The 118,393-nt window shown below is 46.1% G+C and overlaps 9 protein-coding genes, 1 long non-coding RNA gene, 5 other non-coding genes and 3 pseudogenes across 15 annotated transcripts; 13 read left to right on the plus strand and 5 right to left on the minus strand.

Annotated features, from left to right (window-relative positions):
* Nucleotides 1–33,313: 33,313 nt before the first annotated feature.
* On the plus strand, nucleotides 33,314–34,554 carry LOC136454270 (uncharacterized). The gene is made up of 4 exons (XM_066454750.1): nucleotides 33,314–33,412; nucleotides 33,592–33,766; nucleotides 33,854–34,134; nucleotides 34,276–34,554. Exons 1-4 carry the CDS (start codon nucleotides 33,314–33,316, stop codon nucleotides 34,552–34,554), a joined length of 834 nt encoding a protein of 277 aa, XP_066310847.1.
* Nucleotides 34,555–42,166: 7,612 nt separating this feature from the next.
* On the plus strand, nucleotides 42,167–42,239 carry TRNAA-AGC (transfer RNA alanine (anticodon AGC)). The gene has a single exon. It is a non-coding gene; the product is annotated as a tRNA-Ala (tRNA).
* Nucleotides 42,240–43,796: 1,557 nt separating this feature from the next.
* Nucleotides 43,797–44,510, minus strand: LOC136477955 (protein PELPK2-like). The gene has a single exon (XM_066476256.1). The coding sequence runs from the start codon at nucleotides 44,428–44,430 to the stop codon at nucleotides 44,173–44,175; it is 258 nt and encodes an 85-aa protein (XP_066332353.1). The 5' UTR covers nucleotides 44,431–44,510; the 3' UTR covers nucleotides 43,797–44,172.
* A 1,939-nt stretch (nucleotides 44,511–46,449) lies between these two features.
* TRNAA-AGC (transfer RNA alanine (anticodon AGC)) lies at nucleotides 46,450–46,522 on the plus strand. Its single transcript has one exon. It is a non-coding gene; the product is annotated as a tRNA-Ala (tRNA).
* Nucleotides 46,523–65,339: 18,817 nt separating this feature from the next.
* On the plus strand, nucleotides 65,340–67,816 carry LOC136477964 (reticulon-like protein B8). Its single transcript, XM_066476266.1, has 6 exons — nucleotides 65,340–65,479; nucleotides 66,365–66,566; nucleotides 66,650–66,830; nucleotides 66,951–67,092; nucleotides 67,242–67,311; nucleotides 67,463–67,816. The coding sequence occupies exons 2-6, from the start codon at nucleotides 66,386–66,388 to the stop codon at nucleotides 67,630–67,632; spliced, it is 744 nt and encodes a 247-aa protein (XP_066332363.1). The 5' UTR covers nucleotides 65,340–65,479; nucleotides 66,365–66,385; the 3' UTR covers nucleotides 67,633–67,816.
* An 862-nt stretch (nucleotides 67,817–68,678) lies between these two features.
* On the plus strand, nucleotides 68,679–69,397 carry LOC136477972 (uncharacterized). The gene has a single exon (XM_066476279.1). The coding sequence runs from the start codon at nucleotides 68,700–68,702 to the stop codon at nucleotides 69,321–69,323; it is 624 nt and encodes a 207-aa protein (XP_066332376.1). The 5' UTR covers nucleotides 68,679–68,699; the 3' UTR covers nucleotides 69,324–69,397.
* A 561-nt stretch (nucleotides 69,398–69,958) lies between these two features.
* On the plus strand, nucleotides 69,959–71,269 carry LOC136477978 (uncharacterized). Its single transcript, XR_010764158.1, has 2 exons — nucleotides 69,959–70,087; nucleotides 70,959–71,269. It is a non-coding gene; the product is annotated as an uncharacterized lncRNA (long non-coding RNA).
* LOC136512483 (small nucleolar RNA SNOR75) lies at nucleotides 70,252–70,339 on the plus strand. Its single transcript, XR_010773101.1, has one exon. It is a non-coding gene; the product is annotated as a small nucleolar RNA SNOR75 (small nucleolar RNA).
* Nucleotides 70,426–70,493, plus strand: LOC136512079 (small nucleolar RNA Z105). Its single transcript, XR_010772975.1, has one exon. It is a non-coding gene; the product is annotated as a small nucleolar RNA Z105 (small nucleolar RNA).
* LOC136512562 (small nucleolar RNA SNORD18) lies at nucleotides 70,751–70,825 on the plus strand. Its single transcript, XR_010773133.1, has one exon. It is a non-coding gene; the product is annotated as a small nucleolar RNA SNORD18 (small nucleolar RNA).
* A 429-nt stretch (nucleotides 71,270–71,698) lies between the features above and the next one.
* Nucleotides 71,699–74,710, plus strand: LOC136475636 (probable ribose-5-phosphate isomerase 4, chloroplastic; annotated as a pseudogene).
* A 5,526-nt stretch (nucleotides 74,711–80,236) lies between these two features.
* On the plus strand, nucleotides 80,237–81,014 carry LOC136475693 (uncharacterized). Its single transcript, XM_066473314.1, has 2 exons — nucleotides 80,237–80,516; nucleotides 80,641–81,014. The coding sequence occupies exons 1-2, from the start codon at nucleotides 80,355–80,357 to the stop codon at nucleotides 80,812–80,814; spliced, it is 336 nt and encodes a 111-aa protein (XP_066329411.1). The 5' UTR covers nucleotides 80,237–80,354; the 3' UTR covers nucleotides 80,815–81,014.
* A 180-nt stretch (nucleotides 81,015–81,194) lies between these two features.
* LOC136475569 (pentatricopeptide repeat-containing protein At4g21300-like) lies at nucleotides 81,195–89,620 on the minus strand (annotated as a pseudogene).
* An 8,019-nt stretch (nucleotides 89,621–97,639) lies between these two features.
* On the minus strand, nucleotides 97,640–98,637 carry LOC136477985 (probable transcription factor At4g00390). The gene has a single exon (XM_066476298.1). The coding sequence runs from the start codon at nucleotides 98,590–98,592 to the stop codon at nucleotides 97,813–97,815; it is 780 nt and encodes a 259-aa protein (XP_066332395.1). The 5' UTR covers nucleotides 98,593–98,637; the 3' UTR covers nucleotides 97,640–97,812.
* A 2,021-nt stretch (nucleotides 98,638–100,658) lies between these two features.
* LOC136477991 (uncharacterized) lies at nucleotides 100,659–103,889 on the plus strand. Its single transcript, XM_066476311.1, has 11 exons — nucleotides 100,659–100,966; nucleotides 101,425–101,613; nucleotides 101,742–101,795; nucleotides 102,186–102,296; nucleotides 102,406–102,468; nucleotides 102,530–102,784; nucleotides 102,921–103,079; nucleotides 103,148–103,175; nucleotides 103,262–103,332; nucleotides 103,504–103,563; nucleotides 103,668–103,889. Exons 1-11 carry the CDS (start codon nucleotides 100,718–100,720, stop codon nucleotides 103,734–103,736), a joined length of 1,308 nt encoding a protein of 435 aa, XP_066332408.1. The 5' UTR covers nucleotides 100,659–100,717; the 3' UTR covers nucleotides 103,737–103,889.
* A 1,561-nt stretch (nucleotides 103,890–105,450) lies between these two features.
* Nucleotides 105,451–108,216, plus strand: LOC136478001 (alpha N-terminal protein methyltransferase 1-like). Its single transcript, XM_066476322.1, has 8 exons — nucleotides 105,451–105,755; nucleotides 105,870–106,008; nucleotides 106,244–106,302; nucleotides 106,519–106,638; nucleotides 106,731–106,832; nucleotides 107,434–107,488; nucleotides 107,657–107,754; nucleotides 107,836–108,216. The coding sequence occupies exons 1-8, from the start codon at nucleotides 105,534–105,536 to the stop codon at nucleotides 107,962–107,964; spliced, it is 924 nt and encodes a 307-aa protein (XP_066332419.1). The 5' UTR covers nucleotides 105,451–105,533; the 3' UTR covers nucleotides 107,965–108,216.
* Nucleotides 108,217–108,961: 745 nt separating this feature from the next.
* LOC136475853 (dihydroceramide fatty acyl 2-hydroxylase FAH1-like) lies at nucleotides 108,962–111,614 on the minus strand (annotated as a pseudogene).
* Nucleotides 111,615–113,554: 1,940 nt separating this feature from the next.
* Nucleotides 113,555–116,676, minus strand: LOC136475787 (tubulin beta-7 chain). The gene is made up of 3 exons (XM_066473416.1): nucleotides 116,246–116,676; nucleotides 114,755–115,024; nucleotides 113,555–114,637 (listed from the first exon to the last, which is right to left on the minus strand). The coding sequence occupies exons 1-3, from the start codon at nucleotides 116,637–116,639 to the stop codon at nucleotides 113,964–113,966; spliced, it is 1,338 nt and encodes a 445-aa protein (XP_066329513.1). The 5' UTR covers nucleotides 116,640–116,676; the 3' UTR covers nucleotides 113,555–113,963.
* Between the last annotated feature and the right edge of the window lie 1,717 nt (nucleotides 116,677–118,393).

The raw sequence follows: 118,393 nt of genomic DNA on the forward strand, positions 1-118,393 counted from the left end.
ACCAAGAGCCTGCCGACAGCAACGCCGCTGCTAGGTGCTAGCCTGTGCTATAGTCTACGGCTCCTTAGGCTGTGTCGCGACTCTCTTGCTGCCTTGTGCATTGCAAACACGTCTCCCAAGCCCCAAACGACGATCCATGTACGGAGTATGTATGTTAGTATGTAGCAGTATCGTTGACGCTTAATTTGGTTACACATTTGATAAGAAGCTAGATCGTTCAATTTAGGGTCTAGCCGATTTTCAGATTGGTCGGCGCTCAAGGGATGTCCACACCTGAACCTTATGCCGGTGGAAAGTTGGAAATTTGGATACCGTAGCATTTTTGTTTTTATTTGGCAATTAGTGTTCAATCATGGACTAATTAGGCTTAAAATATTCGTCTCGCAATTTTTCAACCAAACTGTGCAATTAGTTTTTTTTCGTCTACATTTAATGCTCCATGTAAATATCGCAAGATTCGATGTGATGGGTACTGTAGCACTTTTTGGGAAAACTTTTCGCGAACTAAACAAGGGCTATGTCTCCAGTGATAAAAACAGGAAGAATCGGTTTAGCCGACTAGAGGACTTAGCTAAGCCGATATGGCCCTAGAAAATTCGGGTGAAAAACTTTCAAAATTCATAATTAATTCATTCAGACTCCAAACGAGACGAACCATATATGTTTTTCGATCAGCTCGGCGAGAGGAACGTAATGGTTAAGTTCATTCTTGCATTTGAGAAAGTTGGTCAAGTCGGCTTAGCCAACATAGGGAGTCGGCTAAGCCGACTATGGCTGGATCGAGCCCCAAAAAAGCTGTTTTCTTCGCCCGGGCTCCAAATGCGATGATCCAATTATCCTTTCTAGCCATCATGACGATAGAAACATGATGGAGAAGTCCATTATGCACTTTGGACACTTTTGGGTGTCAACATATGCTCCTCTGTTTTTAGTAAAGCTTGCATACTAAAAACACATTCGTCGGGCTCAAATTCAATTTCTGTTTTGAGGTGACAAATTCTATTTTCTGCCTTCACTGATATCTTCTATTTACTATCTTAAACTTATCTAGAGTAATGTCCCTAGCTTTCCTCAAATCATCATGCAAACATAAAGCAACTAGATTGCCACCGACCATAGTTTTGCTTGATCTTAATCCTAAAATTGAGTTTGGTACAGCCAACATCTAGCCTCTGTGTTCCTCCAAAGTAGAATATAATTAATGAATTCGGTCCCCCAACAAGTTTGAATCACCATGTTGCTTAAATAGACTAAATGGTCAAACTCCAAAACACCATAACTTGACAATAGGATGCGTTAAAGTGGCAAGCTTCAAGTTGGCACCAACATCCTGAATTCAAGCATCTCAAAGGCAAGCATTTGACAGAAAGTCAATTAAATCATCATTGACCATAATACTGTTGCATGCCAATTGCCAAAAACTTTTATCAACTTTAGCACTTGGATTACTTAAATAATCCAAAATGGGAGTTCTCCGAGCATCCGAATTGGCTCTAATATCGCTAGAGTTTCAAACGAGCCGATTTGGGGCCTCACTGGGCAAACCGGCCTAGCTGGCCCTGGTAGTCGGCTTAGCCGACCCTGCAACTCGGCTAGGCCGACTCTGGGAGTCGGCTAAGCCAGTTCTGCTATCCCTGCATACAAAATAAATGAATTTCTTTCATCGACCTTTCTTTGATGTGAAATTTACGTCCACTGATGCCAAAGTCAGATGCTTGTTGAACTAACATGTTGACCTTCAAATACTCATGCCTTAGAATATACTAAATTCAAAATTCAGCAAATGTATTAATAATTTCAAGGCACATATCAAATGACGACCCCTTTTAATCATTGAAACTCACTAGCCACTTGTTATACCACCAATAAGGAATCACCAAAGGCCTTAACATGTTTCACCTCCATGGAATGCAATATTTCCAAGCCGAATAAAAGAACTTCACATTCAGCTTGAATATTGGTGCAAATGTGTTTTTAATCGGCTTGATGTCTTAAACAGCACCATTGTGAGAAATAATGACTATGCCAACACCTTGGCCCCTTTTGCAAGCCGATTAATCGAAATAAAGCCTCCATGGGGTAGAAAACAGGTAACTGATCTCATCTCCTAAATCAATTCTATGCTCAACAATCAAATTGATGAGGATTTGACCTTTCAAAATACTCAATGGCCCAACAGCCAAATCACAAACAATTAATGCGTATGCCCATTCGCCAATCCTTCTACTAAGGATTGGCTGATGTAACATGTGCTTAATAACATCGGCCTGGCAAGCCATCACGCGTGTACTAGATCGATTAATGTTTCAATTCAGCACATGCATAGTATAGTGCTAAGCATAATTTAAAGCATGAGCATACCTTGTATTAAGATCAAGAAGACATCAACCAACATGGATGATAACACATCCTTTTCTTTTGTCTTCTTGAATTAACACAACACTGATACATCCTCTTTGGCAATAATATATAATGTGAATGGATCTTCACTCCTAGATGCATAAAGAACTGGTGGTGTTGATAGAGAGTTCTTGAGAAGCATGATTAACTTAATTTATAATTGGCTTCTAAGTTTTGTTCTACACACGTCTATCGTAGTCTAGTGCCAATCCCAACACGCCGACATGATCCCCTATCCAAACAGAATTTACACTACTTGATGATATGGAGCCGATCATCAACCGACTCTAGAGAAACGGGAACAAAGCCTCCTCTAGTGACTTAAAACCTAAAAGGTCCTAATGGCTAGAGGGGGATGAATAGCCTATAAAAATTTTTACAACAACACTTAGCAAACCGGTTAGACAAATATGAGGCGAAGCGAGTGTTGTGCTAGCCTACTAAAAATGCAAGCTACCTACCACAATTCTAGTTTATATAGTCTCTATCTAGATAATGGCTATGTCACTATACTAAGTTAGTGTGCTCTCAAAGGCTAACTAAAGAGCCATACTAACCAAACTAACAAGCTCTCACGACTAGCTACACTAAAGAGCTTGATAACTAGTTTGATAACTAGTTTGTGGTAATATAAAGAGAAAGAGCAAGATGGTTATACCGCCGAGTTGAGGAATGAACCAATCAATCGTAAGAATGAATACCAATGAAGACAAATCATCTAGGAATCAAATGATAACACAATGATTTTTACCGAGGTTTACTTATGTAACACCCTCGGTGTTACATTGTCTAGTTTTTGCTAAAACACTGCATGAGCATCATACTTGTGTGTAAATGTGTGTAATATATGGTATAAATCAATATACAGCACTTGAAACGTTCATCTGCAACAAGAAACAAATGTTACATTTAATGTCGCTTTATATCGTTTAGGGTTCTAAGTGAATTTTTATTGGACGGAAATGCTATGGAACGCATATGCGGAACGTTAGTAAAGTTTGTAGTACGAACTTCGTAGGCGATGGTGAAATATTTGCGGTCGAGACCGGGATTCGCTAGCAACTATATCAATTAGCTTAGAAATAGAATTCGACGCGAAACCGTTTGAAGCTTAGTCAATTCTTGTAAGTCTAAAAATGGGTCGACGAAGCCATGTTCGAAAATTTTTGTAGAACGATTGAGTTAAGTAGTGGCATGAGGTTTTGGCTTAGTTTGGTAGCCCTATGTACCCCCTTGAGTGTAGAACAACTGGTTTGGCTTTTGGATCATCGGGTTTGAGTTTTTGGGATACTTTAAAAAGCATGCATGCCACTATCTCGGCCGAGTGCAGTGTCTGGGCGTGATCACCGGGCCGGCGCTCGGCGCCACCACGCCTGCTACCCGTCGCGGCTACCGTTGATGTACCCTAGCCAACCGCCCATGTGCCTACCACCGCACTGGCCCTCCCTATCACTGGCCCTACCCTCCTAGCCGTGTTGTTGTGCTACCCTAGGACACCACGCACCCACACGCACGCGCCGCATGCACCGCTGCCAGGCCTGCCTCTAGCCACTATCGCCCGCTGCTGTGGCCGGCCATGCCTGTAACACCCTTGGTGTTACACTGTACGGTTTTTGCTAAAACACTGCATGAGCATCAAACTTGAGTGTAAATGTGTATAATACAGGGTATACATCGATATTTGGAACTTGAAACGTTCAATTGAAATAAGAAATAAATGTTACATTTCATGTTGATTTATATCGTTTAGGGTTCTAAGCGAATTTTTATCGAATAAAAATGTTATAGGATATTTATGCGGACTTTGATAAAGTTTGTAGTACGAACTTTGTAGGCAACGATGACATATGTGTGGTCGAGGATAGGGTTTGATAGCTAGTATATCAAATAGCTCGGAAATGAAATTCGACGCGAAACCATTCGAGGTTTAGTCATTTCGCGTAAGTCTGTAAATGGGCCAACGAAGCCATGATTCAACAATTTTTGTAGAGCGATCGGGTTAAGAAGTGGCATGATGTTTTGGCCTAGTTCGACAGCCCTAGGTACCCTCTTAAGTGTTGAATAGTTGGTTTGACTCTTGAAGCATTGGGTTTGAGTTTTTAAATGACTTTAAAAAGCGTGCAAGCCACGGGTTGAGCCATGCCAGCGCCTAGGGTGCGGTCACCGCACGGCTCCCGGCACTGCCACGTCGGTCGCCGTCATGCCTGCACGTGCACACCCACTCGTGGCTCTATGCTACCGACCAAGGTCTTCCGCTGCCGTGCCCTCGCACACGGCGCGCGCACGCTGGGCCTGGCCATGCCTGGCTGCTCTCCCTCGCCTCCATCGCATCCACCCAAGGTTACTGCTCTCCATCACTGCTACTATGCCATGGTGCATGCATGCACACACACTGTGCTGGTGGGCATGGTTGCTTCGGTCACCATCGTGTCCGCCCACGCCTTCTGCTCGTTGTCGCCATGCCGAACTGGTGTCGCTACTCGTCAAGCACGCTCACATGCATCGTCTACGTGGACACTATTGTCGTTTATGCCTCGTGGCTGCACACGCGTGGGATAGCTGCCTAACCTCGCCATCACATCCGTGTTCGCTGCCATGCTATGCCATCGTTTTCCTGGACCTGCCCTCCTCTACGACGCTAAGTGCCGAGCCGCCAGCGACTAGCGTGCTAGGCAATGTGACCAACATCTTCTGCATGCCCCGCTGTTCCCCATCGCCGTGCGTGCCTGTGCTTTCCGTGGACATCCGCGACAGCGCCGAGCCAAGCCACACCTAAGTTCCCTGTTTCACAGCCGCCATGTCGCCGGGACCGCACCTCTGATTTTGCCATAGTGAAGCCATCGCAGTGCAATTTACTAAACCCTTAGCTCCACTATCTATCCAGCCACCCAAATGACCCCACCTTGCAGCGAATCTTGCCTTGCCATGCTCCAATTTGGAGCTGCCGCTCCGCCGGGTCCTTAAGATCGGCCGGGCACGCGCCATCGGCAAGCCACGTATCCAAAGCATCACATGGTGATTCTTTGCACTGCTAGCCTCATCTCCACCTGCTAAGGACCCTGCACACCTCGTCCAAAGTGCTACCGTAGCCCAGCCTTCCCTGACGTGGTCATGCCATTGCTGTGCGCCGCCACACCTCCCGTGCGCACATGGCCAGCTAGGCTCAAGCCATCTCTGATCAAATCACCACCTCGAGGGGTGTCGTGGTGGGTCACTTGAGCTCACTAGTTATCTCTTTTACCCCAGTGTTGTTGTCATTCACCGAAACGGTGTCGCCGTGGCTGTAGCGTCTACACCACCGTGGTCCGACCTTGCTATAGCGTCCCGGCTCATGCTTCCTTCGCTTGGCGCGTCGCGTTCACTATTAGGTAAGGGTTGGCTTGGTAGTTAGGGCAGGGAAGGCCTGTTGTGGCCGACATAGCCACCGGAGCTAGCGCCGCCGTGCTGGAGCACGCCCACGGGTGTCGGGGGTGTATCTATTATGAAGGTAGGATTTTTCAGGGACGCAGCTGTAAGAGTTAGACTGGTGGAACAATGTGCTTAGCATTCGGGTGATTATAGAGTAGTCCGAGGGTATTTCTGCATATTGACCTTGCTGTAGCGTGGCTCCAAGTTGGGCCGAGTCGCTCACATTGGGCCACGACATAGGAATCAGTTTTGATTTTTCTAGTAAATTCGTGAAGGTTTATTCAATATTAGTTTGATCTGAACTTTGATAAATTGTAGTAAATTGTGTAGTTGTCCAAAAATAGTGAAACCAATTTTGTTAGGTTCACAAAAATGTCATCTATCTGTTAGTATAGTTAGATTACAGTTAGCTATGATGGTGATGGGTCATAAATTCAAACTAGATAGCTTAGCGTTATATAGCTTAATATTGTAGGAATTTTTGTGGTAAATTGGTGTTAGCTATAGCTATGAAAATTTTACAGTAGGCTCACTAGATTATTATGTACTTGTTGTAAATTTTGTAGCCCTAGAGTAGGTTGCTAAATAGAGTAGCTATTATCCTTGCTTTATCATATATAGCGTAAATCAGTATTAGGAGTAGGAGTGCATGTAGTTGCTATAATAATCTATACCATGCCTCATACGTGTTAGTGGTAACAGTAGGTAGCTTAACACTTTAGTCGGTAGCACTAGCTTAGTAGTTAGATAGATGTACTTTTATTTTTAAGAGTTACTGTTACTATATTGCTAAGTATTGCATCATCATTTCATGCATGTAGATCACGAGTTGGTAGAGTTCGTGCTCGTCGACGAACAGGAGTATGACGAAGTCATTGAGGAGTATGAGAAGGAGATCCTTGTGTAGGAGGGAACCCTAGAGCCTTTTGGTGCTGACCTTACTAACCCGTCGCCTGCCTAAGGTAAGCCCCGATGCATAACCCCTATTTTATGATCACTGAATATATATATATATATATATATATATATATATATATATATATATATATATATATATATATATATATATATATATATATATATATATGATGTGCATTTAAGTTACAGGCATTTTATAGAAACTACATGCATAAATATATCTACCCATGAGTCCTACTATTATAGGTCAAGTAGTTGCTATGCTCAGGAATTCGGTAAAGTGAGTAACCTACCGTTACTCGCAAATAGGTGATAAATATGATCACCCATGATAAAATGGTGGAAAGGAAAATGATGATCGGACAGGAATATAGTTTGGGTACTAGTGGGTGTAAGGGGTTGTGTCCTGTAGCCAATAGGGCATAGCTCAGTTACACTTTTTCCCTGTCTATGTCAATTAAGGATCGGTCGTTGCATAAAGCATCGTGGGCAAGTCACAGATTTATAATCTTGAGCACATACTTGGGTATGGGTGCAGGGAAGGCCCCTTGCTCTTTTGTCGTGGATCCGGCTCTTTCCGGACCAACTAATTGGAGGCGGAGATGGTGGAGGTCCTTGCACCGCACTGAGTCTGGGACTCAGGAGTGGGGGCTTAGAGTCCAAGTTTGGATGGAGACCTAGACACCCAAGACAAGAGGGTGATGGGTTAGTCCTGCTTGTGCCTAGGGTGCAAGCGGGGTGTGTGTTTTCGGGGTACCTAGCTGGGGGCATTGATTCACGAATCATTGGGCGATCCAGTATGGCTTGTTTCGTGTCTAGCACCATAGTAAAAAACTGAAAGATGAAAGGTGATGAAATAGATCTGATTGCTCAACTCTTGCTTGAAAGTAGAACAGGTGCTTATATAAACTGGATAGATAATAACTTAATACGACCGATAATAATAACATAAATAAGGACTCACTATTAGTATTGCGTTCTGCTAAAAGAAAACCAGCAAACCTTAAAGCTTCTCATATTCCTTGGAGTCAGAAAACTATTCCCACTAGTTGGATTAGTCTTGCGAGTACATTGTGCACTCAGGGTTTATTTACCCCTGTTGCAGGTGATGCTTGAGAAGTACCGTTGTGTGGAGGATTCTTCTGGTGGGCTCAGATAGATATTGTTCTTATCGCTAGATGTTTATTTTATATTCCGCTGTTTTTCATTCTACACTTTGACATTTGGTATTGTAATAATGTAATTTTAAGAAACTCTGATGTATGAAATGGACAAGTATTGTAACTTATTCTCATTATTGGATCCTTGGGAAAAATGTGGATCTTTTGGGTTCTCCCTTGGGGTGTGCCTGACGGATACCGCCGCTGTAGCTTGCTTTTGGGGTGCTTAGTGTCTGGTGGAAGATGAGCACCTCCATAAGCGTGTTATTTCAGGCGATTCTGCCACAATGCCATAGCTCCCACGCTGCAGGCCACACTATGTTGCTGCCCTAGCATGCCACGCACGCACACGCTCATGCATAGACGCATGGACCCGCATCGCCGTACTATGCGCTGGCCGCTCTGCCACCCCGCGCTCGCCCGACGGTGCCGTCTTGCTACCACGTGGACACGCTTGGCTCTATCGCCCATTGTCTTACCGCACGTGGGAAGGTCGCCTGCTCTGCCATCACTTCGGCGTCAACACTGCGCTGTTGTGTCCCCAGGCCAGCGCCATCCACTACGGCGTAGTGCCATGCCACCGTCAGCTTGCGGGTTGTGATAGGTGTGGCCAAGTGTCTTGTGCATGCCTCATTGTTCCCCATCGCCCGTGCGAGCTTCTACTTGGAGTTGATGGCCAATTCTGCCATGATAGCGTTGTGCCGAACTCCGCCTACTTTCCATGTTCCTCTGCCATCGGGCCACATCGAGGCATGCACGTAGCATCGGCCAAATCAGTGTAATTACGTGCGCCCATGGTCGGAGTGGATACCTAGCTACACGTCGAACCCTTCTACTTCTGCTACCGACCGTTGCTGAGCCTCAATTTTACGGTTCCATCACCGTCGGTCACTTTAAGACTCCATGGCAGCGCCCGCCTAATTCCCCTAGCCCAATCCACCTCCATCCAATTCGTTGGCGCTAAACCTTCGCCCTGCTCCACTCTCTACCATGCGCACCCTAATTCACCCTACTACTGCCTGCTCATCGCTGCCACTGTAGTCGCACCATCATCATCATTGCGAGGCTTGCCAAGCGCGCATGGCTAGGCTCGCTCGGTTAGCCTCCAGTCAAGCCATCATGACTAGTAGGTTCGGGGTGAGTCTCTATTGCCCATACTTGAGCTTGTTCATGATGTCGGTGCCTTGGCTCATGGGAGCATGCCCGCCGTCGTAGGGAGAAGTCCGCCTCCATGGAGGGAGCTTGGGACAGTGTCCCTATTCGCCGTATCGCCTCCCACCGCTTCACGTTGATGTCGAGGTGAGCATCAGCTCCTTAGATAGGGCTGTGAGGGTCTGGTGTGGCTGGCGTAGCCGCCCGGTGCCAGCGCCACCGTGCCGGTGGGTGCACGGGTGCCGGGGGACGTGGCCGCGGCGAAGAAGGAAAAGAGGAGGGTGGTAGATGCAAACCTCATGACTCGGTGAAATAGTGCTCGAGTAGGTTTCGTGAATTGGGTAGAGAATGGGGGCTCTTTCGCAAAAGAGAGAGGCCACGCGTGGGCTCTGTCGTGGGCCGCGTCGCACGCCGCTGCGTGGGCCGCGTCGGTTGCTGCGCATGCACACAAGCGAAACGCCGGGGTGGGCCGAGCCATCGAGAGTTGGGCCACGCGGTAGAATATGTTTTCCAATTTTCCAGTGAATTACAAATGTTTATTCAATATAGTTTTTAGCTGCACTTTGATAAATTGTAGTAAATCTTGTAGATGTCCAAAAATAGTGAAACCAAGTTTGTTAGGTTCACAAAAATGCCATCTATCTGTTAGTGTAGTTAGATTACAATTAGCTATGATAGTGATGGGCTCATAAATTCAAACTAGAGAGCTTAGGATCATGTATATTAATATTTGTAGGAATTTTTGTGGTAAATTGGTGATAGCTATAACTATGAAAATTTTATAGTAGGCTCACTAGATTATTAAGTACTTGCTATAAATTGTGTAGCCCTAGAGTAAGTTGATAAATAGAGTAACTATTATCCTTGTTTTATCATATATAGATTAAATCGGTATTAGGAGTAAGAATACCTTTAGTTGCTGTGATAATGGATGTCATGCTTCGTACTTGTTAGGGGTAACAGTAGGTAACTTAGTACTTTAGCCGGTAGCACTAGCTAGTAGTTAGACAGATGTATTTTTATTTTAAGAATTGTTGTTGCCATATTACTAAGTATTGCATCATCATTTAATGCATATAGATCACGGGTTGGTAGAGTTCGTGCCCATGGACGAACATGAGTACGAGGAAGTCATTGAGGAGTATGAGGAGGAGATCCTTATGTAGGAGGGAGCCCCAGAGCCTTTTGGTGCAGACCTTGCTGACTCGTCGCCTGCCCAAGGCAAGCCCCGGTGCATAACCCCTATTTTATGATCACTGAATATATATATATATATATATATATATATATATATATATATATATATATATGATGTGCATTTAAGTTATAGGCATTTTATGGAGACTACATGCATAAATATATCTACCTATGAGTCCTACTAGTATAGGTCGAGTAGCTGCTATGCTCAGGATATCGGTAGCATGAGTAACCTACCGTTACTCGCAGATATATGATAAATATGATCACTCATGATAAAATGGTGGAAAGGAAAATTGTGACCGGGTAGGGATATGGTTTGGGTACTGGTGGGTGTAAGGGGTTGTGTCCTGCGGCCAACAGGGCATAGCTCGATTACACTTTTTCTCTGTCTGTGTCGGTTAAGGACCGGTCATTGTAATGGACGCTAGGCAAGTCACAGATCTATTATCCCAAGCACATACCTAGGTATAGGCATGGGGAAGACTCATTGCTCTCTTGTCGTGGATCTAGCTCTTTTCAGATCAACTGATTGGAGGCGGGGATGGTAGAGGTCCTTGCACCGCACTGAGTTCGAGACTCAGGAGTGGAGGCTTGGAGTCTAAGTTTGGATGGGGACCTAGACACCCAGGATAGGAGGGTGATGGGTTAGTCCTGCTTCTGCCTAGGGTACAAGCAGGGTGTGTGTTTTTGGGTACCCAGCTGGGAACATTGATTCGCGAATCGCCGTTGAGTCGGTACGGCTTATCTTAACTCTAGGATTATAGTAAGAACTGAAAGATGGAAGGTGATAAAATGGAACTGATTGCTCATCTCTTGCTTGAAAGTAGAACATGTGCTTACATAGAATGGATAGCTAATAAATTAATACAGTTATTAATAATATCATAAGTAAGGACTCACTAATAGCATTGTTTTCTACCAAAAAGAAAACCAGCAAACCATAAAGCTTATCATATTCCTTGGAGTCAGGAAATTATTCCCACTAGTCGGATAAGTCCTGCGAGTACATTGTATACTCATGGTTTATTTTCCCATGTTGCAGGTAATGCATGAGAAGTACCATTGTGTGGAGGATTCTTCTGGTGGGCACAGACGGATCCTCATCCCTTATCGCTAGATGTTTACTTTTAAATTTTGCTGTTTATTATTCCGTACTCTGACATTTGGTAATGTAATAATGTATTTTTAAGAACTTTTGATGTATGAAATGGACAAGTATTGTAACTCGTTCTCATCATTGGATCCTTGGGAAAAATGTGGATCTTTTGGGTTCTCCCCTAGGGCGTGACCGACAGATACCGCCCGTTGTTGCTTGCTTTCGGGGTGCTTAGTGTCTGGTGGAAGATGAGCACCTCCGTAAGAGTGTTATTTTGGGCAGTTCTGCCACAACTTGCTTGCCGACAAGCTAGTTCTCATTGTGGCAATTCACTCACTTGAAGGTTCACACGCTAATTGGCATCACACGCCAAACCCTCGATAGGGTGCCGCACAACCAACACAAGATGAGGATCACACAAGCTACAAGCAATCCACTAGAGTATCTTTTGGCTCTCTACTGGGGAAAGGTCAAGAACCCCTCACAATCACCACGATCGGAGCCGGAGATAATCACCAACCTCTGCTCGATGATCCTCGCTGCTCTAAGCTATACAGGTGGTGGCAACCACCAAGAGTAACAAGCGAATCCCACAGCGAAACACGAACACCAAGTGCCTCTAGATGCAAACCCTCAAGCAATGCACTTGGATTCACTCCCAATCTCATAAAGATGATGAATCAATGATGGAGATGAGTGGGAGGGCTTTGGCTAAGCTCACAAGGTTGCTATGTCAATGCAAATGGCCAAGAGAGTGAGCTTGACCTGGCCATGGGGCTTAAATAGAAGCCCCTATGAAATAAAGTTGTTGGCTCTCTCTTCACTAAAAAATCAAAGCGACCGGATGCGCCAGTCAGATCGACCGGATGCAGGACCACAGATGGCCAATGGGCCAGCTCAGCCCAGCATAGCATGGGCCCGTGAAAGCATGGCCCGATGGGGGTTGGGCTAGCATGGCACGACGCGCCTCCTGGGCCGTGCCTCATAAGGCCACGGTCCTAGCCTCTGGCCTAGGCATGGCACTATGTGCCGATTTTCATGCCGGGCTGGCCCAAGAAGCATGGCCAATTTCATAGGCCATGCCAGCCCAAGGCCCACTGGCTGCCAACAGATAGAGAGAGAGAGAGAGGAAGGGCGACACTGCTGAGGAGATCAACACCGAATCTAGAGGGGGCCAGCGCGCTCGCCACCGAGGAGCTCGACGCGGATCTGCAGGAGTAGGAGGCGTGGAGCGATGGAGGAGGCCAATAGAGAGAGAGGGGAAGCGTGAAGGGGAGCCCGAGAGGTGTAGAGGGTCGACACCGCTCGTCGCCGAGGAGATCGATGCCAGATCTAGAGGAGGCCAGCGCACTTGCCACCGAGGAGCTCAACGTGGATCCACAGGAGCAGGAGGCATGGAGCAGTGGAGGAGGCTAACGACCTTGAAGCTAGCTCTAGAGGAGCCACTCGAGGCTAGCCACCACGCTCAACACTAGTGCGCTCGATGCCACCATGCTCGAAGTCGCTAGGCGCCAGCCGATGGTGTGGGGGCGTGGAGGAGGCGGCTGCCAGCCAGTGGTGCGGGGGGCATGGAGGAGGCGGTCACCGATCGGAGGAGAGGAGAGGTCATGTGAGGAGCCAATGACGCCGAGGAGAGGGAGGAGGCATCCCACGTCTGTGCTCGCCTCGCCCGACATGAGGGAAGAGAGGGGGCATCCACGGCGCTGGTGTAGAGGTGAGGAGGAGGAGGAGCGAGTGTGGTAGCAACACTATGGCATGGGGAGGGGGCTACATGGGGTAGCATGGGAGGGGAAGGGATAGGGTTCGAGCATTTGGCAGTGGGGGCTCTTAGCAGGTAGGGGTGGGGGCTAGCCAGGCCGGCTGGGGCTCTTAGCAGGCCGGCTGGCCGGGTCGCCAGCGGGCCTCTAGTTGAGGAGCGTGCCATGCCATGCCAGCCCACATGCCTAGGGTAAGGCCCAGGCATGGCCTACTCCTCCGGGCCATGCCAGCCCGGGCCCGTTTGCCATCGGGCTAGGCCGAGCTAAAAAAATGGGCCTTGGGCTGGGCCGACGGGCTCGGGCTACATGGCCATATATAGTAGGACCCTAGCATTTGGTCGCGTGATGCATGACATGTGGCCCCTGCTTCAAATATTGATCGCCCGATCTCAACGGTCATCAGTGCACTTAAGTTATGACCCAACGCTCTATAGTTGTGACCGGACACAGGACCTCAGCGTCTGGTCACTTCTAGTAAGATTCTAGTCGTGATCGGATGTGTTAGTTCGATCATGACCGGACACAGGAGGGGCAACGTCCAGTCAAGTCTAGAGAGCTCCCAGAGCCGCTCAACTATGATCGGACGAGTCCGGTCGGTCATGATCGGACACAGCAACAACGTTCGATCCTTCTCTTCTCTACGCCGCCACATCAACAAGACCAGAAGCACCCACTCCACGTCTAGTCACGAAGTGACCTAGTGTCTGGTCGAAGACCGAGGACAGCGTCTTCACTACTTCCATAGACCGAACGTGTCGGTCTAGTTGAGGCCAGCATCCGGTCCACTTTGTGAAACCCTGTCTTTTCTATATAGGGCATCGGTGGCACCATCGGACTGTCCGCACTCCGCCGGTGAAGTTTCAAACCCTTGCTCCCAAGTGCTAAACATAATGTGTATCACCTTTGTGCATGTGTGTTAGCATATTTTCACAAACATTTTCAAGGGTGTTAGCACTCCACTAGATCCTAAATGCATATGCAATGAGTTAGAGCATCTAGTGGCACTTTGATAACCGCATTTCGATATGAGTTTCACCCCTCTTAATAGTACGGATATCAAACCTAAATGTGATCACACTCACTAAGTGTCTTGATCACCGAAATAAAATGGCTCCTATCACTTATACCTTTGCCTTGAGCCTTTTGTTCTTCTCTTTCTTCTTTTCAAGTCCAAGCACTTGATCATCATTATGGCATCACTATCATCATGTCATGATCTTCATTTGCTCCACCACTTGGAATATGCCACCTATCTCATAATCGCTTTGACAAACTAGGTTAGCACTTAGGGTTTCATCAATTCACCAAAACTAAACTAGAGCTTTCAAAACCAAAAAGATCTCTCCCTGACAAGCAAATCATATCATCATGCCCCCAAGCAAAGGGGCATTGGCCGTGGCATTGGCCGATGAGTCTGCATGAACAATCTCAACTTTGTTATCCACCCACTAAATGAGGAACTAGTGCAAGCTAGAAGGCACACATAGATTGCCATGAATCCATTCGCGCCCAAGAATCAAACTATAGCTCCCTTGCACCTCTGTAACAAAGAAGACGGTGGCCAACATTTTGATCCTAATAGTAAGCTTCATCAAGGCAAATCTCTTGGCCAAAATAAAATTTCCTCCAACACCTTTGACCATCCTCTTAGTCTTAATCGGCTCCTCATCAGATACACCAAGCTTCTTATAAAGTGAATATGGCATTAGATTTACCATGGTTCCATTATCCACCAACATGTTGTTGACTAGTTTGCCATTAATGAAGTCCTTCACATATAGTGGCTTGAGGTGATTCATGTGGTCTGCTGGCTTCTGGAAAATAGCTTGAATTCTAGAAAGCTCATCAACAACAGCAGGGACTAGATCAACAACAGTGGGAACCGAATCAACTGGAGATACCCCAAAGGCACCTAGGCCTGAGAAAGTCGGCTCAGCCGATTCTAAAGTTGGCTTAGCCGACTAGGGGTCAGCTAGGCCAGCAAGTATAGGGGGAGTCAGCTCAGCCGACTCAGGAGTCAGCTTAGCCGACTGGGGAGTCAGCTCAGCCAATTGGGAAGGTAGCTCGGCCGACTTTGAGCAGGCAGCTAGTTCTTTCTTGCTTGATTGAGGGACAATTGGATCCTTATTGAATATTTGTTTCCCCGCCTTTGTTAACCCTTCTTCCTTGAACTTCTTGCAACGAGCACGCTAGAGTTTGTGCTTTTGCGTTCTTGACAAACCCGAAGGGCACCATGTTGGTTGAAAATTCTTGGGAGCCGATATGCTACTTTGGGCATCATGATCATTGGCAGTAGTGCCCCTTGATATTTTCTTCACATCAGATGGTTCTAGATTATCAATGATAATTGGTCCCTCACTTTCTTTTATCGGAGCATCCTTTTGTTGGACCTGATTAGCAAGTTTATCCAAAACTGGCTTAGTCAGCCCTGCCTTCCTGGAGCTCGATTGGTCATAGCTCAATCAGCTCCGAGGGACACATCGTTGCTTGTTGTGAGCTAAACCAGCACGCATCCTCCATCGGTGAGGATTTTGATGTATTAATGGTTAAGGAATCAACACTCCATCTTTATATGTGTGCTGCATTTTTTGTTTGCAACTAACTTGACCGATTGGGGAAATCGGTCTTGCTGATTTTTCTATCCACTAACATTAAAATCAGTTTAGCCAACTTTTAAAGTCGGCCTAATTGACCCTTTTTGAACAATAGTGTTAGTGGCTAATTTCTGCTTGTCCATGGGAGTTTGGGCTTGCCCCCCGAGCCTAGAAGTTTTGATAGTGATCTTGAGACTCTCTCGATTATCATTGGACTTTTTGTAGCACCACCTCATGATCTAAGACTTTCTTTCCCTTCTTAGATTCTTTGGGCTCACCGATTATCACATTTTTTCCAATGGTGGAATCGGCTTGCTCCGGCCAAATCAAGACGGACAGATTATTGATCTCCAGAGTTTTAGACATGGAAAGTGTCTTTTTGTAGGGCAAAGGATGTGCATCTCCGTCATGCGTAGCTTGCATGTCTAACTTTGCCTCTTTTGATTTCCAAAACTGATTAATAAATTTTTGTGAGTCAGTTTGGGAGGCATCACATGAAGCCTCAAGCATTGGAACCATGCACGATAACTTTGGAGAGTTAGACACCACCATAATATGAGGCAATGGAGCATGTGGTGCTGCTGTCTCGTCATCGGTTTGAAAAGTACAAACCGAATTGGGTGTGTATGCAGCAATAGGAAGAATAGTGCTAACCCCTCCTAAATTGGTCCTATCGGTTTCAGGTGCCATAGAGACCAATTCGGGTTTCTTCCTAAAAATGAGTTTGCCATTTTGATCAATATAACAGTAAGACAACCTATTACCAGGAGGTATAGTGCTAGCTCCTCCTAAATTTGTCCTATCAGTTTCAAGCGCCGAAGAGACCAATTCGGGTTTCTTCCTAAAAATAAGCTTGCCATTTTGATCAATATAACAGTAAGATGGCCTCTTACCAGGAGGTATAGTGCTAGCCCATCTTAAATTGGTCTTATCGGCTTTAGGCGCCGAAGAGACCAATTCGAGTCGCTTCCTAAAAATAAGCTTGCTATATTGATCAATATAACAGTAAGACAACCTCTTGCCAGGAGGTATAGTGCAAGCCCCTCCTAAATTGGTCCTATCGGTTTCAGGTGCCGAAGAGACCAATTTGGATTGACTCTTTGAAATCAACATGTCATGCTTATCAAAATAACACGGCCTCTCAGTAGGAAGTTTAGTGCTAACCCCTCCTAAATTGGCCCTATCGGTTTCAGGTGCCGAAGAGGCCAATTAGGATTGATTATCAGAAACAAACCTACCATGTTGATTAAGATAATAGGGAAACGGCCTCTCATATTGAGGTTGACTAAAAGCCGGGGCCGATTCACAAATATATGCAGCATGAGGTAAAGTAGCAATAGGAGCACCAAACTTTCTTTCCTCTAACTCATCTAATCTGGACATAAGCTTAACCATAGTATGAAAATGAGGATAATCTTCATCTATTTCAAGTGCTTTTACCTCAGCTAATGTTGTAGACTTGACGATGCTCTCCTGACCCATCGGATCGGTGAACTTGCCATTGCGGCCGTTGATCCACATCTTGAAAAGAGGAGATCTAGACCAGATGTTATCGGCCTTTTGGGCCAGATGCAACGGTGATGATAAACACAAAAAAGGATAGATTGGAACTAACAAATTGGCTAGGTCAGAAAGATTGGCTATAAGAGATAGCCAAACCAATCGTTCCCCAGTAGGGTCATCAAAAAGTGTGTTGACGCTTAATTAGGTCACACACTCGATAAGGAGCTAGATCGCTCGATGTAGGGCCTAGCCGATTTTTAGATCGGTCGGCGCTTAGGGGATGTCCATACCTGGACCTTATGCCTTTAGCGATAAGCGTGATACGCAAGACACGTCACCGGAGGAGCCTCGCTGGGAGCGCGATACGCAAGACACGCCGATGAGGTCTCTTGAGACCCGAAACCCCCACATGTCCGGGAGGGACCCCGTTGGAGCGTGCAGCGGCTATGGGCTGCTCTAGCTGGCCTAACCGCTCTAGAGCTACGCCGTCATCTATCCATCGTCCATGCAGCGCCGACGAAGAACAAGGAGAAGTAGAGAGGAAGATAGGGTAAAAGAGAGATAGTAGATTGCTTTTTCGGTACGATTGTGTGTGTTGGGCACCTCAATTGGCCATAGACCTTATAAGGTGGGGTGGCCTTATCCCTCAAGGAGTTGAAACTCCTTCCAAATCACGTCAAAATATGCTTAGATCCATTCTGGACCTGACAAAGTCGGCTAGGCCGACTTCCACAGGCCCGAGGTGTTGTTTTTGGGCTGAAAACAGGGAGAGTCGGCTTAGCCGACTAGAGGACTCGGCTAAGCCGACTTGGCCCTGGGAAATTCGGGTCAAAAGCTTCTAAAATTCATAATTAATTCATCCGAACTCCAAACGAGACGAACCATATATGTTTTTCGATCAGCTCGACGAGAGGAACGCAATGGTGAAGTCCATTCTTGAATTTAAGAAAGTTGGTTAAGTCGGCTTAGCCGCTGACTCTGGCTAGATCGGGCCCCAAAAAAGTTGTTTCCCTCGCCTGGGCTCCAAATACAATGATCCAAGTAACCTTTCTGGCCATCTTGATGATAGAAACATGATGGAGAAGTCCATTATGCACTTTGGATACTTTTGGGTATCAACAAGTATCTAATCCAGGGGCTGACACATAAAAATCAGTTTATCATGTTCCCTGCGTTTCTCTGATTGTTTAGCTGCAGAAAGGTGTTTTTGTTCACGGGTTCTTTCTCAAGCTGTATAAGCACACTCTGTGTTGGAGCGGCTTGATACATGCACAACATTTCTTTCCTTCTTTTAATATAGAGATCCACGACTCTACTATGCACATTTCAATTAAAAAAAATACTACTCCCTCCATTCTAAATTAAGTTTTTTTTAGTTTTCTAGATAGAGAGACTTCACTATGTATCTAGGTATAATAGAAACTATGTACCAAAAAAGACCAAAACAACTTACAAATTGAAACAGACAGAGTATCTATACCTTTCTGTGTTACGTTAGTAGTATTTGTTTATACTGGTTCATCAACGTGTGTTCCGAAACAAGCTTTAAATTGTGAGAACGTATAAGTATTACAAGTTTGTGGAGAATACTAAGATACACAGCTAATAGTTGTTTCTTTTTGCTCTCTTTGTTTATTGTCAAAAGTAATAGACATATAAATACTCTGTAATTTATATTCGATGTGATAAACAATCACTACCTCCCTCCGTCCTCAAAATGATTGCATAATTACTAACTCTACTGCAATTCCCCATGTTCCGAAATGGTTAGGTTAGTCTCGATAAGGATTTCAAAGAAGTATTATTCTCATTTAATGTTGGCCCCGTTCGGCTTGCTAAAACTTGGTTGAAACTGGCTGGAAAACACCGTTCTAGCTAAATTGTTGTGAGAGAAAAACACTGTTCCAGCTCAAAAACAAGCTGAATAGTGTGTATTATAAGTTAAGCCAAACGGGGCCGTTGTGATATATCAGCAAATTTGCAGAGTTGGCAAGTTGATTATAAAAGGAGATAGAAAGAGTTTCACATAGTTTCATCTAAATGAAACTCATTGCCACAGTCACCAACCCAAAAGTTAATTGTTATTTTTTTAAAAATTCCCCAAAAGCTATTTGTTAACTGTGTCATAGAACTCACTATTGAGACTTACCTCCGTCCTTGCCTGAAAAGAAATGGAAAACAGAGCGGGCAGCCTTCTGTTCCAAATAAATGCAGGTACTTTATTTATCCAAGCAGACCTGAGAAACGTAAATGTTTGGGAAGTCCATTGGCCAAAGTGACGGCCCAGTCGGGCCAGGCCAACTAACCTAGAGGCTTGGGCGAGATCGTGAGAGAGAGAGCGAGGTAAGGAATATCAGGTTGAAAATGACTCTTCTGGTTAGTAATAAAAACATATACCCACCCCACCCGAGTTTTTATTTTTCTAATAAAAATGATAATGCCCCCACGCAGGCCTTCGTCCATCCGTGATCCGTCCGTCCGGATATCGCACGTCCCACTCCGCCTCGTTGCTGTCGCCTGCCCCCGTCGCGCGCCCCATCCTGCACCGCTCGCTCCTTGCTCCCACTCGTCGCGTGCCCCATCCGCACCGCTCGCTCCTTGCTCCCACTCGTCGCACGCCCAAGTCACGTCACTCGCTCTCGCGCCATCGCACACGCCGCCCACCTCTGGTCTCCCCCGTTCTCATCCTCCCCACCTCTCGGTCTCTCTCACGTCCGCTGGCAGCAGAGCGTCTCCCCGGCCTCTTCCTCAACAGCCTGAATCTGACTATCTGAGCCGTAGTGCATGTCAGCATGTTCATTGCACTCCAACGCAAAGTGGTAGCAGTAGCCTCCACTGGTCACTGGAGTACAGCTGCAGCCAGAAACGAAACTTTCACAGGTAATGTTGATAGAACCGCCAACACTAGTAGCAGATAGCGCCTGGCGACTCGCACCCCACAGGTAGCCCTCTCGCCATCCATACCTGCAGGCAGCAGCCGCGCGCGCCATGCTTCGTTCGCCGCCGCCGTCATCCCGTACGCGGTCGAGGACTTTCCTGTGATCCGATATCACTTGCAGGAGCTGGACAAGGCATTCCCGTCCCTCCACCCTAATGTGGCCCTCTTCACCCTCAACAACGGCCGTGCCGCTCCCCTCCTCCAGGCCGAGGGCAGAGGCAGGGGACATTGGAAAAAACCTCAGCTGGACAAGGCATTCCCGTCCCTCCACCCTAATGTGGCCCTCTTCACCCTCAACAACGGCGGCGCCGCTCCCCTCCTCCAGGCCCAGGGCAGAGGCAGGGGACATTGGAGCCCCCCCCCCCCCCCCCCCCCCCCCCTCCCGTCCCCTAAAATAGTGAATTTTTTTAATATCCTTATTAATAATACAATACAAAGCATATGTAGCCTATTTTAACTCATATTTTATCATAATGTTGTGATTTTTTTGTTATGAACACTAACTACATATGTAGAAACATTAAAAAAAATGTTGAAATATATATTTATATATATATTTATCACACATATGATGTGTCATTATGTTTATTTGGCCCCTAATCAAAGTTATTGATTCTGCCGCTAGCCGTGGGCACCATCCCGATCTTTTGATGAGAGCTCCCGCCTCTGCCTCTCCCTGCTTTACAGCCGGCCGACCGGCCGGAAGAAGAACGCGGGTGGTAGATGATTAGCTCAAGGCATAATAAAACTACTACTTACTACAGTACGCACGTGAGGTGGTGCCGGCAATCCGGCTGTACAAATAAAAAGGCTAATGGTCCTGTTACCTGTGCTCCACACACGTCTTAATACTACTGACGTCCTGCCGCCGTGGTTTAATTTGGAGTTGCTTGTGACTTCAAAAGCTCCATCCATACTCCGACGGTCCATGGATGGAAATATAGAGTAGATGTGGAAAACTGTACAGTATAAACTTGCATGCATTATTGTTTTCGTTAGTGAATGAAAGCAACTTACGGCCATTGCACGACGATTGTACACTACTTCTGAACCGGGCGTGTGAAGCATCCATTCTCGGCTCGTTTTTTGGCTGGCGAACAGTACGCGTACTTGCCATGGACTCTCAAAAGACCACAAGTGCGTACGAGCGCCGGGAGTGGACCACACTCTTCTTTTTTGGCTGCCGAACAGTAGATCGTCCACATCACATCCACAGGGAGGTACAGTACCGCGGAGTTGGTGCCTGCTAGGCAGCGATTTTGATTAAGGGGCCGAACAAATATGACACTTCTAAGTATAATAAATATACATATTAGTGTATGTTTCAAGAACTTTTTAAGTGTTTTTACATGTGCAGTTAGTATTCAAAACGAAAAATCATAATCTTGTGATGAAAAATAGATGAATTGATGATTGTGTGTGCTATAAATTGAATTTTTTTAAGGGTATTAAAAACTTTTCTACAGTGTCCGGGGGGGCTCCGCCAGTGCTACCCGGCCAGGATGGGATCAGTAGTATGACAGTGACGAAGCAAGCATTAGCAACTATGATTTTTTTAACACTTTTTTAAACTAATTTTAAATCTAACACTGTTTTTTTTCAAAACTAACACTTTTGGTCGCGCCTATTGCCATGGCGTGGCGAAACGTCTATGCCGCGTCATGCATGGTGGCGCGACAAAGACCGGGGTCGCTGACCGGTGACGCGGCAGGGTCTGCCACGCCACCGATTTTGGCGCGGCAGTGACGCGCCACGGCACATGGCACGGCAGGATCAGATAAATATCGCCCGCGAGCCGCCCCTGTCCCCGAGCCGCCCGACCTGCCTCCTGCCTGCCGCCCCTGCCCGAAGCGCCGCCGCCGCCACGCCCGTAGCGCCTGCCGCCGCCGTGCCTGCACGCCGACCACCGCGCCTGCCCCGCCGCCCGGCCGTCCGCATGCCGCGTAGAGCCCCGCCGGCAGCCCGCCCGCGCCGCACGCGCCCGCCGCGCCCGCCCACTCCGGCCACACCACGAACGCCGACACATCACGGCCGCCGGCCGTCCGCTCATATCAAGGTAGGCTGTCTCGATTTCATGTTATTATGATTGTTATTTTAGTTATGGTTAGTGATTTATGATAGATAGGTTAGTGAATTTGTTAAGATTTGTTAGTGATTTAGAATTTGTTAGGATAGTGATTTAGAATTTGTTAGTGATTTAGGGTAGTTAAGGTTTGGTTAGGTAGTTAGGGTTTAGGTTACTGTTAGTTAGGATTTTGGGTTTAGGGATTGATTTTGGGTTTAGGTTAGGTAGTTAGGGTTTAGGTTACTGTTAGTTAGGATTTTAGGTTTAGGGATTGATTGTCGGTACTTAGTAGTGCGTGATACAGCGATTTGGATGACTTGATGAAGTTTCATCAAATACTTATTTTTCTAGTGAAGTTCTTTAATATATCTGTTAATGTTACTTTGAATATATACATATGCTTTCATATTGTGTTCGTATTGCATAACAAGTAGTTCAAATTTTGCAATGCTACATAATGCTAATTTGAATATTGTTAATTTGAATACTCTAACCCTTTGTTTATCAATTTATAACAGGATGGTCCTTCCTACGTAGCACCCGTTGTATCTCATTCTTGAGGTGGAGTACAACGACTAGCACCGAGCACACATCTTGAGTGACACCGATGCACATGTGGTCTTACCTACTTTGAGGCCCCGCACGCACACCAGGGCGCACCAATGGGACGAGTGTTACGCGTGGTATATATGGCGTACCGGCTTCCTCGAGCTTGTCCGTGTTATTAACTATAGTCTTCCGCCCCTTGACCCAGCACTACTTACTGTAGCTGTAGACAGGTGCGAGTGCATTTTTTGTACGTAAACATTCTTATAACAAATTTGAGTCAACTAACAGTCGTTCTATTCTTATAATAGATGGAGGCCTGAGACCCACACGTTCCACCTACCTTGTGGCGAGATGACCTTGACCATGCAGGACGTGAAGGCTATCTTTGGCCTTCGGTTGGGAGGACTTCTAGTGACGGGTATAGTTGACAACGATCACTAGAGGGAGCCGGTGACTCAGTTCACTAGCTTTCTTTCACCGGACGACGAGGTTTCAAAGAAAAATAAGTGAGCAATTTAAGCCTATTTAATACTTGTATTACTTTCCTGCAGCCATCGGGTCTCATTTTCTTTGGTGAATTTTAGAAAAAGTTCTAGAGTTTTATCGTCCTGGATCACAGAGCGCTTTGATTACTTGGACCCACAGGCTAAGGAGGCTCAGATCGACAGGTTCGCTAGAGTGTGGCTCTAGCACTTTCTTGGTGCTTTCCTCTTCCTAGACGCCTCAGGCAACACCATTAGTTGGATCTTCCTTGACATACTACGTCAGCCGTTGGAGAACATAGCGGCGTATAGCTGGGGCAACACAGTCCTGGCATGGACGTATCGACAGCTATGCGTTGTCTGCCGTCGAACCTCAGAGTATGCGAACCTTGGGGGTTGCTCCTACCTACTCCAGGTTTGGTGTTGGGAACGATGGCCCATTGGGAAGCCCCTTAATACTGGTTTACCAGTAAGTACTTTGGTTCACTATATTCTTCGAGACAGTTACATATGATGAGATTATTAATGGCTAATTCATTATCGTGTTCAATACAGCAATGGAACGGGCATGATACACTCCCTATAGCTCTGTATATCTAGACGGAAGCAGAGTTAGTTAGAGGGAATGCGAGGCGCAAGTACAGGGAGTACACAAATGGTCTCGATGTCCTAACACAGCACCAGATTACGCTCTCTTTACTATCATACATGTGTCTTGTTCGATGTACACTATATCACAACCTAACTCAATTACAAAATGTTCAGGTGCATTGGTGTCCTTGGGATACTCCGGAGCTCCAGTACTATCTCAGTCCTGTCACTAGGGATGAGTTAGACGAGTATCGCTACAATGTCCCCCTTATTTTCTTCCACGTGGTCGAGATTCACTTGCCCATCAGGGTCTACAGACAGTTTAGAAGAATGATAGGCTGTCCACCACCGCTTTACTCCACCAACCAAGGATTGCACGGGTGCGTTATCAATTAATAACAAAGCTATAATTCAGAGGTGTGTGTGGTATAACTAACATCGTTTTGTTGTAGGTATGACCGCAGGAAGAAGTACAAGACCAAGGATTGGCGCGTGACACACAATGCGCACATAAGTGAAAGACCAGGGAACGGCAGCCGATCCATGCGGATCCTCCACACGACCAGCACACCTTCGACAAGTACCTGCGGTGACTTTATAGGTTTACGAGGACACATATCAAGCCCCCGTACACTGAGGATGCGATTGATGAGGACTCAGAGGAAGATGTGATCGAAGATGTGTACGATGTTACCACTAGGAAGAACACACAGCTACAGAGAGCCCCGCTTCAAAGATACGTGGTAAGATACTTGAATGGTATAATTTGTTATCCTTTTGGTATTAAGTATGTGTACTAAAATTGTCCAACCGTGTTTCTGTACCTAGATGACACAATTGTCAAGGATGTCCAACGAAGCAGTGTTCCGGCTTCACGAGTCTAGAGGCCAGGGGCTAGGCGTTCTCGAGGCTTTGTGGAGGTAAACATAAACTTGTCCGTTTCAAAAATATTTCTTTAGTGTATATGTGTTTGGGAAATGCACTAACTTTAACGTCTATTTATGCAGAAGGTGAAGAAGAGCTGTAGGAAGCTAGCTGAGAAGCTGAGCTGCATGGACACTCCTTATGTGGAACCGCCACTCCCGGCGCAGTTGGGTGGCACGTCTTCAGCCTCCTTGAGGACACCAGTCGGTTCTTCTCAGCCGGTGATAGGTGCTACTTCCGCAGTGCGTACACCACCACATCATAGCGCTGGGAAGGACCCTGCAACCAAGGACAACGATGACGACGACGACCCCACGGGCTTCCGCAGACAGCACGACCAGTGAGACGATTGGCCATATGACGAGATCGGCATGTTTCAGTTAGGTGGTGCCCCGCTTGGTACCCAAGAAGCCTCACAGGTACTAACAAAGGTAGTTTCTTTAAATACGTAGGCTCCATGAACTAACGATCATAAAGATTATAAGTAATCGTGCATATCATATACTTGCAGGGTACGAGCCATACGCACCGGCGACATGACCATACCGACGTTGGCTACACTTCCAATGTGTTGCCAACAAATCTGAAGAGACAGAGACGTCCGAGCGATCCTTACATTCCTGGGTCTTAGTTTATTAGGTCAAACGAATATTGGCGTCCGAAACTTGCAGGCTTAGTTGGTTATGTTATGTCGAACTTATGTCAAACCAATGAAAATTTTATGTGGCAACTTGTCAACTTGCGTACGGACTGCATTTATTTGCTTCATATTCGTTTCAATGCGTCGCGGCAGCACTGCCGGCGAGATTAAGTAGCAACTAGTTCGGGAACCGACAGTCCTGGCGTATCTCGACGCCAGTGGCCGGCGTCTTGCGCTAGGGGTCGAGGAAGCCAGGGTCCATGGTCGCGTCACTGCTGATCCTACAATATGGGGCCAAAAAGCCAAAAAAATAAGTGATTCGTTTTTAGCCCTTATAAAAAACGGATGCTTAAACCTCTTTCACGCTCATGTCACGTCGAGGTACTGCACAAACAAGAACCGCAAAATCCGATCCAATTTTTCGTAATCGATTAGTTAACATGGTGGTTAACCGTATTATGAAAGACGGAAAAAAAATCATTGGCTTATCAAATTTTATATCGAGCCGTGAAAAGATTCAACAAAAGACAGAAATAAATCCACTATTGGTTTTACGTCAAGCAATACGTAGAGTAACTTTCATTATCGACGCGGAAAGTTCCGATTAAACCGTACAGGTACTGCCGCGCCATGCGCCGTGGCACGTCACTGCCGCGTCAAGATCGGTGACGCGGCAGACCCTGCCACGTCACCGATCAACGGCCCCGGTCTTTGCCACGTCAGCCTCCTGCCACGCCACCATGCATGACGCGGCACAGACGTTTCGCCATGTCATGGCAATAGGCGCGGCCAAAAGTGTTAGTTTGAAGAAAAAAATAGTGTTAGATTTAAAATTAATTTAAAAAAGTGTTAAAAAAATCGCAACTGTTGACTACATACAAGCCATCGGTGCAACGAGTGGTGGTTCTCACAATCTAAAAAGACTTGCAGGTTGGACGGTGGTAGAGCACGCACGGGCGGGCTTACGGCATGTACAATCCACAAATAGGTTGCCATCTGCAAGTTCACATAGAGACGACTAAACACTTAGGGGGTGTTTGGTTCCTACAGGAAAATTTTAGTCCCTGTCCTATCGGATGTTTTGACACATGCATAAAGTATTAAATATAGACGAAAAAAATAACTAATTGCACAGATTGTGGCTAATTTGCGAGACGAATTTTTTAAGCCTAATTAGTCCATGATTTGACAATGTGGTGCTACAGTAAATATGTGCTAATGGTGGATTAATTAGGCTTAATAAATTCGTCTCGTAAATTAGTCTCCATCTATGTAATTAGTTTTATAATTAACTCATATTTAGTTCTCCTAAATAGCATCCGAACGTCCGATGTGACATGGACTAAAATTTAGTCCATGGAACCAAACACCCCCTTAGAGCAAGTATAATAGCAGGCTGTAAGCCGACTAAATGCTGAGGTGGAGGAGAGAGGGGAGGAGAGAGAGGAGAAGCGGGCTGTAAGGTTACAGCCGGCTTGGGCACAAGAACCAAGAAAGTCTGTGAGAGAGACAAGTGCGCCATGTATTAACTGTAAATAGCTAACTACTGTATGAGTGGGCTGAGAGAAGGCTGCAAGGAACCTTACAGCCAGCAAGCCGACTGTATTATTTAAGTGTCTGCAAAGTATTTAATGCATACATGCAGCCATGATTAAATGAGAATAGGATCCTTGTATACCATTTTGTTGTTTCTTAATACAAAATAGATGAAGAATAAATAAGATAAACATAATTGCAAGATTGATATCAAGAAAGATAACAGAAACCATGCTGATAAAATAGCTCACACACGCACGGTTCAAAACTCATCCATACTGATAGTCTGACATACATGCAGCCACCAATTTAGTTCCAATTCACTTGCAGGAAAAAGAAGGATCCAATTCCTTGGTTCAGCTAGCACTAACATACATGCATCCATGTTCTCTGTTTGCAGTCAATCAAGGAAAAGCATGCACAAAATAGCCAAAAGCTTTGGCTGTTGGATAACACAAATGACAAGAAGACAGATGAAATCAGACCCAAAAATCGTTCTTGGAAACTTTCTCAAGATTCTAACTGAAACAACACGCTTGTAGCTGCCAAACATGATTGAAAATGGTAGCTGCAGAACTAACAGGATCAGACCGAACCGATAAGATCACGTTCACAGTGGCTGCAAAAATTTCAAAAAAAAACTGAGATTACTAACTGAGAATGTGCCATGAGTAGAGTATGAACTGTAGTTTCTAGAGCAGCTATTGTATTACCTTCAACAGATCAGTAGCAGTAGCATTACCTTCTCTTGCTTCCCTGAAACACAGTACAACGGATTTAAGTTACTGAACACTACATCAGAGTATACTAGTACAAGGCGCGCGCCCTCGCGTGTTGATAAATGTGTGGACGAAATATATATGTTTGATTTTTGCAGGAGGCTTAAAAATCCAGTCACCAGCACAGCAGGTACAATGAAGCAACTAACTTCTTTCTTAGCTTATGATACACACAATATCGAGCACTTCGTTTCGCAAACCATGCAATAAATATTTTACTTGCACTCAGAAAGCCAGAATGACTACTAAATGGCAAGAGTGCAGACTAATCGTGTACTTACTCAAATGGATCTACAGATATATGTAGCACAAAAAATGCTATATTTTAATACGTCTCCATTGGATCCTTCATCAAGTGAACTGAGAAGACAATGAGGTCATACCACCAGGGTTTGCTTAGCTTTCAACTGCTTGTCATTCAGGAATACCTGCTCTCCGTCAGACCTGCTAATCATGTTGGTCAGGAGAAATGTTCAGAAAACCTTATATGAAAGCTACATGTGCTATATTAATGACGACACAATGGCGAATCGGTGAAAGGGCGTTAGATTGGCAAGACATTTATACCACTTCATGGTGTTAGCGATAGCATTGCATGTAGTCAGAATTTAGAGATCTATAAATGCAACAAAATAAGCACGAGGCAAATCTAGCATGTTACAATGTTCCATAAGCGCTGAGTCTAAGATTACCGGGGAATAACCATTACTTAGGTGGCAATGGGTAATTAACCAAAACAAATCTAGCATGCAGTGAGTAAATGTAACATGTTCCAATGAAACCGAACATTTTAAAGTCGCATTCATAAATCATTTGCAAGAGTAACTGTAGAGAACTATCTTCAAAGTAGAATGCCATTGGAAGTAACATGGTAGAGCAATGATTCAGGAAGTCAGCAAACCATTTATGGTTTCCATAACTCTTTTCCACAACTGGGAAGCCTGCAACATCAAAAAGGTAGTTTAGTCGGTGGCAAAGGCCCAAAAAAATTATCTGAAAAAATTGTAAGGAAATGCAGAAAAATAGAGGCTAAGTTAACCTAGTAGATGAGCACAACATAGATCTCATGATATATTTTATTTTACTGAGAGATGAAGAAGCAAACATATCTATACAGTACACTTTAGGAATGAAAGGACCTCGCTAGAGAAGAATTAACTTTTGTATAGCCATGGAATGATAAATAATGAGCATGACTAATAACACAAATATACAACTATGACATGCTTATCATCTAGCATTTGGTAACCTGTTGAAATGTAGGAAAATCTGTAGCAGGACATCACTGAGGTAGGTGATGGTCACTATATTACAAAAAGAATAATTTCATCAGGTGTAGCACATTATCATCCAACAATATAGTGACTAAGTTTAAGTATCACATGCGACTGAATTTTCATTGCATATAGTGAACATGAAAAGGCAGCACTGACTGGAGCAGGGAAATTAAGAAAGCGAAACCAAACTGTTTGAAGCAAAATAGCAGATCTTATATTATACCAAAGAAGGAAAAAGCTGAAAGAGACGAAGAAATACAAATTAGGAGGCCTGTATATTTTGAGCAATTATCACAGCAGCAACTAATATATGTTCACTATCACGCAGCAACTAATACAGGCCCATTAGCACGTAGCAACTAATACATGCCCAATTTTTTAGCAGACAGCTGGAAAAAGATATCTTTGACATAGAAATTTTATATAGCTGTTATGACCGGAATCCAGTATGTAAGGAGAAGGCCCACGGGGGGCTGACCTGGGCGCCTGGTGCATGGGCTTAGGGCCCAGGATAATTAGTTATATTAGAATTATTGGCTATTGCCGAGTTAGTTTCCTATTTTTAGAAGGACTATATATAGATGAATTGTAAAACGATTGGAATTAAGCAGAAACAATCTATTGTTTCCGGCTTCCTCAGGGAGCCGGGAGTTTGCCCTAGCCGCCCCCTGTTCTACTGTTCACACGCCCTCAACCCTCGCCACGGCGCCTTGTCGCCGGCAGCGAGGTCCCAAGCCAGCTCTTCCTCCCTCTCACCCCTACAGGCTTCGTAGTGTTCCTGGTAGGATCAGGAATCCTATCAATCTGGTATCGGCTTGCCAGGCTACGATGTCGCTTCCCTTGCCTACAGCCACCACGCAGCCGCCCATCACCCCCACTACGCCGCCGTCCTCCATGGATTCTGGGATCTCCGATGCAACGGTTTCCTCCGGGGCGCCCCTCACGCTGCATGCGTTGGCCTCCGTCGTCCTCGACATCCAGCGCGAGATGAGGGCTGCCTGGAACGGGCTCGTCCAGCAACCGCAGCCGCCGCCGTTCCCGGCTCCTCCCCATCCGCCGCCGCCCACATCTTCCACACCAACGCCGTCTGCTCCAGCGGCGTCCTATCCCTACGGCAAGCCGCACTCGGGGTCCAGCGTTCCCCTCCATCAGCTGCAGTGGCCGAACTCGCCGTCGCCACTGCCCGCAGGCCTAGATGGCGGCCTCAGCGCCGATCTACTCGACAGTCGTCTCCCCTGCGCCAGCGACTCCGGCTCCGTCATCAACGATCGCGACCTCCTCCCTGCCCCCCGCCAGCGACATCTTCTATGGGGGGGTAGATGGACCGATGTTCCAAGGAGCACCTCCACCCTCGGCCGGCCAGTACACAAGGGTGGTCGACCCCGACCTTGCTGCAGCGCTCGCCTTGGGTGGCGCCCAAGCCGAGCCCAAATTCTACAAGCTAGAGTTCCCGACATTCGATGGATCGGTGGACCCCCTCAACTGGTTGAACCAGTGCGAGCAGTTCTTCAGGGGACAGCAGACGCCGGCCTCGTCCAAGACTTGGCTCGCGTCCTACCACTTGCGCGGTGCAGCTCAGACCTGGTATTATGCCCTGGAGCAAGACGAGGGGATGCCACCATGGGAGCGTTTTCGGGCCCTCTGCTCACTCCATTTCGGACCGCCGGTTCTGGGTACCCGTTTGGCAGAGCTCGCCCGTCTTCCCTTCGGCTCTACGGTGCAGGACTACTCCGAGCGCTACAACGTCGTGCTCTGCCATGCCCGCGACCTCTCCGCTCGCCAAAAGGCGGAGTTGTACGTGGGCGGCCTCCCGGACCACATCAGGAAGCAGGTACAGATGCGTGCGCCGCCGGACCTCCAGTCCACCATGTACCTAGCACGGGCCTTTGAGGACTGCACGTCTACGTCGACGCCTGCACCACCAGCGCGCGGCGCCCGACCACCACAGCGGTCGGCCTAGGCACAACAGCAGCAGCGCAACCCTAACGTCGCCCCTACCGCGGCCGGGGCCGTGCCTCCACCAGCCTAGGGGGCCGTCGTAGCCCTGCCCGTGCGACAGTTTCGTCGCCTGTCTCCTGCCGAGCAGCAGGAACGTCGCCGTCAGGGGTTGTGCTTCAACTGCGACGAGCCCTACATTCGCGGCCATGTGTGCCCGTGGCTCTTCTACCTGGAGGGCGAAGACTACCTCGACGACGAGCCAGCAGCCAACGCCCAGGATGGTCTGCCGGTCGACCAGGACGCCCACGCGCCGCCCGCCGCTACCGCCCTCGTGGTTTCCCTTCAGGCTGTTGCAGGGATTCAGGCGGCTAATTCCATGCTGCTGCCCATCACCATCTAGGGGGAACGCTTCCTCGCCCTTCTCGATATCGGGTCGACGCACAACTTCATGGCCAGGGAAACCATGCGTCACCTCGGCCTCGTTCTGGCCGGTGGTGACCACCTGTGGATCACGGTGGCTAATGGTGACCGAATGCCCTGCGAGGGTATCGCTCGCAATGTGCCCATCCGCATCTACGACGAGGACTTCGCCGTCACCTGTGTTGGTCTCAACTTGGGCGGTTTCGACTTCATCATCGGCTTCGATTTCATCCGGACCTTGGGCCCATCCTATGGGACTGCGAGGCCCACACACTATCGTTCTGGAGGAACGGCCGCCGCATCACCTGGCAGGGGGTGGCCGGTGTGTCTGCACCTCAACCGGCTGCCTCTGCCCAGCTGTTCACTGTGATGGCACCGGACTCCCGGCTGCCCTTGCTGGATGCCCTTCTTCAGCAGCACGCCGCCGTCTTCGCGGAGCCCATGGGGCTCCCGCTAGCGCGTCCCTATGACCACCGCATCCACCTACTGCCCGGTACCGCCCCTGTGGCGGTGCACCCCTACCGCTACCCCCAGCTGCAGAAGGACGAGCTGGAACGGCAGTGCGCAGTTATGCTGGCGCAGGGCATCATCCGGCCCAGCACATCGCTGTTCTCCGCGCCTGTTCTCTTGGTGCGGAAGGTGGATCAGTCTTGGCGTTTCTGCATCGACTACCGCGCTCTTAACGCCAAGACCTCCAAGGACAAGTTCCTGATCCCGATGGTCGACGAACTGCTGGATGAGTTGCACGGGGCGAGATTCTTCACCAAGCTTGACCTCCACTCTAGGTACCACCAGGTGCGGATGTACCCTGACGACATCGACAACACGGCGTTCCGCACCCACCATGGCCACTTCGAGTTCCTAGTCATGCCGTTTGGGCTCTCCAATGCCCCGACCACATTCCAGGCCTTGATGAACGACGTCCTATGGCCCTACCTCAGGAGGTTCATGCTGGTATTTTTCGATGACATACTTATCTATAGCTCATCGTGGGCCGAGCACTTACAGCATGTCAACATCATCCTCAACGCCCTGCAAGCGCACCACCTACATATGAAGTGCTCCAAGTGCTCCTTTGGGGCGTCGTCCGTGGCTTATCTAGGCCATGTCATCACTGAGGGCGGTGTCGCCAAGGACACCGACAAGATCGCCGCCGTGGCGGCATGGCCGCTTCCCCGCTCTGTCCGAGCCCTCCGCGGCTTCTTGGGCCTGGCGAGATACTACCGGAAATTCATCAAGGACTTTGGCATCATCGCTGCCCCGCTGACGCGTCTCTTGCGGCGAGACGTGTTCCTGTGGGACGACAACGTGACAACAGCTTTCGAGGCACTCAAGCGCGCCTTGACCACAGGGCCCGTCCTACAGATGCCGGACTTCAATGCGACCTTTGTGGTCGATTGCGACACGTCGGGTGCGGGGTTTGGCGTCGTCCTCCACCAGGGCACGGGACCCCTCGCCTACTTCAGCCAGCCCTTTGTAGTTCGGCATCTCAAGCTCGCCACTTACGAACATGAGCTGATTGGATTGGTGCAGGCGGTGTGCCATTGGCGCCCTTATCTATGGGGGCGGCCCTTCCTGGTTCGCACTGATCATTATAGTCTTAAATTTTTGCTTGACCAACGTTTGTCCACCGTTCCTCAGCACCAGTGGATCAGTAAACTTTTTGGCTTTGACTTCACGGTGGAGTACCGCCTGGGACACCTGAATACCGTGGCTAACGCTTTGTCCTACCGTGATGTTGAGGACGGAGCAGCCGCTTTAGCATCAAGAGCGCCCAAGGCGGCTATGGCCGTGTCAGGGCCCTCGTTCTCCCTCCTGGAGGACATTCGACGCGCGACGTCGTTAGCACTGGACGGCCAACGGCTGCTGCAGCAGCTGTAGGCCGGTGAGCTCGGCGAGTCCTGGTGTCTCGACCACGGACTCCTCCTCTAGGGATCTCATGTTTATGTGTCGGACCATGAGGATCTCTGCCACCAGGTGCTCCTGATGGCCCATGCGGCCGACCATGAGGGCATCCAGAAGACGCTGCATTGCCTCTACGCTGACTTCTATGTTCCGTGGGACAAGGTGCTGGTTCAGGACTTGGTGCGTTCCTGTACCACGTGCCAGCGCAACAAGACGAAGACGCTGTAGTCGGCGGGACTGCTGCAGCCCCTCGACGTGCCCTCCCAAGTGTGGGTGGATATCTCCATGGACTTCATCGAGGGGCTGCCGAAGGTTGTGGGCAAGTCAGTCATCCTCATCGTCTAGACCGTTTCTCCAAGTACGCGCATTTTATTGCACTCGGCCACCCCTACACCGCCACCTCGGTCGCCCGTGCCTTCTTCGACGGCATTGTGCGCCTGCACGGGTTCCCCCTCTCCATCATCAGCGACCGGGACCCCATGTTCACCGGCCATGTGTGGCGGGACCTTTTCAAGATGGCGGGCGTGCAGCTCCGTATGAGTACCGCTTTTCATCCTTAGACGGACAGCCAGTCCAAGGTGGTCAACAAGGTGATAGCTATGTATTTACGCTGTGTGACAGATGACCGGCCTCGAGCGTGGGTGGACTGGCTGTCATGGGCGGAGTATTGCTATAATACTTCTTTCCATACCGCCCTCCGCGCTACGCCCTTTGAGGTCGTCTACGGCCGCCCTCCCCCGCCCATGCTGCCCTACAGACCGGGGACGGCCCGCACGGAGGCCACCGATACTATCCTCCGCAGCCGTGACGAGATGCTTGCCGAGGTTCGTCAATGGCTCCTTCAAGCTCAGCAGCTGTCCAAGAAGCACTACGATGCCAACCACAGGAACGTGGAGTTTGAGGTGGGCTCATGGGTCTGGCTGCGTCTTCTCAACCGCACCACGTAGTCCCTCGACCCGCGTGCCAAGTGCAAGTTGGGGCCCCGTTGGGCCGGGCCGTTCTGCGTTCTCGAACGCATTGGTCGTGTCGCCTACCGTCTCCAGCTGCCGGAGGGCGCTCGCATCCACGACGTCTTCCATGTTGGCCTCCTGAAGCAGCATCGCGGCGACCCTCCACCAACTCTAGGCGACCTTCCTCCAGTACATGACGGTCGGGCGCTGCCGGCTCCGGAGTGTGCCTTGCGCGCCCATCAGCGCCGCGGGGTCTGGCGCGTTTTGATCAAGTGGAATGGCCTTCCGGAAGATAACGCGACGTGGGAGGTCCTCGACGACTTCCGTGCTGACTACCCCGACTTCCACCTCGAGGATGAGCTGTTTTTGTAGGCGGGGAGAGATGTTATGACCGGAATCCAGTATGTAAGGAGAAGGCCCACGGGGGGCTGACCTGGGCGCCTAGTGCATGGGCTTAGGGCCCAGGATAATTAGTTATATTAGAATTATTGGCTATTGCCGAGTCAGTTTCCTATTTTTAGAAGGACTATATATAGATGAATTGTAAAACGATTGGAATTAAGCAGAAACAATCTATTGTTTTCGGCTTCCTCAGGGAGCCAGGAGTTTGCCCTAGCCGCCCCCTGTTCTACTGTTCACACGCCCTCAACCCTCGCCACAGCGCCTGCTCACCGGCAGCGAGGTCCCAAGCCAGCTCTTCCTCCCTCTCACCCCTACAGGCTTCGTAGTGTTCCTGGTAGGATCAGGAATCCTATCAATAGCATACAACAATATTATGCCATCGTTAGTTAGAGGCAGAAATAGAAACCTTGTAGAGAAAATAGTATGAAGTCTAACCATTTTTCATGCAACTACAACTGGCACATGTTCACTCTGTAATGCACTATTTTTTGCACATGGCAATTCAAGCTGATATCAAGTGCAGCGCCACAGTCCTAAAAAGCAAATTGATCTGTGTAATACAGAATACATTGTGGGAACAATAACAATAAGCAGCGGCTAGGTGCCTAAGTATTTGGGTGACAAAATACTAAAAAGAAAAATTGCTTGAAATGGTTAAGAAGCTATGTTCTTTCCTGGGCAGAATATGCAATCAGTTGAACACATGGCATATTCAATCCTGGAGTATTTAATTATTGACGATAAGGGAAATGGAAAACCGATAACTAATCACGTTGTGTAGTGTGGCGCAGGAAACATACGCTATATACTGTAATATAAAGCAACTGAATATGCAGACAAAAAAATAAACGCAAAGGAGATAGTATGCAATCAAACCTTTTTTAGAATTAGCTCCAACAAATTAGGTCTTACCTCAAACCACAACAAAGAGCACTTGCCTGTCAATTTGGAAAAAATTCATAACAAAATTATAGATATGTGTAAAGTAAAAGACTCAGACACAAATTTGAAGGAAAGAAAGAAAACCATGTCATCTGCTCTAAGCATTGACCTATCTAAAATACCTTAACTTATTGAAAACATCATAATCAAAAGTCAAAACCTGATATTGGGGAACATATTTGAATAATGGTTCTAGCAGGACATGGTGCGAACTCGTAATGCCTCACATTGTATGGAGCATTTTTCAGTTAGACATGTTATGGACAACTATAAAAATTTGTCAAACCTACAGGAGGTTGGTTTCAGAATATCACTGTGATTACCAAATCTTTGAAACCAACAGGAATCTTCGTATGGCGTACATGTGTTTCAAACTACACTTGTGAATTTGAAAGAGATATTCAAGGGAGGACTGGAAAATAAAAGGGATGTGAACTTACCAATTATTAAGGAACATGATCAATTTTTTTATGTGAACCACGAAAGCCTCAAATGGAAATTTGTAGAAACAAATCTTGTCATAGAGAGGTCTATGCTGCTAGTTGCTGCAGCCGGTGAAGGCAACTGGGCTACGGAGCGGCAACACGCTGACATAGCGTAGAGCTTCTATCACTGGTGAGAATGTTGGGAACATAAACATGACAATAGTACTCCCAGCAAATCATGAACAATGGCGTGATTGGTTGTCCAAAAGTCACAATTCCTCACAAGGTCATTGTCTCCACATGTTTTCATGGCATTTTGAAACCATCACAGGCAATATGAAACAATTAGAGGCACCTAGAACAATGCTTAGCAATGAAAAACTCAAGCATCATCAAAATAAACAACCGAACCAAAGCAATAGCCGGTAACCAAGTATTTTAGGGCTTCATTGGTTGACCAAAGAACTGTAAGGAGGCATTTTAGGGCATAGACCCCAGGCTACTTTCCCTACAGGCAACTTACCAAGCCATGGCATTTTGAGCATCACAGACAGTTGTAGCAATGAGCAAGAACGAACCACAGGAGCACCAACAACAGAAAACACTGCACCACAGCCACAACAAATAACACCGGTTTGTTGCTGAGCACCTTTGGTGGAGGATTGACAAAAACTTTATCATCTTCACAACCCATGAACTCTAAGTATGATGCTTCTGCCTCTTCTTTGTTAGGGAAGCTCTTGTAGCTGTTGTTTTTAAAACCAGTTACCTGGGCATTGCATCTAGCTCAAGTTGAATATACTCTAGGTACTCTTCCACGGTACACAACATACCAAGCCATTTGCCCCTTAAAACACATAAAAGCAAGTATAAGATGTTGACAAAATGAAGGGTAGTTCAATCGATTTGCCTCAGATTTAATTGCCTTTTCATTTGACCTTGAACTTGGAGCTTAAGAAACATAGACAGCAGCAAACCTCAAACAGATTGTAGAAAACCAAGATTATGACAGGAATGAAACCATGAGAGGCATCCAGCCCAGCCATCAGATCATCAGAATTGTCCAGCTGTTGCTTGGGCATGGATATCTCACATGGTTTGATTACAGCCATGAGAAGCATATGCAGAAGATAGAAGAAACAATGCTCCAGTATCTCACAAGTCCAATGTCAACAATGTGCATAATCCATTACTCAAACTGGCACTGTTATCTTCATAGGCAAGAAAAGGATCTCACAATTGTATCAACCTCAGTCAAAAACTGCAATCATCCCAGGTGGCAAATAAGAACACAAATTGCTAAGGCAAGTTCATGACTCCCATGAAACCGTGGGACACGTCCATCCTAGCCATCCGGTAGGCATGCCTACAACAGTTACTTGGGAATGGATGTATCCCATGGTTTGATGAAAGACATGAGAAAACACAAGCAGACAATAAAGCAACAACAGGAATAATATCCATAGCCACCTCAAATTGCTATAGTTTGCATCATCGGCCAAATAGGAACTCCTACAAGAACAATAACAGCATCTAAAATGTATTAGGTGAACTGACAATCACCCTTTGTTAATGTCTGCAACACACAGATGAACAAAGCCTCACATCCATCACCATGGCTCCTATGCTATTCCAGACTAGATGTAGCCTTGGTTAGGCGGCAAATGGTTCTTTGTAGCATCAGTTGAGGTAAGTGCTACACATCAAAATATTTCCTACAGCATAAGACAGTTAGCATGGCTATATGCAAAAGTGGAGAGGCCAGCTAGTATGCATCTAAGCAAAGTAGGTTGTACTCAGGTAGGTCCTAAGCCACAGGATCCTATGAGCCTCTGTCATCTGAACAAAGCAAAGTCTCTCAGCCTTGTTCTTCAGCAGGTAAACTAGGGCAAACATGAGTGCCTCCTGTGAGTACCTAGGGCAGTCCATAACACAGCCATAAAGATCCTAATGCACCTCATTATGTTGTGGAGTCTTGAGGGCATCTCCTACAGACTCCACAACCTTGATCATTCTATTCATGAGGTCTATTTCCTCTGGGGCAAGCTTCCTTCTCTTGCCACCCCTTTTCTCCTGGCCCTTGGCATCAGAACCCTTAGAGCCTTCTATACCAAAAGGAGTTCCTTTTCCAGATTCAGCCTCTATGCCACCTAAGTCAGTGTTGTTCTCAACGGTATCAATATCACCTTGGCCAATGTTGGTTGGAGTACCCAGAGGCCCATTTGAGCCCATTGCATACCTGCCTGTTGCCTGGTTACCACCAAGGATGGCCTCTATCTGAACATAGTTCTCTATTGGTATGTTCAAGAACTTAGCATCAGCAGGATGGTCCTAGTTAGTGAAATAGATATAACTATTAGACATAGGGGAGCAAAACAAAAGAGAAGGGATAACTAAGGTGTTATCCAAATAGTTTCTAACCTTGTTGTGGCCTAGCAGGTGTTCATCATCAAGTACTATCATATGGTGGTCCTCATCCCACAGAGCACCACTTAAATCCTTGAGCCTAACAACCTTAACCCACCTTTGCCTCCACTTTCTCAGGTGATTGTACATCTGCTAGGTGGTCACATTGACCCCAGCAAACTTAGAGACCATGAGTGCAACATGCCTAACATGTACCTCCTTGAACCTTTTCTCAGTTTTGACCCCCTGCCCCACCAAATCATGGAACCTCCTAAGCATGAACCCAGACTGGACAGGACTCCAGTGCATAGGGCCACTGGTGTGCTTCCTACCTCTAAAGGCAGCTTGCATCTTCATAGGCACTCTAGCTAATACATGAGTACCATCAATTGCTCCTATGCAGTCCTAATTGAAAAAAAAAACATAAGTGCAAGTGAATATTGACACTAAACTGATAATGCATGAGACCTATGTATGACAAGTTATGGATACCAACCTTGAAATAGGGGTACCACCTTCTGCTCCCAAGGATCCTAGGATGGACATTGGTAGCAGGAGGAACAATTAATTCATTCCTCAGCTCTCCTACCGCATATAACACCTTCTGGAAGAACCTACTAATTGTCTCTGCGGACCTCCTGAAGGTAAGGTCAACCGCCCTAAATCTCTCATTGTGACCAACAACATGCAAGAACATGGCTACTTGTTCTTCAACAGATGCATGTATGCTGTCAGTGATAAGCTCTCTACTATGGAAAAGGTCACAAAGTTGGAAAAAGGGGCCCTCCTCATTCTAAGAAGGTTGACACAGTGCACATCATTAGATTCATAGATGTATCTAAGGTCGTTCATCCTCTGTATGTCCCTCTCAGCCAAAGGACCATAGGTGACTGAGCACGAATCTTCAACTCTCCTCCTAAACCACATGAAAACCAAGCTGCCACTGCAACAACCACAACAGCGGCAGCCCTTCGCCTAGCTTCAAACGCCATGTCTACCACAATAGGATGGAGGGCAACATTAGAAAGTGAGCATGCAACATGGGTATGTACTACTTAGCAAGCAAAAAAATCAGACAAAATGAATAATGAAAGACGCAGCTGCCACACCAAAGGGTGCTCCTCCAGCGTATACTGTTAACCAATCAACATCATTGACCTCTAGGCACTTTGCTCAGTGTGTACAACAAAATAGGCATCAGCATGTACAAGATCTACACAAAACATGAGGTATAAACCAAAAACGAAGCATCATGTACAGATCTGAGCTAGAAATAGGTAAATCAGGTATAACATCATACAGATCTGAGGATGTCAAACCAAAAACCCTAATTTCTTGGCATTTCAAGCAAAATCTACCAACAAATCAACAAAAAAATGACAGTGAAGAAGAGGAGGGGAAGAGCGCAGGTGGCATATATACCGTCCAAGCGTCGGAGGACCGAGAGAAATCCGCCGGTGAGGGTCGCCTCGGTAGGGCTACCGAGGTCGAGGGGGAGCAAGACGGGAGTTCGCACCGGAGCAATGACAGAAGGAGAGGCGAAGAGTGAGGGTGGTAACCCTAGCCGAGACCCCCGCGCGCGCTTTATGGCCCGGACGACCTCATCTCCCGCGCTCGGCGCGAAGGTTCCCTCCAAGCACCAAGCGAGCCAGGACCGAGAGGAAAGGAGAAATCGAGAAGATGGAGGCGTGCGGGATGGCGGAGGGGAAATGTATGGAGAGGAGTAGGCAAATGGTGCGAGTCGGGATACCAATCACGCCCTCACTGCACCAACTCGTGCCGGATGGGTCGCAAATGGTGCGAGTCGGGATACCAATCACGCCCTCACTGCACCAACTCATGCCGGATGGGCCTTAGGACTGCTGCGTCGGGGCAACCAATCACCCCCTTAGAGTTTAGTCCCGATCATATCAGATGTTTGACACATGTATATGGTATTAAATATAGACTAAAAATAACTAATTGCACAGATTACGACTAATTTACGAGACGAATTTTTTAAGTTTAATTAGTTCATGATTTGACAATGTGGTGCAACAGTAAAGATGTGCTACTGACGTATTAGTTAGGCTTAATAAATTCGTCTCCCAGATTACCAGTGCCGGCCCTAAGGGTAGGGCACGAGGTGCGATGGCCGAGGGCCCAAGTGGAGAAGGGGCCCAAGTCCAGGTATACAAACCCCCAGGTCTTAAGTCCATTAGGCATTAGCAAACTAATAAGAAGAGAGACATAGAACTGCCCAGACGACCCAAAAAGACAATATTGGCATTTCTTTCCTAGTTTTCTTTCCCCACGGCCCTCGGGTAGAGAGGAGGCGAGGAATCACGCTGCACACAGCACACTCTGATCGTGAGTTCATGACGTGTGTCTTACACACGCGGAGCTGGCGAGCCGTGCCGTCGCGAAGAGCTAAACTATCGGAGACACGAATACGGCGCACGAGAACGACCACCAGGCAGGGCTCCACGACGACGACATCTTGATTGATCAGTTATTCAGGCCTAACGTATTTTTTCTTTTTCTTTTTAATCCAAATTAATTATTTGTATAGTATTCCAGACTTCTAGTATTTTGTATCTATATAGTCATATTTTTCTTCTAATTTAGGTGTTAGAATTTTAGAATATTACCTAAGAAACATTTGTCATGGGTGAGAAAAGAAAACGAATATATTGTTTTTTTAATCTACATTGTTCCTCGATAATTATCAGACATGTTAAATTAAAAATATGTTATTGAATTTGATTTCGTTTTGCAAGTAAAATTAGCATCTATATATTATAAGATTTTATACATAGTCAAGAGGGACCGTTGCGACGAGATCGCCAGAGGGCCCTTAAAATCCTAGGACCGGTACTGCAGATTACTAAGGACTTATGTAATTTATTTTATTATTACAATTCGAACACTCATATATGACACTCCGATACGACACCCCTAAACTTTATCTCTAGATTTAGAGCTTTGAGCATAGTACATTTACATCATTGCATTGAATTGCATTGCATGACAGAAGCGGCTATGACCTAGCCCTCGTTTAGCCTACTGTAGCTACAGTAGCTACTGTAGTGTTTCGTTTTTTGTTTGGTAATAATTGTCCAAACGTTGACTAATTAGGTTTAAAACGTTCGTCTCGCAAAGTACAACCAAACTGTATAATTAGTTTTTGATTTCGTCAACATTTAGTACTCCATGCATGTACCGTAAATTTGATGTGACGGGGAATCTTCTTTTTGCATAGTGCTAAATTCTGGATTTTAGGGTAACTAAACACCCCCTACTGTACGAGGCCTGCTGCTGCCTGCAGAGGACCAGGGCCATGTTTACTTATCCCCAATTCCTGAATTTGACACTATGCAAAAAGAAAATTTCTCGTCACATCAAACTTGCGGTACATGCATGGAGTACTAAATATTGACGAAATTAAAAACTAATTGCACAGTTTGGTTGTATTTTGCGAGACGAACGTTTTGAGCTTAATTAGTCAACGATTGAACAATTATTACCAAATAAAAACAAAACGGTACAGCAGCTACATTACCGCCAGAAATTCGGCGGCGTCGATTCGGTGCGTGAAGACCATCTCCATCCGCCTGAGAGGCCGAGACGTTGGTCGGGATCTTCTGGCTGGACGCACGGAGACTGTTGGGTGGTCGTGCCCATGCATGGACGTGGACTCAACTGTGATTGCGGCTCATCTTGTCGCTGGATTATGCGTCCAGCCGCGCGCCCACTCGATGGTTAGTCGCCTCAAATTCTTTGCTCCATAAATTCACTCAAATATGTAACAACTCAAAAAATTGCATCGAGGGGATGTAGCTCAGATGGTAGAGCGCTCGCTTAGCATGCGAGAGGTACAGGGATCGATACCCCGCATCTCCAAATTCTGATCATCTTTGTTACTTTTTTTTATTTCTGCCAAACTGACTCATTTGTTGCTTATTAGACACATGTGCATGTGCTCTGCTGACGACAGACAAGAAGAGAAGTCCTCACGATATTGCACAATACCAAACTTTTTATTTCCTCCTTGTTCCTGTTTACAGCGAGTGAATATTATCAATTTCTTATGAGTAAATATTGTTTCTTGCTTGTTTCTGCTGATGTAATTAAGAAAAATCACTATGATTGAATACTTCTTATTTGATGATCCAACTTATATAATCCAATTATAGCCACACCAAGACCATGACAAAAAGCTGGTTAAGTGGATAACCAAAGTTTTTTTTTTTGATAAGTCGACGGAAGGGGAGAGAATCCCCCACCTGGCCATTTTCATTCATTCATTGGCCTCCCAAGGCCTAATAAATCAAGGTACATTTGGTTTTGCGCAGGGCGCTTACAGACCCGAACAGATGGTTAAGTGGATAACCAAAGTTCAGCCATACAACACATAATAACAATACAAATGAGAAGAAACTATAGAGTTTGGGTCACCGGCAAATCGGCACAGAATGAAGGACGATTACTACATTTGGAGAGGGAACAACGAGAGGTTTAGGGCACAGCCCAAAGACCTACAAGGTGACCCAAACCAAACACTCGTGAATAGAGGTCCAATTAATGGTGTGGTTGAATCAATTAGCTAGGGACACTCCATCTCCATTTTGTTTTCCTATGTTGGAGTGCTTTAGTGCTGCAATTTTCAAGATTAAGAAGATCCGTAGCACATAGAGCGCTTGTTTATTAGTTTCCCAGTCTAGTCTGTCCAAGCAAGCTTGTTTGGCATATGCAGCCATCCTTGGCATTCAATTTCGGATACCTAGGGGAAAGCGGGTTTTTTTTTTTTTGCCCTCGAGGGCACATGTGCACATCCAAATGGTGCCCATTGGGAGAGCATGTGCCCTCAAGGGCAAAATTTACTTTCTCATACCTAGGGCTAGGATGCATGCGCGGAAGGATTCCAAAATTAATAACCCGTAGAACCTATGGCCTGTTTTGGTTTCTCAACGGGCAACCTTGCCTGCACATGTAGCAAGCCATCCCAAGTGTATGATTTTGGACACCTGGCCACCTAGAAGGGATACGATATATGCGTGGGATATGGAACTATGGAAGCTGTGCCTATGAGGTTTTCAAGCAAACAACCACCTCGTACAGTACACAACTAACTTACATCATCTTCGCTTGGCTTATAAGCCGTACTTTTTCAACCAACGAACAGTATTTTTCTCTCACAATAAATCAGTCAATAGTACTTTCAGCCATGGCTTATCAACCAAGCGAACAGGGCAAGCACAAATAAGATGGAATATAAAGATGTCGTCTGTGCCCAACTGTAGGCCAGCAGTATGCTTATTAGGTTGGTGGTTAGCTAGTCTGCTGAACCTGATTGTACGTTCTTACAACATGTATCAGATAATTTGTGTTTAATAAGCTGCCGTAATGAGCATATTTATTTTCCCTGCAGGAGAAAAGACAATGGTATATATAGTACAATAGACAAATACTCATCACATTCATTAATATCAGTAAATAATACGCATGCAACACGTTAACATCATCACATCCACTGGCACAGACTAGTGGCATATACATATACACCTAGCAGTGTAACACCGTGTACAAATACGTACCCTACAACATATATATTCACGGGCCCTTTTTTTAGATAATGATATTTGCGGGACCAATATGCTGTGTATGGATATGGAGGAATGTTAAGGCCTCTCGACGAATATAATGAGACACACACAAACATAAACACAGGTACATGACAGGGCGTCGGCCGTCGGCTGCATTTGCACGACGGTGGACGCGCGGCGGTGCTCGTCCACGCCGGGAACGGGACAGCATCAACGGGAGCGCGCGGCAGCTACGGCACCGCGGCGGACGGCAGCGGCACGCCCGGCAGTTGAGGCAGGTTCGGCACTTGGGGCATCGGCAGCTCGGGCACCGGCGGCACTGGAAGCTTCGGCACTTGAGGCATCGGCAGCTTCGGCACACCTGGCACTTGAGGCAGCGGCGGCAGTTCGTCGAGGCGGCGAGCCGCGTGGCACGTGTTGGCGCCGCCGAGCAGCACGGCGGCCATGACGAGCGCCACGGCCAGGAAGCGGCTCGAGGTGAAGGCCATGCCGGAGAGCGAGCTCTGCTGGTGGCTGCTGCGCTGCTGTAACAACAACACTCTAGCTAGCTTGTCTCTTCACTGAAGGCAGGAGTGTGCGAAAGGAGGGAGCTGTGCATGGCAATTTATAGCAGCACGCCGTGGCCGTGTGACGCGCCACGCACCACCCAGCACTAGCGTTGGTTGCTAGCCACCCGACGCCGGCATGGGCCGGGTTTGTCGTTACGGGATCCATGGACTGGTGAACGATAGACAGCCGCATGTACATGTACCGATGTACGGCGAGCTTTGCAGCCACTGCTCACCTTTTGTTCTCGCACTTTGTCTGCCGCCCGACTTTTCGGCTACGGCCCAGAGCTCAAAGGATCGGAGTCGGAGGGTATAGCCCGCAGTACATCCATCTGGGAGGGACGGACAGCCGGACAGGGGACGATGGGGTTTATTTGTGGCGGCCAGTGCCCTCTGTGGCTCTCTCTGTGTCTGTGAGTCCGGGTGGTCGTGCCCGTGGATGGAGATCGAATGGCCATTGCCCATATTGCATTTTGGCCTTCACCCTTCAGCCTTGTCCTCTGCGGCCGGATAGCCTCCGTGAAGAACTGAAGATTTCGTTGGGCCACGCGTCACAATGTGCTGGGTTGCCTTTGCATGCTGGTCCAGCGGTGTGAGTAGTATGAGCGTGCCCTTAGCACCCATGTTCCGACAGGGTAACGGAAATGGAAACTTCGGATGTTATTTTATAATAACATGGGAACGTAAAAGTTCACGAATCAGGGACGTGGACGTTCCCGAAACGAGGAATGTGATCATGTTTCAGGTTTCCGGCTGCCAGGGACTAGCCTTCTATCCATATTCTAGCAATACAATTTTGGTATTTTTGGTTGTCTGTTCTTAGCCCGTGACTAGACCTCTCACTAATGCAATGACCACCTCTTGACCTGGCTTTTTGAAAACGCTAGGCGAGCTCATTCTCCGCAAGCCTGGCTTGCCTAGAGCATGGTAAGCATTCGTGCCACCTCCCGGTGCTCCACTTGGTAGGCCGACGCTTTGAAGGAAGTAGACGGGAGCTGGTGCTCCAGTGGCTTGGCGACAGCCGAGATCCACTCCACTAGACCTGATGAACTGATCAGGCCACCCCCGGCCTGGCATGGTCCATGTCATCCTCCACCCTTGTTGTCTCTACGTCTTCTCTCACTCAAGGGCGGATCCAACGGTGGGGCGGGGGGTGGGGCGAGCCCTCCTCTACCCATACCGGAGCAGTGGAACCCCTTGTGGAGCCCCCATGAATTTTTAGGCAAAGTTCTATAGTGTAAGGGGCTGAGACTTAAGATCGAGCAGCAGTGTTATTCAGCCCCTCTGAAATATTTCCTGGATCCGCCGCTGCTCTCACTCACCTCCTCATCACAATGCGAGGAATCGATCAGGCCACCGCCCGACCTGTGCAAACCCGATAAAAAACACATCATCGCATCTCTAGGGATCATGGTGTGGGGGAGGCGGGTGCTCAGCCCCCAGCACCTCGCTCCCCCTCCTCCCACGACGTACCACCACCATGCCTGCCGAGCCGTTGCTGCACCCATGCTACATGGTGTCCATGCTCATATGCTTCCTCCAGCTTTGGCCCAGACGCCGGCGTGGCGGAGAGGTGCCTGCCGCAAGGAAGCAGAGGAGCATGCTGGATGTTCAACATAATGTCTCAGAGGTAAACGTAATAATAGTATAAAGATGAGGTGCTCCTATACCTAGGCAAAGCAGGTAACCAAGCACATCATTTCTAACATAGATTTTAAACAGTCAATACAATCAAACAAGTGCGTATTGCATTGGCAGCATTGCACAAATCAGACTTTGGCTGCCCATGTTTAATTGGCGCTAGCTAGGTCGGATTCAAACGCGAACTAAACACACCTATTCGGCGCTGCGAGTGCATCAACTCGTGCCAATCCTTTGGCTGCGCGGGCACCCGTGCAGTATTTGTACAATTTTAATAAATGTATCAAATATGTACAAAAAGGCACAAACAGATATATAGGGAATGTAGCTCAGATGGTAGAGCGCTCGCTTAGCATGCGAGAGGTACGGGGATCGATACCCCGCATCTCCAGTTAGTTCAGACATGTTTTGCAACTTATTTTATTTGTCTGCTACTAATATTTTATTTGTCTGCTACTAATCAGTGATAGCCCTGTGCGTTCAAGCGCGTTAGTTTTTGCATTTTTAAAACTCATCTTAGGGACCGTATGGATTGGAGTATTTTCATAGGAACTTTGAAGGAAACCAGTTCGTCTGTTTGGATGACGTCGGGCAGCATTTGGAACGGAGGAACGCTCGTTTCAGTTCCAAAGGAAAGGTTCGGTTTCCTTCACAAAACGTAGGAAAAAATACATCCAGTCTGAGCTCTGGTTTCGCATAAGACCGAGGCAAAAAGAGCGCAGAGGAGATAAACAAAAGAGCACTAGCTCATTTCTCAATACTGCTGTTGTCCAAATGCATGGGATCATTTGTCTAACGCCTACAGTGTTGATTATTATAATACAAAAATATTGTTAAAGTGGTATTAATTGTCTAACTGAAACTTGTTGATTATTATAATACAAAAATATTGTTAAAGTGGTATTAATTGTCTAACTGAAACTTTTGGTTCCTCCATTCCAAACACTCATTCTCATAAAATTTCTATGTTTTTCAATCCTCAGTTTTCAACCTCTACTCATTTTCTATTCCTGTGTTTTTTTTCCATTCCTATGTTCCAAACATTGCCTTATTTTATCTGGTAAACAGTGCTAGCCCAGTGTATTCAAGCGCTGAATCTTTGTGTCTTTTTACGAGCATGGACGTCTGCAGCGCTGCCACTTTGTCTACTTTTAATTCAAAAGGCAGGTAGGCGCCGCAGACGTCTATGCTCGTAAAAAGGCACCTCAATGTGTCTTTTTCTTCTTTGATCATACTCTCTTCATTCTGAATCACAAGAGGTTTTCGTTTTTTTGGATACATAATTTTTTTGCTACGTATTTAGATGTATACTATGTCAAGATACATAGTATAAAAAGTCCAACTGCGTTTTATTTTTCATTTCAGCGAGAATAAATAAAATGTATACTAGTAGTCCTTGAAAAGGCAGGCCAGGGAGAAAGAAACGGAAAAGGAGATTTTTAATTATGTAATAAAATCTGACAAAAAGGTGTGACTCAGCGACTGCGAGCTACTCCCTCCGTCCGATGAAAAAACGCAATTCACGAGTTTAAAAATTTTCCCACAAAAAACGCTAAAGTAGCCTACCAGCCTACTACACCAGACCTAGGGTGGGGGACCCACACCAACAGCGCCAACCAGCCGCATGTCATGTGAGAGAGAAGTACCCAAACTGCTGTCAGCTCACGCACAAGACTTCTCATCATTAAATAAAAAAAAAGAAAAATTCATCCCAAGTTCCCAACACGCTTTCACTCTCCTCCACTCGTTTCGGCACGAGGCCACCAACAGCAGCCGCATGCCCGCATCCTCCACTACTGCACAAGCCCTGCATCGGGAAAAAAAGAAAGAAATCGACCGCACCTTCCTCATCCTCAAGCGTAGGCGCCCTCTCCTCTTCCTTCTCTCTTCTGTGATTTCCGAGACAAAGCCCCAGAGGGGCAGCACAAGGCACTGGCTGGCACGCAGCCTCTGCGCCGCTTCCGCCCTCTGCGTCGTAGACGTCCATACTCTCGGCGCCAGAGTCCGTGGCGTCTGAGGTCGGCGCCACAGATTTTGACGTCGACCTCGGCGCCATGTCGAGGTTCCGACCACGTCAATATCAACTAGGATTTAGGCTAGGCATCTCGGAGCCAAGATCTGTGGCGTCGAGACGTGTTACCTCGACGCCATGAGTCCTGGCGTCGACCCCCAGGGTATAAAGATGAGTTTACTTCTCCGAGGGGCTAAACATAAATTTTCTTAAAAAAAAGACTAAATTATAAAAAAATAGGGATGCCATGTTGTGCTCGGCCAGGCACCTCGGAGCCAACATCTATGGCGTCGAGACGTGTTACCTCGGCGCCATGAGTCCTAGCGCCAACCTCAGGGTCCAAAGATGAGTTTAAGTCTCCTAAAAGGCCGAACGTAATTTATTTTAAAAAAAAGATCAAATTGTAAAAAATTAGGTAGAACAGGAGAGAGTATGAATTTCAAGTATGATTTTAAAAAAATGATAAGGCAGCTTTAAAACAAGTTCATAGTCGATGCTCCTCCGTATGAACTGTTTTACATGCAGTTTGCGAATCAAGCTTGACGCGCGCAAATAATTGGGTGCTGTTTAGTTTCTAAAATTTTGTAAATTCTTTTAAGATTTCTCGTCACATCGAATCTTTGGACGTATGCATGAAGCATTAAATATAAATAAAAAATAAAACTAATTACATAGTTTAGACGAAATTCACGAGACGAATCTTTTAAGCCTAATTAGACTATGATTGGACACTGATTGCCAAATAACAACGAAAGCGCTACAGTACTATTTTTCAAAAAAAATCGCCAACTAAACAAGGCCTCAGCCGATCTGCAAATCACGAGACGCGTGCAAATAAGACCTTGTTTAGTTGGTGATTTTTTTTGGAAATGGTACTGTAGCACTTTCATTGTTATTTGGCAATTAGTGTCCAATCATAATCTAATTAGGCTTAAAAGATTCGTCTCGTGAATTTTGTCTAAACTGTGTAATTAGTTTTATTTTTTATTTATATTTAATACTTCATATATGCGTCAAAGATTTGATGTGACGAGAAATCTTGAAAATTTTTGTAAAATTTTGAAACTTCGGTGGACCACGCTTCCCTCGTGCTTTTATACTACCAGCACTGCAGCACACTGTTCTGTTCTCTCCGGATGACGTAGATATTCCATTACCAGCGGGGCCCGCCACGATCATACTTCCCTGTGACCCACCCGCAAGTCACTAGTACGCAACAACGAGTGGGTACGCATAGCAGGTCCCCTTGCTCAGGGACCCACAGTGGCAGTGGCACACGTACGGGCGGCGCAACGGCCACATCGGTGTTGGCCTGGTGGGATTGGGAACTTCAAGATAGCGTTTGGTTGATAGATAAGGTGAGGTGGAATGGTTCTGGTTCGTGGGACGGAACGAGTTTATTTTTTGTTTGGTTGAGAAAAGGATGGTATTAACCTGTTTTCTGTTTGTTTCATAGACATGAAAAGTAGGATTATCCACTAACATATAGGGCCCACATCCATTAGATTTTTTCCCTTTTCTTTTTTCTTCTTCCTTATCCTTTCTTCTTTGTTCTTCCGTCTCGGACCGCGAGTCGCGACCCGTGCTTGCTGCTCGGGCCTCCACCGGCGATCTCCATGTGCCTCCTCCGCCGTCCACCACGATCCCACACCTCCTCCGTCGTCCACCTAGGACCCCGCTCTGGCTGGCCAGGCCTCCGTTCACCGGAGTCGGCCCGCTCGACCTTGCTCGCCCCTGTCCGCCAGCCCTGTAGCCACGAGTCGCCCGCCGGAGTTGCCCCGGTGCGCGACGAGGTCGGGCATAACTCGCGCGGGGCTGGTGGTGGAACCCACGCCGGCCATCCTCTCTCCTCTCCCTTCTCCCCTGCGTCGTGCGACGGCCTGAGAGGCGGCGTGCTCGTCCGCGCGGCTGAAAGCTCTAGTTTGGTTTTGGTTAATTGATGAAACCCTAAGTGCTAACCTAGTTTATCAAAGTGATTATGAGATAGGTAGCACTACTCCAAGTGATGAAGCAATGACGAAGATCATGACAATGGTGATAGCATGGTGATGATCAAATGCTTGAACTTGGAAAAGAAGAAAGAGAAAAACAAAAGGCTCAAGGCAAAGGTATAAAATGTAGGAGCCATTTTGTTTTAGTGATCAAGACACTTAGTGAGTGTGATCACATTTAGGATAGATAGTCGTACTATTAAGAGGAGTGAAACTCGTATCGGAATGCGGTTATCAAAGTGCCACTAGATGCTCTAACTCTTTGCATATGCATTTAGGATCTAGTGGAGTGCTAACACCCTTGAAAATATTTGTGAAAAAAGGCTAACACATGTGCGCAAGGTGTTTGCAGGGTTGAGATGGGTTTGGGTCGCTTTTGGGAAAATGAAATGTCTATTTTCTATTGCGCCGGATGCAAAATTCTTGGTGGTTGGCACATTTGAGTAAGGGTGAAGTAGTTAGAGTTGAAATGGAGTTGGTCGAAATGATGCTGGCGTCGGTCTACTGACTGGACGCTGGGTCACTCAGCGACCGGACGCTGAAGGGCTACGTCCGGTCGAGCTGTCAGACGGCACAGTCGCTAGGGTTGTGCACCGGACGCTGGTCTGCGTCCGGTCAAGGTGGACCGGATGCGTCCGGTCGAAAAAATATGCCTCGGGGAGCTTACTGGAAATGACCGGACGCTGGGGCTTCAGCGTCCGGTCAGTTTTGACCGGAGCGTCCGGTCAACTTCGTAGCCGTTGAAATCTGACGAACAGCGTTTGAAGCTGGTGACGCGTGGCGTCCATCGGGTGACCAGACGCTGAGGGCCAGCGTCCGGTCAGTATGACCGGAGCGTCCGGTCAGAGCGCATTTTTGCCCAGTGAAGGGGTATAACGGCTCTATTTGATGGGGGCTCTATTTATAGCCCCATGGCCGGCTCAAAGGATAACTCTTGCACATTTTCATTGACATAGCATCCTTGTGAGCTTAGCCAAAGCCCTCCCACTCATCTCCATCATTGATCCATCATCATTGTGAGATTGGGAGAGAATCCAAGTGCATTGCTTGAGTGATTGCATCTAGAGGCACTTGGTATTCGTGTTGCGCTGCGGATTTCGCTTGTTTCTCTTGGTGGTTGCCACCACCTAGACGGTTGGAGCAGCGGTGGAGGATCGGCACGAGTTGGTGATTGTTCGTGGCCGTCTCCGGTGATTGTAAGGGGAGTTGTACCTTCCCCGGCGGAGTGCCGAAAGGTAACTCTAGTAAATTGCTCGTGTCATTGAGTTACCTCACTTGTGGGTCGGTTCTTGCGGTGTCCAATCGTGTGGACGAGGTTTGTGAAACACCTCTTAGCCGCCGAACCACCAAGTGTTGGTCGACACAACGGGGACGTAGCGTGTTGGCAAGCACGTGAACCTCGGGAGAAAATCGATTGTCTCTCTTCTTTGGCATTCTCCCGGTGATTGGCTATATATTCATCTTGTGATTGGTTCATCCCCTACACGTCGGTATAATCACTCTACTCACTCAATTACATTCTTGCAAACTAGTTGATACAAGCTCTTTAGTGTAATTAGAATTGAGAGCTTGCTTTATTATTTACATTCATCTAGTTGAGCTCTTTAGAGTAGCAAGGTTGAGAGCTCTTAGTGAGTAATTACATAGCAAGTTTGTGTGCCTAAGTATTCATTGCAACTAGAATTGTTGGATAGGTGGCTTGCAACCCTTGTAGAGCTAGAGCAAGTTTGCATTACGCTATTTGTCATACTAATCAAATTGCTCTAGTTGATTTGTAGATTTTAAATAGGCTATTCACCCCCCCTCTAGCCATATTAGGACCTTTCAGCGGCGACCTACGAGGCGGCGACGCTTGCCCCAGTTGGGTTCCTCCGTCTTCAAGCTCCTCCGAGCGTCGCCCTTCTTCCTCCCATCCTCTCTCGCACACTGTGGGGGTATTAACCCCTATACCCTTATGGCTAGGCTTGGGCCGGCCCGGATCAGTGGGTCCGGTCCACCAAAAGACGACGCGCGGCCCGACCAACCTGATCGGAGTCCCACGCAAGAAGTCAAGGTAGATTTGGCGATCAAGCAAGATCCTGGTCGGTTAGAATAGGAATCCTTATCCGGCCACATATGACAATTGTAACTGGCTAGGATTAGTTTCCAGGTCTGTAACCCTGCCCCCCGAACTATATAAGGCGGGCAGGGAACCCCTCTAAAAAACATCTCTCATTGACATACAACAATACAAATCACACGTAAGACGTAGGTATTACGCCTTCTTAGAGGCCGAACCTGGATAAAACCTCATGTCTGTCTTGCATCACCGTCTTATTTATGGCTTGCGCATCTGTCTGCCGACAATCTACTACCTTGGGCATACCCCTAGGTAGACTGCCAACCATATTTCGTCGACAGTGGCGCGCCAGGTAGGGGGTGTGCGTATTGCTCTCCAAGCAAACAAGATGGTCATCATCTCCGGCTCCATGGCTACGCCGAACGGCCTCACGTTCACCGTCGGCTAGATCACCTAGACCACCGGCTCCAATGACTTCATCGCCATGACCACGAAGGAGGTGTGGACTCAGTCTGCGCCGACCACTGCTTCACCTGCATCGGCTACGGCTCCGACCACAATGGATACGGCTCCAACCACGATGGATCTAGCTCCGACCACGGAACATCTAGCTCCGACCACGCCTGCATCATCTTCAGCCACGTCGACAACCCATCATCCGCTTCCCCACTATAAAGGGGAGCAGATCGACAACACCGACCTGCTCGACTCCATCGATCGGGTCGGCACCAAACTCGCTGAAACCCTAGCTCTGGTAAGTACGATTCAAAGTCAACCTAATGAGCAGGTAACCGCTTCCCACAATAGATCTACCCGACTAGCTCGGACCAGTCGTCCTGCACGACTTGGTACAGATCTCATGGTCATATCTACTCCTGAAGGGCGCTCCGCTCGTCGCCGGCCAGCCTCTGCGACAGGTCTCCGGCTCTCCGAGTATGAAGCCTCGACGGAGAACTACCAGGCCTAGCACTATGGCCTGCGAAACACTGCCTCCAACTACGCGTACCACCTACAACGCTGCCCGGATCTGTGTTTTATGCACCGACCTCGGCCGAAGCCATGCAACTTCGTCAACATGATCCGAATCAAAGATTATCAAGAAGGATCCGTCCACATGGTCCAAGAGGGTGACTCCAGCTCCTCGTTTGGCATCGCATCTGATGCCTCCATCCACACCAAGCTCCAGCATCACGACGATGAAGGCATCGAATACGATCTGGATATACCAGACCACGCCCCAGGGTTCCCGCAATTCCTGTCTTTCCCGCCAAGGCGAGGGGGTTTGATCAACGTTGTCAGCAATGACAAACCACCAACAGTTGGCAAAACAGAACAAGAAAGGACTGCACACGAAGCACGCAATATTAACTGGTTTAATCGCCAGCAAATCGAAGCTGAAGCAGACCAGGAGGCACGATGCATAAGGGTCCAGCCACGCGACCTTAACAATGCTTTTGACAGAGTGGGGGGACAAACAGGTCTTCAGGACTCCAAGCGCCAACGTAGCCGTCGCCATGGCGACAATGCAACGGCTACCCAACACCCTGGAAACCCAAGCAGTTCGCGATGAAATACAAGCCTATTTGATGGCTGCTATTGCCTAGACCGCAGAGATTATAAATCAAGCCCGAGCTCCATCTGTCTCAGTCGAGTCAAGCCACAGCCGCTAGCACCCAAGTCACTCACAGCCACTCAACCAACGTGGCTCGCGCAACAACGACCCATCAGACAACCGTCAAGGCGGAAACGGTGGCCATAATGGTAGCCAGGATGACAACCACCATTGGGACAACAACCGTCACGACATTCGGTATGATAACCGCCGAGACAACCACGACAATCGTCGTGATAACCACGGCCGCAGGGCCAATCCAGATGGCAATCGAGATCGTCGCGATGGCAATAACAATCTCCGCCATTACCTTGGTGGATGCGATCTGCACGCTCGCATCAACCAAAGAGCCGACGATCGAGCATCCCACGAAAGCTATCGCCATATGGAATATGACACTGCTCACAGCCCGTCGGGTTTGAAGCAGTTTACTCCACACCATTGCCAAGTCATATGGCCCAAGAATTTCAAGCTTGAGAAACTTCAGAAGTACGACGGTAAGGAAAACCCTAAATTATGGGTCATGCTCTATGAAACTGCGTGCAGATCAGCCATGGTCGACGAGCACATCATGTCTAACTATTTCCTAGTCGTTGTTGGCCATGCAGGTCACCAATGACTGGTCAGCTTGTCGGCGAACTACTTTGACTCTTGGTAGGAGCTCAAGCAAGCCTTCATTGACAACTTCATTGCTACTTGTGAACAACCAGGCAACAAATACGATATGCAATGGATTTGAGATAAAAAAGATGAGCCACTGCGCGAGTACGTCCAGCGTTTCTTGGAGATGCGCATCAAGATCCCATCAATCTCTGACAACGAGGCAATCGAGGCTTTCATCACTGGCCTTCGCTTCCATGACGCCCTAAGGGACAAGCTCCTCCGCAAGAGACCTGAATCGGTCATAGCGCTCCTAGCCACCGCTAAGAAATATGCGGACACCGATGACGCTAAAAAGATAATTATTGAAGAAGCAGTAAGGGTTCCACGCTCCGACCACCCCCCACACCGCGACGACTACCATGGCAACCATGGTCGGAACAACAATTTTGATGGCCGCAACTAGCGCAACGACTCCCGCGACCACCGCGACCAACGTAATCAGCGGCGTAACCGCCGTGACGATTACAGGAGCAAGCGTGCTTGGGAAGACGACGGCGAGGTCAACACCATTAAAAAGGGTGGTAGACGTTGTAACTATGAAGACGACTACGCCAAAGCATTGAAAGGGCCCTGCCAGCTCCATCTCAAGTCAAACCATACCATGGAGAATTGCCGCGTTATCAAGTCTATCTACACACGTTAACAGGCTCTAGATGCATCCGACAAGCCTAACGATGCAGGGGAATAGCACAATGAGGATAATGACGACGACGATGTAGACCCTCGTCACAAGTACGTCAAGCCAATCGATCGCGTGCACACCATCATCGGAGGCAAAAGTGTCCATCGAGACCAAACGAGAATGCAAGTTGCTCGCCCGCGCTTGCTTGAACATGGCCAACACCGATAACCTCCTCACCGATCCACGGCTCCCTCCGTGGTCTCACCGCGAAATCTCCTTCAGCAGAAAGGACCAATGGGCCACAATACCTGAGCTAGGGCATTTTCCCCTGGTCCTCGATCCTTGTATCAATAAGGTTCAGTTCGACATAGTACTAATCAATAGCGGCAGCTCCATCAATATACTGTTCAAGAACAGTCTGCCCGCCTTGAAGATAGTTCAGGCGGACCTCAAGCCATATGAGGCATAGTTCTAGGGTGTTCTCCCCGGACAGAGCTCTACACCTCTCGGGCAGATCACGCTACCTGTGCAATTTGGGACCCCGGACCACTTCCGCACCGACTACATCAACTTCATGGTCGCTGACTTTGACGGCACCTACCATGTTATTCTTGGTCGACCGTCGCTCACCAAGTTCATGGCCATACCTCATTACAGGTATCTGGTGCTCAAGATGCCTACCAAGAAAGGAGTTCTAACCCTCCGAGGCAACGTGTACGCAGCTTATACCTGTGAAGACGACAGTTTCAAAATAGCAGAGGCTCACGACCTCTCTATTCGCATGGCCGAGACCATGCTCGATGCCAAGAAGACCCCAACCGACCACCTAGAGATCCCGAAGCTCGAGGCTCCATGCAAGAACATCAAGTCCAAGGAGCATAAGGTGATCCAGCTGGTCAACGGCGATCCCAGCAAAATGGCCCTTATCGGGGCCAACCTGGATCCTAAATAGGAAGACGCGCTCGTCAGGTTCTTGAGGAGCAACGTGGATGTGTTCGCATGGAAACCTGCTGACATGCCCGGTGTACCTCGGAACTTGATCGAGCACTCCTTAAATGTCAACGGCAAGGCCAAACCTATCAAGCAGAAGCTACGACGGTTCACTCACGACAAAAAGGAGGCGATTAGGGTAGAAGTTACACGACTTTTGGCAGCCGGATTTATCAAAGAAGTGTATCATCCGGAGTGGTTAGCCAACCCGGTTCTTGTACGCAAAAAGAATAATGAATGGAGAATGTGCGTTGATTACACTGATCTCAACAAACACTGCCCTAAGGACCCCTTCGACTTACCTCGCATAGACGAGGTCGTAGATTCAACCACCAGTTGCGAGCTATTTTTCTTTCTCGATTGCTACTCTGGTTATCACCAGATCGCTCTCAAAAAGGATGACAAGATCAAGACGTCTTTCATCACGCCTTTCGGCGCCTACTGCTACATGACCATGTCATTCAGGCTCAAGAACACCGGAGCTACCTACCAATGCGCTATACAAGCTTGCCTCAAAGATGAGATAAAAGACGACCTCGTCGAGGCTTATGTTGATGATATAGTTGTCAAAACCAAGGAAGCACATACCCTTGTTGACAACCTGGAATGCACCTTTGCAGCCCTTAACACATTCCAGTGGAAATTAAACCTAAAGAAGTGCATCTTTGGTGTTCCTTCTGGGATACTACTTGGCAACGTTGTCAGTCACGATGGCATACGCCCTAACCCGGAGAAAGTCAAAGCTGTCTTGGACATGAAGCCGCTCAAAAAGGTGAAGGATGTTCAGAAGCTTACCGGATGCATGGGCGCCCTCAGCCGTTTCATATCAAGATTAGGCAAAAAAGGATTACCGTTCTTTAAACTACTCAAAGCATCTAAAAAGTTTGAGTGGTCGGAGGAAGCAGACGCTACCTTCATACAGCTGAAACAATACCTTACGTCACCTCCGGTCCTCACTGCTCTAAGAGAAGACGAAACACTCCTGCTTTACATTGTGGCTACTAATCGAGTGGTCTCCACGGCCATGGTGGTCGAGCACGACGAGCCCGGCCACATCTACAAGGTACAACGGCCAATCTATTTCATCAGTGAGGTACTCAATGTGTCCAAGACCAGGTACCCATAGATTTAGAAGTTGACCTACGCCATACTGATAACATCCTAAAAGTTAAAACACTACTTCGACGAATATCGTGTGGTGGTCATGACTGAGTACCCGCTACGAGACATCATTAGCAACAAGGATGCGAACAGGTGCATCATTAAATGGGCAATGGAGCTATGCCCCTTCTCCTTGGAATTTGCAAGCCATACTACAATCAAGTCTCAGGCACTCGTCGACTTCATTGTCGAGTGGACAGACTTAAGCACGCCTACCTCTCTAGGATTCAACGAGTATTGGGCGATGTACTTCGATGGCTCTCTCAACATTGACGGTGTGGGAGCAGGAGTCCTTTTCATGTCACCATCCAAGGAGCAGCTCCGGTACGTTCTCAGGATTTATTTCCCAGCATCTAATAATGCCGCCGAGTACGAAGCATGCCTACATGGTCTGCGCATTGTGGTTGAGCTTGGCGTTAAACGTCTCTATGTCTACGGAGACTTGGCTCTGGTCATCAACCAACTTAATAAGGACTAGGACACGACCAGCGAAAAGATGGATGCATACTGCAAGTCTATCAGAAAGCTAGAAGGAAGGTTCTATGGCATCGAGTACATACACGTGGACCGGGACAAAAATCAAGCAGCGGATGCGCTGTCCAAGTTAGGATCATCCCGAGCCAAAATCCCACATGGTGTATTCGTCCAAGACCTGCTCATGCCTTCCATCGAAGAGGAAGATTCCATGGCAGATAAGCCTCTAGACCAGCAATTGGTGGCTATGGTTCCGGCGTCGAGCACCACCGAGCCGCCTCCGACCTCTCATGAGCCCGACTGGAGAATACCTTTCATCAAATACCTAACAGATGGCAGCGGTTACACTGATCGAATAGAAAACGAGCGCCTGATGCGTCACAGTAAGCAGTACCTGCTCGTCGATGGCAAGTTATGGTGCAAGAATACAAAGGAGAAAATCTTGATGAAATGTATAACCCAAGAGGATGGCGAACATCTCCTAGACCAAATCCACTCTGGCTCCTGCGGCAACCACGCGGCCTCAAGAACGCTGGTCGGTAAGGCTTTCCGAGCAGGGTTCTATTGGCCGTCAGTAGTAGCCGACGTAGAGAAGCTAGTCTGCCACTGTAAGAGTTGTCAGTTCTTCGCCAAGAGAATCCACATACCAACACATGATATCCAGACAATACCAGCCTCTTGGCCCTTCGCATGCTGGGGACTAGATATGATCGGGCCTTTCAAACCAGCTCTAGGAAAATTTACATGCGTCTTTGTGCTGATCGACAAATTTTCTAAGTGGATAGAATACATGCCTTTGGTACAGGCATCCTCAGAAAAGGCTATCACGTTCCTCGACTAGGTCATCCACCATTTTGGCATACCCAACGGCATCATCACTGATCTAGGTACTCAGTTCATCGGGAACGCTTTTTGGGACTTCTGCGATGAAAGGAGCATAGTAGTAAAATACGTCTCGGTGGCACACCCTAGAGCTAATGGACAAGTCGAACAGGCAAATGGCATGATCTTAGACGCATTGAAGAAGAGGATGTATCGAGAAAATGACAAAGCTCCCGGAAGATGGCTCAAAGAGTTACCAGCCATGGTCTGGGGCCTCAGAACTCAGCCTAGTCGTAACACCGATGTCTCACCATACTTTATGGTTTACGGCGCTGAGGTAGTCCTCCCAGCAGATATAGCTTTCAGATCAGCACGGGTAGATAATTTCGATGAAGGCAAGGTCAATGAAGTATGGGAGCTAGAAGTGAATAGCGCAGAAGAGAAGCGGCTTGATTTGTGTGTACGTATGGCCAAATACCTTGCTGTTTTGTGCAGGTACTACAACAAGAACGTTAAAGAGCGGTTCTTTGTGGTCGGGAACCTGGTCCTGAAGTGGAAGACAAACCATGCTGGTGTCCATAAACTCGCAACCCCATGGGAGGGGCCCTTCATGATCAAGGAAGTCACATGACCAACGTCTTACAGGTTAGCTCACTTGGACGGTACGGACGTACCAAACTTGTGGCACATCAACAAGCTTAGATGTTTCTATGCTTAACTACTGAGATATATACTCCTCTTGTACTTTTAATTTACTTCAATAAAACTATTATGATTCCTCCGACCACTCTAATGTGTCACTTCGAATATTATGGTTATTCTAACTTAGCCAGTAAAAGCCGACCACCACTCCTTCTACGGTTTTCAGAGCAGGCCCTGTCTCCGGTTCCTCCCAATACGTGCATGAGATCCGCTCTCTACGTTACGGGTGATCGGTAGATCCCCCTTTGTTTGACTTGTCCGTGTCTATGTGTGCACAGGTCACGCACCTCACACTCCGACCACATGGCAAACTAGGGCCGCACAAACTTTTTGGGATGATGTGTCGAGCAAAATGGAACAACTAAACAGAACGTTAACATGTTCTCACTTAGTTACACCAACATGAGTTTCAAGCTTAAATACGTTTTATACAAAGCAAGCAAGCTTATGATGATATACAGTTACGTTATTACAAGCTTGCCCGAAGAGGCCCAAGTTTATAATAACACAACTATGTCCTCCTTCTACAGCTCTAAGCCTATTACATTGGCTGGTCGGGGCGTGCGACACCTACTACTCGCTGTTTCCGATATCCTACTCGAGTCTCGGGGACTCTTGTGCTGGTCGAGCTAAAGGGGATGGCCCCGCCGATGCCTGGCTGGTTGAGACCGCAAGCTTCGTCGGTTGGCTTGCAACTGATGGCGTTCCCAGCTAACTTGTTGATGGTGTACCCTGTACAGGTGCTGTCCCGCCTCGCACAGGTTAATGTCGCCAATTATCTTTGACGACAGGTCTAGTTGGGCCATCTGAAGTTCCTCAGCCTTATCTGGGTCTACCTCCTTTGGGTATCCACCCTCCAGGCGCTTGAGATCGATCAGGGGGTAGTGGGCACACACCATGCTTAGAACATGTGCACCCATGTACTCACCCACCTCCTTCACGAACTCTTGGAACCACCCCCATGCTTTTCTGCATCTCTCGACCAGTCTGAGCTGGGGCGTCCTTGGCTCTTCCTCTATGAGCGCCGGGTCGATAAGGTCGAGGACGGGCAAAATGCCAGTTGCCACTTCCTGGCACCGGTTCTTCCATGCGTCCCGATCCTCGGTGGTCTCTAGGCATCGTGCCTTCCAGCCGTCATGCCCTTTCATCACGGCTTCTAGATGTTTCTTGGCATTGACTTTTAAAATTGCAAACCGTATAAGACATCAAAATATAAATGGCACAACAAGATAAGGTGGGCAACAGAATGAGAAAGGTGGTCTGGAATACTTACTTTTCAGTTCCTCCTTCATCTTGGTTGTGCGGTCCTAGAGTTGAGAATGGTTGCGAGCCAGTTTTTCGTTGTCCTCCTTCAGCCGACCACACTCGGCGATCACACGGCTATTCTCCTCTTGGAGGCGGGTTACTTCGACTGCTAAGCCTGCACTACAGCTGTCACTACCAACAATGCAACAACATGTGTCATGCAATTGCTATGATAAAATGAAAACTTACTTATTTTTTCTGCTCTTTGTTACTGAGCTGGCCAACCAGGTTCTGGTTCTGTGCCTCTTGCTCTGTCCTCTCCTAGTCGGCGGCTTCAAGTTGGCGGCGCAAGCATTCCACCTCGACCGCCAGTTCTCTATTGTTGGCCGTGATTCTCTCAATCTGGTCGAAGCACCTCTTTCGGTACTTTGCGGTCTTCATCAAGTCCTGCATATAAACAAGCTAAGTCAGACAGTTCGACTACATATCAGGATCAAGTGGTCAAGCCAAACATACCTGGACTTCTATCACCAGATGTTTTGTCGCTCGTTCAACTTTTAGGGTCTCTTCGACCTCTGGGATTTCCTCATGCATAACCCACTCGTTGTTCCACCAGCACGACACATATATATGTTGTCGCTTGTCTTGGGGGTGGCCTAGGATCTCTTCTACTTCATCCTCTTCGGCCTCTTGTTCAGGAGATGGTGCCGGTCTAGAGTCTGTAGTCTCTGCGACCACTATGGCTTTCCCACGAGACATAGCATCGGCAAGCGTGCTCTGTGCCAACTCCGATTGTTGCTCCTCGGCTTGGTCTAGTTCCCTTGGTGCCAAGGTATCCACCTCAGTAGGGTTAGTGCTCGGAGCACTTGTACTTGGCTCGGCTCTCTTCTCGACCAGCTGCTCGGGGACTGTCGTCTGGCCGCTCGTCTGCTGAGGTTCCAGTGGAATTTCTTCTATAGGTTCCTCCATAGCCGGCTGCTGAGCAGTTCTTTCTGCTAGTACTGGCGAAGCCGTGCCACACCTAGCTAGCTGGTTGGGATTTTCGATGGACGCTGACCTAATATACCAGAGAAAAGTTTAGAAGGCAATAGTATTCAATACAAATTATAAGCTTACATCAAGGTTACAGATACTTATGGCTTGGAAGCACGGAATGATGTGGTGAAGGAGCATCTCTTCGATCGTGCCTGCTCCACGAGCTCAATGGGTTCCACCGGGTCTTTTTCCACGACTAGTACTGGCGCCAGGGTTTGGTGCTCGACACTTCCTTCGCTTGCCCTCTGTGTTGCAGTGGTCAGTGATGCGATCACTGCTGGCACAGAGGAGCCACCCTGCTCTATTGACTCCATTTGTCTCCTCCTTTTTCGAGGGATGAGTCGGAAGATGTCCGCATCTTCTATTTCATCGTCTGAAAGGGGAAAGATGGCCTGACGACGTTTGTTGGCCGTCGGCCGCTTGCCAGCAGCCCTGGCCGTTGCCTCCTCCCCAACCCCGAGTACTGCCTAGTCGATGTCTTCAGTCCTGGCACTGGTCTGGGCGGTTGGGCCAGCAACTTGCGGCCAATCCACACCAGGAGGTGGAGACATGAACACTGCTGCCTGGTCACGACCATTACTCTGGGAAATGTAAAGGAGACAACGCAGTCAAATTTTGTTACAACATAACTCTACAGGTACAAGGAAGTATCATTTACCTTTGGGGGAGGTCAGGCCAGCTTGAAGGCGTGCACGATGTCGCTTAACCTGACATAATGGGGATCAGCTAAGTTGAATAGCTCCCCAATCCTAGCCTTGACTTTGATCTTGTCAAACGCCTCTTTCCTGGTCCTCGTTGGATCTGCGCTCCCCTGGTATTCGTATCCAAGATGCACCCTCTTCTGGCAGGGCTGGATCCTTCGGCTGATGAAGTTCTCGACAACGCTTAGACCATCCAGTTTTCCCCATGGGATCATCCCGAGCAGTTCTGCGATCTGCTCCAAGTGCTCGGGCTTCTCCGACCAGCTATTCTTCTTCTCTGGAATCAACCCCATGTCGCACAGGGTGATCGTGTTCGGCTCTTCACGGATGTAGAACCACTTCTTGTACCATTCGTCCAGTGAGGTGTTCCAGGGGTAGTGCAAGTACTAGGCCTTTATACCGTCATGTAGATTGAGGTATACGCCTTCGGCTATCTTCGAGCCACCGCTCTCTTTCTTCCGTAGATAGAACAGATGGCGAAAGAGGTTGAAATGGGGCTGGAAGCCACCATAGGCTTCGCAAAAGATGGATGAAGGTGGAGACAAGAAGAATCGAGTTAGGATGTAGATTGCAAATCCCAATCTCGTAATACAAGTAGAGCCCCTGAAGAAAAGGGTGCACTGGAACCCCAAAACCCCGCTTGAAGAAATTTTCAAAAACCACAATCTCACCTGGTTGTGGATCGGGGAAGCCTTCTCCTTCCGACGCATGCCATCCCGCGAGTGCCTTGTTGTGGAGCACTCCCATGGCGACGAGGTCTTCGATGGTCTATTCATTGCTCCTTGACTTCCACCACTCCTTCACCATGACTCCGCCTTTCTTCTAGGCGTCTCTCTTCGCCATTAATCTACCCTTGCTAAAGAGGGGGATGCGGTGGAGGGGGGATTGGTGATGATTTTTGGAGGAATAGGGTTCGACAAGAGGAAGAAGAAGGTTGCGGCGGTGAATGACAATGGGGATCGGTAAAAAGTAACTTACCAGTTCTATATTATAAATAACCAAGAGCTTCGTCGTTTCGTCCGCTCGAGATTCTTGGGAGACATGCGCACGTGCCGTAGACGGTTGTTTTCACAACCTCGAGATCTACGCCAATAAACGCACCCCTTCGTTAACTATGTACGCGCCTCTTCGTTGATAATGTGAGAGGACCCACACTGACGCACCTCCATACAGGTGCCAAGCGACTGTTTGCCAGAAAGAGTAAGAAGACAGAGTGACGTGTTATATCCATCTGCTTTTTTGACCAGACGTGTCAGATTGGACTTGACAGAGTAAGGAGATAAATAAATACACCAAATAATAATACAAGCGGCGTTCGTTTTTTTGCTGCTTGTATTGTGCTCGGGGACTGCCCAGACCACTGCTGTGCTCGGGGACTGCCCAGACCACTACCGTACTCGGGGACTGCTCCGACCATTGTTGTGCTCGGGGACTGCTCCGGCTACTAATGTGCTCGGGGACTGTCCCAACCACTGCTCGGAGATCGCTTTCCTCGGCTACATGTGATTTGTACTCACATACAGTTGAGAGACATTTTTTAGACCCTGGCACCACGTGCCTGTGTCACCTACTACCAGGCTCGGGGACTAAGTGGGCACACTTCACCTTGCGGTGAACGTGTTTATTTAATCGACCCTCATGCTTTGACTGATTGTAAGGATTACTATCGTGCTTGGGGGCTATCCCGACCACTGCTTGAAGATTGTTTTTCTCGGCTACATGTGATTTGTACTCACATACAGTTGAGAGACATTTATTTAGACCTTACTACAAGGCTCATACTTCGCCTTCTAGCAAGCCCGGGGACTACATCGGTACGTTGCACCTACCGGTGCATCTTGTATTGCCTGTATGACAATTGGGTCCTCAACTTAACTGTGAATTCTTTTTAGACCCTGGCACCACGTGCCTACATCACCTACTGCTAGGCTCGGGGACTAAGTGGGCACACTTCACCTTGCAGCGAATGTGTTTGCTTTTCGACCACTACACCTCTGATGATCAAGGATGCTACGCTTCAAGATTCACTTACATTTCTTTTCAGAAATACAAGTGGGCACACTTCACAGGATGGAAATCTTTTTCTTTTTTCTTAGGAGCACCATACATTCTTCGGACAACCTACTTTTCCGGCGACAATGGTTGTTAGAGATGTCAAGGACTCAAGCCTTACTTGTCGGAGAAAGTAAAAATGTCGTGTCGCAGCATAATACATGGTGCTCGGGGACTAGCTGTGGGGGTATTAACCCCTATACCCTTACGGCTAGGCTTGGACCGGCCCGGATCAGTGGGTCTGGTCCACCAAAAGACGACGCGCGGCCCGACCAACCTGATCGGAGTCCCGCGTAAGAAGTCAAGGCAGATTTGGCGACCAAGCAAGATCTTGGTCGGTTAAAATAGGAATCCTTATCCGGCCACATATAGCAATTGTAACTGGTTAGGATTAGTTTTCAGGTCTATAACCCTACCCCCGGACTATATAAGGCGGGCAGGGGACCTCTCTAAAAAAACATCTCTCATTGACATACAACAATACAAATCAGACGCAGGACGCAGGTATTACGCCTTCTTGGCGGCCGAACCTGGATAAAACCTCATGTCTGTCTTGCATCACCGTCTTGTTTGTTGCTTGCGCATCTGTCTGCCGATAATCTACTACCTTGGACATACCCCTAGGTAGACTGCCGACCATATTTCGTCGACACACGCCGTCCGTGAGCGAGCACACCTTCTCTCCTTCTTCCTCGCCACCAGCCCGCTCGTCCCATTTGGGCTGACCCTGTCCCCTCAATTTCATGGGACGGGGGGTGTCCCGAATCTGCCGACATATTTCTCATAGGGACGGATTCGTCCCTGGCTGCCTCTCATCCAAACAACCCTCATCCCAGGATCATCCCACTTCATCCGAGTTGATCCCCTCAACCAAATAGACGGCAAGGGTCGGGTCGCAGGATGGGCCCGCATGCCAGTGACCCACCAGTCGAACCGCATTCACACGACCCGCCCGGGCCGCTCCGGCCCCGTCCTTCCTCCTCCCGGAGTTGTCGAGTTGAGAATCAATTGCTGCTACTTGCTAGTACGATTTCTTCTCTCCCCAAGCGGCCAAAGCCACCAACCAGTCAACCACAACCAGCGCCTTTTTCATTTCAACCACGCTGCTCGTGCTCGCCTGCTCGCTGCCTGCTTCTCGCGATCGTCTCGGGACTCCAGAGTGCTGGCCGGCTCTCTGCCTGTTCGTGTCGTCGCTGCTCCTTTGCCCGGTACAGTCTCTGCCTTGGTAGTTCAAGCGGCGATGTGGAATCTTAAGGGATTTTCTCTTTACCTGCTCCTTTTTCTAGTAAAAGAGATGGAGCTGGGGGCTTTACTGTAGGAAAAAAAAGGAGGCGCGCCTTTTATATTATGGAGCCCTGAGTTTAAGTTAGTTTGCTTCTGTGGAATTTTTGCATCTCCTTGTTTTTTTTTTTCTTTCGGGGGGCATTTTGGTGGTTTTGGGCACGGTGCGATGAATCTTGGGGTTTTATTTATGAAACAAAGAGATGGACAGCTCATCGAGGAGTTCTGGGCCTGATTCTCTCCTTCTCCTAGCTGGAGAAATATATTGTCTTGCCTGGTTTCTTTGGTGAGGAACCGCCAAATCGGCCAGTGTTGGTCTTTAAGTGCTTTGATGATTGAAGGGCGCTGTTTCGGTTAATGCTTATCTGCTGGAAATGTTACTGTCGAAGATTCCCTTTTCCCCCCCTTGTTGGAGATTGGATTTGGAACTGTAACTGCCTAGTAGCATATTAAAATTTATATTGCACCAACTGAATTCAACAGAAAGTTTTGCTACATTATGTGCTTCACAGCTTCAGTAGATAATCCAGGTGTATTATGTCATTGTCAAGATTCAGGAAGGTGTACAACTATTTCAGTCAATCGATTTTAGGAACTGGTGCTACTAGTAGAAAATGTCTGAATATTTAGTTCCATTTAGTTCTTTCAGCCAAGTACATTGGTCTAGCATTTTCTTAAATTCATATTTTTGATCCTGTTCCACTGGCCTTTCTTCTCATGTGCCCCTAAGAAGCCCCTTATGGCTGTTTGTTCTCTCTCTTTTTCCATGTTATGATGGACCATATTGTCTAACTTACCTTCATATTTTCCAGTGAGCTTAAAATATACACAGGATGTCGGAACGTTCTGAGAGTGCAACTGAAAAGATTATGAGCAGCATCATGGATACCATTGCTGACAACCTTCCTAAGCAGAAGTCTGGGCGTTTTGATCCAGGTTCAGTCTCTGACAAAGTGAAGAACAAGCTGTTTGGTCGTCAGAAGACCTTGCATGGATTTCTGGGTGGTGGAAAACGTACGTGGTCTGCTTATTGGTATATACTGTATGTTGAAATTTGCTTGGTGGGCGTCACTTATATGTTGTATCTGTGATTGTAGCTGCTGATGTGCTGTTATGGAGGAACAAGAAGATATCATCGAGTGTTCTGGCTCTTGCAACAGCTATTTGGGTTTTCTTTGAGTGGCTTGACTACCACTTTCTGACAATTGTTTCGTTTGCACTTGTTCTTGGAATGGTTATCCAGTTTGTTTGGTCCAACTTCTCAAACATGCTAAGCGGGTATGGAATATGTAAAGCATTTTTTTGCGATATGTAAAGAATTTTTTTGCAAATAATATGTAAAGCATTTGAGCAGTATCTCTGTTGACGCAATAATCTGAAATCCTTTTCTACTTCTAGATCTCCTTCTCAGGTGCCCCGAGTTGAATTGCCTGATGAGTTATTTGTGAATATTGCCGTTGCAATCGGTGCCCAAGTAAACAAGTTCCTGTGCTTCCTTCAGGATGTGTCTTGTGAAAGAAACTTGAAGCATTTTGTAGTGGTAAGTGAGACTTTTCTGGGGTTATCTATCCAAATAGATGGAATATATGATTTACACATTTATGATATTGTTGAATGCCATTTTATAACCATTCCTATTCTGTCTGTCTTAGACAGACATTTTAATTGTGGTGCTATGTTTTCTTTCAGGCGATCGCCGGATTGTGGGCTGCTGCAGTGATTGGAAGTTGGTGCAATTTCCTGACAGTCATATATATCGGTAAGAGGCCTGTAATATCCATTCTTGTCAGCCACAATTTTGCATTTTCGTCAATTGCCACTGAGAAACAATGCCCTGTTCCTATTTAATGAATGCACACATTTCAGCATACGTGGTAGTACTGACAAAGATGTTGGATTACCTGGAACAGGGTTTGTTTGTGTTCACACACTTCCTGTGCTCTATGAGAAGTACGAAGACCAAGTGGATGATTTCCTCTACAGCCTTCTTGGTCTGCTGCGAGATCAGTATCAGAAGCTTGACCAAGGCATCTTGAGCAAGATTCCCAAGGGGAACATGAAGGCTAAGAAGAACGAGTAGTTTAGCCGCTGGTTTTCTCATGAACGAATGGGTTGGTGAACTGATGTTGCGCCCTATTGTGCATGGCAGACTTGCGTCAATTGTTACTTAAGCTGTGTGCCACTCTGAACATGGGTGCTAGTTCATTGCCCACCTGGTTTAAACCTATTAAGCTGCAATGCATGTTGCATCCGCTGTTCAAGTTCTTCCACTCATTTAAGCTGCAATGCATGTGGTCCGCTATTCAAGTTCTTCCGCTCATTTAAATTTCTGAACATGGATGCTAGTTCACTGCTCAAGTAATGAAGTGTGCCCATAATTCATTTCTGAAAACTGGAAGTTGCCGATAGGCTCCTTTCCTCCGTTTCTAAGATTGTGCCATTTCAAGCTCAGTCTGCAAGCACAAGTTCTGGCATATGTATATGACTCTTTTTTTTTTTTGACCGAAGTCAGCAGGAGAAACCCGAGCCTATTTTTTATTTTTTTTATTCCATACCTTTTTAATTTGCTCCCACGGGGAGTTAACCCAGACGAGGTGTCGAACCCAGACGAGGTGCTCTAACCACTAGAGAGAGACCCTTTCGCTATGTATATGACTCTTATATTCCTTGTTTCGCAATTCCATTAGCTCGGCAAAGTTTACACTTTGTTTTCACAAAGTTAAAATAAAACCTTGCTCCTGTGACCTTCAAGAACTACATATGACTGTACGTACTGAACTGCCATGGTGTCTGAAAAAGAGAAATACCTGACAGGAATTGTGAATTAAGATGCAATGACAGGTTTGGTTGGCAGAAGACAATAAGCATGAGTGGATTTAATTAATCTCCGGAGAGTTGATCTGCATTTTATTATGAATTCTGAATGCTAAAACAAGTAGTTTAAACTTAGGTGCTATATATGTTGCACGCGTCCGGCATGCAGTAGCAGTCAAAACGATTAGATCATTCAGAAAACCGGAATGCAGGTCACCACGATCCAACCAAACTGCTCTCCAGCCATGCTATAAAACTCGCATTGCTCGCTCATGCGTCTCATCACCAGCCATTTTCACCGGCGAAAGCAAAGAAAGCCATCAAGAAGCAGCCATGGAGCAGAAGCCGTCGTCGTCCCTCCTACTCGTCGGCCTCCTCGCCATCGCCCTGCTCTGCACCGGGCCCGGGCACGCCATGCGCCTTCTGAACGACGCCAACGGCGGCCTGGAGTTCTCCTTCGGCTCCAAGGCGGCGACGGCAGGCGCGGAGACCGAGCCGCTGGACCCGTCCCTGGGCGACGACTACGAGAGCGAGAACGAGATCAGCCACGTGGAGTTCGAGCCGGAGCTCGGCAGCGCGGCGCCGTACCCGTACGCCGCGGCCGCGGCGCCCGTCCCCTCCCCGACCACCGTCACCGTCGTCCGCGCCGCCGCGGGGCCGGCCACGGAGCCCGTGACTGTGAGGGCCTGGAACAACGCCGCCGGTTCCGCCGCCGGCAGCCGCAGCATGAAGTGGTGGCTGCCGCCGTCGACCATGCCGTCGTTCCCGCTGTTCCCGAACCCCGGCGGCATGCCCGCCATCCCGGGGCTCCCGCTGCCCGGCATGCCGTTCCACCCCATCGGCGGCTGGGCCGCGCCCGCGCCGCCCGCGCCGTCGCAGCCGGCGCCTCCTGCCGCAGAGGCCGCGAGCACGAACGCCAACAACGACCCCAACGCGAGCGGAGGGGGCAACAACTGACCAAAGCTTGCTGCTTGTGTTTTCTGCGACGGTCACCATTCCTTTTTCGGTTTTTATTTTTATTACTACTACTCGTAATCGTGCCTCGCGTGCGATCCCCTCAAATGCTGGGTCTAGAGCGTGATTGATACCATGTGGTTGGAAGCATGAACTCTTAATCGGATGTGTTTGTTGCTCCAAGAGATGCGCCTGCCATGCTTTTACCGCTACAAATATAGGTTCTTTTTAGCATGAATTACGGTGACGTTACAGTAAACATACATACACGGATCTTGTATGTTCCAAAACGGTACACAAGTTAATCACTGATCAATCAAGAATGGAAATTTGCGAAGCTCACAGTCTTAGCAGTGGATTTTTCTTTTGAAACTTCAGCTGTGGATTTTGTGGGAGAGAAACAATTCTAAAAAAAGAAAGAAAGAAAGGCAAACGGAACGTATTGCATCATATTGGGACCCGACTCTGATAAGGCCCATTTGGCCCGATACGCAATAACAAGCCACCTTCCACTCCGGCCTATTCTGATACGGAGCCCACGAACGAAGCCCAAACTCCCCGCTCCGGCAGATCTCAACCGTCAATGAGGGCATCACGGCTAGGGTTTTCGCTTCCACCCAAGACCCCTGTCTCTATAAATTAGAAGCGAGACGAACCGCCGCCTCCATCCGATCCGTCCCCAACTCGACGTTCCCCTCGCCGCCGCAAGCAGAGACAGAGGGAGCTCGTTCGCGCGCTCCGCCCCCGCCGACGCGATGAGGGCCAAGGTTCGTCTTCCCTCACCTCCGTTGTGATGTTTGTTTCGGTGATGATGCGATGATTATGAAATTGTGTCCTACAGTACGTAGTTTTGCGGAGATAGTAATGTTCTAGGGTTTGGCTGTGGGCTGTGGAATTCGTGCTTGCTAGAGTGTTGGTGACACTATGATGTTCTCTATGATGACCAAACACAGATGACGAGTCCGATCGAATCCATTCCATTAAACCATGGGGACAATCGAGGCATTTGTCTGAGAGAACAGTAATCAGTTGAATTTTTTCGTTTCTGTTGCTGCTCTGTTACAAGTTTTAGATTTTAGATTATTTCTTATTATTTCTGCAAAAACTGGCATAATGAGGAAAAACTAGATTTTTCTGATCTAATTGATGAGAAATACCTCCTACTCATTCTGAATGCCAGTTCACTGCATGTTACAGCTATTCCTTTGCATAGTTCCAACTGTTTATTTGCTGGTTACACAATGAGTTGGTTGTACAAGACAAACTGACATTTCCTTGTTATTTTGTGCTGATTACGAACTATTTTAGTTGATTAGTTCTTGCAAATTCGTTCGTTGTTCAAGAGGCATAGACTTAGTTCATGCGATGATTAACACTCTGTTGCTGGGTGATTGTTACTTGCAAGTTAACTGTTTGGTCTTTAAGATGTTGGGATGTGATGAAGAACCATTGGTCCGTGTTTCTGATCATCAGTGATGAGTAAAACACTCCATATTTCTGATCCCTGACAAATTGCATAGTCTTTAGTTAGGTCTTGTTCAGTTTAATGTTTTTTTCAGATGAGACTTCCTATTAGAATCTAAGCACTTGCTATTGAATGTGGGTGAACTGATTCATCGTGTTTCATTTGATGTGCAGTGGAAGAAGAAGAGAATGAGGAGGCTCAAGAGGAAGCGCCGAAAGATGCGGCAGAGGTCTAAGTAGGCGCATCTTGGGGCTCAGGAAGGGGAGCTTCACCTGCACCATGGCTGCTTTGCTGTAGATGTAGGCTATGTAAACCATCCTTGGTTTTGGTTAATTCTAGCTCGTTAAGAGTCTGGCCATGTTCTGAGACTGGGTTTATTGTATTGTGAGGAGGATAATCATATGTTGCTTTGTGACTGATGTTAATGCAGTTAAATGAGATTCCTGGCACTCAAATAAGTTTTATGGGATTGATTGTTGATTCCCTTTTCCTCTTGTGCTTTTATCGAATAGTGTTGTAGTGTTTGGTAAAATTTCATTTGATCTTATCTCAGTTTCTGTCTAATTAGTTCCGTCCATCAAACTTGCACTGCGCGTAATTGACCCTACCTCAATTCGCCATTTCATTTTTTTTTTGCGTTAAGCATTTTTTTTTTGCGTTGTCAGCATTTGTAATTTTTGAATTTGTGATTTGCGTCATCGAGGTGATTGAAATTGCGTTGTCAGCATTTGTAATTTTTTAAATTGCTAGTTGCGTCTTTGAGGTGATTGAAATGGTTCAGTAGCGGTGGCTCCTGAATTCCATCGGTGAACCAGTGGTGGGCCTTGCACCTGCACCACTCCCTTATGTCCGTCTTTGTTCCTAGCCGTGCCGCCCTGGCCCTGCACTACTGAACTTCTCAATTCCTTAATCCATGGAGGCCATGGCCAGGCCGTGTAGCTCCGTCGTTGCAGCTCCGCCCGTGCCCGAGGCCGTAACGGAACAGCTGCCCACCTTCCTCCATGCGACGGAGAGTTGCTTGCTCGGCCTCGGCGGCCGACGCCGACGTGGTCGACCTCTTCGACGCCGCTAAGCTCACTGTAAGTGACGCCCCACCGCCTGTTCTTAGCCGCTGTGCCTGTGAATATTATATGTTTCCTCACTCGCTCCAGGTGGACAAGTTCGTGAGCAGCGGCATGGTGGTGGGGCTAGGCTCCGGCCCGGCGTCCGCCCTGGCGATCCAGTACCTCGGCACGCGCCTTCGCCGGGGATCTCTCACCGGCATCTCCGCAGTCACCTCGTGAGTCCTGGTTGCTATGGCATCGAATCAGTGAGTGGCATCTATTCTAATCAGCTTCCTGGGATTGACCAGCCAGGTCCGTGCTCAGTGCGAACTAGGCAGACATGGCAGGGATACGGGCTAGCAGCTATCAGGAAGGCACCCAGGTTAGTACAAACATCTTGTTAGTTCTTGCTACTCTGGAAGAACAGCCCTCTGAAACCGTGCTCACTGACCTATAGATTGATTTTGCTTTCACTGATGCTGAAGTGATCGAAGAGGGCACCCTGGCTGCAGTCATTGGGCGGCGCAAGACCGAGAGTGGAGAGCCCTCTTTCATGGCAGAGAAGGTAAGCAGTGCAGATACCTTTGGTCTTTGGAGACAGACACAAGTCGGCACATGAGTAAATGTTAGGCTCTTAGCCAGCTGCCATGACTCGGGCGATTTCTTTCTCATTAACCATGATGCAATCCTATTTTCCTCGTCTATATATATACACACAGGCAATGGCTAAATCAGCTGACAAGCTTGCCTTCATCACTGGAAATGACAAATATGTGACGGTCGTCGAGGGTTCCATCCCGGTCCTGGTTAAATGTGTAAGCAGTCATCCGTTGCTTCAACGCGTATCGTTTCATGCAATGTTCATAAAGAGAGGAACAGGTCATTTTAGGGAAACTGGATCGACACTGCCAAAGAGATCGACGATTTGTTTCTTGGAGATGCAGAGGTGTGCCCATCGAAGCTAATACTATACACCCTGTTGGAATTTCAGAACTGGAGAAGCTGCTGGGTTTCTGAACCTGAAGTATCAAGTATGCATCTGTTCTGATCACAAGTGCAATGTGTTTTTCTGATCACAGCTAAGTGTCGCGGAAATGCGTATGTTGCGTTGGATTTGCGGGCATACAAGAAGGGATCGAGTTCGGAACGATGATATACGTGAGAGATTAGGGGTAGCACCAATTGAAGAAAAGCTTGTCCAACACCGGTTGAGATGGTTTGGACATGTGCAACGGAGACCTCCAGATGCACCGGTGCGTAGTGGAATCCTAAGTCAGGATAGTAACGTGAAGAGAGGCAGAGGAAGACCGAAGTTGACTTGGGTAGAGGCAATAAAAGGAGACTTGAAAGGATGGAATATACCCAAAGACTTAGCCTTAGATAGGAGTGCTTGGAAGACAGCTATTCACGTGCCTGAACCTTGATTGTTTGTGTTGGATTTCAACTCTAGCCTACCCCAACTTGTTTGGGACTTAAAGGCTTTGTTGTTGTTGTTGTTGTAGGTTTGGAGGAGGCCGTCGTTTGGAACTGCCGGTCCACTAGGGGGTGAGCACCCATTGGTTACCAAGGAGGGCCATCACGTATTCGATGTTATCTTCACAACTCCAATCCCAGATCTTGGTATGCAGTATGCGGATGGAAGATCTTCCATCCTCGCAACTGCAGATCTAAACTCAGCTTCAATCCGTTAACCACGATTGCTCTGCCATCTTGCTTACAGGTCAGGTAGCAGAGAAGTTGGACAAAACTGATGGCGTTGTGGATCATGGGATCATTTGCAGCAACCAGTAAATCTCTGACTCTGAGCACACATAACCTCTAGGAAAAAAGTTTCAGTTGTTTTTACACTGCAACCTACTGCCCTGCAGATCATATGCCGTCATTGCATCGAAGGGGGAAGTGCAGGTCCTGGACGTGAAATCTTCCGTGATACAGTAGCCGTGAAACCTTTTGAGTTGCTCTGCAGATTGATGTGCTTTCCTCCATGCTTCGGAACAAGAGTCTACTACCAGTTGGCTGCAAAATGCCATGAGTTAATCATGTACAATTAGTATTTTTGTTCACCACCTGACAATTCTGTCGACAACAGTTGAAGTCCATATCTCGGCATAATCTTTTGTACTAGTATTCAGTTCACCAGACTCGATGAATATGAGGCAGAACTACAGCTACAACTGCTCTACTAGGGTTTCAGGAGTTCATCTCTTTGAGAACATATTACATACCAAGCCACTGGCTTAAATACATGGCACTGAAGGTATTTATGTTTTTCCTTTGGATTTACATTGTACTTTTTTGTCTAAATGTTTTCTTGACCTTACAAAATGACAAATTTTCTTTCTACTCTCTGCAACAAATTTTTTATATTTATCTATTTTTGTATTATTGTCAGTGGCACGAGATACAACACCAATACATTTCTTTTCATATATTGCCAATTTATGTTTGGTTGCTTGGCCAAGAAACTGAACATAAACAATATGAGTTTCTAAACAAAAAGTGATGAGAACTATTTTGTTATTCATTATTTCCACAATTCTCACCTCAGTACATGTGCATAGTAAATGAATTTAGTGGTTATGCTTGTAGCCTGCCATAAGCAACTCTAAAAAAGCAGTAATCATCATAAGTCCAACTTCAAGCACAAAGCAAAATGTTTTTTATCAACTATTATTGGTACTGGATCTGGGGTCTAAGGAGATACAGTAGAAAGAATCAAGCAACTACGAAATATTGTCTTCTCAAGAAAATGAAGTGTACATAATCCACGAATCTGACTAACTGAGATACCTACAACAACCTTTTGTATCAGGCATTTCACCAGCTTGACCTGACATGAAGACTTGTCATTCGGAAAAGAACAGTAACTGCCTTGTTTTTTCACAAACTAACTATATGTGAAGGAAAACATCCATCATTTGATAGCAACAAACAAGTTGGTCCCCAATTTATAAGTGAAGCACGTTCATAGTTCTCCAGTATCATGTTGCTGAACACATACAATGCTACTTTTTCAGTTGTACACAATCTAGTTGTAGAAGTACCTAGCTCAACCACATCTTGATATAAGAAAACAATTGTATATGGCTAAGTAGTATCATACTGTCATTTCTTTTCTGGACGATCATGCTCGGCAACACTGCTAATAGTAGAATCTTGGGCAGAGCAGAGCTTGATTGTAAAAGCTAGATACTTGCATACAATTGATTTTTATTCCCAATTTGTGGTTGAGCTAGGTGCTTCTACTATTGGATTCTATACTACTAAAAATGTAGCATTGTCTATGCTCAACAGTATGATACTTGAGAACTTTGAAGGTGCTTCACTTGAAAATCGTGAACCAACTTATTTGTTGCTATACCTGGTAAAAAAAACTTGCTTGTTGCTATGAGATCCAAACGATAAATGTTTTCCTTTAGATATAATTAGTTTGTACTATAACCTTATTAGGCAATTGGGATACCAAAAAAAATGGAATGCTGGGTAGTTACAATTGTTTTCCCAATAATAAATCTTCCCAATGGCAGGTCAAGCTGGGAAATGTTTGGTGAAACATTGTTGTAGATATCTCCGTAGCTCAGATTGGTAAACTCTATGCACTTTGTTTTCTTGAGAAAATATTTCAAAATTGCTTGGTTCTTTATGTTGTCTTTCGTTAAACCTCAGATCTCGTACTCGTAATAGTTAAGAACATGAAAGCATTACCTTTTATTCCTTCATTAAGGTTGAACTTACCAGGATTACTGACTTTTGGGGTTGCTCATGGTAGGTTGTAGTGTTAAGCATTACCACTAAATTATTTACTATGCACATGTGACGTGGGAATTATGGAAATGAAGTATAGTAAAATAGTTCACATCGATTTTTGTTTAGAAACTCTTTTTGTTTATAGTCAATTCCTCAGCCAAACGACCAGACATAAATTGGCAATATATGACAAGAAATGTACCGGTATCGTAGAGCTAATAAGAAAAAACAACGCTAAGTATTGAATTGATAGTCGCTGCTAATGATATATCTAGGAGTTTCCACGAACAAAAGCAATGCCATTGTATCTCCCACCAATAAATTTGTCATTTTGTAAGGTCAAGAAAATAAATTTGTTATTTTGTAAGGTCAAGAAAATATTTATGCACAAAACTACAATGAAAATGTAGCCCACTCTAAATAAGAAATGATCCTGCCAGTGGAAAAAACATAAATACGTTTAACAAGTTCAACAAGGGGTAGCCCATTTCTTATGGCACCACAAACCTAGTACCAAATCAACAACAGCTACCACATTTTGAGTGCTATAATGCACATGGGTACCATCAATTGAACCCACACAGTCCTTCATGATGCCCATATGATGAACATTAACATTTTATGGCCCATAGCATGCACACAAATCTATCTATTTAACTTAAGTACAGCTGATCTACACCTTAAAGTATGAATACCATCTAGATCTGGTATTGATTTTAAATGACGTCTCATTTGATGGTACTTTTACCATCTCTTGTCTAAGTTCACCAATAGCAAACAATACCTCCTTGAAGTATCTACTCATTGTCTCTATGGATCTCACAAAGGATTGGTTGATCACCCTAAACCACTGGGTATGCCCCACCACATGTAGAAACATATATTGAAAATTATTGCCCCTCAACAAAGCTTGTATGCTACAAGTTTCCGCCCCTTAACAAATTGCATAGCTAAAAAAAGGGCTCATACGTAACATATTGACACACATTCTACATCATTGTAGTTGCAGATTTTGTCCATGTATGTTTGGCGTTCTACATCCCTGCCCATAGGGGCACAGGTGGTACAAGGACATTTGTTATTAACCAATCTAATTTTACTAAAGAAGATGCATACATAGCCACGACCATAGTAGTTGCATGCAAAGTAAGTGCACTCCTACTGTTTCCTGAAACCATCTAAACACATCAAGAAAAAAAATACATGAACTACTTAGAGACTAGATTATTAGCAAATATTTGGCAAAAGTATATGCTCAAACAATGTAATGACATTACAGGCAGTGGCATGCGCTCAGCTGTTACCATCACAGGCGGTGGAAAGTGCTCAACTATAAACGTAATGACATAAATAAAAGGCAGAGGTACTTGTCCAGTTATATTGAATAATAACATAATCATCAGCAGAGACACTTTGCAATCCACATAGAACTAACTATTGTGGATGAGAGCGTAAACCGTATTGTCAATCACCATACGAAGAAGAATCACACAAAGAAAAAACCAGACAAGAGGACCACATAACAAGGGGAGGTTATTTGGGGTTACCGTAGCAGCATAGCAATAAGCACGAAGAGGAACAACTAGAGGAGATCTTGGATGTAAGCCTAAAATGGAACAAGTAACTAATCCAAGTTATAAATTGGTACAACCACCATGGATCTGAAGACACTACACGAAAATGGACATCAAGGATTGGATTAGGGTTTACAAGGAGTGAATAGAAGGAAAGGGGAACAGTGGGAAATACTTGCCTTTTGCAAAACACAACACGAATCAAAGAACCTACAAGGTGTGAACCAAACTCATTAGATTTACATCCCTATCTACCAAAACCAAAGAAAGGGATGAGGCATGAGAGGGATGCACCATGGATGAGAGTTGAGATGCTAGAGAAGGGAGAGGAGGGGCAAGAAGCACATAGGAGAGGGTTTGATTTTCCTCGGGGCAAGACGCAAGCGAATGAGACTAGGAGAGGGAGTAGTGGCGGCGGCGAGATAAATAGGAGGGAGGATAGCTTGTGAAGGGGTGGTAACCCTGGTGGTTTTTAGAGTGTGGATGTGGAGGGCCACAAGTAGATGGGTGGGGATGCTTTTGTATGACTAGAGCCTAGCCCAATCATTAGTCCAGCCAACCAAACACCCACAAGGTACATCCACGGAACTAAGTTAGGCCGGATACAAGGAACCAATCACACCCTAATTGGGGTTGCTATAGATCTAATGTCACTATGTTCTCCTTGCACATCCTCTTCATCTGTGGGCCCCTTCACCCCCACCTTTTCCCCTGTTGCTGCTCTATTGCATCCCTCAAATAGTCTGTTCGTTGGTTGATTTCTGGACTGATAAGCCCGGCTGATGCTGATTTGTTGTGAGAGGAAAACATTAAACCCGGCTTGATCCGCTTCTTTTTTCACCCGGAACAGTATTTTCCTCTCACAAATTACTCCAGAATTCCTCCAAACCATCCAAATTCCTCCAGAACCATACCATCTGAACAGGACCAGATTGACGGATAAGCCCTGGCTGAAACAAAAAAAAAAGGCTGAAAGCCCCAACTGTCCAGCCACCGTCCACTCAAATCATCATGCTTGATTCCATGAATCGCTCGGCTTCAGCCTGCCACTCATGGACTTGTTTTTTCTTTTTTCACTAACAAAAGTATACTTTCTTCATTGATGACATGTTAGCACTGAAGTTTAGAGATACAGTTAGTACTCCTTCGGAAGTTACTTTGCTTCTCTCGGTTTTTTTCTCCTATTTTTTATGCCATATTTGTTTCCCCTATTTTTGATTTTTATTTTCAAAATAGGAAGTTTGAGACCCTCTATTCTAAAACGAGTAAGTCAAACCATTTATAATTTGAGCAATTTTTCACAAATAAACAATCACTAGCAAACTTGCCCGTGCGTTGCAATGGGTCCCAATACGTATTAGAATCGGAATGTAAACTATCATCGGACGCGAGCTGTTGTAACTCTAGATCACATGCGGGACATGAAGAGTTGTTGTAAGTTGTAACTCAATTTTTTATATGGTATTAGCCCACAAGGATTATACTGGTACATGCATACTGCTTAAAGACATTTATTTAGATGGGACTTGATAACAAACTGTTCAAAACTTCATTTTATATTTAATTAGTTGGACCATCGGCTCAACTAGAATATAATAAGTGAAAAGTGTTATTTGTAATCATAATTGCATACACAACTTAGCTGTAAAAATATTTCTTTTTTGATGAGGAGCTCACTTTGAAAGTCCATAATATTATATTTATTATTTATTTATTTATTAAATATCGATCTGAAAAATCGTTTCTCTAATCAACTTGATCTCCGCCATGAGTTTTGCCATCTATTCATGGCTACGAACTAATTAAATTCGTTATACATCATATTTCATTAACAGTCCATACCTGTAGGCATGGGTTTTGTTGGGGCATGCGCATGTATGATTAACAGTCCACGTACATGTAGACTTTGGTTTCGTTGGGACATGCGCACGTATGACATGTTGGTAGATGTTTCGCTGCAGCAGCACACGGATATATAAACACCAACTCATCTAATCAGGGTGTGATCGAATAGTGCACTTACCTACGTACTCCCTCCGGTTCTTTAAAGCTAGTTGTTTTGAGGTTGTCTTAAATCAAACATTTTAAATTTTGACTACAAATATAAAAGTGATGTAAGTAGATTCATCTCGAAATGTAGTTTCATAAAAATATATATTGACTATATTTTATAGTAAAAAGTAATGGTCAAAGTCGTTTCTTAAAGACTATGTCGATGTTCAAAACGACTCGCTTTAGACAACCTGATGGAGCATGTGACACGTGTAGCCGAGCATGCCTAGTACAGTCAAACGGCCGCAAAGGTCTAGAAGAAAGGATAGGACTCGAATGTGCCTGAAGCAGATTCAAACAGGTTCCAAAGACCTACGTAGGACGGACCCAGCCAGAACTGCTCTATTGTAGATGTGGGCCCACATGCAGAGGTGGACCAAGGATTAATAAGGGTACAATAAAAAAATAAAAACAAGGTTAAAAGAAACGCTCTATTGTAGATAACATAGACACGGACACTCTAGATTTACATCGCACGAAAGACGGACAACGTATTGGGATCGAAAAATAGTAGACAATATATGTGAGCATGGCTTATGAGTCCCAGTCACACACACGATCTAATACGTTTTGGAATTAGACTCGTATCATACTAGACAAGAGCTATTCTAATTCGTATAAGCATAGGTTATATTATTATATATATAAATTCGGACAGAAAAAACTCTCTATTATCCATAAGTTAGAGGAAGACGAACAAAAAAAAAATAGATGGACGAAAAAAACAGTCGAAACTTTTATTAGTTATAGATACGGATGGCTAGCCACGAGTCGACCAAACGTCATCGAGTCATTCCTCCACGCAAAGGAAAGGGCCACGTACGTTCAGGCAGAAAAAAAGAAACCTTCTAGAATACAAGTCTCTGTACGGTGCGTGCTGCGGTCGATTCAAATGTCAAAATTCAACTCTGGACGACGACCGAGGCCGGTCCAGTCCAATTGTCCAAACGGCCGAAAGACGGGAGACGAGGTCACCGATGCTTCCCATGACCGACTCGGCTTCGTGCCGTCCGCGCCTACGCGATGCTTCGCGTACTCCCTCATCATATCTGCTGCTGCTGCATACTTAGCGGAGGGGAAAGGTAGGCGAGGGAACCAACGCAACCTCTGAGCTGTGAGCTCTCACGACACGACCTCTCTTCGGCAAACAAACATGGCAGCGCGCCTCTTGCTCGGGAGGATCCAGTCGGCCGGCCGTCTTTCCGGCGCCCACCGTGGCCCGCGGCTGCTCCGATGTCCTCTTCCACCGGCGGGGGATCGATCGGTCTGCAGCAACGCGTACGGACCGCAAATCAAGACGGACACCAGGATCACGGTTTGTTCCCTTTATTTCCTGCCGTTTCAAGTTCAGTTCCAGAACCATATGAGTCCAGATAATTCATGCTTGGTTTCTGCTAATGAAACTTCTCTGATGCCCACTGCTTGCAACGAACGTGCAGGAACATGAGCCGCATCTCGACAGCTTTTCAGATCCCCAGGTTGCCCATGAGCACCAACAGTTCGTTCAGTTCCTCGACAGGATGCTGGATGCGATCAGGAATCCTCAAAGTCTCGCACAGATGCAACGCCGGAGGCTTGCCAGTGGGCTGAAAGTTTTAGATGATGACATATGAGTCAAATTCTCACTGCGGAAATACAAGAGTTGAAGAAACTAATGAACAGTTTGTGGTGTATAAAGTGACCCTGCTATGTCTTGTACAGTAAATAACAATGTGCAACTTCAGTGTGAGACTGCTATTGTTCAGGTTCATTTAGATTATGGATCAGAACATCGGCTTAAATATTTGATATATAATATGTACTTGAATTAGTTTCATTTCCGTGTAGTGGGTTTGCGTACCAAAGCCGATCATCTAACACGGTATTACAGACTCCTTAATAAAACACATGCTTACCTTTGTTGCAACGTTACCAGCTCAACAGTTCACAGGTTCACAGGAAAGGAATATCATCTGCCTTCATTCTTGTATCTTTGCAATTGCAACAAAGCAGCAATACCATCATTGCAGCCTCACAGGAAGGCATCTGATTATGCCAAGCTTCTCCAAACTACCAACAGCCTTTACACAGATTTTCCCTCAGTCTTCTGTCTTTCTCATGCTTGAGATGAGAATAGGCATATATCCCTACAGGGCGCAGTATATATGTTGCTTCATCAGATAACATAGAAACCTTGAGAGGATAGAGCAATAGAAAATGAAGCACTGCAGAAGTTCAAGACAAAAATGGGGCAGGCACAGCTTACACAGAAAGTTGTCACAATTGACTGCAGCCATAAATTGAAAGAGATTTCAGACTAGAATGAATTGGTTATCAGTGGAAAAGAAATGTAGGACAACACTGACCTGTCCTGTCTGCATGCCATGGAACCATTTAAATTTCTTTAGAAGATTTTAAACAGAATAAAGAAAAAGAAAAAAAAATTGGAAATTTTACTGCTCATAACTTCTAGTTATATCTTTGCCACAGATGAGAATGACCAAGTTCAGACACCATATATTTGCCACAGATGAGACTTGAATGCCTTTATCCAGCCTGAGAGTACAAATAATTTAACATACGAAGTTGCAAACAAGTTATACTTACCACCTTTTTTCTCAAGAAAATGTAGAACTGCAATACACATACCGCTTTTCAACAGGTAGTTGTCTGTATAACGTGTTCTTCCTTGACTTTCCATCAGAAGGGCATATCAGTGTCAGTGGGACAAATCATATTGCCAGCACCTTCAACAAGATAACGATCCAAGGATTAAACTTGACGTCGCAATGGAGATGACAGCTGAGCTGCGGTTATACGTAGATATGTCTTACAAATGTATCTAATCTAGTATATTCTAGAGTCTAGATTACACAAAAGCACAACAAAGTAGACTGATGCCTAATTAGATTAAAATGGCTTTGTTTTTCCAAGACAGAAAATGCATACTAAAGGTTGAGATGCACCCTATCTACCAGAATGACACTCCCATTTAGCTAGTTTTTATACTACTTGTGGGGAAAACACTGCCACTCTGACATTTGCTATAACAAATTACTTGATGGACAATCATATGCTGTCATTTTGTTCATTTACTATAACAATTATCTACATCAGTGGCCCAATGGCACGCACGATTCCTATGTCTGATTACATTTAAGTTTGTGCATGGATCAGCAGCAAGACAGGAATAGGATCTTTTAGATTTGCGTACCAAAGCTGATCATCTAACACAGTATTACAGATTCAATAATAATGTGCATGCTTGTAACTTTGCAACTGAAGCAGCAACACCATAACTGCAGCCTCACAGGAAGACATCTGACTATGTTAAGCTTCTCCGTAAAAATGCCAATATCTTTACACAGATTTTGCCTTGGTCTTCCGTGTGTTTCTAATGCTTGAGAATAGGCATATCCCTACAGGACACAGTATACATGTTGCTTCATCAGATAACATAAAAGAGTTGGGGAAAATAGTGTGATAGAAAATGAAGTACTGCACAAGTCCAAGACAGAATGCAGGAACAGCTTACACAGAAAGCTATCACCATTGACTATGCCCATAAATCGAAAGAGCTTGCAGAGTTGTATGAAGGGCTATCAGTGCAAAATAAATGTAGGACAGCACTGACCTGTCATGTGCACATGCCATGGAATCATTTCAATTTGTTTAGAAGAGTTTAAAAAGAAGAAAAAGAAAAATTGGAAATTTTATTGCTCATAACTTCCATTTATATCTTTGTTACAGATGAGAATGGCCAAGTTCAGTCGTCATATATTAGCACCAAAAAAGAGGCCTGGCATCCAGCCTGAGTATGAATAATCTAATATACGAAGTTGCACACAAGTTATACTCACCACTTCTTTTTTCTTAAGTAAATGTCGAACTGCATACACAATTACACATACTGCTCTTCAACAGCCAGTGGTCTGTAAAACAATGTGTTCTTCCTTGGATTTCCATCAGAAGGGCATATCGGTGCCACTGGGACAAATCATATTGCCAGAACCTTCAACAAGATAATGATACAAGGATCAAACTTAATGTCACAATGGAGACAACAGCTGCGGTTATACATGGATATGCCTTACAAATATATCTAACCTACAGAGTCTAGACTACACAAAAGCATAACAAAGTAGACTAATTAAAATGGCTTTGTTGTTCCACGATAGAAAACATATACTACAAGTGGAGACACACCATATCTACCAGAATGACACTCCCATTTAGCTAGTTTTTATACTACTTGAAGGGAAAACATAAGATGCTGCCACTATGACCATTTGCTATAACAAATTACTTGAAGGGAAAACATATGCTGCCATTTTGTATATGTACTATAACAACTACCTACAGTTAGTGGCTCAATGGCATGTATGATTCTGATCTGATTAAATTTAAGTTTCTGCATGGATCAGCAGCAAGGCAGGAACATGATCTTTTAGATTAGTAAATAGTAGCACTTTATTCAAGAAAGTTGCTATTCATTAGGTTCAAGAGATAATTAAGGTGCATAGAACATCAAACAATCTTTTGTTCTTTTTAAATCCCACCTGTGTGTTGTTATCTGGGTGCACGGGGTTACATAGATCTGGTCTGGGAACATAGCCTTCCTCTCTTAGTTCTCGAAGCAGGGCCTTCAAGGACGTGTAGATATCTTCAGACTCAGGGTGGCTTTTATCTGATCCAACAAATAAATGGCTGCTGTTATTAACATCTACCAAGCTGTACCCAGGTATCTTCAGGATCTTATTATCCTTCATCAATCTTCTAACTTTTGATACACCATCCCATCGCCCAGCAACTGCATTGATATTGGACATGAGGACATAATAACCAGAATTACCAGGGTCCAACTTGAACAGTTCTTGGGAAGCGATGTCCGCAAGTTCAACATTGCGATTTGCGATGCACACGGCAAGCATGGAGAAGGGCACCCCAAATGCCAGCATCTGACTTGAAAGGCATATCAGCAATAAATTGTATGGCTTTATCTAACCTCCCAGAACGACTGTATAGGTCGACCATGCAAGCAAAATGCTCCAATCGTGGGACAATCAGATATTCCTTAGTCATGCATTCAAAAAGTTGGAGTCCTTCAACCAGCCCAGCATGAGCACAAGCAGATATCAAAACAAGGAATGTTACATGGTCTGGCTTGTATCCTTCCTCCTGCATACGATGTAAGAAGCTCACTGACTCTTTAACAAGACCATGAGCCCCATAGGCAGAAAGTATACCATTCCATGATACTTCATTCTTATTAGGCATGAATTCAAAAACACGAAGAGCCAACTCCATGTTCCCACATTTCTACATGTCTATCAGAGCACTCTCAGCAAATATGTCAGCCTTTATAGGACCTTTTATGATAACACCATGAATCTCCTTCCCATAATATATAGCTGGCAAACTTGCACATGCTGATAGGGCAGAAGATATGGTTACATTATTGTACTTTATTCCTTCCATACACATCTGACGGAAAAGGTCTAGAGCTTCTTGTGGTTCTCCATTCTGTGAAAAGCTTGAAATCATTGAGTTCCATGTCACCTCATCCTTCAGAGACATTTTGGAGAAGATATAATGGCTCAGGTCAAGGCTGCCACACTTTGCGTACATGTCCATCAGTGCACTCTCCACATAACATTTTCCTTCATATGCATTTCTTAGAACATAACCATGGATCTCCTGACCAAGAGGCAAAGCAGCCATACTAGCACACGCTGGCAAGATGCTAGCTACAGTAACAGCATTTGGTTTGATGCATTGTTCTAACAAGTACCGGAACATTTGCAGTGCCTCTTCACTCATCCCATTAAGAACATAACCTGATATCATCGTACTGCCAATAACCACATCGATAACCCTAGCCGCATCATACACATTCTGTGCCATCCTCACATCCCTGTACTTGAAATAGATGTCCACCAAAGCACTCACCAAAAAGGCATCCATGTGCACACAACTCCTGATAATATAACCATGTACCTCCTTACCCTGCTTGTAGGGATGAAAACGGATCGGATACGAACGGATATCACTCATATTATATTTGTTTTTATATTTTTGTTCGGATTCGGATTCGGACACGGATAGCGTTCGGATACATATACGAATACGGATTGACTCGGTTACGGATACGAATAATGAGTATCGAATACGGTATGAATCGGATTCGGAGAAGGTCGGATACAAATATCTATTCGGATATTGAGTAAAAGCAGCATATATATATATATATATATATATATATATATATATATATATATATATATATATATATATATATATATATATATATATATATAGAACAACTACTCTATAGCTGGCTACAAAATAACCTATTCTGTAGCCACCTTGAGTTACTATAATTACTATGTTAATTTATGAGATTATAGTAACTCCTTACTAAGTGATTTACTATAACGTTATGGTAAATATCCCTATGTGTTATAGTAACCCAACTATAGTAAATATATATTGACATTATCGTAAATTAGTATATAAAATTATGGTAAATGGAGGTGGCTACAGAATAACTTATTCTGTAGCTGGCTACTGAATAGCCTCTCCCTATATATATATATATATATATATATATATATATATATATATATATATATATATATATATATATATATATCATACATGCGCAAACCATTACACCACTCTATGAGTCCATAATCCATCTAGATTAAGCCAAAAGACTAAAGAGTAAAGCAACAAATAAGATAAAGATACATATACATCAAACATCATACAAGCACCAATCTTCGCGGCATGAGTAGAAATAGCTAAGCTCATGGCTTCATGGGTCTCATGGAGTCATGGTCATGGATTCAAGATCTACAATCCTTATATAGGCCATTTTTTCATTTGAGAAAGTTTGAATAAAATATAGTTTAAATTTCACAAGTGTGTGACATGGTTTCAGAAAGTCTATATGAGATTCAAGAATTTGTGACTAGTGTTTGATAAAACTTTCTTAAATAGGAAAATTAGCTATGTAACAATTGTAGATCTTGCTGAGATGATCAAACTTGGTATTCAGAGTTTTTTCATCTGAGGTCATTTAGTGTCTCATTTGAGCAAGTTTGACCAAGTCAAATTTGGTCAAATGAAAAAACAACACTTTGACTCTAGTATTATGAACTCTAAATGACTTCAAATTGAAACATTTTGAATACCAAGTTTGTTCAACTCATCAAGATTTACAATTGTTGTTTTGGTCAACTTTCCATTTGAGATAGTTTGGACGGTTCAAATTTGTGATTTTTAAATTTCGACACCTACAAACTAGTTTTCGGAACCCTAGATTGTCTCAAATTGAAAAGTTTTGAATACCAAGTTTGTTCAGCTCATCAAGATATACAATCCTTATATAGGCCATTTTTTCATTTGAGAAAGTTTGAATAAAATATAGTTCAAATTTCACAAGTGTGTGACATGGTTTCAGAAAGTCTATATGAGATTCAAGAATTTGTGACTAGTGTTTGATAAAACTTTCTTAAATAGGAAAATTAGCTATGTAACAATTGTAGATCTTGCTGAGATGATCAAACTTGGTATTCAGAGTTTTTTCATCTGAGGTCATTTAGTGTCTCATTTGAGCAAGTTTGACCAAGTCAAATTTGGTCAAATGAAAAAACAACACTTTGACTCTAGTATTATGAACTCTAAATGACTTCAAATTGAAAAGTTTTGAATACCAAGTTTGTTCAACTCCTCAAGATATACAATTGTTGTTTTGGCCAACTTTTCATTTGAGATAGTTTGGACGGTTCAAATTTGTGATTTTTAAATTTTGACGTCTACAAACTAGTTTTCGGAACCCTAGATTGTCTCAAATTGAAAAGTTTTGAATACCAAGTTTGTTCATCTCATCAAGATCTACAATACTTATATAGGCCATTTTTGCATTTGAGAAAGTTTGAATAAAATGTAGTTCAAATTTCACAAGTGTGTGACATAGTTTTAGAAAGTCTATATGAGATTTAAGAATTTGTGACTAGTGTTTGATAAAACTTTCTCAAATGACAAAATGAGCTATGTAACAATTGTAGATCTTGCTAAGATGATCAAACTTGGTATTCAGAGTTTTTTCATCTGAGGTCATTTAGTGTCTCATTTGAGCAAGTTTGACCAAGTTAAATTTGGTCAAATGAAAAAACAACACTTTGACTCTAGTATTATGAACTCTAAATGACTTTAAATTAGAAAGTTTTGAATACCATGTTTGTTCAACTCATCAAGATCTACAATTGTTATTTTGGTCAACTTTCCATTTGAGATAGTTTGGATGGTTCAAATTTGTGATTTTTAAATTTTGACGCCTACAAACTAGTTTTTGAAACCCTAGATTGTCTCAAATTGAAAAGTTTTGAATACCAAGTTTGTTCAGCTCATCAAGATATACAATCCTTATATAGGCCATTTTTTCATTTGAGAAAGTTTGAACAAAATGTACTTCAAATTTCACAAGTGTGTGACATGGTTTTAGAAAGTCTATATGAGATTCAAGAATTTGTGACTAGTGTTTGATAAAAAATTCTCAAATGATAAAATGAGCTATGTAACAATTGTAGATCTTGCTGAGATGATCAAACTTCGTATTCAGAGTTTTTTCATCTGAGATCATTTAGTGTCTCATTTGAGCAAGTTTGACCAAGTCAAATTTGGTCAAATGAAAAAATAACACTTTGACTCTAGTATTATGAACTCTAAATGACTTCAAATTGAAAAGTTTTGAATACCAAGTTTGTTCAACTCCTCAAGATCTACAATTGTTGTTTTGGTCAACTTTCCATTTGAGATAGTTTGGACGGTTCAAATTTGTGATTTTTAAATTTCGACGCCTACAAACTAGTTTTCGGAACCCTAGATTGTTTCAAATTGAAAAGTTTTGAATACCAAGTTTGTTCAGCTCATCAAGATCTACAATCCTTATATAGGCCATTTTTTCATTTGAGAAAGTTTGAAAAATATCCGGATAATATCCGTTTTAATAATATCCGGATATATCCGATACTTATCCGGATTATCCGATATCCGCCGGATATCGATGATATTACATTCCTATTTGATATCCGCCTAAGATATCCATTTTATTATCCGTATCCGAAAAAAATTACGGATATCCGAGTAACTATCCAGATAAGTGTTCATATTTGTTCGGTCGAACGGGCGGTCGAATAAATATCCGTACCGTTTTTATCCATACCTGCTCGAGACCATTCAAGTCGGTCAAAGCCGGTAACAAACTCACTAGCGCAATTGAATCTGGTCGAGCACCACTCCTCTGCATATCGCAGAACAATCCCAATGCTTCATCAAGAAGCCCATTTTGAACACATCCAGAGATCATTCCGTTCCAGGTTACCAAGTCATCTTGTGGCATCAGTTCAAACAACCTCCATGCATAGGCATTTGGCATACATCGATAGCAATGTGTTAGCCACTGCCACCTCCGGCTCTAAACCACATTTCACTGCCAGAGAGTGAAGCTGCACCCCAGACAGCAAGTCAGCCTCAGGCCTCAGCAGCACACACAGACAGAAAGCACGCCAGAGTCGCAAAATTGGGCTCGCAACCAGACACCCTCATGTTCCGGAATAAATGCACCGCCCCACCCACGTCTCCAACCTTTATGTACCCGTCCATCATCACGTTCCACAGGACGCAATCCCGCCACGGCATTCCGTCGAACGCGTCGCGGGAGTCCCTGAGGAAGCCAGCGTCAGAATACATCTTGATGAGCGCGCTCCCAACGTAGACATCGCTGGCGATCCCGATCGCCCGCGCTGTGCTGTGGACCAGGCGGCCGAGGGACACCGCTTCGAGCGCGGCACAGGACTTGACGACGTAAGGGAGGGTGTGCGCGTCGGGGCGCGGCGCGGCGGGGTGGGTCCACATCTTGACGTAGAAGAGGACGGCGAGGCTGTGGTGCCCGGCCTCGGTGAACCCGCGGATGAGCCAGTTCCACGGCAGCGATGATCCGGCGGCGGCGCGCGGGAGCGCGGAGAACTCCGCGACCGCGTCGTGGAACCGGCGCGAGAGGACGTACATGCCGAGGAGCCGGGTGTGGAGCGCCGTGGGGCTGGAGAGAGCGCCGGACACGACGGCGCGAGCGTGGATTCGGAGGCCCAGCGGGAGGTGCGGCGCGGAGACGCAGCCGCGCAGGAGCGCCAGCAAGCGGTCCGCGGAGGAGACATCCGTGACAGCCTCCGTAGCGGAGAAGGTGGTAGACCAGCATGGCCACCGCGGCAGCTTGAGGCCGGGGTGAGCGAGGCGCATGGCGAATTGGCGACCGACGGCGACGAGGCCGTCGTCGTCGAGGAGGAGAAAAGCCGAGGCGGCCGACTGACTGCCCAAGCGGCCAAGCGTGGCTGCTGCGTGCGATGGTGGTCGGGGACGGGGATGGATTTTCCAGGACCTGAATGCGGAAGAAATCTCGTGGTCGTGGCCCATGGGGTCCAGGAGTTCACAGTTCATGTCAGCAAGCCTCTTGTTTTCCAGCCGGTTTCACTCCGAGCTTATCAGACACGCAACGAAGTTTTCCTCTCACAACAAATTACAAATTAGTACTAATCAAACAGCTTAGAAATCAAACAGCCCCAAACAGCGAACAGACCACTTGGGTCTTGTGATCGTTTGTCTTGTGTCTTTTCTCAGGTAACTTGTTGAATTGTCTTTTGCACTTTACAACAACATTGGGTTTTAAACCGGTTTAGGCCCTGTTTGGAATGCGAGATTTTTTCCCCGTTCCTATATTTTTCGTGTGAAATTGAACTGATTTCTATAAAATTTCTGTGAAATTCCTATGAAATTCCTGCATTCCGAACAGACCCTAGTGTTAGATTTGTGGTTTCTTTCTCCACAATAATCGTGAAAGAATACCTTAGCAGTCATGTTCCCATAGAAAAATGGGAACGTGGAACGGGGACTTAAAATGTTATTTTATAACGTGGGGACCTAAATACTCCCCTGAATCGGAGACGTGGACGTTCCCGGAATGTTCCCGGCCGCCGAGAAGAATACCTCAACCGACAGTTCAGGATCCAAGACAAGGGCTGCAGCATCACCTCATCGCTTTGGGACGCTGTCTTTGGGACATTGCCATCTGTTCATATGTGCATTCAGTTCAAGTTCATGCGGTATACTGATGTCTGTTGATCCTCAAAAAATCTCTCAAAATCAGACAGATATTTGCAGATGCAAAGATTCTATCTAAATCTGACAGCAAAGAGCATTACAATTTGAAGAATTGGTATACCTGATGCATATTCTGTTTTTTTGAGTTTACATATTCCGGAGAGCGCCGCAAACTTTTTTGCGTTTCAGAAAGGTATGAGCAGATTAAGCAACAGCTAAACGCCATGTTCTGTTAACTCAATTACATTCTACAAGTGTTTCAGCACTGTCACGTTAAGATCAAGTTCGAATGCCCATTAACTAGCACCTTTGCATTCAACCACTACTTTCTTTAGAAAAAAAGTTTTCACTGCTTTTATAGAACGCCATAAAATGAGCTCAGAAAATAGGTTTGCACTGCTTTTATAGAAGGCCATAAAATGAGCTCTTACAACTTAGGGCTTGTTTGGATAAACTCAATCCCTCCCTATCCACATGGATTAGTGTGGAAAATGAACTTATTTTCCACCCCCTTCCAGTACGTATGGATTGAAGGGGATTGCTATGTTTCCAAACAAGCCCTTAAAGGGAAGCACAACACGGGCAAGAAAGCTTGAGTCAAACATCCAAACAGCAAAAGAAAGGAACAGCCACTAGCAGAACTCCAACTCTAAGAACTAATCCACGTGGACCTAAGCAACCAGAACATCATAGCAAGTCCTCCATGTTATGTAGCTTCCTCTCCTTGACAAAATACTAAAGCCACTTTTGTTAGAATCGTAGATTACCTCTTTGTGTAACCGTAGAACCGGGTAGACCTCTGCTTCGGGTTCCTCTGCACACCTTGACTGTAGCCTCGCGGACACCGGTGCCGTGGTGTAGTAGGCCTCCAGCGCGGTGGAGATGAAGTCCAGTGGCGCTGGTGAAGACCGTGGTGACCCTGCAGAGGAAACGGCGGTGTGGTGGATCGGCTTCCCGTCGTTGGCAGCACACTTTAGATCGGTTTAGGTTTTCTGTGGGTGGAATGGCGGCGGCTCCGTTGAACCTCGTAGTGCGAGCCGTGATCCCTACCTCTCTTTTATATGTGATGTACGACATGGGCCCACCAACCATATTAGGGTTGGGCTCCCCCGATCAGGGAGCAGAGACAAGGGCCTGGGCCTATTGGTGGAGATCAACTAACATTCTCCCTCTTGATCTCACTACCATCTTTCAATTTCATTTACTTTTGTTCATTCCATTACAGATTAGCGCATAGATCATATCTCATCGTCACGGTCCATTGCCGATAGACTTAACAGCTACAACACACTACTATGTTTTGAAATAGATACTTATCTTTGGACCTTCTTTTCTTCAGGAATTTTAGGCTTTCCCTTAAACCCATGCTAGCTACATGTTCTTTGAACACCATGTTCTCTGAACACGTTGGGTGGTAAGCCTTTTGTAAGCGGATCCGCGAGCATCTTTTCTATACTTATATGCTCAAGACTTATGACTTGATCCCGGACTTTATCTTTCACAACATAATACTCTATGTCAATGTGTTTGGCAGCACCACTTGACTTATGTTGTAAGCATACTGTACTGCCAGATTATTATCGCAGTATAACTTAAGTGGTCTATAGATGTCGTCAACCACCTTCAAACCGGGTATGAACTTCTTTAGTCAGTTCACCTGTCCGTTGCCTCATAACACGCTACAAACTGTCATACATTGTAGACGATGTAGTGACGGTTTGCTTTGAGCTTTTTCATGAAATAGCTCCCCTTTGCGAGAGTGAATATATATCCCGACGTAGATTTTCTATCATCTCCCGCATAATCAGAATCTGAATATCCCACTATATGGAGTAAATCAGATCTTCTATACGTCATCATAAGGCCTTTCGTTCCTTGCAAATAATGCAAGACTTTCTTTACCAATTTCATTATTCTGATCCAGAATTGCTCTGGAATCTGCCAAGTAACCCGGTAACAAATGACAAGTCAGGGCGCGTGCATACTTGAGCATATTGTAAGCTTTCGATAGCTGAAGCATATGGAACCACTTTTATTTGATTGAGCTCATATTGGTTCCTAGGGCATTAAAAATCTCCATATCTGTTGTCCTTGACTATAGGAGCAGGTGAGGGACTACATTTATGCATACTGAATTTCTTTGAGATTCTTTCTTATGTATGCCTTTTGTGACAGTCCTAATACTCCTTTTCTTCTATCTCGGTGAATCTCAATCCCTAGAACGAACAAGACTTCACCAAGATCTTTCATATCAAGTTTTGAGGACAAAACTTCTTTGTCTCATGTAGTAGGCTGACATCACTACTAGCAAGTAAGATATCATTCACATGCAGGACAAGAAAGATAAACTTCCCATTCTTAAACTTTGCATAGACACAATTGTCCTCTACATTCTCTTTAAACCCAAAATTCTTTATTGTCTTATCAAACTTCAATTACCATTGTCTTGAAGCTTGTTTTAATCCATAAATGGATTTCTTTAGGCGGCATCTCATGCGTTCTTTTTCTTCCATGACAACCTTTCGGTTATGCCATGTAAATATTTTTCTCTAAGTCTCCGTTGAGAAATGTTGTCTTTACATCCATCTGATGTAATTTTAAATTGTAATGTGCCACTAATGCCATTATGATTCTGAAGTAATCTTTACATAAGACTGAAGAAAAGGTCTCATTGTAATCAATCCATTCTCTTTGCATAAAGCCTTTTGCCATAAGTCGCGTTTTATATCTCTCTATATTCCTTTGAGAGTCAAGTTTTGTTTTATAGACCCATTTACAGCCTACTGTTTTGGCTCCTTTAGGAATTATTTCCAAGTCCCAAACTATATTGGCATTCATTGATTTTATTTCGTCTTCCATGGCCTCAAGCCACATTGATGAATGATTACTTTTCATGGCTTATTCAAATGAGGTGGAATCATCCTCCATTTAAAATTCCTTAGTGTTGTACACTTCATAATCAGCAGGTATAGCTGATTTAGTAACTCTTTGAGACCTTCTAGGGGCCTCCACATTTGGCACATCTTCTATTTGAGGCTGTTGTTGCTCCCCCTCATGTGTGGTAATAGGTTCTATAGGATCCTGAAGAACAGGTTTCTCATTTTCATTCATTGTTGCCACAGGTGGAATAACAACAGGTGCTGACACCATAGTATCTTGCACTGTCGGTGCAGCGACAGCATGTAGTGAGAAAATTGGCTCATGAATCATTGGAGTGGGCGCATACACCCGCTTCACTTCAAGGTTAATTTCTCGAGCTACCATGCTCCCCCTCATCTTTTCATCCTCTAGAAAAACAGTGTGTCTTGTTTCCACAAACTTTGTATCTCTCTGGACAGTAGAAACGAAAACCTTTTGACTTTTCTAGGCAGCCAATGAAATAGCAACTTACTGTTTTAGGATCTAGGTTCCTAATGTTTGGGTTAAATACTTTAGCCTCAGCAGTGCTCTCCCCCCACACGTAAGTGTTTAGTGAGGGTACTCTTCCTGTCCACAACTCATACGGTGTTTTGGACACCGACTTACTTGGTACTCTATTGAGAATATGAATGTCGGTTTTTAACGCCTCCATTCACATATTCAACTGTAAGGTAGAGTAACTTATCATACTGCGCACCATATCGTCTTTCAGCTATTCTATTTTGCTGAGATTCGCCCTGTATAGAATACTGGACTACTTTGCCATTCTCCTGTAAAAACCTTGCATAAGGTCCAGGAATCTTGACCATATGGGGTATGCCGACCATAGTACTCCTCCACGGTCAGATCTGACTATTTTGATCTTTAATATCTTAAATTTATCCAATGCTTCTCTTCTTTTTTTGATTGGATAAATATAGCCATAATGGGAGTAGTCATTTGTGAATATTATGAACGAATCATTACCATCCACACTCTTTACAAGAAACTGACCACAGATGTCTGTGTGAATAATCTATAAAATTCCTGCGTTTCACTTTCCTTTTATGCATTCTTTGTATTGTTCTAAATCTGAGAGCTCTAATAGAGGAATAATATCATTCTTAACTTGTCTTTCTATTCTCCCCCTCAGAATATGGCCTAAACAACAGTGCCATAATTTCAACGACGCATCGTGAGCTCTCTTATGCCTTCTTTATCAGAGTAACACTCTGTCACCAGTTGCTTTATCAGCTAGGTAGCATATGTCTTTGAAGAGCCAGTGAACTGACTATTTATTCTATCGAGGTATTCGGTGACCGTGTCACACACTGGGATTTAGCCCACAATTGCAGACTCAATCATGTTCTTTATCACAGTCAAACATTTCATGTTGACAGTGACCCACTTCCTATGTTCAAAGTCAAAGGACATCTTTTAGGATTCAAAATCCCTTTCTTTAGTTGCCTAATCGGTATCATTCTATTTTATCTCCCTCACCGGTGCCACAGAATTAGTGGGACACGGTGAGATGACTACCCAGTCCATCTTAACCAAGATGAAAACTAGGTCAAACCTTTTCTTAACATATAAATAACACCATTTGCATGCCTTATTCCAACGTTGATCAAAATCAAACATACAACTATTCTTATACACTAATTCTACATCACCGTTGGGCAGAAATAGAATTAATGCATAAATCTTTAACTTTCACAACTTTCTTACACACTAATTCTACATCACCGTTGGGCAGAAATAAAATTAATGCATAAATCATTAAAATTTACAATTGTTCTTATACACTAATTCTACATCATCGTTGGGCAGAAATAGAATTAATGCATAAATCATTAAAGTTACGATATTGTTATTAACAACGTTGGTCAGAAAATAACAACATCATAATCATATCAAAAACCTCTTTTTCTCCAATTAAATACCACATTGGTTCAAAATAACTAGAGAATCAATAATTTCTTTAGCAGCGGAATAACTTTCTTTTTCTCCAATTAAATATCACGTTGGTACAAATTAAATGGAGAATAAACAATTTCTCTTTAGCAGCGGAAAAATAATTCAATTTCTTGAATTTTACCCACTGGGAAAAATTACTTTTTCTATTTTCTTTAAGCCATTAATCAATTTCCAGGAAATAAACATTTACTGAAAAAAGGAAAAACAGAAACTGCTTCAATTCAGTACTGTACATTCAGCCTAGCCGGCAAAACGGCCCAGCCCATCTACTCTCCGCGTGCGCTGCTGCACCCAGGCCGCAACCTGGGCCTGGGCCGGCAAAGCAGCGCCGGTGCGCTCGCTCGCCTGGGCCGCGGGTCAACCCGATCAACCGGCGCCGTTCATTTCTGATCGGACGGTAGCGTGTGCGGATAGGGAGAACAAAAACCCCGCCCGTGGCCGCGCCCTCCAAACCCTAGCTCATTTGCATCCTTTTGACTCTCTCTCTTCGCTCTCTCTCTGTCACCACTCTCTCTCTGTCGCCGCTCTCTTTCTTCCTCAGTGCAGTGCAACCGTGAGCGACCGAGAGCGAGACAGCGAGCGAGCGAGCGGTGGAGCGACCATGGTGCCGTCGCCGGCCCTCTCGCCGACGTGCGTGCTCCCCAACGGGTGAGCACATCGCCGTCGAGCGGCCTGGCCGCGGCGCCCCCTTGGCCGAGCCCAGCGAGCAGCTGCCCCCGGCTCAGCTCTTCTTCTCCCGCGCCGGCGAAGGGCCATCCCGACGCACAGCGATGTAGGTCCTTCTCCCTTCCCTTCTTCCCCTTCTTTTCTTTTGAATCTGCGTCTTTCTACGGATTCAACCGATTGGGGTACTAGGGTTAGGGTTTGGGGATGGGGTTTCACTGTTTTCTTTGTCCCTTGTTCCCCAATCGGATTTAGATCTTGATTGCTTTTCTTTGTTTGACCGATTGGGTGGGTTAGGGTTTCATTTTCTTTTGATTTCTTTTCCTTTTCGGAGTTCATCCGAATGGGTTCCCTTCCCATCTGAATCGGTTCCTTTCCCCTTCTTCATGCGAGTTAGGGTTAGGCTTGGGGAACCTTTCTGTTCTTCCGTGCGCCGTTGAGAACGGCGGTGCGGCATCTTTTCCCTGCGCGGTGGCGGTGGTGACCGGTTCTAGTGACGTACGCCGCCCTCGGTCTCTTTTCCACTTTGCTTTTACCTGGTTAGGGTTAGGGTTACACACTGGTAACCTGGCTCTGGTACCAATGTTAGAATCGTAGATTACCTCTCTGTGTAACCGTAGAACCGGTAGACCTTTGCTTCGGGTTCCTCTGCACACCTTGACTGTAGCCTCACGGACGCCGGTGCCGCGGTGTAGTAGGCCTCCAGCGCGGTGGAGATGAAGTCCAGTGGCGCTGGTGAAGACCGTGGTGACCCTGCAGAGGAAACGACGGTGTGGTGGATCGGCTTCCCGTCGCTGGCAGCACGCTTTAGATCGGTTTAGGTTTTCTGTGGGTGAGATGGCGACGGCTCCGTTGAACCTCGTAGTGCGAGCCGTGATTCCCACCTCTCTTTTATATGTGATGTACGACATGGGTCCACCAACCGTATTAGGATTGGGCTCCCCCGATCAGGGAGCAGAGACAAGGGCCCAAGGCCTATTGGTGGAGATCAACTAACAACTTTTACTTGGCACGTGTAATAATCCTCCAGAGATCCATGATCAGCTTCCTTCAACAAAGTCCGCCACTTCTGCAAGCTAGAACGATTTTGTGCAGAACTTCAGTACAGAATTTGTGCTCAATAGACATTTTATTATGAGTTGCCCACAACATCCAGACTACAATTGCAGAGATAAAAGAGTTTGAAATCGTATAACTGCAGCACTGGAGGTAACCAAGTTTCATAAATTTTTTGAGTACTACAAGGGGACTCTACAATGAAACCTACTACTACTACACTACTGATCAAGCTACTTTGAGCTATACCTGTAATGACAATCAAAAGGGCGTGGGAAAAGAAAACACAGGAAGGTCAGCATTCTGAATCATAAAGAATTCAGAGAATCACATAGTCATAGTCACAATCACAGATTCTCGCAGGGAAGTGTTTGGAATGTGCTCCAAGCTCTAGCTGCTCTGTATGATAATCTGGGAGCAGAAACCCTTCCAAACACTGCCCTAACTTGATATGATGATCAAAATTGCCCATCGATGCAAAACACAACATTATGCCTGAAATATCATCACTCTTTGCATTTGCATTAGATGGGCTTCATGAAATGTTTTGGCCATACGTCGTGTGTAATGCTGTAACTACCATTTGCATTAGATAGTGCGTGCTAGCAGCTTCAAACCATAAGATGGTGTTGCTGAGGGGAAATTTATTTTCTTTCTGAAAACCGGTTCTTAGCTCAGACAATGGTAGTGCAAAACAAACTCAATGCCAACCATTCACGGCATGACATTTCAGATTATTTGCAGTTGATGGTGCCCTCAAACTTGCCACAAAGAATCTGATAACATGTCAATCATGAAACCATGCCAAGGAGCCAATCTTACTGTGTCTTTCTACGGCAATCCATGTACGAACAGAAAGAAGATGAAGAAATCACCATTCACTTGATAAATCCCTGAAGCGCATTGGCAACGTTCGTCCTCAGCTTGTCAAGCTTTGCGCTCGCCCTGGCCGCCGCCACCCGCTGCCTCTTCAGCTTCGCCTCCAGCCGCGCCGCCGTGTCGTCACCGATGCGCCCGAACGCCCTCTTCAACGACCCGTAGCCGCACCTCGCATCAATCGCCTCCGCCTCCGCAGAGAGGAAAGGGTACAGCTCGGTCAGCTCGTCAAACCCCCTTGGGTCCTCGCGCGCGTCGGGCGCACGGGTCTTCTTCTCCCTCTTCCCCGTGCGCGTGTCCGCCCAGATGAGCTTGGAGAGCTTGTAGATGGTGACGTCGCCGTCCTTCGGCAGGATTATGCCGCGTTTGAGGCGGATGGCGGCGTTGTCGTACCGGGAGCGGAGCGCGCGCAGCCGCTTGGCGACCTGCTCGGCGCTGAGGCGGTCCTCCGCGCGGAGGCGGCCCCGCAGCGCGGCGACGAGGTCGTCGGGCGACGGAAGCCGCCCGTGCTTCTGCCGGTGCGACGCGACGGCCTCGAGGAGCGCGATCTCGTCGGAGTCCGGCCACGAGCGCTGTGGCGGGCGGGGTTTTCTGGAAACGACGGGCTCGGGGTCGGGCCCTGAAGAGCCGTCCGAGAACAGCGAGGACGCGGCGGAGACATCGGATTCGGGAGCAGAGTCGAAGGTTGTGGAAAGTGATGACGGGGGACTCAGATGTTCGTCCGAGACGGTGGTGGTGGTGTCGTCCGAGGGTGCCGGCGAGGGGCGCTCCTCCGATCCCATCTGCGGCGGCGGCGGCGGCGAGGTTTTATGAAGTTGTGGTATCAGGTTTTGTTTGGGGTTTAACGGTGGATTTGCAACCAATCAGTTCTCCTCGCCGGGATATCTAGCTTTTGCCTTTTTAGGTAGGGTATGCCCTTCTTTTTTTAGCAAATTATAACTTTTCTTTTTACTACTTATTTAGACACAGTATATATGTAATCATATAGTAAAAATTATGTATCTAAAAATTCAAGGTATCTTTTAAAAATTTTACTAACGTAGCGAGACATGTCAGCGTGCCACCATCCCACGCCGTACCCCCGTTGCCCTTGCACGCATCGCCACCGCATCGTCGTCCCTGTGCCTCTACAGTTGCCTCACCACCACGGGCGTTGTGGATGTCCGCACGTGCCGACGAGCCCGTCTAAGCCGCTGCAGTCGACTACGTGCGCCGTATCGACCAGATGGCCCATATCGAGGACGACGGCCTCAAGCGCACTCGCGATGTCCCGCCAGGCTACTTCCATCCAAGGCCACGATAGGATCTATGCCTGTCATCACCATTGGCACCTTCCACCTCGCCACCGAAGCGCACTATAGCCATCCGCGTCGCATACCTCGCCATTGCGTCCAACTCGCTGTTGTGGCCCTCGGTTGCACCCACGCGCTGATGAGCTCGTGCCTTGCTACTGCAGTGGCTATGTCAGTGAGCTACCCCATCATAGCCACGACCCCGCATGCCACAAGTCTCGAAGGACGATAGCACAGGGTGACTAGTGGCAACGACGGTACCTGGATCCACGACATTGAATAGACGTCGTGGGTCAGCCTAGGCATGCCGTTAGAATAGATGCCATTGAGCCCCATTGTCATGGTGTCAAAACTTGCCCAAAATTGGTCCCGGCCTCGGCTCCTCGGGTTACGACAGTGGGCCGTTCTACGCCACCAATCGTGTACTTGCCTTTGCAAGTGCCACCAAGCAAATGATACTGAATCCCACCACATGTGCTTCGACGCTAAGTCTACTCCATCTCAAGTTAGCGTCACCAATAGCTATGTCACCTTTAGTTTGTTCATACCATGTTAGATTTGCCATAATTTGACTTCTGCTTGATGTGAAACAAATAAAGTAATTGAAAGCTTGAACATTGGAGATGTGCCAATGCATTAAGCCAGAAAATAGAGGGATATTTTGGAGTTTGGCTTCTCCATCGGCATGCAGTGTCTCACCACATCGACAAAATTAGTAAAAAATTGAGTAAAAAGCTTTTCTCACTGGTGACATAAATGTAGATGTCATTCTTATACAATGGTTTTGATGACGCCACCAACGCATATTAACATAGATTATTAGCTTCATGAAAGACGTTGATTCCATATAGACATAGACTGGTTCATAATGCAAGCCACATATGTACTTATATCTCTAGGTCTCCCCATTACCTTTCTCTCTCCTAAAACGTTACTTTCAGCTTTACAGTTTGGGAGGGTAGACGCAGGCAGCAACTATGGTCCCTAGGAACCAAACGTCATCGACGGTGTGTTTCCTCACCTCCCACGCACGCTTGGATTGCTGCTTTCACTTTTTTTTTTGTTAAATTAAACCACCGCTGCTTTTGTAAGACTCCCTGACAAACAATGAGGCTATCACTTACCTCGACATGAATACCCAGTAGACATGAAAATTAAAGCATACCACCGTTGTTAGGTCTTGTTTAGATTGAGGTTAGAAATCAGTATTTTGCATTGTAGTACTTTCGTTTATATTTGACAATTATTGTTCAATTATGGCCTAACTAGACTCAAAAGATTCGTCTCGTAATTTACCATCAAACTATATAATTAATTATTTTTTTATCTATATTTAATACTCTATACATATATCAAAAATTTAATGTGATAAAAAGAGAGTGAAAAAACTTACGATCTAAACGAGACCTTACGTTGGGAAGCCCAAAACGAGCATCGTTCCCAAGGGTGGGTAAAAAAGTTAAGAATCCCCTCCTCGCCAAATCGCACGTGCGTTTTGAAAGCCATCACGCGCCGCTCACGTGCCATTCATCTATCCATCTCTCAGCTCTCATCTCTGAACCGTACGCCCCCACCGTGTTCCCGCGCCGCCCACGAACTCCTCCCGGCGCTGCCCATGACGACGGTGTCGCGCGCGCTCGGCTCTGCGTTCGCGGGCTTCACGCGGGCACCCGCGGCGGCGCAGACCGCGACGACCCTGCCCTCCCCGTGTGGCTCGTCGGCGCTACTCCAGCACTGGCGCTGGAGCCGGGCCAGCCGCGCCCGGCGGTTCTCATCCGGCCGCTCGGCACGGATAAGCATGAGCCTCCGCGCCGGCATTGTAGGGCTTCCCAACGTCGGCAAGTCCACCCTCTTCAACGCCATTGTGAGTACTAAGCTTGCTTGTTTCGTTGCTTCCTGTTCCTGGGAGGAATTCGTGTTGTCAAAAGTCGTAATAACCGGGGAGTCTAGATGGGAGAGAAATGTGTAGGTTCTTTTCTTCTCTATATATATTCTTCTGGATTCGTTCATTAGCTCGGTATAGGGTGGAATTGTAGCGTGTATGTTGGGTGGATGTCGGTGGACGCCAACTGTTCTACGTTTTGCCACATAGACATTCTTGTGGAACGGCTGACACTGTAGATTTGTATAATTTGTAAGAGACTAAGAGTCAATAAAGTTCACAAAATATCATGTTCTTTTGTGTTGTTCCGCTGCTGCACAAGTTGCCCTCTGTACTTGTTGCAGTAAAATGTTTCGAGTGGAGAAATGTATGTGATATACATAGGACAGGTTCTTCCCAGGAATAATTTGATGTTAATCTGTTTTCATTTTTTTTTTCAGGTTGAAAACGGGAAGGCACAAGCTGCAAACTTTCCCTTTTGCACCATCAACCCAAATGTTGGTGTGGTGGCTATCCCTGATCCTCGTTTGCAGGTGCTCTCAAAATTAAGCAAGTCGCAGCAGACGGTCCCAACATCTATTGAGCTTGTGGACATTGCAGGTCTCGTCAAAGGAGCAAGCAAAGGAGAGGTACACGTTTTGTCATTGTCTTCAATTTACCTGCAGGATAGCTCCAACTCTGCTGAGCAAAGTTTAGATGGTTTCAGATTAGTTTATACATAGTGGTATTCAGTATTATTGTTGACAATTGACAACAGGGACTAGGAAATCAATTCCTTTCAAACATCCGTGAAGTGGATTCTATACTTCAGGTTGGTATCTTGTACTTGTATGCTTAAGCTCTGATATATTTGCCCAAGTTCTAGTGGCTGTCAATTACTGTGCGCCATCCTGCTTGCATCTTTATACTTTACAGGCTATAATAATACAATTCTCTATTTCTCCATCAGATATCCCTTGTTTCTCCAATTTTACTGATATGTGATATGTGAAGTAAAATTGGAGCCACTCTGTTATCCTTATCCAACACTGCAACTCACTGCTGGTGCATCATTATCATTTCTTTCTTTGTTTTTTTGCGAAAGATCATTTCTTATTTGTTGGAGATAGCAAAATATTATTGGATGAGCTTCTTATAAGATATTAGCTGTGTCGAGGCTGTAGGAGTAACTATTATCTGTTCTTTTTTACTGGATTCTCAGGTTGTGCGATGCTTTGAGGATGACGATATTGTTCATGTCAATGGCAAGGTTGATCCCAGATCAGACATCGATGTCATTAACCTAGAGCTGATATTTTCGGATCTTGAACAGGTAATTTGGTGAAGGAATTTCCATTCGTCTTGTTATCACGCATTCAAAAGAAACTTCTATTACTATCTATGATCCTCTCCAACTGCTGACAGTTGTGTACTAACTGTAGATAGAGAAGAGGCTAGATAAGCTTAACAAGAGCAAAACTAAAGATGTGCAAGTAAAAGTGAAGGTAAGATTCTTTCATTCTGATGGCCTTTATGTTTTATGTTCTAACTGTTGTAACTACTTAGGAACAAGCAGAGAAATCAGGATTGGAAAAAATTCAGCAGGCGCTTATGGAAGGAAAGCCTGCAAGATCGGTCGATTTAGCTGAGCATGAGAAAGAAGCTATACAACATCTTTGTCTGCTAACTATGAAACCTGTCATTTATGTTGCTAATGTAACAGAATCTGATCTTGCTGAACCTGATAGCAAGCCTCATGTCAAAGAGGTGGCTAAAGCAGCATCAGACTTGCAGTCTGGTATGGTTACAATATCAGCTCAGGTTTGTTGTATGCATCTAAACTACAAGAAGCTTTTGAAGAAATTTCTGTGAAATAATTTTATATTTTTGCCTGAGTGGTGTTGCCTACCCAGATGTGTTCTACCTATGCTAACAAAATCATGGAATGCATAAACAGGTTGAAGCTGAACTCGCTGAGCTACCTTTGGAAGAGAGAGTAGAATATTTAAAATCTCTTGGCGTTGCTGAAAGTGGACTAGGAAATTTGGTAAAAGCAACATATAATCTATTGGGATTAAGAACCTATTTCACAACCTGGAGAAAAGGTGCATCTTTTGTGCTGTTAAAGGTTTTTTTTTCCAGCAGTAAACACAAACTGACTGACCTTTAACTGTGTCCTTTTAGGAAACAAAAGCTTGGACTATTCTTTCAGGTTTCTTTCTTCCTCACAATTTTTTTTATTGTAATATTTGAAGAAGTTTTTGTAATCACTATAACTGCATGTAATTCTACTTGTAGGCATGACTGCGCCACAAGCAGCTGGAGTTATTCATAGTGATTTTCAGAAAGGATTCATCAGAGCTGAAACTGTAAGCTGTGTACAAACTGATGGGAATTTAATGACAAATTTCAGTTTACATGTTATGATATATCACTACAAATGCCAATACTTCAACTCTATGGAATTTGGATATATTGTTGCCTGTTTTTTTTTTTGTTTGATATTTACTAATTGTACAATGATTACTACCACACCTCAGGTATCCTATGATGATTTTGTTGCAGCTGGTTCTCTTGGAGTAGCAAGGGAGAAAGGGCTGGTAAAGATATTTGCGCTGCTAAACCTTACATTCAGTGATTTGAAACATGTAGTTAAAAATATGCTTTCTTTGCTTGTTTATTTAATCTGTTACTTTGACTGCAGTTGAGGTTGGAAGGAAAGGATTATGTTGTGCAGGAAGGAGATGTCATGCTTTTCAGATTCAACGTGTGACAATAATAGTAGCAAAAAGCTTAAAAACACCGGAATTTGTACTAGGCAGAATATAGTTTGCCCAGACTGACATTTTTTTGGCCTCTTGACCACCGACTATAGATCTACCAGCATTGTTTCTTTTCTTATGAGGAAAAATACAATGGTTCACTCTGTACGAGTATCATATGTTAAAGAAAGGCACCCTGCGAATAGTTATTCAGTGTAGGTTTCCTTCTAACACCAGTGGTGGCCTTATGGGTCACTCGAGATACGTTGCCAAATCTGCTTGAAGTTTTGCGATGACTTTATAATGTTACATTACAAGAGACTACTTAGGGCTAATATGTTTGTGGAGATGAAATGTTAATCTCCAATGTATCTCTATGTTCTCGTATTTCTTTCAAAAAAGCAAAGTCGAAAAAAACCACCCCATATGTCACTATGGTTTTGCAACGAAAAGAACGTTGTACTCATTCTTCCGAAGACATTGTTGCAAAGGCCCCCACATGTTTTATTGCAAAAATCACCCCTCCCCTCACCCAGCCTGCCACCACCAGTCCACCAAAAAGTGGCGCTGCAAAGTTGGATGTACTTAGGGCTCCTGCAAATTTAGGACAAGGCCAACGCTGTTAGCTTCACCTAAAAATAGTACTCTACATAGACTAAGATGATCTAGTGTTACTGTTCTCTCAATGTAGGCTATTGTTCCTCGTCCCACGAGTCTCTACAGAACGGTAGCTACTTTTCACGCTCTTGAGTCTTGAATGGACGTTGGAGGAGGTGACATGACAATAGAGTGTCTCTTCACCACAACGCGTGCTCTAGTGAGTGCCTTAGCCATTTTGTCAGATGAGATACGGTTAGGGGAAGGTAACATCACAATAGAGCGTCTCTTCACTGTTCACCACAATGTGCGCTCCAGTTAGTAAATCATGTTCCTAGGGGATCCCCCATGCCACTTGCCTTTGTGTTGATTGGATCTCCTCCTTTACATGCATGCATGCAACCGTTAACATGAAACAAAAACATGCAAGTTGGCCCCTTCCGTGACTACACAACATGCTAGTTCCTTAGGTCACTACGTGCAACGGTGTCATATTTATTGTTGCTGGAAGCCTGGAACTTGATGTGACTTGCGTCTTGTTAGAGCCGCAACACCTTCAAAAATCAAAACTTGCCTAAATGAAAAATTGGAGAATGTCTAAAAAGCTATCCGAAGAGAGTATTTTCTGAAGGTGTAGACATTAACATAGTTTAGATCTTCGACTAAAAGGATCATCGATGAATGGCCATGGTGGTTTTTGGTATTTGCACAATTTCTTTTTTGCAACATCATGAATAAGAATAATCCAAGCAATGGGACCCATCTAGCATGGTGTCTAATAGCTCTACGTTGGTGAAAACCGGGTGGAATCAGTCAAACACCTTGTATCGGGGTGCTTTGTCAACTATTATATAAGTGGACTATCTCAAAATTCAACTCAGAGACTGTTTGTTGCAATTTATTAAAAATACAAAAGAATACTATCTCAAAATCAAAATGACGCATGAGAATTTTCTAAAAAAGAAAAGAATTTCTTCACTTTTGGTCGCTGAGACAATGTGATAATGTCTTATGTCCATTTTGTCTATAAGAACCTCGTGGATAGATGATTTCGCGAAAAGTGGACACCAACGTTGTGGCAGCGTGAGTTCACATATGCTAAATGGCCCCTGTAAAAGCTGGAACAGCACATTTGAGCCCCTCTCCCCTTCTCCAGGACGCGCGCAAGCAGAAGCAGCCATCACTCAACCGCCACCGCCGCCGCCGGAGTGATGGATTCCCGCGGATTCGATTCCGCCGGCCGCATATTCTCCAACGCCACCGAGATGTGGGAGGAAGAGCTCGGCTCCACCGCCACGGCTTCCACCGCAGGGGAAGTCGAAGCCGCCCCGGCCCCCGCCACTGCCACCGAAGGGAGCGGTGGCGCCAGCGAGGAAGGGGCCGGGGACGGGAAGCGCAAGGAGTGGTACTCCAAGGCTATCGCCTACTGGCAAGTAAAGCACCCGCTCTTCCTCCTCTTCGAGGCCTCCCTGAACCCTAAACCCCAATCCAAATACTTATTCATGCTTACAAATTTAGCTTAGAATTTGGTCTAATTGGTGCCGTAGGGCGTGGAGGCGTCGACTGAGGGGGTCCTGGGAGGCTATGGGTGTGTGAACGATGTGGATGTCAAGGGCAGCGACGCCTTCCTCCGCCCTCTCCTCGCAGACCGGTTCGGCACCGCGAAGCGTCATCTGGTTGCGCTTGGTGAGTTTATTTATTACTGCAAGGAAGCTTTAGCTAGTGCAAGTAGAGCTTGTTTCTGTGTGAGTTTTGTTCCAGTAATTTCGCTCTGTGAAAGTTACTGTAAATTAGGCTTTGTTGTTGTTGTTGTTGTTGTTGTTGAAAGTTACTGTAAATTACTGTGTAATGTTCATTTTGTGGTAATCCTTGTGTGCAATCTGCCATGTTCTTATGTGTCATTTTTTTCAAAATGTGTCAGATTGTGGCTCGGGTATTGGGCGCGTCACACAGAATTTTCTTCTCAGGCATTTCAACGAGGTATGCTCCTTTAATCCTGAAGATAAATGCATACTCAGAAACTGCAGCATCTTGTACGTGTATGCGAACAGCATACCATTACCATGATACTAGCAGCAAACGACCTATTTCCATTCTTCTGATGTATACATAATTAAATTGTTATTTATGTTTGATCTGTGGTATTTTTGTTGTGTCTTCTTTTGTTTTGATCCTTTTTGAAAATTTGGAATTCAGGTAGATCTTGTGGAGCCAGTATCTCATTTTCTTGAAGCAGCACAGGAAAATCTTACTGGATTTATGGACCAAGGAGAAGACTCACACAAGGCTGCCAACTTTTACTGTGTGCCTCTGCAGGTGGTACCTGTAGATCATTATCTCTCTGTAGATATTCTTTGAAAAATTATTCTCCCCTTCTCTGTATATAATCTAGTTTACTTCTTGCTCAGGACTTCACTCCTGAGGAAGGAAGATATGATGTGATTTGGATTCAGTGGTGCATAGGGCAACTTCCTGATGATGATTTCATTTCATTTTTTAATCGTACAAAGGTGACTTGACTATGACTTCATTAATTTATTTTAAATCGTACACTGTTTTTTTTTGTTGGATTGTATTGAAACATTTGGTTGTACTTAAAGTGCAAATTTGACACTTGTATTGGCAAATAAGTGCTATACTACAATTTTAGGTTTTATGGAATTCTTTACCATGGAAATAATGGCTTGCAGATGAACATCTTGGTCCACTGGTAGAAAGATTTCCTGAATATATGTTTCAGATATTACTTGGACAAATGTTGTATTTCTGGTTGTATATCAATCTTTTGTTCTAAGAAAATGCCAATTCACCTATATAAGCCACACTCAGCCTGTTCGTTTGGCTGGGCTTGTTCGTTGCTGGATCGTAAAGAAGTACTGCTGGCTGATTTGGTGTGAGAGAAAAATACTGTTCCGGCTGGAAATTTACGATCGTTTACGAGGGAATAATCCTAGCCGAACAGGCTGACTATTTGTAATCATACTACTTTTTCCTTAGATATGCAATTAAACGAACCCTTCCAAATGGTCTTGTTTGTGCGCCTATTATTAGCGCCATAGTATCAAATTCTAATGCATTCTAATCAGGCATATACTTTAATTTTCTTTCAAGGTTGGGCTCAAACCTGATGGTTTTTTTGTTCTGAAAGAGAACATTACAAGAAATGGTGAGTTTGCTGTACCATATGTTTTGTCTATCTACCACAACATATTTTCTTGCGAAAAGTGGTGTTGTACTCAATTGGAAATTGTTACAATGCATTGTTTCTAATGTTATACTTCAACAAGATCATATGCTTGATGTTGCTCTGAGAACACAATGTATGTTTTTTCAGGTTTTGTGTTAGACAAGGTGGATAACAGTGTCACAAGATCGGATCCATACTTTAGGGAGCTATTTAAAAGGTGTGGATTATATATCCTCAGTGTTAAGGTAAACATTCAAAAGTGCTGATGTTATTTAGTTTATTCTTCATCTTTCCCATCACCCCATCTAATCCTGCAAATGAAACAGGACCAAAAGGAGCTCCCGGAGGAACTATTTGCTGTCAAAATGTATGCACTGGTGACCAGTCAACCAAAAATCCAGAAAAGTGGAAAGAGAAGGCGGCCTAAAAATTCACCTCGTGTGATCCGCTCTTGAGGAATGCGGGTACTAGGTGGCCAGTGAGCTGCTGGGCTTGTCTGGCCATGTATTGCCACTGGCTTGTGCTAAAGTTTCTAGGACATCAGTTTTTGGGGTGTTTGTTTTGTTTCTATACATTTTATTTCTTTACAAGCTCAAATTTCTTTGAGATCAACTTCATTCTCAATCTCAACTGATGTTGTATCACCTGGTTACTGTCGAAATATTCAAATATATGATCTCTGTGGAGTGTGCACGATCACATTATTCTGAGAATATGCTGAAGTTCTGAATCAGAATGATTGACATGTGCTTTCCCGTCACATCCCAGAACATGTCTAAATGTAAAGAAATATCGCAGAACTGGTGCGAAATAAACACCCAGTTGGTAGATAGGCCTCTATGATTTTACTGGGTTTCCAGTGCCATCTGCAACTGCAGTAAGTGTCTTCTCCAGCCATAACAAATTCTAATGGTCTGAATTCTTTACTTCAGAATGCTGCTCTTCTTGCCTTCCTTTTCATTCATATTTCCTTATAATTATCATGACAAGTAGCAAGTGAGCATAACTAAACTAGTTCGAGTGAAAAGTGTGGTCATGTACCTAACCACCCAGATTTAATTCCTCCCTCACCTTGAATTTAGATGACTATTTTCTGAATGAAAAACAGCCTAGTTCTTCCTAGGTTGGTCACCTTTCTTTATTATCATTACAGATTGAGTTAGCATAAACATGACATTTGGTACACAGCAATGATTGTTTTCTTGTGTGGTCTTAGCTGTTGCCTAAGCTGCTCATACCTTTCTCAAACGCACAAAATTTGCGGCACTCTCCAGAATCTGTAAACTCAAGCACAGAATATCCATCAGATATACCCAGTCTTCCAACTGTGATGCTCCTTGCTGTCACACTGAGACAACTCATGATGGGGACCCATAAGAGGAAACAAACGAGTGAGAGAGAATCTTGCATTTGCAAGTGTCTGATGCCCTGATTTTGAGAACTAGACGGAAAGAGTTAACATGCGATTTTCGATACAGCTGGCAATGCACACAATGCTGAGGCAGCGAAATACTATCTTCACATTCAGAATAGATCAACAGACATCAGTACACCACATGAACTTTGAACTGAATGGACATGTCAACCCATCGCACGAAGACAGATCCAGGATTGTCCCTGGCTTGAATATATATTACAGATCCCCTAGAATTTCTCATGCCAAGAATTGTGTTATGTGCGTCAGTTCTTCTTCCCAGGTGTCATGGATGGAGGCAATGTCCCAAAGACAGCGTCCCAAAGCGATGAGGTAATGCCAAAGCCCATGTCTTGGATTCTGAAGTGATGGCTGAGGTGATACCTCTGCATATCAGGCAAAGTTTCAAGGAATCAAAACCTTGTGGACATTTCCATGGAGCAGCTGGACTAATTCATGACTTTTTTATAAGAGGCATTAGGTCCTCACCTTGAGATGTTTTGCTGGGTCTGTGGATGGTTGTCCATGGTGCAGGTAGTAGTGAGTGCAATCATACATCACATATCCCAACAGACCACCTCCAAATAATGCAGGTGTGGTAGATGGAGTTGCGAAGAATGCGACCAGGTTCCAGAACTGAAAACAAAACATTGGAGGGTTCAGTTGAATCGGCCATATTTCTTCTGAATGGCCAAAAGTTCCAGTTCAGCAAATCCAGTTTGAAGCATAGTGTTAGTACTTTTGTTGCATGTATAACAGTTTCAGGGATATACCGGGAAACACAAAATTGCTGTTGCAGTTGGAGGAAAAACAAGCCTGAGTGAGTCCATAGGGTGCTTATGGTGGCATCCGTGAAGAAGGTAATGTGCGGTGTTCCACCTGCAACATTGCATCGACAACAATTTGAAGAGCAGAAGGAAGACATAATGAGACATTGTTAACATGATGGTTGAAGCATTCTTACCAGTAGGTTTTGGTCTCAATGTGGAATAGGAAGCGGTGCAAAGTATATTCAATCAGCGTCCAAATAAATATTCCAATAGAGCCATCAGAACTACTGTCCTGAATGGTATTACCCATCAAAATAGATTTCACGAACATGAAGCAAACAACAGGCAGCCCATATAGTTGGCACAGCCCACCACTTTGTGCGAGTCAAGAACTGGACATCCAAAAAGTTTGTTAGTATGTACCAAAACGCCATGAGATATCAATACGATGGAATGTGTTACCTCCAAGACATCATTTCCGAAAAAGCGTGGACCCTCCTTGCTCACGATAGGCTGGTGAACCCATTCCTGGTAACGTTCCTCAAGATGGCCAACCTTCATCCACAAAATTAATAGGCAACCAGAAGACGGTTATGTGTTTTTTTTTTTAAAAAAAAGAAGTCCGTTATGTCAACTGTGAAGCAGCTGGACATCGATTCAGAGATTCAGAAACTCAGAATTTCACAATCACATGAGATTCCTCTTTCATAATATACATCAGCAGCATGTCTGCCGCAATTATTGAAGAGGAAAAGGCACAGTCTACAACATTAGACCAGGTTTTGAAAAACCCAAAGTTGCACTAAACAAGCTCAAAGGCAATGAGAACTGCAAAGTGCGAAAGACAATCCCATAAGCTACTTCAAAAAGGCTAAGATTCACAACAATCATCGCAAAGAAGCAACTAGGAGTGAACCATACCTGGAAAACAAGGGGCTTGTTGAGATCAACTGTTAACTCCTGGACAACCATCTTCCCCAGTCAGTGCTACACCTGCACGGCTGCACCACAGAATCTCACATAATCAAATACCACGTACAACAGTGAGGAAGCAAAGATAGATTCATAGAGCTACAGACTCCAACAGCGCAGGGGGGCAACTCGTAGCTGGTGATGAGCAGAACCAACTGCGAACGACAATGGAGAGGAGAGCCACGCCGAAGTAGATAGCAAGAGTGACGCCTTGACACACACCAGTGAGGGTATCATGATTACCACCTTTTCCCCGGTGCCCACGATAGCGTTTCCCTGACCGGGCAATCATCGGCATGTGGCGCTCCGTCACACAACAGGCAAATCTTTATCCCTTTGCTCAATCGCCCACAGCGGATGCTAGCACGAATTTGGCAACCAGTACTCGAGTGTCACAACTCAAGAGTGTGCGGTGTGCCTCTATTGTCTGTCTACACGTTTTTTTTTTTTTTGAGTCGTAATGTTTTGCAGTCAAATGTTCGCACGAATCTGAACAGACTTGGTACGAGACCGTGGCAACAAATGCGGGCAGAGCAATCTCGGTCTAGATCCAAGGCATTGGGATCCTCAAACCGCCGCCGCCGCCGCCGCCCAAGCAGCGAAAAAAAAAATCTCCGACGTCGTATACATCTACGAAACTAGACTGCGCGAGCGTCATTGTGCAATGCGGACGGCCACGGGGTCTAGCCTAGCGGACTAGCACGATGCGATCGAGAGAGGGGAGGGAGTGGGATCAGAGGGGGACAGGGCAACTCACCAGCGGCAGTAATGGCGGGCTCTTCCCCGGGAGCGGCGGACGGAGCCCTCCTTCTCCCCCGGGCGGCGAGAGAGAGAGAGAGAGAGAGAGAGGAGGGGCGAACGGAGAAGAGCAGCGGATGGCAAGAGCGGGCGCGGGCCGAATAAGAGAGCAAACGCGAGGGGCTATCTGCAAAAAAAAATGACTCCTCCCCTCTCCAGAGTCTCCAGTCTGCCGCCAGACCAACAGATCCCCCGCCTCCGTGCTGAGCTGCGTGCTCGCGTTTACAAATAGCGGGATTTTGCAAGGGCCGCGTCTGTAAATGCTGATCCGCCAAGGGTTCTCGCTCTGTCCAAATAGCGGCAGGGGGTGGGCGTCACCGGGGGTGGGGCCTGCCGCCTGCCCGCCAGCTTGGCATTGGGCTGTGCCCTGCTGTGCGTGAACTCGCGATGGGGACAACTGCATGCTGAGCTACACGTCGGTTTAACCAATTTGTTTTGGCAAGGCTGGTGCACAGCAAGCAAAGCTCACTTGCTACCAAAACTGATTTACTGACCTTAACCATTTAGGGCATGTTTGGCATGGCTCCAACTCCAGATAAAGCAGCTCCACTCCAGAAATTCAGGTGGAGCTGGCTCTGAGTGGAGCTAGAGCTGTGTTTTTAGTGTGTTTGGCTAGAAAGAGAGTCTCAGCTCCAGAACCATGTTCAATCGTGTAGAATGCCCACTTTGCCCTCTGAGTAGGACCCACATGTCATCCTCTCTTGTTGGTTGCTACAGAGGAACTCACCATTGTCTACGGGGAAGAGGGCGCGCCGCGGCAGAGAGCTCCGTCCGCCGGAGCAGGAGAGGGAGCCGTGGCAGAGAGCTCCGTCCGCCGGAGCAGGAGATGGAGCCGTGGCAGAGAGCTCCGTCCGCCGGAGCAGGAGAGGGAGCCGTGGCAGAGAGCTCCGTCCGCCGGAGCAGGAGAGGGAGCCGCGGCAGAGAGCTCCGGCCGCCAGAGCAGGAGAGGGAGCCGCGGCGGCGCCGCCCGGCGAGGTGGGCCCAGCGGGGGAGGTCCGGTAGCCACAGGCGGGGTGAGAGGGCAGCGGACGGGGTCGCCTAGTCGCGAGGAAGCCGCGCGTACGCTTGCTGGGGACGGCGGGGGGCTTCACGTCGCCCTCTTCTCCTTCTTCTCCGGCAGAGATGGAGGCATCCTTCTTCCCCTTCTCCTCTAGGGTTAGGGTTGGGGATGGAGGAGACCTTCTTCTCTTCTCCACTAGGGAAAAGGTGGGGGATGGAGTAGAGGGGGAAGAGAGGCGGGGGAGGGGAGGGGAGGGGAGGGGCGCCGGGCGACGATGGCGTCGTTGGGCCGTGGCCGGCGGAGGGCGCAGTCGCCCAGCGCGCGTCGCCCGGTCACGCGGATTCGCGGAGAGAGAGAGGGAGGGAGGGGGAGTCGGCCGCACGTGGGTGTGGGAGGCAGAGCGAATAGAAAGAAAAACGGTTCGAGTTGTGTAATCAGTGGCAATTGCGGGTAATTTCACCCCAACTCCACGTCTAGATCTATTTTGGCCAGTTCTAGAGTAGGAGAAGAGGTGCTCCGAAACTCCACCTCCATTTGCACTACAGCTCCATAGAGTTGGCAGCTCCATGGAGTTTTGGAGCTGGGGTGTTTGACTGAAAAATTGGTTGGAGTTGCTGGAGTTCAGCTCCAGAGCAATGCCAAACAGGGCCTTACTATAACTTGTGATTATGAGCACGTTTGGAGCTAGGGAAAGATGGTTTCCGTGAAATCTTTTATAGCCAGGGGGGTTCCTGTGAAATTCATGCGTGGTAACTACGGTAGAATGGTAGACAGCAGCTTCAGCTTGAGATCTTGGCTACTGTGGGATCTTTCGGAGCCACTTTTTGCCACCGATGAGGAGGGGCATGTGCGGCACATGTGGGCGCAGCACGTGAACCATTCAGAGACAGACAGAGCAAGCAAATGCAAATCCTCTCTCGGAAACGGTTCCATCGCGCCCAAATCTGCTGGCCGTCGTCACTCGCCAGCTACCCAACGCCTCAGGCATGGCTGTTTGCTGCTGGGTCCGCCCACCGCATCCGCATGTGCGCTCGCTCGACCGCCGGATGGTTACTGACTGGTTCAGAGAGATCAGGAGACCCGATCAGGTCTCGACCATCGTAACAGCCTGACCGACCCAGCTCCTGATGGAGCTTTAATTAAGCCTTCAATAACTGAATGATCTGCTTCACACAGGAACATGGCTGATGCAGATTGACACAGGCTTTCACAAAAAGATGAAAAATCACTCACTACCAATACTCGTCAGGAATGACAGGTGACCAGCTCAAGGAGAGCAAAGCCGTAAGCTACTTGACCCAAAGGATGCGAAACACAAACGGACGGCGACCTATTACAGTGGCCGCAGCCGAAGCACAGACGCAGCCTCAATGGTAAAAACCGAAGCATAACCAGTTACCAATCAATCATGCAAGCCACAACAAGCACAGAAAAGAAAAAACAAACTCATTCACAGAGACACAAGCCTGTCGGTGCGGCAGCCGGCACCGGAGTTCATCGCTATTCGGCAACGGCGTCCTCTTCCTCCTCGTCCTCGTACTCCTCGTCGGCGGTGGCGTCCTGGTACTGCTGGTACTCGGCGACCAGGTCGTTCATGTTGCTCTCGGCCTCGGTGAACTCCATCTCGTCCATGCCTTCCCCCGTGTACCAGTGCAGGAAGGCCTTGCGCCTGAACATGGCGGTGAACTGCTCGCTCACCCGGCGGAACATCTCCTGGATGGAGGTGGAGTTCCCCACGAAGGTGCCCGCCATCTTGAGGCCCTTGGGCGGGATGTCGCACACGCTCGACTTGACGTTGTTGGGGATCCACTCCACGAAGTAGGACGAGTTCTTGTTCTGCACGTTCAGCATCTGCTCGTCCACCTCCTTGGTGCTCATCTTCCCGCGGAACATGGCCGAGGCCGTCAGGTACCGGCCGTGGCGGGGGTCAGCCGCACACATCATGTTCTTGGCGTCCCACATCTGCTGGGTCAGCTCGGGGACCGTCAGGGCGCGGTACTGCTGCGATCCGCGAGAGGTCAGCGGGGCAAAGCCGACCATGAAGAAGTGGAGACGAGGGAACGGGATCAGGTTCACAGCAAGCTTGCGCAGATCAGAGTTGAGCTGACCAGGGAACCTCAGACAGCATGTGACCCCACTCATGGTAGCAGAGATAAGATGGTTCAGGTCACCAACTGCATCGTTAGAACCCACTATCAGTACCAACCTTTTCAATAGACTACAGACTACAGGATATCAAATTTCTAAAGTATCATAGATAGCAAGTAAAGAATTAGTGAGGATTAACTTACATGTAGGGGTGGCGAGCTTTAGTGTGCGGAAGCATATGTCATACAGAGCCTCGTTGTCAAGCACCATGCATTCATCCGCATTCTCAACGAGTTGGTGAACAGAAAGTGTAGCATTGTAAGGCTCCACAACAGTATCAGAAACCTTTGGGGATGGGAATACAGAAAAGGTCAACATCATTCTGTCAGGATACTCCTCCCTGATCTTGGAAATAAGAAGGGTGCCCATGCCAGATCCAGTGCCTCCTCCCAAGGAATGGCAAACTTGAAAACCTGTAAGGTAAATAAAACGAGTCATTCAATTATCCACAAACACAAACAGTATTCCTAGCATGAAAAATGTAATTGGGCTACATGGGTTGGAAAGATACAGCAACACTTGAAGGTCTCAAGATATCAGAACGTGATGCATTCTACGTGACTAAAGTTTGTTAACAATAATCAATCATGTATTCATGTTACCATGGTTAAGTGATGTTTTGAATTCAGTCAATTTCACAACATACTACCACCATGCTCTGGTAGCCCATGAACTGATCTTGACATGCTACCAAATACTTCACTTGGGCACACCATAGTTTATATTAACACACAACAACCATATAGGAATTAAATTTCAAGAGACATAAAGTTTCATCACTGCAATACTCACCAAGACATGTAATTCATTTTGTCTGGTGTGGGCCAAATAATTCAGTCCAGCTACGACGCAATATTTAATTAGACTTTTTAATGGGAGTTGGTCATTAGAAGTTGTAGGCTGCCAGAGTGGAATTCCAAGCTAACACACCCAACACTCATGTTACACTAATAAAATATCCATCCTACCGACAGTTGATGTCGGTCCAGCTACTTAACCCAGAGAAAAGGTACAGGAGTTCAACATGAATCAACAAGAGTATACATGAAGAGTTGAAGACACAAATTGACTAGAGAACCTCAACAAAGTTCCATTGACTAGCAAACCTCTAGAGAGTTCCATCATGAAAGCGCCAATATAATATAACCACAAAAAAATAGACCAAACCCGATAGTTACTACAGCTATGATGTTTTCTGTTCAAATCATCCGACGCAGACTGTACCAATGCTTACCCAATAACGGAAATTACCAATCATCACTACATCATGCTAGGTAGAAAAAATAGCTGAATCCACAGCTACAAGCAATACTTTCAATGCATGCAGTGCCATAACAATTAACAACCTACCTAGAGGCATAGCCGCATAGGCTAATGCTTAACAATAACACGGGCCACTTGGCGGATTCATCAGCACACAAGACAAATTACTAGTAAATGCGACCGTCGATGAAAAAAACACCTCGCTGAAATGCCAATTGGAGGTCATTTTAATGTCATTCACATCCCCACGGACTCAGATCTGGCCCCCAACCCAACCGGATGTAACCCTAACAATTAATCGGAAAAGCTACGGCAAATCGGAGCGCGCGACACATGTGGGATTGGGCGGAGTAATAAATAATAATAAATACCCTGGAGGCAGTCGCAGTTCTCGGCCTCCTTGCGGACGACGTCGAGGACGGAGTCGATGAGCTCGGCGCCCTCGGTGTAGTGTCCCTTGGCCCAGTTGTTGCCGGCGCCGGACTGGCCGAAGACGAAGTTGTCGGGGCGGAAGATCTGGCCGAAGGGCCCCGAGCGCACGGAGTCCATGGTCCCCGGCTCGAGGTCCATGAGGACGGCGCGCGGGACGAAGCGGCCGCCGCTGGCCTCGTTGTAGTAGACGTTGATGCGCTCGAGCTGGAGGTCCGAGTCCCCCGCGTAGCGGCCCGTGGCGTCGATCCCGTGCTCGTCGCAGATCACCTCCCAGAACTTGGCCCCGATCTGGTTCCCGCACTGCCCGCCCTGGATGTGCAGGATCTCCCTCATGGCTGACGCCTGCCTGCTGGCTGCTGCTGCTGCTGCTGCCTCGCCGGCGCCGGGGTCGGACGCGCGCGGGGAAAAGGAAGGAGAGGCAGGGAGCGGCCGCACGGGTCTCGGCCTGCGGGTGCTGTGGGCTTGCGGTCTGGTCTCTGGTCTAGGTGAGGACGGATTTGAAATGCTGCTTTATGCTGTTGCCGTGGGGCTTCCACCGAGCCTTGGAGCCGGAGTGGGTTGTGGTCTTGTGGACCTTGTGCTGTGTCGAGAGGCCCGGCCGCCGCGGTGGGGGCCCAGTGGCAGACGAGTGGTGGCGGTGGGGCTGGTCCATCTCTACCGTCTGTTTGTTGATCGGACGGCTACAGGGCCCGCTTCCTGTATTTTTTTAAAGGGAGTTTCTGGACGTCGTTACAGTAGACCCGATTTGGTTGGGCCCTTTCTGTTGGTGTTGGCGTTGGCGACTTTGGGTCCAGGCTGGGCGTGGGCCCACGTGGCAGGCTGTCGTAACCGAACCGCGGGCCCAAAAAGACAAGCTTTACCCGAGCTGTTAGCCTGTGGTGCGGTGTCTCTTCTCGTCTTGAGCAGCAGCAATGCTTACGAGACAGGCAATGATTAGATGTGTGATTATGGCGGCTATTTAGACAGCGGATAGCGACGCTTGGGCGGTAATGCAAGCAACGCCTGGACCCTGCGTGTCAACAGACGTAGCTGTTGCTTAGTCAGAGGAATGACAAGGCCCTATTCGCTTGGCTCAAAAGCCGGACTGAAAAGTACCGTTAACTGATTTTGTTGCGAGAGAAAAGCACTGTTACTTCGTTGAAAAAGTACGGCTTATAAGACAAGCGAACAGGACCAATGACCAATTACCAGCATGTTGCTGATTAGCTATGTTCAGGTAGGGAACACAGAGAGGGTGGCAGTGGCACCAACTAATGCATGGCTGGGGACGAACTAACTGAAAGTACAAGTTAAACACGAACTAAAACTTTATCATGACGAGAGAAAAAGAAAGAACCGCTATTATCTGCTTGCCACGGCAATACGATACCTAGGTTCAACGGGGGAGCTAGGAAAGCTAAGGACGTAGTACCCGTTTAGATAGCCAAGTGATCCCAACAGACCTAGCGATACATCGATCCAATCATGGTTAACAAAACAGCGGGGTCTTATTTATATTATTAACTGCTTCGATGCTACATCATTGTTATCACGCTATATATAGGTACACTAGCTTCCCCTACCTTCGAGTTGAAGATTGCTGCCAGGTAGGATGGTCAACAGCAAATGCTCTGTTCGCTTGACTAATAAGCAATGACTGAAAGTACTGTTGACTAATTTATTATAAGAAAAATACTGTTCATTAACTAAAAAAATACGATTTATAAGCTCGCGATTCTTCGTTGATTGGTCAGGGGAAGAAATGCTAGTTATCTTACGTGACTTGGGCAGCGCCGCCGGTTCTGAATGGAGTAACACACAGCGATCGGTCGACCGTACTGCTCACTGCTTACGTGGCTAAACTGCCACCGAGGACCCGTGGGAGCTGAGGCGCGAGCGCGACAGGCGAGATAGCACAACAACAAAAAAACAGCTAGAATTAAAAAAACAACAACAAAAATCTGCTCTTTTACATGAGTTATATGGCAATGATGACGAATTCAAAAAAGAAACAACAAATCTGCTCTTTTACATGAGTTATATGGCAATGATGACATAGAAAAAGACTGATGACAATAATATAGTAATATTGAAAAAAAAACATACTG

This window comes from Miscanthus floridulus, chromosome 1, assembly GCF_019320115.1.
Source record: "Miscanthus floridulus cultivar M001 chromosome 1, ASM1932011v1, whole genome shotgun sequence".
NCBI classification, from domain to species: domain Eukaryota; kingdom Viridiplantae; phylum Streptophyta; class Magnoliopsida; order Poales; family Poaceae; genus Miscanthus; species Miscanthus floridulus.

Excerpts from the sequence above, each read along its gene's own strand:
- LOC136477955 (XM_066476256.1), bottom strand. The coding sequence starts at position 44,430 with ATGGCCTTCACCTCGAGCCGCTTCCTGGCCGTGGCGCTCGTCATGGCC.
- LOC136478001 (XM_066476322.1), top strand. The coding sequence starts at position 105,534 with ATGGATTCCCGCGGATTCGATTCCGCCGGCCGCATATTCTCCAACGCC. Across the intron at positions 105,756-105,869 it reads AGGCTATCGCCTACTGGCAA|GGCGTGGAGGCGTCGACTGA; the intron begins GTAAAGCACCCG and ends TTGGTGCCGTAG. Across the intron at positions 106,303-106,518 it reads TTCTCAGGCATTTCAACGAG|GTAGATCTTGTGGAGCCAGT; the intron begins GTATGCTCCTTT and ends TTTGGAATTCAG.
- LOC136454270 (XM_066454750.1), top strand. The coding sequence starts at position 33,314 with ATGGCCCATGCGGCCGACCATGAGGGCATCCAGAAGACGCTGCATTGC. Across the intron at positions 33,413-33,591 it reads AGGTGCTGGTTCAGGACTTG|TACGCGCATTTTATTGCACT; the intron begins GTGCGTTCCTGT and ends CGTTTCTCCAAG. Across the intron at positions 33,767-33,853 it reads GATGGCGGGCGTGCAGCTCC|ATGACCGGCCTCGAGCGTGG; the intron begins GTATGAGTACCG and ends GCTGTGTGACAG.
- LOC136477991 (XM_066476311.1), top strand. The coding sequence starts at position 100,718 with ATGACGACGGTGTCGCGCGCGCTCGGCTCTGCGTTCGCGGGCTTCACG. Across the intron at positions 101,796-102,185 it reads AAGTGGATTCTATACTTCAG|GTTGTGCGATGCTTTGAGGA; the intron begins GTTGGTATCTTG and ends CTGGATTCTCAG. Across the intron at positions 103,080-103,147 it reads GGAGAAAAGGTGCATCTTTT|GAAACAAAAGCTTGGACTAT; the intron begins GTGCTGTTAAAG and ends GTGTCCTTTTAG.
- LOC136477964 (XM_066476266.1), top strand. The coding sequence starts at position 66,386 with ATGTCGGAACGTTCTGAGAGTGCAACTGAAAAGATTATGAGCAGCATC. Across the intron at positions 66,831-66,950 it reads TTCTCAAACATGCTAAGCGG|ATCTCCTTCTCAGGTGCCCC; the intron begins GTATGGAATATG and ends TTCTACTTCTAG. Across the intron at positions 67,093-67,241 it reads ACTTGAAGCATTTTGTAGTG|GCGATCGCCGGATTGTGGGC; the intron begins GTAAGTGAGACT and ends GTTTTCTTTCAG.
- LOC136477985 (XM_066476298.1), bottom strand. The coding sequence starts at position 98,592 with ATGGGATCGGAGGAGCGCCCCTCGCCGGCACCCTCGGACGACACCACC.
- LOC136475787 (XM_066473416.1), bottom strand. The coding sequence starts at position 116,639 with ATGAGGGAGATCCTGCACATCCAGGGCGGGCAGTGCGGGAACCAGATC. Across the intron at positions 115,025-116,245 it reads GAACTGCGACTGCCTCCAGG|GTTTTCAAGTTTGCCATTCC; the intron begins GTATTTATTATT and ends TTTACCTTACAG. Across the intron at positions 114,638-114,754 it reads AAAGCTCGCCACCCCTACAT|TTGGTGACCTGAACCATCTT; the intron begins GTAAGTTAATCC and ends CTAACGATGCAG.
- LOC136477972 (XM_066476279.1), top strand. The coding sequence starts at position 68,700 with ATGGAGCAGAAGCCGTCGTCGTCCCTCCTACTCGTCGGCCTCCTCGCC.
- LOC136475693 (XM_066473314.1), top strand. The coding sequence starts at position 80,355 with ATGGCAGCGCGCCTCTTGCTCGGGAGGATCCAGTCGGCCGGCCGTCTT. Across the intron at positions 80,517-80,640 it reads AGACGGACACCAGGATCACG|GAACATGAGCCGCATCTCGA; the intron begins GTTTGTTCCCTT and ends ACGAACGTGCAG.